The sequence below is a fragment of the Lytechinus variegatus genome, chromosome 4 (assembly GCF_018143015.1).
Source record: "Lytechinus variegatus isolate NC3 chromosome 4, Lvar_3.0, whole genome shotgun sequence".
NCBI lineage: Eukaryota > Metazoa > Echinodermata > Echinoidea > Temnopleuroida > Toxopneustidae > Lytechinus > Lytechinus variegatus.
Genome location: NC_054743.1, coordinates 51,425,569 through 51,569,747, shown reverse-complemented (window position 1 = coordinate 51,569,747; position 144,179 = coordinate 51,425,569). Strand labels below are relative to the sequence as shown.

The window sequence follows — 144,179 nt, the reverse complement described above, 5'->3', positions numbered from 1 at the left end:
GGTATTTTTCACTAAGCTTACAAACGTTACACCTCCAACAGTCAAGTTTGAAGGGAGTATACTCACTTATAAAAATAATCACCGTTTCCTAGGAATGATATTTGATAGTAAATTGTCTTGGCTTCCCCATATAGAGAACGTAGTGTCAAGAAGTAAAAGGAAACTAAATATATTGCGAAGTTTAACAGGAACTAAATGGGGAAGTTCATCTAAGTCCTTACTCATGGTTTACAGGGCAATTATTAGATCAATTTTTGATTATGGTTGTCAAGCTTATGATAGTGCTCCAGTTACTACAAAAAAGTTGTTAGACTCGGTGCAATATCAAGCACTCAGAATATGTGCTGGCGGGCTGCCGTTGACATCGCTAGTTTCTCTGCAGGTGGAAATGGGAGAACCTCCTTTAGATTTAAGAAGGCAAATGTTATCAAGCAAGTACAGACAAAATATAGAAAGACATAGTAATCACCCATTAATAACACGTATCAAACCATGTTGGCAGTTCGATTATCTTAAAGGTAAGAACGTTAGTAAACCGTTTGGTTATAGGCTTCAATCCAAGATAGGAAAAGAAATTAGTATTGAAAATATTATTTCTCCAGCCTTTCCCCCTTGGTTATTTTGTCCACCAGTTATATCTACTGAATTAAGTTCACAAATTAAGAAATCGGACCATCCAATACAATTGCAACAACTGAGTTTGGAAATGATACATACAAAATGGTCACACCAACTCCATATATACACTGATGGATCCAAAGCTCCTGAAAAGGGAATTAGTTCAGCCGCTTTCTACGTACCTTATTTTTCTTTTTACCAAGGCAAAAGGTTATCTAATTTCACCTCCTCCTACAGGGCGGAATTGATTGCGATTATTCTTGCACTGGAATGGATAGAACATTTAGATATATATACAGGTGTTGTTATTTTCAGTGATTCATTAAGTGCACTTTTATCTTTACAGAATCGGAAAGACGATCCTATTATCACAGAAATTCTGACTATTACTACAAGACTCAAATATAAAGGTTTAGATATATACCTAGAGTGGATCCCTGGTCACTGTGGAATAAAAGGAAATGAAATAGCAGACTCCTGCGCAAAAAAAGCTTTATCAAACAAAATAGAAATTCATAATCAAATAACATTATCAGAGATTATGCAACTTATTTCAAAAAGTTGTAAGATAGTTTGGCAAGAAAGATGGAATAAAACTAACTCAGCACTGAAAGAGTTGCAACCATCAGTGTTACCCTCATATAAATGCAATCTAGGGAGACAGGAAACTGTACTCCATCGTCTCCGTTTTGGAGTCGCTGGTCTTAACCAAGATCTACATAGATTAGGGATCCATCAAACAGGGTTTTGTGATACATGTCGTGAGGTAGAAACTGTCAGACATTATCTTTTACATTGTCCAAAATATATAATTGAAAGATCAATGCTCCTTGTAGATTTGAATGAATCACAGCCTGGACAAATAATGGAGTATTTAAAAAAAGATGATCCAGGGATACAGAAAGCACTTTTACGTTTCGTTTCAAGAACGAAACGTTTTAGTAAGGAGTGATGTACTATTTTTTATATTGTATTGTTTATTAAGAAATATGAAAGGATATGATTGTACAAGTCTAATGTGAAAAGAAAAAAAAATATATATATATATATAATAATGTATGATATAATATATACAATATGTTCTGCACATATAACTAACAAAGCCCACAAGTGTTTTCGCCTTGTTGTTGTTGTTTAAAAAAGAAGAAATAAATTATTTTAATGTTTAACCCATCTGTAAGCACAGGTACACTAGCGCCCCCTCGTCTATGCATGGGTGACCTAGGCATTTACGTCCGAAAAATCGGCACAATGTACCGTGCTGACCGGTATGATTGCATCTTGAAAGGACAGGGCAAGCGCAACTAGTTGGAACTGAGCTGAAGCTAGCGGTTTGTTTTTGGCGAAGATTTGTTTATATGCCATTTTGATTAGAGTTACGGCAAACTGTACCATAATCATCCCTTTTTCATATTAGAAGGATGCACATGAAAAATATTTCACATATGTATAAATTATTATTGGTAATAATTTTATTATGTGAGAAGTGAGATTTTTATTAATAGAGTAAATGGCGACAATAGTCAAATATGACTCTCTCTCTCTCTTAGGTGATCCCTCCACTGTTCTGGAGATTCTAAGATTCAAATAGAACAATTCCCAGTCAGGTAAATCACAGGTTCAGCAACAGGTTGGAACGGTAGCCATGCATTTTATGTAGAAAAAAGAGAGATTTAAGGAGCAGACAGTTATTGACTTCGGATGGGAGACCAGGTTGATGGGTTAATAAGGTAGCATAGGTGAATTGGTGTGGGTCATCAGCAGTATACACGTCTAGATAAAGTGGGAAGTCAGTGAGACACTCCTTTACTCTGAGTATGAAGTCTTGGCGGAGGTGGTCAAGAGCGGAGCAAGATCCAACAAAATGTTCAACTGTCTCATCATATGAGTCGCAAAGGGGGCAGGTACGAGTGGAGGACTTTCCCAATGTGTGGAGGCGACAGTGAGTGAGATATGTGGATGAGAGTAGCTGGGCTCTCACAATGAGTGCGAAACGGATTACAGGAGAATGTGAGGACTTCGGATAAAGGAGATTAACTGAGGGTGGTATGTGATCAATCCAGAACTTGAGAGTTGACTTCACACGGATGCCCCGGGCAACGAGATCATTGACGGCAGTGTAGATCTTGTACTTAATCAATTTCTTAAAGGTGGAGTAAGGAAGTGGTTTCAAGATAGTACTGTGAAGATCAGGGAGGTCATACTTTCTCAACGTATCCTGGATGACTTGGATAGTTGGAGTCCATGCTCCGAGAGCTGCCAGAAATGTCCGGTATTCAAAGCGGTTGTGGTCCAGATTGGAGAGTTGGCCGAAAAGGAGCAATCTATCGAGATCTATCTGGATGGAGAGAGGCAAGAGGTTGGTGAGAAGATATACAATCTCGTCCGCCGCTGTTATTGGGACTCCAAGAACCCTCTTAAATAGATGCAATTGGGCTTTGTCGAGTTTCTGTAGCATGGATTTAGTGAGTTTAATAATAGGAGCGCCATGCAACATCCTAGGAATGCAGAAAGTTCGCCAAAGGTGTGCAATCAGCAAGGGGGAGAGACCGCCAGTATATGCACCAGAGCCAGACAGGGAATAGAATGCACGAAGGCCAGTTCCGATGATGCCGTCAGTAGGATCAGACCGAGAACCGGATTTTGGAATTCCAAGGTGAGGATGACTGGTTTTTGCATCAACAGTACTTCCGTTGACTGTCCAGGAAGATTTTGTGGGATGCTTAGCATTGTTGAAGACAATCACTGCACTTTTGGAAGGATTGATTTTGTAATGCCAGAACTCCGCATAGCTGAATGTGGCATCAAGCATCAGCTGAAGCTCATCTGGGGAGTTGGCTATCAGTGCGACGTCATCAGCAAGAACAACAACGCCAGAGAACCGGCCATCTATTGAGCTGCCGAGGTTCTTGTCTCGCAGCTCCTTGATCAGTCCATCAACAAACGCTGTGTAGAGTAGGGGAGACAGAACCCCCCCTTGACGTACGCCTTGGGTGATGGGGATTGGGTTACTGGCTGCACCCTTCCAGAAGACCTTGCTTTCAATCCCATGGTACATAGATTCCAACATGTCCTGAATACTGGTGTCTAGATGAGAGGACTTTAGCTTCTCAAAGAGCCCCCTATGCCACACGGTATCGAAGGCCTTCTCAGCATCTAAGAGAGCAAGATATGTTGGGAGTTTTTGCACAGTGTTTAGTTCGATGATCAACTCAAGTGACATACATGTGAGAGCACATGAAAATCCCTTTCTGAAGCCAAACTGGAGTTCATCGGGGGTGTCACTGATGTAGAGCTGACGGATCATGTGTGGTTTAAGGCAGTGTTCTAGAAGTTTGCAAAGGACGGATGTGAGAGTAATGCCTCTGTAATTCCTTGGGTCATGTGGATCCTTCCCTTTGCCCTTGTGAAGAGGGAGAATAAGGCCTTGCTTAAAGATTTTTGGGCAGTAGGCCTGATGTAGGAAGGTGTTGAACAGGGCAAGAAGAAGACGGCGAGCTGTGTCACCCAGATGTTTCAGATGTTCAGGGGAGACATTGTCCTCCCCAGCAGCCTTGCCCAACTTCAGGTGCTTGATAGCCTCATCCAGGTCTTGTGATGTGAGTTGAATGCTATGCCCTATCTCAGGAGCAGAGGAGTCATCTTGGGGTAAGGAGACTACCGGCGAATGATCTTGAGCGGAGCTTATGTGGGAGGCATTCGAACCACCAGAGGAAAGGGCAGTGAAATAATGTTGCCAACCGAGAAGCATTTCATCACCCTTGTAAACGTGGTCACCATAGGAGAGATGGTCAACTTCACAGTGCAAAGAGTCCGAACTCCGGTTCATTTTGACAAGGCGATAAAATAGCTTGTTGTTTGACGCAGAGGCAGATTCAATTTCAGAGAGAAGCTTGTTCCTCAACTGCGCCCTGGATTGTCTAAGACGCTTTCTGAAGGACTTCTTTGCATTGATGTGGTCAACATTGGCTTGAACCTTGTTGGTGGTTTCAGTCAAAAGCCAGGTCTTCCGGGACTCCTTAGCCAGCTTATAGGCCTGGCTAACCTCAGCATTCCATTCTGCCTTCCCTTTCTTCTTCCCATTTGGGAAAGTGTGTGGTAGATTCGCAGAGTACGAGACCATGAAACCAGAAAGTGAAGACAGTAGATTCTCAGCCTCTGAGAGAGGGATATGATCTATGTTACTAATACTGCAGAAGAGATTCGAAGATATCTTCTCCAATGGGGTTGTGTACAGTTCTTGGATAGTAGCCTGGTCCACGTCCTGCCATTTAACTTTAAGACGTTGGATCGAAGAGGGAGTATAGGAGTGTGAAGTGCAACCATCAGAGTGGCTGACTCCATACGAGCGGAATGCAGTGATCAGAAGATGGTCAGAGGTATTGGTTGGATCATCTTTCACGGTTGAGACGTTGCTAAAAAGATGTTTATCTCTGGAAGGGGCAAGGATAGTATCAATGCACGACTTGTGTCTCCCATCGTCGGATTGAAAAGTGTAGGTGTCTTGACTAAAATGACTAGAGGTGAGACAACAGAGGTTCTCTCGAGACAGGAATTCCTGGAGGATAGTCAGCGTCTTCTTGGTGTTAGGGTGAATTACATCCACGTTGATGTCTCCCACAATGATGACTGAAGTGTTCTTAGTACTCTCAAGAAGGTATGAGAGGTGAGAGAGGCAGGAGTGGTATTCATTTTGGTCTGCGTTGGACACTCCACATGGTAAGTAGCAACTCACAATGGTGAAGGTTTCTGCGGATTCCTTAACCTTGAGGTGAGCAGCAAGTAATCTAGGCGACGGGCACTTGATTTCCCAGCAGTCCATGACCAGAGATTTCCTGATAAAAATGGCTAGACCACCTTTCCCACGTTGGGTGCGGAGATCAAGTGGACCATTGATTCTCTCAGCAGGCTTTTGCAAAACAAGATGCTCATTAGATACACTGTTCAACTTAGCGCAGTTTTGGTCGAGGAGCCAATGTTCTTGGATGGCCAGGATATCAAGGTGGAGAAGTTGTTTTTTGACGAACACAACGATGGTGTTAAACCCCCTTACGTTCATTGTACCGAGGGAGAGAGTTCTGCTGCTGTTTGTTCTCTTTAAATGGGAGTACAGGTTTAAAAGACTGGGAGGAGTGCAATCATTTCTGGTGTGAAAGGTGGGCCCCTGGTCCAGTCTGTTTGAAGGGGCTGTGTGATTTAGTTGCAGTGAACTTGAGTGTGGCACAGTAATTTCATGCTTGTCTGAGTGCACTCTATCACTTGCTCGTGGAGACTCTTGATTTCTCCTGCGATCACTGGATCCTGTCTTGCTCTCGGGAAGGCCCTTAGATGTAAGGCTGTTTTTGTTGCTGTGTACCCCCCTTGAGTTGAAAGTCCCTATTCTGAGGGTTGCGAGACTGGAGTTGCGTTGGCAAGGAGCTTGAGGCTGGATTGGGTGCAACTGATGGCTTGTTGATGGAAGGTGAGGAGGGCCTGGGAGACTGATTGTTCTTGAAGTGCATTTGGGATAGCAAGAAAGTGGAGAGCTGTGCCTAGAGAGTAGTAAGCCGCTTCTAGAAGGGTTCTGTGCATTAGGGCTGAGGCTCTGCCCGGCCGAAAAACTGGAGCTGGCTGCTGAGAGTGCGCCTTCCCAGGTACACCTGAGAGGGTAGGGTCAGAACAGCCCGTAGACATCGAAGGTTGGTAATGACGTTGAACTCTTGGAGGAGAGCTGATTGACTGGTGATAGCCTGGATTAGTCATACTATGGTGGCTAGATATTCTGGGGGTACCAGATGTTGGGTCATCAGTAGGGCGAGAGTAAAGGAAGCTATTTCTCAACCTGGCAGGATTGGTTTCCCTCGGGTAACGCTTATCGAGGGGAGGTGGACCTGGGCTGTACATCTGAGATGTCGGGTTCTTTGCACTGTTCGGGGAGGAGATCAGCGATGCTGGGTCAGCTGAATATTGCTGCGGACCAGGCTGCTTAGAAGGGCGAGGGCGAGTATCACTAATCTTTTTTGGAGGGCTACTTTTGTCTCTTCTTGGATGAGGTTCCACAGAGTTTGTGGCATGGAAGCTATTATCCTTAGGCCTGGTAGATTGAGACTGGCTATCTCTGGAATTTGGGCTCTCTCTCTTTGATCTAGAGTTAGGTTTGTGAGTACTGGGGGTGCGTCTCTTGCCTTGATATGCCGAGTGCATGCGAGGGGAGGCTGCTAGGTCCTGGAGTACCTCAAATCGATTTGCCATCTGGGGGAGTTGGTAATTTCCCTTTTTTGGTTGGCCTTTATTTGCGTGAGAAGCATCTGCAGAGTAGGATTTTTCCGAGACTCTGCTGTTGTTGTTTTGGACTGGTGATGGGTGCGGATTATCTATGATTATCCCATTGTTCAGGCAGATAGCAATAAGGCGGTCGTTAGATGACAACAAGTTTGTAAGCTCTTGCTCTTTTAGGATGTCATCTGCCTTCATTTCTGCAATCTTCTTTTGTTTCTCATCTAGGGCCGATTTATCACTGCATCGTTGTGCTTCGAGTCTTGAGATATATCTTTGGGCATCTTGGAGTTTGCAGACAATTTTTTCATGTTCAGCAAGTGACACCTCACATGTCCTGGTTTTCAAATCTAGTTTTTCTTTCAGCGACTTTACCTGCTTTTCAAGTTTGGGGCACTTTGGGCAGGCTAGGGGCTGTGCAGATTTGGGAGGATCTTCATGAGGATGTGGGATGTTGGGTTGTCCGGATTGCTGTGTATGCTGGTCGTGGAGGTCTGAAGGGTGGTTTGTTACAGGTGGTTCCATGTCCATGTTCAGACCTGAGGAGGGTTCATTTCCAGTAGATGGAGTAGTCAGGTCAACGGCAGTATTGTGGGATGGCGAGGAATCACTCAGCCCTTTGTTCAATTCCTTGCAGGAAGGGCATTGTAGAGGAGCATTGCTTGATGCTAACAAGGAGCCAAGTGATGAAGGTAGACACTTTTCATGATACCACAGACCACATACCTGGCATTCCAGACTATCGGATAAGGCAGACGTAGCACAGACAGGGCAGATACAGATACAGGTACTATCATCAAGTGTGTTAGCCTCTTCTCTCTGGGATACAGGAATCGTACTGCTTTGTGTACAGGTGAGGAAGGAGGAATCATCGAGAGAAGGTGCATGAGGATTGTCGTCCTGGGAGAGAGTGCACTGATTACACAGAAATTGTTTATCATTATCTATATAACAATCAAGCTCCTGTTGGGAGATAGCAGTACACGCAAAGTGAATCCAGTTGTTGCATGAAGAGCATTGGATAGTGTCCATGCATGAGTGTTTGCTGCAAACTGGGCAGGTAGCAGACACGTCCTCTGGAGTACATAGGCATGATTCTCCAGATGATTTGGGGGCAGTTGTTGATCGTGTAGCAGAAATTCCGATTACTGCATCAAAGAGGTCGCTTAGCTCATTGGAAAGAAAGTAGTTGGGGTGTTCCTGTCTGAGCGTACAGTTGATGGCAGGTAGAATATTAGTAGCAAGGAGTGAGAGGTGTTTTCCAATGTAGTGAATTTCACCGGAAGAGCTGAACAGGTGGATTGCAAGGCGTTTCTGCTTACCTGCTTTCCCTGATTTCAGTTTATTAAAGAAGGTGACAACCAAGTGATCCCCCTTTACAGACCAAGTTGGAATGGTTTCTTTCAGTAGAAGAGAGCTACGAGATTTAATCAGGTCCATGGTAACATCTTTGAAGGAGTGGAAAATCCTTAGCGGTAAGCGGGATACTATTTGCTTTTCTCCATTCCCTAGTGTTATAATATCACTGACCTGAAAACTGCTTTTTACAGATGAGATCTTTTGAGCAGAGGATGGAGCATGTAGCTGTGCCATAATACAATGTACATACAGCGCGTTAGAATTTTGCTAATTAAATTTAATTTGAGCCCCACGATTGAAAGCTGGTTTGATGAGTAGTTTGCAGTACAGCAATTAAAGACAGATTACGGAGATACAAGGGTTGCACGCTTTAAAGTACAGATACTGTAGCATGCACAGTGTAGGATGAAGGAAGAAATAATATTCAAACAGTGCCACTGATTAAGCATGCATGGTACATGTAGGATGAATATAATACAAACATGCAGGGATCATGTAGGATGGAGGGAGATAAATCATACAGATGGAGGAGTAAATAAATACAAACAGTGTGGATGAACTAACTTACAAGAATGTAAGGTGAGGATGAGGGAGTACTCATATACAGGTATGTAGCAGGGGAAGGAGGGTGAGACATGCAAGGCAGGATGGAGAGCCTGGTATAGGCTCAGACAGAGATACAGAGACACTTTGCATGCAGTACGGCTTTACACTGTTAGTGTTACAGACACACATATGACAGGAGCAAGTACGTGTGAGTAGTAGTATGCTGTACACATAAAAAAAACTAGAAGGTATTACCCACGGCTTGGGTATTTGAGCTGTTACGTCGTAGTACTAAGCGAATGAAGATACCAGAGTGTAGATGAAAAGAATTGTGCAGGGCCCAACTGCTGACAAGTTATATGTGGCAGTCTACTTGGCTTTGGTTGAGACAGCAAAGAGCCGGTTCCCGTCAGATTTGAAGTTGAATAAGTTGAAGATGGAGCAAAGTAAGGATACAGATTTTGCTCTGATTTTTAGAGCGAAAAACAAGCAGCTATAATGTGCTGTATCAAGTGGCTCTAGTCTGAATTCACACAAGGTTACAGGTAGGGTTCAGCAACCGCACAGTAGAAATGCTGTCTAACTTAAAATAGGTACAATTTACAGAGTCAAAACATTGACACTGAGAGACAGACAGGTAGTACCAGTACAGAATACAAAATAGCTGACTCACTGACACATGCATGCACTGCGACAGGACTGATGTAACAAACACATTTATTACACAGAGTCTATATACAATACCATCAGTTCGGGATAGAGAGAAGGTCGCAGTAATAGTATACTGCCTCCTGCTGATTTTGCAAAAAGGCCCAGTGTATGTCGTGTCACTGCTGGTAGATGCTTAGCTAGCCTAGACCTAGGGCTAGTAATAGGAGGTGAGTAGAGCTGACATGGATATCCACAGGTGGGACAGTGTAGATGCTGACAGAGCTTCCCGCGTATTTTATGAATGAAAAATGATGATGTAAGTGTCCAACAAATTTCCAACAAAAAGAGTAAGATTGTGGATCCAAATGAAGGCAAATTAAAGGAGGTGGCAAATAAAATCATATAATTGCGAAAAGAGAACGAAAATATGAGAAAAAGTGAAGAAAACAGGGAGCTCTATTTGGATGGTACGTCCTACAGTAGCTGTCTTCTGGCCGCCAAGCATTCTTGTTTTTTTATTGACTAATCGCCACTCAAACCAATATAAGAAGAAGAAGAAGATGGAGGGAAATGTTTGAAATTCAAGCTCTTTTGGCATGCAAAATTGGCTACATTACATTATAACCAGAAATGCCTAAAGCAAAGTGAGTGATTAATCCTTTTTATGAATTTTAGATGATTAGAATGATTCATCGTTTATATGATCTTATATGTATTTTATTACCGAATTCGGGGAAACTTTGTTCGTAATTTTTCCATCAAGTCCCATATGTAGCATTTTGTGTTGGGTAGCCTAAATAAGTATGAAAAAGATCAACGTCAACGAGATTAGCCAGGCGGCTTCTTGAGAGTAAAAATCATTTACTAATGTATGCTTACTCTCAATGAAGCCAGGTCTTCTTTCTTATTGACCCACACGACGGAAGCCAAAACCTGAAACTTTCACCCCCGAGATTTCTACTTACAGTTGACTTAGGCCATTTTGTTAGGGCCTAGGCCCGAGTACTTTCCTTCTAAAAAAAGATCTAGGCCTATCCCTAAATCATGATCATGTAGATCTACATGAGATAAACTTCATTTCCGAAATTTCTGCGCTCTCGTTGTTATTTTTTGAACAAGAATTCATAAAAAAAATGAGAAAAATATTGTGAAAAGACGGAAGAGACTTGCCCGATGTTTACGCCGCCATTCTTGTTTTTTTATTGTTCTTCACCAACGTTACCCGACCAGAGCTACCAAGTCTCACGCATTATGCGTGAGACTCAAGCATTTTGGGCTCTTGTTCATCCCCCAAATCTTTGTCTCACGCAACTATCACAGCCTATCCCCAGAGACATTGTACACAATGTCTGTGATCATGGTGATCTCACTCAGATTCACAGAAAATCTCACGCATAGCTGGGCCTGGTCTTTGAACTTGGCATCTCTGCCCGACGCACGCGTCTGTAACGTTGACGAAGAACAATAGGAAACAAGATGGCGGTGTAAACATCGGGCAAGTCTCTTCCGTCTTTTCACAATATTTTTCTCATTTTTTTAATGAATTCTTGTTAAAAAAATAACGAGAGCATAGAAATGTCCACCCATGGTTTCAAATCATCTCTTGTTTGAAGGATTCATATGCACCTGCTACACGCGAATCTTTCGCACCCTTTTTGCTCAAATAACTATGACTTTACATCATAGCTAAGAATTCTAATTGTGCTATGACACTTACCGAACCATATGGATCGTTTGTTGACTTCTCTTTGCTGTTTTTTTTAAATAAAATAAAAACATTTTTTCGTGATCTTCACGTAGATGCCTCTTGATCAGCGTGGATGTCAATTTTTGCCTAAAGAGGGCGCGCGATACTATTCACAAGCCGGTTTGTTTAAGGTTCTGCAGCTTGTATTGCTAGTTGCATTCTAGGCGATCAGCATTATTTTCTTGCTCGTTCAATCCACTTTCATCATCATCTTGTCAAAAGATGGTGCACTTTACCTATAAGTATATACATGAGATGCAACCCGTCGATTTTTGGTACAATTTCCTATTCTTCGCCGACGACTTGAATCGAGAATGTTCGATAGGCAAAATTGAATTCCGATTGTTGTTTGCGTAATTTCCACCGCAGTATTAAGGATAACTGAGGACGGATTGAACGGTTGATATTTGGAGGTAAGCGATAAAAACACTTTTATAAATAATTCCTTTTTAAAATGAACTTAAAATACGAATGTACAATTACAAGATTAACATAGTGGAGAAATATTGAAAGGTTTGGCGTGTTTTATTCCCTCACATTCGTGTGATGAATGAAAACGTCAAAGTCCACTATGAAATCACATGCGTTGTGCGAGGTTAGTATTACTAACCTCGCATGTTGTGTGAGTGAGAAATGTCGGAAATGAAGTTTTATGTCATGTACATGATTTAGGGCTAGATCTTTTAGAAGGAAAGTAGAAATCTCAGGGGTGAAAGTTTCAGGTTTTGGCTTCCGTCGTGTGGGTCAATGAAAAAGAAGACCTGGCTTCATTGAGAGTAAGCATACATGATTTTTACTCTCTAGAAACCTCGCTAGTCAAGTTATCATATTTTTTTGTCAAGAAGACTCAACTTATAACTTTTTAATAAAGTTCAACTTCAAGTGACTTTTCTGGATCTGGATTAGACAGCTGGCACAAGACGGTAGTGGCAGCCATCTGTTTCGAGGATTTTTCAACATTTATTTTAGTTTTGTCTCCTTGTACACAGACGGCTCGCTATTGTGCAGCCACCGTAAGGGGGTTAATAATGCAAAATCCCCCGTTGGGGCTCATTGATTTTTGTCTTTATTTCATAAAAATATAAAAAGAACTGGACCAAAATAATGCCTTAGACTTAAGATCATTTTTCTGTTTTGGCCTGAAATGCACCAAACCATCTGCAAGAATCTTCAACCCTGAAGGAAACAGATGTAACCTGAAGAAGAAGAAAGCAGGAACAAATAAACTTAAAAGGTGAAAAAACAATGACTTACTTCGGACGTTGCACAACTCCCACTTACCTGGTTTACTAACTTCATACGACCTTTGAGTCCCTGTAGTACAGTTTGAGTTCGAACTTTGGTCTCTGTATTTGATGAGTGCATGGAGCCAACGGAGTTCAGCGGAACAACCAACATAACCGAAGACCGAAGCTTTTGGTCTAGATCTGGATATGTATAATGCAGGGCCCTCCTGGGCATAAACGCTTTGGATGAGAGAGGGCGCAGTGAAGATTAAAAGGTTCTGTTGATGTAGTCTTGAGGACTCCATGATGATGTCTTTTTAAAATCCTGTGTCAGCTTCTTCATCATTGGAGTCTTGAATCCCCTCCCATGTATGTTATTTATCTCTGAACCTTCAGGCGCCTAATGGGTATAAAGGGATAAAAATTATTTCACTATAAATGTTAAAAAATGAGATGTTTCTTACCAGACCCGATCTCCCGTAGATCCCTCGATCCGTTTGTCAACAAAGCAAAGACAATAGACCTGACTCTTGAACTGCTTCGTGATTATGTACTTCTGACTAGCGATGCCGTTTTGAAGAATTTATAGATAAAAATTATTTCATGAATACTAAAATTTGATTCGTGATAATAAATAGTTAGTAGGCCTGTATACTACTTATTATATATATATTTATAATTGTTAAACCTTTATATATTTGTTATTTACCTTCATCCAACAGATCAAAGAAGAGCAAGACCAAGCGTCGCCATGAAAGCAGTAGCAGCAGCAGCTATGATGATTCTAGTGAATCTTACTCCAGCTCAGCCACTGATTCAGGTAATTGAGGAATTTTTTAGCATTTTGTATTTTTTGTTAATTTATTTCAGCCCTAAAAAGCCTCTTTTTAAAATTGGTTAGATATATTGATTCTAGAGTCCCTCATACATGGTATGATTGTACAATTAATTGATAATTGTATTGTACATATGATATACCAGATAAACAAGTTGAAAAAAAATTATGTTATTACATATTTATATAAAATGCATAAAGAGCAGTTAGAAATTGAACTGTTGATAATAATAATATTAAAAATTTGTACAAGATATCTCAGTTAAAGAACAAAATTGATCTGGGCCCCAGAATCGAAATTTTTCTTCAAATTTTGTGATTATCTGCAAAATTGTCTTTTTTAAAGAGTATGTTCTAATTTTGTTCATTGGTCTATTTCGCTGTTATTTTGGATTCAATTTAGAACCACCAAAATGTCAAAAGTTGCATCTACTACTATGTCAAATTTCAGCATCCTGATGTCCTATTGGGATGTGTATGTAGAGATATTAAAGGAAGGAAAATATTCTTGCAAGATTTCCCACTTTATGACTAAGCATGTGACTTAGGTTTATTTTGAATGACTTCATTGTTTTCTGTAATTAATTGACATTTATTCATTTTATTCATTCTTCTACAGAGGATGATTACAGAGTAAGAAAGAAACAGAAATCTGACAACTCTTCTAAAAAGCAACAGAAGAAGGATAAGAAGAAAGCAGAGAAGGAAAAGAAGAAGAAAACTAAAAGTAAGTACTGGTCCCTGTGTAATGACGATTTCCCTTATTAATATGACCATTCTTGTGCAAGGTTCTCTGTTTCTTTAGCTTATTATTTACAATAGGACAAGTCCACCCCAACAAAAAGTTGGTTCGAATAAAAAGAGAAAAATCCAACTAGCAAAACACTGAAAATTTCATCAAAATCGGATGTAAAATTAGAAAGTTACAACATTTTAAAGTTTCGCTTAATTTCACAAAAAAGTTATATCCATATCCTTGTCGGTATGCAAATGAGGAGACTGATGACATAACTCACTCACTATTTCTTCTGTATTTTATTATGTGAAATATGAAGTATTCCAATTTTCTCCCTGTTGTGTGAAACAATGATTGATTTCTCCCTGAACATGTGCAAATTAGCAATGTTTAATGCTATATGGTTCAATCAAGTTGGTCCTTATTGTCAAATCTGTAAAAAATGAAATATTGTATAATTCAAACAATACAAAAGAAATAGTGAGTGAGGGACATCTTTGACTGTCTCATTTGCATGTCACTGAGTTGTGCATATCACTATTTCGTGAAAAAATAAGCTAAACTTTAAAATGTCATAACTTTCTTGTTTTACATCTGATTTTGATGAAATATTCAGCATAATGCTAGTTTGATTTTTCTCTCTTTATTCCAATCAACATTTTTCTGGGGTGGACTTGACCTTTGATCAAAATTTGAGTGCTACATGTATTTGACCCAAAAATCTCTGGTATTTTCCCCACTCATAAATTCTAACAGTTTTTCTCCGTTTCTATTATTTATTACTTCTTTCTTCCAGTGACTTTGCTTTGGAATAGTTGTAGACATTTCTAATTGTCTTAAAACAATATCTATTCCCCCTTTTTTTGAGGGGGGGGGGAATGTTTCTACTAAAATCTTTTTTGATGATTTCAAATCTCTAGGGAAATGTACTGATACTTTGTTTATAAATACAGAATATCATTAAACAAAAAATATGTGAAGATGTCATTTTGCTCAGATGAGAAACTTGTCTGCATGGTCATTACAAGGAACTTGCTACCAATTGTATTTTATATACAAACCACATAACTGATATGTCAAGTTTTGGACACTGTTCTCATTACACTTTCTAAAACTAGTTTACTGGAAAACGGTTCAGGAAACCTGTTTGGAAGATCGCTTTGTTAGCGTTCCTATTTGATCACCTGAAAGTGGTTTTCAAAACCACTTCATGTGAGGCGATCTTGTTACTATGTGAACACTCTCAGCGTGGTGATATGTTTAGCGCGAAATTTGAAACTGCAGCGTAGGCATATCACATACAGTATGTGGAGTAGCACGCTCGAAATGTGCAAAGATCACTTCACAGACAGTAGTTGTGTACTCACTTATGCTAAAACCAGTTTAAGGAAACAAAGCGATCTTCAAACTGCATCGCGAGGTGGTTTTCTTAAACCAGTTTGGAAGATCACTTCTAAGTCTGCTTTGACGATTCTCATTCCACGTTAAATTAGTTTAGTTTCCAGTAAACTAGTTTTAGGACAGTAGTGAGAACGGTGTCTTCGTGATGTCATTCCTGCTGAAATTTAGGTTAGGTGTTGGGCTAGCAGAGCTGTAAACCATTTGAGATTATATGCCAATCACACTAGAATAAAACAGTAATGTTATCCATTATTGCTACTTATAGTCAACCTGAACCTGGAATAATCTTATTTTGATATGGACAGTGATTTTCCATTAAACATAAAATCCAAGTTTGTTCTTTACAGTTCCCTTTACATAGTGGAATCATGTTTTTACTGTGTACATTTTATCAGACAAAGGATTTTCCATCTTAAATAGCCTATAGTTTGAAACAGAAAAGACCAATTTTAAACAGAAAGCCACTGTCCCTACCTATCTCTTTGTCTCTTTTATTCCTGCCTCTCTGATCTCTTTTTTATGTTAGATAAAATAAGCAAAGAAGATTACTACAGCAAGAGTAAAGAATTCAGAGTTTGGCTCATGGAAGAGGTATGTATGTTGGCAAGTGTAGGCATCTACCCTGAAGAATGATAAAAGAATTCTTTGACATTGTCTTTTGTAGTATATGAATGGGCCTTCTTATACAGAGGTTTGTACTCAACAAATAAAGAATCATTTTGATTAGCCATTGTCAAGAAGCATACCTTTATGATATGGAGCCCAGGGTCCCATAACACAAAGGTTAGTGATTGATCGTACACTTGATTTTCTCAATTGATTGTACATCGTAGTCAATTTTAGAAAAATGTTCTATGATCATTGCTAAGTTTTATGTTATGGGTCCCAGGGCAGGTTCAGTTATTAAGATTATAAAGTTAATTTCTAGGTCAAAAGTTGATTTTACTATGTTCAAATATAGATTTTTATACTCTAAATAATGATAATAGTAGTCATAATTTAGCAACAGTAATTATGATGATAATAATAATAATAATAATGAAAATAAGGATAATGATAAAAATTTAAAATATAATGAATAATAATAATAATAAGGATAACAACAACAAATCCACCAGTAAAAACAGTTATTGGGGAATAGGAAGGTATAGAAGTATGAAATATTTACATTTTGTTTGACACCAGGCTTGACATCTTTTATACATGTGCAGTATGTTTCACAATAAATGTATACAATCTATTGAAGAAGGGTTAAATTGAAAGAGTAATGAATCTCCTAATACTTCAAGGCAACATAACATGTAGAAGATAAGAAAATTTGTATAATGAGATAATTATTCATTATTTGGTAGAATATTGGAATGTGAGCAAAAATAACCTTGTCCCCTTCAGATCAAGAGTTAATAACATCTTTTATCTTTTTGAACTACAGAAGAACAAACCGCTAGATGAACTTTCCTCTAAGAAATCAAAGGCATATTTCAAAAAGTTTGTCAAAAAATGGAACTCTGGCAAATTACTGAAGGTAAGAGAAACTCTCTGCATATATATAAATGTACTCTCTCTCTCTCTCTCTATATATATATATACATGTACTCTATATTTTTCATATAAACATAGACTAATTTTTCCTTAAAAGTCTCTGTCTCGCCTCTTTGACCCAGTAAGGTTCATGTTGTAGAGTGTATCCTGTAGAAGATGCAAACTCAATTTCCGCAGTACTTTGCTGCTTCTTTTTTATCCTTCCACGTAGAGTAAGATTCGAGAGAGAAAAATACATTGATAAAAAGCGATGCCATTTCCATTGTAATTGTCGACACTGACAAGTTATCCTATAGTTATCAATCAGACATTTATGCTTCTGAGCCAACCAAAGTATAGTAAGAGAGTGTTGGCAGATCTGTTAGATAAAAATTTTGATTGTATTCTCAGACGGATATCTGACTGTATCAACCTATAAGTCTAATGTTTACAGCAGGTCAAAGCAGTTTTGCCAACGAGATAACGCCAATTGCAAAAGCAGCAAAACATTTCCCCCTTGAATATTAGAAAAAAAAGTTATACCATCCCAAGTAATCAGAGTTTTGGGGCAAAGTTGACGTGATCATCATTTGTCTTCTCTTGTATTTATCTCATATGTGTCATTCTTTATTAAACAGAAATATTACAAAGGGATTGACTTTGCCGATGAGAAAGCTTCATTAACAAAATACAAATGGAAGGTAAGAATTGACTTTAGCTGCTGAATGAATCATTACAATTTTTTCTGGAATTTAAAATTGATTCTCACTATTTAAAAAAAAAAATAGGGAAAATATTGTTTGAAGGTGGATCAATAGGTAAGAGATTGCTTGATCAGTGGAGGGACATCAGACTTGCACACAGTTTGTTGTAGCCAAGTATGCTGATATGCTGACACAAATCCCCCCCCCCCCCTGACTAGGTTCATGCTGTTCATCATATAGCTATACTGCTCTGCATATCACCTGGGGGTTTGAAACATTAAAACACTTTAAATGCTGTAACATTTCTTCTTTGAAATCCGGTTTCTATTTAATTGTGGGTTCGAATCCCAGCCATGGCAGAATTTCCTTCGGCAAGAAATTTATCCACATTGTGCTGTGCTCAACCAAGTTGAGGTACATATAGGGTACCCGGTAGAAATTAATTCCTTGAAATGCCACTGCACTGTGAAAGGCTGCGGGGCTATAGCCAGGGTAATAATATCCAATTGAGCACATTGGGATGCATTTGGCAGTGATATTCACTATATTTATATAGCTTATAAGCATGTTTTTGTTATTATTATTATCATTAATGATTTCAAGTGTTATGCTTTTTTTATTTTCTCTCAAATGAACTTGTTGTAGTGGTTGAGTTACTAGTAAATGAACTTGTTATGGTTTAGTCTGCCTTTAAAACCAGGTAGTTGTTGCCATTTTTCAATCAGTTTTCAGGTGTTGGTCACCAACCACTATCACGTGACTTGGATGGTAGTATCAGTATGTCACCCTTCAAGACTCCACAGCCGACCAGATTCTCTACATTTGGGAAGAGCGCCCTCAATGATGCTGCTGGCAGCAAGAGTGTGCCACCCGATGCAAAGTTCATTGGCCCTAGTCGACCTGTAAGAAATGTCTTCTTTCTTCCTTTTTTTTAAGTTTTGAATGTTGAAAGTTATATTCCTGCAAGATATCGCCGGTGTCATTATCATGTTTTCCAGGTCATGTGTCTGTCTCAATATCACTGAAGAACTGTTGTACAGATCAACTTTAGATTTCTGTCATGTATGGAAATACATGTCACAGTCATCTGCTTGGATTTTGGAATCATGATTTCAATGTTCAAAGGATGACCTATTCAATATAGGGGTTTTTTTCTCCAGCATTTTTATTTTTTTTGCTCATGATTTACCAAACATTTTGTTCCTTGCCAAACATTTTATTGACCTGAATTGACTTTATAGATCTTCATTTTTTTTATAATGGTCTTTACTGATACATTAAACATTTTTCTTTGTAAACTGAGGATGAATTAAGAATGATTGCCCAAGGTAAATGATACACATAGAAAACTGATAAAACTGTAATCTTCATATTAAAATATGAACTAACAAGAATTAGATTAATAATCAAATCAATATAAAATAAAGGATGAACTCCATTTGACCTTGCATAGTTATCAAGAAGAACAAAGGTTTGAAATGCCAGTGTGCAATGGAAATGGCATTTGATTGATCTGGAGATCATTTGGAGAAAAAAATTGTGTTTTATTTAAAAGAATTTTTGTTTAGATTTGTATGAATCCATGTAAAAGATTAGTTGAGCTTTTAGAGATGAATAATTTTACTTTGTGAATTTTTCTTTCGATAATATTTTACATCAGCCACCAATATCGCAAGTTGAGAGGGAAAACAACCAAGAAGCAGAACGAAAGCGGTTGCAGAAAGAGAGGAAAGATTTCAAGAGCTACAATAAAATGGTATGTCAACTTCCCTTCAGTCAGGCCCATGTCTTACAATGAGATACTATTGATCTAATCATTCACAACTATCAAAATTTCATTGCATCAACTTGAAATCAATCTTAAATCAATATTATTTCTATTTGGAATATGTATCTGAGTTAGTCCACTCATCATTAGTAAGGCACTATGATAAAAAAATAGTTACACTTTTTCCAAATTAATGCTTCAAAACTATTTTTCGAAAAGACTGTAATTTTCAGAAGGGGGAGTTACATGTACTTATGAATTTGAATGAAAATATCTGATTGTATGTTTACAGGTAATGGACGAATTGGCGCCCAAGGCTACCGGTCACGAGGCCAAGATGGAGAGGAAATACATCCGAGCTCATGAGAGGAGAGAGAGGGAATCTAGTCCAGGACTAGGCGTGGAGAACAAGTCTATTATGGGTGGACCGTAAGTCAATCTAATCAAATTTCTAGAGTGAGAAACTATTCCGTATCATCAATGGATATTATCAATGGACTAATTATATGTATATGTTATATATATATATATGTACATGATATTGTGAATAAATACCTCGATTAAGAGGATAAAAGAAAAAAAAATCATCAATGGACTATTAAAACCTTTTAAACCAATTTACCTTTCTTGATGACAGCTAGAAAATATTAGCTGAGATGGGAAGCTCATATTATCTCAGAACTGTCCCCTAATTCACGTAGAGAGCCCTTACTAGTCAAAAGAAGCTTGCCCCTTCTATAATAACTCTGAAATTAAGCTTAGTCTAAGCTGCCCTAAGTATGTACATTTTGAAATACAACGTTTTAACAACATAATGACAATATTTTTGTGACCAGTCAAATGATATAGATATAATGATTTAGATATAAATATGTTGTTATTCTTTTACATATGTATATATCTGTAGGAAATTAAGTTTAAGTAATTCCATACGAAAACACTGATTTTATTGATTTTGGTATTACAACGGAAAGGGACTTTGAATGATTATACATAAGATTTATATAGTGCATTTGATGCACAAGGTGCATCAGAGCATATATTAACAACAACAAAAAATAAAAGTATAGTGGTTTCACGGTGACACAACACTTGCTGCTGCGACAATTGCTCGTGGATTTTTTTCTTCTAAGATATAGGGTTGCAATATTGTTTTATATCAGGTTTAGGGTATGGTTTAGTATAGGGTATAGCGTTAAATCCAGGGTTGCAGTTCGTCATTCCATTAACGTGTGGCATTTGCAGCGGGGCAATTGTCGCCTGAGCAAATTCCAAGAAACCGGTTTCACGATACACCTTGTATTATTTTGTGGGCATACATGTATTTTAACAAAAAATAAGTGACAGATAATTAATTTCAACAATGAATGAACAAATGGATATCTGTCAAAAAGAAGTCCTTTTCAGGTAGATCTTCAGGGAACCATATTTCAAAATATACGGGTTTCCTTGGTTTAATGGATCAGTACATATACATTGTAGCTCAGGTGTCAATAATTTAACTGTCATATCGTGTGTGGGCTGAACAAAACCTTGTATCTCAAAATTTAAAAAAAAATTAGGGCATCTGAGAAAAGGCTGTATTTTAATGATACCTGTGAAGAACTCTTTCGGGCAAAAGAAGGTTGATAAACATGTAATAACTCTAAAATCTAGCTTATTCTGAGCTGTCATCAAGATATTTATATTTTGAGATACAAGGTTTTATAAGGCCAGCCACAATATGAAAGGTTCCTTGCCAAGGTTCCTTATATATTCTGTTTCAAAGAAATGAATGTTATTATTTTATTATTATGGTCTTCTTTTGTTAGGAGCTATGATGATGTGATGGAGAGGAGGAGGAGAAAGGCAGAGGATAAGAAGGATAACATGATGCATAAGGCAAACATGAAATTAACAGAATATCAGTTGAAAGAACAAGCTAAGATGAAGGCTCTCTTCGACATGGCCAAGGCTAACAAGAATGAGAACTCCCTTTGGAAATGAAGAGACCGGAACAAACTAGGTGGGTGTTTCATAAAGCTGTTCGTAAGTTAAGAGCGACTTTAAGAACGACTGGTGAACCTTTCTTACAAGCTAAATAATCACCATTGAGCATTTAATGGTGAATATCATTTACCACAAGAAAGGTTCACCAGTCGTTCTTAAAGTCACTCTCAACTTACGAACAGCTGTATGAAATGCCCCCCAGGAGGGTAAGTCACCACTTGATCCAGTACTTCCCATTTCATGTCATCCCATATCTAAGACCTAACCCCATTATACCAGTGCAATATGCACCTATGTACTGTGTACGCATGTATCCCATCACTAAAACTGTATCTAGTACAGGGGAAAAAATACATGGGAGTGTTGAGCGATTTCGCTCATGACGGCTTTGAGGTCACGCACATGCACTAGAAACAAAATTAATAAAATTGCAGCTAATGAACCAGTCCATACATGTACCTGTATACAAACCACATATCCGTTACTGTATTGATTTTTGCTCCCTTTGAATTTAAGTCACGCTTGTACATCCAATAGAGAGAGCAATAAAAAAGAGTAAATTTACATCGAATCAACCAGTCCATGATTGTATCACAATGCAGTACATGCTCCACACAAACTGCGTAACTGTCACTGTATTGATGGTGTGTAAGATCCATGCAAAGCAAAGCAATTTGAACCTGAAAATGATTCTTGAAAACATTTTACCAGTTGTGGAGCATAGAATCATGTTGAACTTATGAACAGCTTTATAAAATACCACCCTGTGTACTAGTCCTTGTAGAAATGTGTCATCCTTTCAACAATGATCATGACTTAGGTACTTCACAAAGGAGAGTAAGACAATGGATGTTCACAAAGGTTGATTACTTTACAGAATCGCCATCTGTAAGATGTTTGTATACTACATGTATTTTTATATTATGCTGCATTATTTACCTTTTTCTAAGTTTATCTGAAGCTAGCTGACTGACAAAGGAAATTTTCCACATAGTTGTGATCAGTTTAAATGTATTAGGAATAAAAATATTTTAGAATTTCTATGAAATATATTCTTCAAGGTTTCAACAGAATGCACCAAATTTTCATTTAGCGATAGAATGAGAATGCAGAGTTTTATAGATGTCTATGAGGCTTGTTGATGGAAGATTTTGTGGTTGTCACATGATCTCCTTACATAAGGTACTCTTGATATGATCGTCTTCAAACCTGATTCAGAGAATTGCTTAAAGTGTGAGAAAGGTTAATAACGGGCGTCTGAGATGTCTGCAATTTGTGCACAGTGGCATTTTCCTGTCTGATTATATTTCATGCATGCTGTCAAAATGATGGGAGTAGGATTTTATGGTGAGTTAGGATATTTAATTCTTTGTCAAGACAATTTTGGGACAAGGTTTTTTTTGTGATTTTTGGGAGTGGTGTGATTTTGAAATTAATCAACTATCAAGGCCCTGTTACAAAGAACTTATATCATTGAACCTCTATTACTTGATGACACCATGGTAATTGTGCTCAACGGCCAATGGAAATCAAGGATTTCATGGAGGTTACCACTAAGTTTTTTGCGACAAGGTCCAGGGGTGCATTTCATGAAACAAACGGTGTTAAAAGCTACTGAAATCCCTGCATCTGATAGGCTCAGAGCAAATTTGTGAGTGAAAATCAATGACTATTTTTTTCATGAAACACATCCCAGGGCTCCGTCTTACAAAGACTTACGATTGAACCAATCAATCTCAAGTATATGGAAATCCATCAATGTCATTTTTTCTCCAGGAAATATGCACAATCACCTTAGTAAACAAAGAGAATCACACTGAATCTTCAAGAGAATGATGAATGTATGAATATACATCATATTATCTAGAAAATATTTTAAACAAATATATTCATTTTAGATGTCGGTGTTGCTGGCTTTCCACAGTTGTGATTGATTGGATCAATCGCTACTCTTTGTAAGACAGAGCCCAGATTAACATATTTTGGTATAGAGGGCTTTTTGACATAGACAGCCATGCTGGGCATGTGCTTTTTATATTTTATTGAAAGTAAATTTGATACAAATAGAGTATATTATGTCAATTTTATGTTTATCAGTTGTGAATATATATGTTTTCAGCCATGCAGCATATAATGTATATTATGTTATTATGTAGAGCAGTAAATCAACAGCATTTGTAATGGTTTTTAATATTTACTTTTTTGTATGTAATGTGAGAATAATTTACATATACAGTGCGTCCAACAGAAAAGGAATCCCATTTTCAGAGATTGATTTCAAAATTAATGAACATGTTTTTACTATGAATTTGATAATTATGATACGAGTGGAATCTCATCCTAATTTGAGACCAACAGCTTAACATGGCAGATTGCTAACAATAAATATTTAGGCTTATCAAAAACCATTTGCGCAGAAACTTGTGTTAATCTGAATCCATTTTCATTTCAGGGATCAGTGAGAGAAGCTTAAAGAATACAAAAGAAATGCTAACGAGCCAATCATCAAATAAGCATGAACCAATCTTGTTCAATTTTTCTGCGCAATCTGATCTTTACATTAAAATTTCAAACTCTTCTAGCTCATTAATGTGTGAAGTGTTCACGACATATTTGGTATCAAAATGTAGAGGAATAATTGAATGGTATGATGATGTAAACGAAATATATTTAATTTGACTTCGAAGAAAAATGATGTGGGAATCCTGGTTTCCTTTTTTCTGGGACGCACTGTATAACAAACATGTATTTCATTCAGTCATTTCATAATCATCTGCTGTGCAAGATTACACTAAATATCAAACAATGCTTGCTTTTCAAGCAAATTTACTTCTTAAAATAATAAAGTAACTTCAATCAAATAAAGTGCAGCAAATTTATAGTTCTTCAAAGTTCATATGATTTCAGGGCAACGTATCTTAAAGCTTCACAATTGATTGTACAATAAACGTTTACAATTCATTGTATTGATTATATTGTCAATAAATTGTTAAAGTCGATTGTATAACCAATTGCTATAATTCCACAAATTTTGTGGAACAGAAATGAGCTTCCCTTTATATGTTTATGTTTTTCATTTGATATTGCTATTGTTTTATGCTAGAATTAGAATCATTCACGATTTCTACATCTTTTGTGTCTACTACTATTAATAACGGCATACATTTACCCAAGGTAGCCACTTAAGTTCCCAAAACTGTTCTATCAGCAGGCCATGCTGTTATTATTACCCTGGCTTTAGCTAGGCTGCCTATCTAGGCACTCAAGCATTCAAGGAATTTCTTCCTGCCAATACCCATTTACCTCACCTGGGTTGAGTGCAGCACAATGTCAGTAAATTTCTTGCCGAAGAAAAACACGTTATGGCTTGGAATCGAGCCGACATCCCTTAGATTGAAAGACTAGAGTCGTTTAACCACTAGACCACGACACCCCCACATACAGTGGTGCTCAAAAATTAGTAAACCCCACCAGAAAATCAACATTTTTAAAGTGTTCAAGTTCTGCCATGTTTTAGATATACATTTGGGAATTCGGGTGATAGAATATTACATTCAGTGAAGTTTGTTTCTCTTGGCTATTTTTTTTAATTACATTAAATACTCGGCATGAAGGATTGCATTTTGTGGTGGGGTTCACTACCTTTTGGTCACAACTGTATTCCTGATGAAAGAGTTGTTGATATCCATTCATGGCAGTATCATGAGATTTTTGGTACCTCTAGGAAGGGGGACAGACAAAATACTCTTTCTCAGAGTCAGAGGCTACAGTACAAATTAAATTAAAAATTCAAGGAGAGGGGGAGGATAGCTCCCTGGTTCACTCCCCATGGTGATATGTGATTATCATATATCTTCCCTGGCTGATAAACTCAGATTAAACATATTAAGGGCAGCTTAGAAAAAGCTTTATTTTAGAAATATAGCAATGGCTGCAGTCTCGTATAGTCTGAGAACAGTCTCTTACAGTACCTTCCAAGAACTTGGGCTTACACTGAGCTGTCATCAAAATAATTCAAATTTGAAATACAAAGTTTTAACAGCCCTTTAACAATATCTTGGTCACATTACCAATGGGAAGACCTCCATAGCATATAAGCATTCTCAGCTTTTAAATGGTCAGGTATCTATTTTTACACACTTTCATTGAACCTTCTGATGTTACTTCAGTGATCCTATTTTTTCGTTTTCCCACAACTATATTAGTTTGAAAGGTTTCATCTTCTATTTGCAAGAAGTAGACAGTTTCTCATGATCTTTGTTCGATAGACTATATCATCAAATTGATGTATATACATAACTTTTGTGACATTTTTAGCAATATGTGAAGATTCTTATTTTTGTACATTGTATGTGTGGTGTAATGTTTGTAGATGTCACCGATTTAAAGTAATGTATATACATGAGATATAAATATGGAAAATTTGTGTTATTGTATATATGGCAGTCAGGATAAAACGTTTCATTTTTTCTCATTTGAATGAGTTATTTTTCTCTGTTTGATTGATTACTGTACTTGATAGTTTATGACTTTTCGTAGGGCCATTAACATTTATGAGCAGTGATGTTTGAAAGCAGTGGTGATGGTTGTATATGATGGTGAAATGATGGGGATGATGATGATGGTGATGATGATGATGGTGGTGATGGTAATGATGGTGGTGATGGTAATGATTGTGATGATGATGGTGGTGATAATCATGATGGTGATGATGATGATGATTGTGGTGGTGGTAGTGATGATGATGATGATGGTGATGATGATGATTGTGATGATGATTATGATGGTGATGGAGATCCCTGCTTGTCATCTGAAGTCCACAATAGCTTACTCCTAATATCCCTCTTTCCTTCACAAAATCCATACGTCCCGTTCTAAGTCTCTTGAAATTTCCTAATATCGGATCTATGATTACATACATTTACATTCCATCTGGAACTCAGGAATCTCCAAAGAAGTGGAGGGATCAGTTAAGAGAGAGAGATGATGATGATTATGATGGTGATGGTGATGATGATGATGATGATGATGATGGTGATGGTGATGATGATGATGATGATGATGGTAGTGGTGGTGATGGAGATGGAAATGGTGATGATGATTATGATGATGATGGTGATGATGATGATGATGATGATGGTAGTGGTGGTATATGGAGATGATGATTATGATGATGATGGTGATGATGATGATGATGGTGATGACGATGATGATGATGATGGTAGTGGTGGTGATGGAGATGGTGATGATGATTATGATGATGATGATGATGGTGATGGAGATGGTGATGATGATGGTGATGGTGGTGATGGTGATGGAGATGGTGATGATGATTATGATGATGATGATGATGATGGTGATGGAGATGGTGATGATGATGATGGTGATGGTGATGATGGTATTGATGATGATGATGGTAGTGGTGGTGATGGAGATGGAGATGGTGATGATGATTATGATGATGATGATGATGGTGATGGAGATGGAGATGGTGATGATGATTATGATGGAGATGGTGATGATGGTGGTGATGGTAGTGGTGGTGATGATGATGATTATGATTAAGATGGTAATGATGATTATGATGATGGTGATCCCCCCCCCCCTCTTTTTTTCCAAAACCGTGTACAAAAACGTAAAAATGACTATATGATTGTGATTTTTGCATGGCCACCCCCCCCCCCACTTTGAAAACCGTTCCGCAGCCCCTGACTATAATGAGGCTGCGATGAATGCAAGGAATGCTCCCCAGGGAGTGGCAAATGTGCACTTTTCGTTCGGGATTGAACTTAATCCAATGACCGGGATAATAATGACTGCAAAGAGCTTTGAGCCGTTATGGGAAAAGAGCTATATGAAAACTAGCTATTATCATTATTATTATTAGTTTTATTATTATTATTATTACTGTAACTATTTCTTATTTTTTCTATCTTAAAATAATGTGATAGATTTTATATACTTGTTGTTATTCTTGTTACCATTGTTTATTTGTTTCATACAGATCAAGTGGACGCTTATTTTTATTCTAGAATGTACCCTTTTTGTGAATAATATATATATGACCCAAAATTATAATATTTCAGCTATTTAGTAAACCCTTAAATTACAAGTGAATACATAATTTCTTATTAATTTAAACAGTCATAGCGAATTCATACCTAGATTGTTCCCAATCTTAAACATGGCGAGCAGTGTAAATCACATATGACTCAAATTGAAATTAATAGTTCAACAATATACGAGCCTTAAATTACAGATTAATACTTAATATTTTTACAATTCTAGTGGATTTGTATAAAGGTAGATTGTGCACATTACCCTTAAAAATAATGAGCAGTACAGCATATTACTAAATTTCATATTAATAATTCAGCTATTACTGCACCCGCACATTACAGATGAATTCTAGACTTGTTTCTTCCCTGATACGACTCTGACTCCTCTTTATTTAATTCCACCATTTCTCACCCATAGCTGAGCTTTGGACTTGCCATTTCCCTACCCTCTTTATTACGTCAATAATTGGAGTGTGAATTGTGGTTTTATAAAACACTTAACAATTTTGTTATACGGAGTTGATAGTTAATCATTAAAACGAAAGGCGCATGTTTGTTTACCTACTACATTCATTTAATCATCACCCATTTAGTTATGTAATGTCGAATGATCAGAGAATTTAAAGGGATGGTCCGGGCTGAAATCATTCATAGTTAAATACATAGAGTAGAATTCACTTAGAAAAATGCCGAAGATTTCATCAAAATCGGATTTCAAATAACAAGGTTATTGAATTTTAAAGTTTAGCAATATTTTGTAAAAACAGTCGTCACGAATATTCATTAGGTGGGCTGATGATGTCACATCTCCACTTGCTCTTTTGTATTTTATTATATGAAAATAGGTTTCTTCAAATTTTTTTCCTCCAAGAACTAGAAAAATTGGGTTGACATCTGATTTAGTGTACTATTCCATGATGGCAATTGTCTATGCTTTATAGTAGCAACTGGTGAGAAGTCATGCTTTCTCTCCGATTAACGTATTTTACTCTACTTTCATATTCCGTTTGACTCTTTACAAAGAATGTATGAAATATTACCATTCTTACAAAACATAAACTATACCATGGTGGTATTTTCTTTGCTCTGTCATGACTCTTTGCCAATTAATATGAATCCCAACTTCACATACCTATGGTTCATAATAAGTGCTTTTTGCGTTATTTTTAATACCAGTACTGCATTTGGTGCTCTTGGAATGCCCTTTGTCATCAATCTAAGTCTCTCATCCGAGCTTATCAAGTGATAATTTTCGAACATTTGGCCTATATTTTGATGAGTCTTTTCATATCATAGGATATTATGTAAACTAAATATCTGAACACAGAAGATGTATACTGTCCTATGGCATAACTTATTGATTAAACCAAAATATTTGAACCATGGTATGCATGATAGTGTGGTTGTTACAAACCTCAAGCTATTAGAATTGCATTTATTCGTTGGATTCTTGATCTGCCACATATATGGGGTTGTCAAAGGTGATGACTTTCTAATTGCAGGAGTTGAGTCAGTCTTTCCCAATGAATACACCTTTGTTTTATTTTTCAATAACCCTATGTATAATAACTTTAACAGAGTAAAACCATGAACCTATATAGTGAGAAAACTATTCCTGCATACCCTTTAAATAAGCAAAGATATAAATCAAAGTAAGTGAAACAAGCTCAAAGTTGACATACTTTGTATTTCTATATGTAGTCATTTTAAAATATATATTAATATACCTTAGACTCAGACACCCCCCCCCCCCCTGCCAGCAGTGGCCAGGTCTATTTTGGATGTTGACACTAACTTATGATGATCACTCGTGTATCTTGTAAGTTTTGATACAACATTTTGCTTGGTAAATCTACATCCGTTACACAATAGACCTTGCTGTTGATTTTTTAAAAAGTTATTATACACATCACTATTGACTCACACTGACGTTAGTTGTAAATAGTATTTGTTTTCATTTGAACATGGTAGGTCCACGCTTTCAGGCATGTGTATCAAATTGAGATTCTTTTATTTAAAAGCTAAGCCATATCTCATTGGCTTTGCTTATTAGACTATCATAATTATTCAACATTCTATGAGTCTTGCTTTTAACCAACCTATTTTATACACATGAATGAAAACCCAATTTCTTTCATTTACTTCACTTCAGTAGGTGTACCTTTTAGCAAGTGCCTAAAAATTTGATCCCAATATTGAATCTTTTTATTTTTTGCTATGTTACTGACGTTGGCGTTCGAATATTCCTTGCATTGAACATGTTGAACACTTGACCTCATGCAATTTATTAACAACATAATTTCTATAGTCTGTTGCTATAGTAGGTGCATTCTTGTAATTCATGATATCAATACCAGTCATGCTGTCAGTTGCCTACTTGTAATTTTGAATTGAAGTATTTTCAATCTAACCTTCATTCAGTTAGGTCCGATAATGCACAGTATATATATATATATATATGAATACAAAAGATCAGTAACAGAGAGCGTGGGCCCTGCCCTATAATTATGATACTTTTATCATATGCATGATGTAGGCTTTGATTCCAGATGGTGAGATATTGTATCTACAATGTGTGCCCTGTCTTAGAGATGTAAAAAAAAAAAAATTGTTACACCACTTTGAATGAAAATGTTTACATTTTTATACCAAAAGCCTAGCATTCCCATTTTCAAGTTTTTATTGGGCATGCACATCCCATATCATGGATTTTGGGTTCTTTCAATTTCTTTTTTTCTTAATACATATCAGTCCTTTTTAATAATAATATTCAATCGACTGTATCATACACGTATTCCCATGTATTCTTAGATCATTGTTTTTTTCAGCCATAATTGTTTTTCAGGCCTAATGAGTTTTTGAAATATGTTTTTTTTTTTTTACAATTAAGGCTTATGTTAACACACCTGACTAAAAGTAGTTTGATGATTTTTTTTTCTTCTCTGCTCAGATGTGCAACTTTGAGCTATAAACATATTAGAATAAAAAATAAAATAAAATAAAATAAAATGAAACAAGAATATGCTGAAGGATTATTTTACTGTTTGATGAAGTTTCTTTATCACAATTTTTCGAGAAAATGTAGTATTTATGTCTATATTGCAACGTTGCACTTTCAAAATTTTTGGCAATTCACATGGTTACAGAATAGGATGCACATATCAGTTTTGTAAAAAGATTATGCAAAGATAACTGCAGGTATTTGCGTTTTATAATTGGCTCATTGTCTTTATAAAAAAAAGTCATCAAACTGTGGTGTATGCAGGTGGTCTCACCTTTTTTATTTAATATTTTTTTTTATATCAATAGTTTTGATTGTCTGAAGTTTATCTTGTCCAACTATTCTTAATTTCTCAAGAAGAACTCAGTCTTTATTTATGACAAGACTATGGATAATGTATTTTTTTTTTAATCTGATTTATGGTATTAATTTTTATTCACCAAATGTGTATAAAGAAAAGAGATATGATAGCATTTAAAGCAATTTATTTTGAATAATATTATGTATTGATGCAGACGCATCCACTTAATTATTATTTGTCTTAAAATTGGCTCCTTATAGTGGATATATGATGGATTTTTATATCGGTTTTATACCCATGATGTTTATAATTTTGTACAAAATTAGCTTAATTACAAGGGCAATTTCTTCTTCACATTTTTCCTTTTCTGCCAACTTTATTTTCTTTCTCCAACTTTTTTGTGGGCTTGACTCTACCGTGTATACCAAACGACATGTAATTGACGTTCAGTATGTATTCATTTTGTTTGTACTTATTCAATTTGCAACAACAATTTGCACAGGTTTTGTTATCTTTCCCATAGCCAAAACTACAATACACATAACATGTAACCTATTATACTTTAATGACATTTGTCAAATTAGGTATCAGTCTGGATTGAAATTCCTACATGATAAAGCGACGAATTTTTACTTTGATGACGAGTGAACCTATACAAGAATTTAGTGACCTACTACATAATCGAATATATTGTTACATGTGTAAGCAAATGTGTCGGAACCATGACTGGAACGAATATTTTTCTTGTTGTAAACACTGTCTTGAACACTTATTTCCTTTCAACCAGTTGAATGATAACGAGCTCGATGATGTAATATCGGCTGATGAACCCTTAGAAGACAATTTTGATAGAATTTCTCATTTACATTTTGATCCTTTTTTAGCACATGAAAGCATTGTCCCAAATGACGATGTTGACCCAGACTTCCAGTTCTATACTGAGAGTTCAAATGACTCTCGGTACTATTGTTATGAAGAATTTAATACAAACTTTGAAAATATTGGTGTCCCGAGCGGCGGTAAATTTTCAAGCATTCACTTTAATGCAAGAAGTCTTTTGAATTCTTTTGATGACATTTCAAGCTGTCTTAACTCTTTGAAATTTACATTTGATATTATTGCCATATCCGAAACCTGGCTAAGATTCGAAAGTCCTCTTGTTTATATGCCTAACTACTCGTTCGTTTGCAATAATAGGAAATATTCCAGAGGTGGTGGAGTTGGAATGTATATCCATGATTCTTTTAATTTCTTAGTACGCACTGACCTTAATTTAAGCGAAGCAACATGCGATTCTTTATTCATCGAACTGGAACAGTGCTCAGGGAAAAATATAATTGTAGGAACCTTGTATAGAGCCCCATCGTTGGACGTTAATTCATTTATTGAGGAGTTTGATAGCCTTTTGATCCGTCTTTCCAGGGAAAATAAAAGGGTGTTTTTGACGGGTGACTTAAACATAGATATTTTAAAACACAACTCTAATTCTCAATCCAAGAACTTTGTGAACTGTCTTTTCAGCAATTTTTTTCTTCCTATAATTCACAGGCCCACAAGAATTACTAAGACAAGTGCCACCCTTTTAGATAATTTTCTGACAAATCAATTTGACTTAGATACTAAAGGTGGAGTGATATACTCTGACGTGTCAGATCACTTGCCAATATTTCATGTAACTTACATGAATGTTAATAAAACTAAATCGGCAAATAATAACGTACTCCGTAGATCTTTTACAACACAAAATATTACGAAATTTAAAAATCAAATCGAAAATTCAAATTGGGAAGAAATCTTTAATATGCAGGATGCTAATCAATCATACGACATATTCATAACTAAATTTACTACATTGTATAATAACAATTTTCCATTAAAAAAAACACCCAGTAAGAAAATTAAACTGAAATGCTGGATGACCGATGGTTTGCTTCAATCTATTCGACATAAAAACAATCTATATAAAAAATATATCCATAAACCAACAGTTAGAAATGAAATTCTATACAAAGATTCTCTTAAAGAAGTGAACTATTTGAAACGGCAGGCTAAAAAACATTATTATAAATCCAAATTTGAAGAATATAAAAATAATATAAACCGTACATGGCAAATGATCAAATCAGTATTAAATAAAAGAAGAAAATCAACCTCCAACACCATAGTTTGTGATGAAGGTCGGTCGACAGACCCGTTCCAAATAGCAAATACTTTTAATAACTTTTTCGTTGAAATAGGTCCAAAGTTAGCTAATATCACTCCTCAAAATGATACAGATTTCAGAACTTATCTATCTGAACCAAATTCAAAATCTTTGTTTTTAAATCCGGTAAGCCAACGTGAAATTTGTAACATTGTCATGCGTTTCGATAACAATAAAGCCCCAGGTCTTGATGAATGCTCACCCAAGATTGTTAAACTTGTAATCGAATTGATAAGCGAACCTTTATGTCATATATTCAATTTATCGTTAACCTCTGGGGTATTTCCTGACAAAATGAAAATTGCGCGAGTTTCTCCAATTTTTAAAACTGGTGACAAAGAGCAAGTTGGTAATTATAGGCCGATATCAGTGCTTTCTGTTTTTTCTAAAATATTGGAAAAGATCATTTATAAAAGGGCTTATAGTTTTCTTGAAAATAACAAGTGTCTTTTTGAATCTCAATATGGATTTCGTAGTGACCACTCAACAGAACTAGCTCTTCTTGAATTAACAAATACCGTAATTGACTCCTTTGAGCACGACTCATTTGCAATAGGGATATTTATTGACTTGTCAAAAGCGTTTGACACTATTAATCATAATATACTTTTATCAAAACTAAATAACTATGGTATTCGTGGAACTGCCCTTGGCCTTTTTTCTAGTTACCTCTCAAATCGTAAACAATGCACCATATATAACTCCGTTCAGTCTGAACTTAGGACAATTGAATGTGGAGTACCACAAGGGTCATTACTTGGTCCACTTTTATTTATTTTATTTATTAATGACATTTATCGTTCGTCAAATCTCCTTTCCTTTATTATGTATGCCGACGATACCAATATTGTTTATTCTGATAAAAATCTTTATCACTTATGTGAAACTGTAAATACTGAACTAACAAATGTTTGTAAATGGTTTTGTGCGAACAAGCTTACCATTAACTATAAGAAATGCAATTATATTATATTCCGTAACTCCACAAGGCGTATTGATCTTAATCATGTAGTGGTGAAGCTTAACAACCAAATTATTCCCAGAGTTGAAAATACTAGGTTTCTTGGCGTTATCATTGATAGTAATTTAACATGGATACATCACATAAATGAAATTGAGAACAAAGTTGCAAAAAATATTGGAATAATATATCGCCTAAGTTTTTACTTGCCTAAAACTGTATTGCGTACATTGTATTGCTCTTTAATCCTGCCATATTTTTATTACTGCAATTTAGTCTGGGCTAACACATATCAAACCCATCTTAAAAAATTATGTTCCCTTCAAAATAAAATTGTACGTATAATTTCTCCAGACGACAATATACCACTAGCAAATACCACGAATTTGTTTCATTCCCTAAAATTGTTGAAATTAGAAGACATCAACAAACTTCAACAATGTCATTTTCTCTACAGGTGTTTAAATTCTCAAATTCCACAAAAATTTCGTGATTCATTTACACATGTTTCCAACATACATCATTTTGATACCCGCTCAAATAATCAAATATTCATTCCCAAACACAGAAAAATAATCTTCCAACACAATATTCGTTATACTGGCCCCAAAATATGGAACGAAATTCCGGATTACATAAAAAAATCTTTGTCGACAACCAGCTTTAAGTATAAAATGAAAAAAATTGCTTCTGTCGTTTTATAAATAAATATTTCCCGTCTTATGTCTCCTTTTGACTTTAAACATGAAAACATGAACCATGACAAATTGTTGTTGCGGCATTTATGTTTGCCCCCACTGATATTTTGTTGAGCATTCTATTTTATTTAGTAATTCATGCCCGCCTCCCCGCTCACGTCTCCCTCTCTTGTTCCCTTTCCTTTTCTTTTCTCTGCCCTTTTTTCCTTTGTATTGTTTATTGTATTGTATTGTATTTATGTCTACAGGCGTATCCCGCCACAAGCCTCAGCTTTTAGGGTATACGCCTTCTTCCTTAAACCCAATATGTACATATTTATATTTTTTATAACAAATTGATTTATGTATGAATTTATGTTTACGAAAAATGTAATGACATGGAAGAAAATAAATGTTTTTTTTTTTTTATTTGAATTATATATTTATTGCTGCAATTGATTTCATTATAAGGGAGACATGATATTATTCACACAAGTATGAAATAATGAAAAAAATAATTTTATGTAATAACATAAGAAAACGGAAAGTGGAGATGTGACATCATCAGCCCACCTAATGAATATTCATGACGACTGTTTTCAAAAGATATTGCTAAACTTTAAACTTCAATAACTTTAATATTTGTTATCCGATTTTGATGAAATTTTCGGTATTTTGCTCAGTGAATTCTACTCCCTATATTAAAATATAAATATTTTCAGCCCGGACCATCCCTTTAAAGGGAAATGCATCGATCGGGCGACATTGGGGAGACAATGTTAATAACAATTGAGAAAAGCATTTAAGTTTCACAATAATCATACCAAATACACATTTTCGACTTTTTACATTTCTGACGTCACCTTTTTGCCATCATACTGCGTGTTTTCTCATTTGAATACTTTGGGTTTTATAGTCAAGCAACCCATGTATCTCTTTTTAATACCTTTTCATGACTTGAGAATTTATAGGGGCGGCCGACCACCATATGTAACGCGCTGCCCCTGTTATCTTCCGTGAATGTCCACTTCGTACGTAACGTCATGAAAATAAGAAGGCTTTCTCATCCCAATTCTTTGTTTTATTTACTTTATCAGGAATTTTTCCCAAAATCCCTTCCACTCTATTTAATTGAAATAAGCATTCACTTTCTTCCATTTCACAAATTTCCACATTTTTCGTAAACATGAATTCATATAAAAATCAGTTTGGTTTGAAATATTTACATGTTGGGTTTATTAGAAGAAGACGTATGCCCTAAAAATATGCCAAGTGTCTTTTTATTTGTTCACAATTTCCATATCAACAAAGTAATGATACAAGTGGCATTTGTTCAATACTGCAAAGCATGTCCAAATATCTCAACCACGGTAATTATCTCTGCCGTGAATGTCAAATTTAGGGGTGTAAATTTATTTGGTTAATTTGCGTATAGGGGCTGGGAAACGATCATTATTTTACATTACAAATTCATATGACGGGGGAAAAAGTCCCACCCATCGAATTCGTTACAAAAACTGCAAAAAAATTGAAGCAAATACTGAAAAATATTTGCAGGAGAATTCAAAAGAGGCCTTAAAGAGGACATAATACATTTTTTACCCAATTTCAGATAGATCGGTGGGTGAGTCTATACATTACACATCATCTGTATACAATTAATTTTCATCTCTTTTCGCGGTCGCCAGTCAAATTTTCAATGAAGGTGATTCTCAGAGGGGAAGAAAGCACACCTCAAAACATTTCTGTTCAATTCTTTTCTGTTCAAATTCTTTTATAATTTCCTAAAAAAGCCTTTAGCACTCTACAGAGTGGATTGGGCGCGATATAAGTATCATTATCATAATTATTTTCCCTCACTCGATCAATGATTATATTCTAAAATCATTCTAAAACTAAACAGAAAGAAATATTGGGTTGAGAGTGTGTGGGAGAGAGAGAGAGGGGGGAAGCATATATATATCATCTTATGCGTAAAATAAGCAATATCTAAACGAATGAATCTTTAAATATAACATTAAATCATAGAATGTATGTAGCTATAGGCCTATTGCATGATTATTGAAATGGGGAACAGATGACATTTTAAATGTATTTAGTAACTTAATTTTGGTAGGTGCGCCTAGATAATATGCGCAGATGATATGGTTATCGAAACTTGATTTGTATGTTTGTTAACGATACAAGCAAGGATATGTACTAAAGAATACGGAAATCGCACAATAAGGAGGAAAACAGTATTCACGACACTTTATTTACCAAATTTAATGTCTGCAACCTCATCGATGACGCATTGTTCTAAAGTTTACTACATCCGCGACTCCATTGCATTGAGTTAGTTAATTTGGTTATTTTCTAAGTTAATAATTATCCCCAAAAGGTTACGTCAATACACATAGCAAGCAAATCGAGGAATCCTGTTATACATCACTGAGACCTACCCCAAATCTTAAGTATCCGCTTAGGGCAAACATCTTAATTCTTAGCTCCGAGTCGAACCGTCTACACATTTAATCGTCTCCAATATTGGACTGATATTATAAGGAAAATTAGGATTTTCTATATTGGAAGGTGAAGTGAACCCTTATTTTTCCATCCCGGCTCTACACTTTAACAAGGTGAGTATATATATAGTCGTGTATTAAAATCAAACGGTTTTTATTTACTTTCACGTGGGATGTTGTAAATTTTGTCTGTTGTAACTTTGATGCATTTATATTTCATGCTTTAACGTGTCTAATTAAAATGCTATCATAAAATTTCTCCTTTAAAACAAGACTTCCTGCAGCTGAGTCTGGGATACACCTGTTATGTTACTGCACTGTGCATCAATGTGAAAACGTACAGAAAATTGGTGTTTGGTATATAAAATCTTGTATCTCCTGTAACAAAAATCCCCCTATTTAAAAAAAATAAACCCGTTCTGATAAATTACGGAAATTTCATGTTAAAAACAAAGTACAGAATGATTCGAATATTTCTCTGTACAATCTGGGTTTTTTTCTGACTGTGCATCCAGTCAAGTATAATTTATGAATATAAGAACCACCCATCATGCTCCAGTTCATCTCTAGGACATGGTGGGTTTAAAGTGGAATATTGTTACCTACATATGCGCCCATCATCTTGTCTATCTCGTGTGTAATTTATATCTCAGAAATACAGCCAAAAGTGCACAAAATGAATTTTTAAAAATGACTTAAATCATCATTACGTACAAGAAAATCGTTATATTTTTTGATTTACTCGAAAGGAACTTCTATAGACTTGGACTGTTTGTACATTCATAAGATTCAAAATTACCAAATTGAACGGTTTTTCAACAACTTATTCCAATGAAAGGGCACTTTTTAAAAAAGAAGCCTTGTCACCGAGCAAGGTCTTTTTATATTTCATACAACATAGTCTCAAAAAGTAATTGCTGTTAAGGGTAAGCTGTATGTGATGGAGAGCAGCGACCGAGCGAGAAACATTTTTTTTTCAACGAGAATTAGCCGATCTGGGTTTTTGTGCCCCTAATTACGCCTGTTGTTATGAACAAAGATAATGTGATTTGTATTGAAATAAAATGAGGAACTTTTGTATTGCTATTTAGATAATTTAAAACCCCTCAATGTTTGTCGTGGCCAAAGTACGTCATAATACAATACTACAGTACATCATCCTCGGATATAAGTCAATATTACGTAACACTTCACAAAGACGTTTGATATGCCGTAGATATTATACACTCTGAATTGAAGCTATATCATATCCATTTAATCATGTGTGTGTGTATACAATCCCCTTTGAATTTTTATAGTTTATGCATGTCATTGCGCTGGCGTATACAGATGCACGGGAAGGATTTTCACGACCAAGAAAGAAAAGAACGAAAAGTTAAAGAAAAGGATGGAATAATTATATATCAGCCTAGTACAAAGTGGATTTTTATGAAGGTCATTTTTTTTTCAGCTCGTTCGCCATGTTCGCGCGCAGCGTTTTGGAAATTCTGCCCCATTTGCCATGTCGGGGCCCTCATTCTTGGTTTTGGCGTATGGTGTATCCCATATTTTATAATGATAATGTCCATTTATATAGCGCAGTTATACTAAATTGCTCTCTGATACTTGATATCATATTACCCAGGCTGTAGTTGAACCGCCATAGGCGCTAAAGCGTTCAAGGAATAAATCCTACCGGGTACCCTTTCATCTCACCTGGGTCGAGTGCAGCACAATGTGGATAAATTTCTTGCTGAAGGAATTTACGCCATGGCTGGAATTCAATAGTAATTTCGGTTGATTTTTTCTCATCATTATAACGAAAAAAAAATCTCCAAGTAAAATGTAATTGACTTATCTTCATGATCTTGAGACAAAACATCATCGGAGCAATTTGCAATTTTAAATGTTCGAATTTCAAAACAACATTCTAATCTTTAGGCTAATGGTTGTGTACAGAGTGGAACATTCCTGCACGTGACTTTTTATTATTTAGACAACAAGAAAAATATTGAATATTGTGAATTTCCACGGAGTCGTCACAGTATATTCATTTTTTTTTATTATAAAAATATTATTCGGATGGGGGGGGGGGGGGTAAGACCTTTTATTATGACTTTGTTTTTTCTTCTATTGAAAAGGGGACTTGCCTGTCTTTTTGTAATCTTTTATTCATTTCTTTTCCTTCCTCTTTTGCCCTCCTTTCAAGCAGTAAAAAGCTCACAGTGGATGACGTTATAAAAGGTCCAATTATAGGATGTTTATACAAAATAAAAATATTATTTGACCCTCTGTCCACCCAATTACTTCCTCTCTATTCTTGACTCTACAGACAATGTCAAACTCGACCTACCCGATAGATCCCGTCCTGAGTACCACGGTGGAACATGTCAACGCCCAGGAGAACCGTTCCAGAAACAACAAGATCAAAATATTACAGAGTATGGCAGGAATTCAGATTGTAACGGGAATCATCTGCAGCGCCATGGGCGGGACTGCGATGGTGCTGGAGTGTTATTTGTCCCGGATAGGTGATCCCATCTGGAGCGGTTTGCTGGTAAAGTCGAACCCCGCATTAAAATTAAATCAATTTCTATTGGATGTAGATAGGGATACCATTCTGACGGAAAATGAGCGAAGTAATCGATATGGAAGTAAGATTTTCATAAAGAATAGTTTTGTCAAAGTCACGTTTGATCTGTAAAGACACCGAATGGCAAATGTGTTTTGTATTACTTTATGACTACTTCCAAGGTGTAATAAAAGGAAATTCGTTGAACTCAGTATGCTTAAAGTTGACAAATAAATAATTGTTATTTAGTCCCAATTAGTGTAGTTCGCTCGTCCAATTTATGATAATTTCCAAATATTATTTTGATTGGATTTATCGATTGAAAATAATAGTTGAGATATAGGTTTAAGGTGGTTATAATAGCCATTTCCGCCTAAATTCGAATGAGTCTTTCAACATTAATTAAATTGAATTAACAATGTAATATGAAATATTACTAATCAATAGATATTTAACAAATCAATACAAAAAATGTAATAGAATAGATGAATGAACTTGTGGTGCAAGATCACAACACCCCACCCCCAGGCCTGCCCCCCCCCTTCGACAGTCCTAACATGAAACTATCAATAAATATCCCAGGTTAATTTCAAAACTTCTTTTTTTATAAGTAGAAAAAAAGTCAAGTTTTGTAATGTATAGAGTGCCTTTAGTGATGATATATTTCTCACTCCAGATGTAATGATCTAAATTTTATTCAGGTGATGCAATTCATACACAATGCAATCATGACCATGCATGTTTAGATATCTTCAAAAAGTTCTTTAATTTCTTTTCTCCCAGTTTTTCCTAGTCGCAGGTATAGCTGGGTCAGCAGGAACGGCTACTGGGAAGCAATGTGGAGTAAGTTATCACGTGGAGAATTCTTAAATAGTATTATATTAACAGCTTTCAAAAGAATATTTTTTTATGTTATTCCATCATTATCACCATTATAATGCTGTTATGTTTACTCTTACTGCTTCATTTCAAAAGCAAGCTTTCCCTCATGCAAAGAAACACTAAAAAACGAAGAGCTAATTTAGCTCTTATAAAGAGCCTGTATAGTGACTGCACTTCGGAGTGCTGATTTGGCTAGTTTAAATTTGAACGAGAAAAATCAGGAGTCACTGTATACACGGTCTTTAAGAGCTAAATTAGATCTTCGTTTTTAGAGTGAACAATAGATTTCTTTCTCCTAGCACACCCCACACTCTAAAAAAAAGTTTAACCAATATTGGGTTAAAAAGTAAATTTTATGCAATGTTGCGTGACCTCAAAACATACATTTTGCCAAATATGGGGGGGATGCCCAACCCCAAACAAGCTTGCTCCCTTCTAATATTGGGTAAATTTTTACTCAGTGTTTTTAGAGTTCAAAGAAGATCATGAATATGGTTTATTGTACCATTATGGTAACGAATGGGGCTGAGCAGACAATAAACAATCAAGGTTTGTTGTAACGTTTCATTTTTAATAGGAAGTTCTTGATGAAGACTCATCCCTGACTGTTTTGTCTCATCACGTATATCCAGGATAATTATTTTTTTTCAAATCATGGCAACAACTTTTTTTTGTTCGCGATAGAATGCAAGGTGAACCAGATTCTACACTGTAAAAATGAAGTGCTAATTTGGCACTTCCAGTGCTTGTTTAGTGACTGCAATACGAGTGCGGATTTTTTAGTTCAAATTTAAACTAGAAAATCTGCACTCGTAGTGCAGTCAGTATATCTCAAGACAATCATTAATAATATTCAAACGACTTCTGAATTCTTTTAAATATTCCCACACCATTTGTATCTTAAATATACCTTATTTGTAAAATTTGTTTTCGCTTATGTCAATATGTAATCATAATGTTAAATTAATTATTATATGTTACAAGTAAGTAACGAGTCTGCAGAATGTGATGGGGCGTGTGTGTGGGTGTGTGAGGGTGGGTGGGTGCTTCTGTGTGTTTTTCTGATGAATCTTATGACGATACAGAGGGTTGGGATTTTTAAAGATTTATTTCTTGTATATTGTGCATATTATTATAAACTTTATAATTTGTATGTATTTGATTAACAGGGCCCGATTGTAAACCAGCTTTTTATCTTTGTTAATGTTTTTATCTTGTATAGCTGAATTGGTTACCCTGTATAAAGATGTTAAATAAATAAATAAACAAGCACTCTAAGTGCTAAAATAGCACTTTTTTTAATGTGTGTACAAGCTAATTTTCTTTTTAGGGGCCCCTCACTTCCTTACATATTGATATTTTGTTGCGATTTTATAAATGTTGGTATGGTTTATTATAACCTATTATGTTTTTTAATTACATACATCATATATCTATTTGATGTTTATTTTTAATTTGTTTATCTTATTGATTACATAATCAGTACCATTCGTAGTTCACATGACATGAACCTTTATCAAACAATATAAAAAGAAATATATTTGTTTGTATTAACATGCGTATATGGTAATTAATATGGAAAGTAAATTAAGAATTATAGTACAAAAACCAAGGTGAAGTTTCGGAAATGAAACAAGGAAACTGGAAGGCTTTTGAGTCTGCAGGTCTCTGAAAATAAGAATTCCGATATGTGAATATAATAAATGTATTAAATATCGAATTTTGAATCTTAACCTACACTTTAATGATTTTTTTTTAAATTTATGTAGATAACATTCTATGCAGTATGGTCATCACTGTCAGCGGCCTGTGCAGCTCAGCTATTTGGTCTCTCTGTCTACGCTGCTTCTCAAGAATTGGAATTTCTTTGTTATCCAGGCATTGATTACTATAAAGTCTGCACCTATATAATTGTAAGTTTTTTTCTTATTTATACAAAAAATATGATTCCTTAAATGAAATATATAGCTAAGATTCCCTAAAAAGAATCGTCTTTTTTTTGCACTGGTGACCACAGATACATACATTGACAGATTTGTGTGATCCACTCCGATCACCGTGGAAGGTCGATCGCTATAGCTGGACACGTTATCAAACTCAATAAACATCTGTATCAGATATTTTGAGAACAAATGGAATTGATTTGGAATTTATTCATGACATTGTTTTACTTCATTTTCGTTAAGATTCGTCCAATGTATGGATGTGTTGATCACAATAATTGTACGTTCAAACCAAGCTTTGTTATGTTCAATTTGGTTTGATGAGAGAAGAGAATAAAAGATTATTTAAAAAATAGTAAAAAATTGAAAGGCCCCATTCCACAAGCCCCCTGCGCCAATAAAGGGCCCCATAACCCAAATTTCTGCGAATGACTGTAGTGCTACTAGTAATTAATTATTGATCATTGCGTACGAACAACTTACACACAAGTACGATTAATCCCTCGAATTAATTATGTTTATGTGTGTATTTGAGTAGTACAGACTCTACGCAGGATTTTTGAAAAGGGGGGGGGGGTTTCGAGCTGATTTTTTTTTTAAATCTCCCGCCCATTCTCTAAAAAGTGATAAGCGGGGGGGTGATGATTTTTTTTCAGCGCTGCAAATAAGACAATAACATTTAAGTGGGGATGGGTATGTAACAGTCATGACCCGCGAGCGAGCAGAAATGTTCTCGTTTTTGCGTTGAAAACATAACCTTTTTGTCAACACTTACAGAGCGCGCTCCTTAGGGAGTGGGTGCAGGGAGGGGTAGTTTCCCCCTCCCGCGCGAAGCGCGAAGCTTTTAGTGTTTCATAAATTAAAATGAAAAGGAGCCGTTTCTCTTGTCTCTAGTACCTCCAATTCGGTTGACTATATTGCGATTTTGAACCTTGTTTTCAAAAGTGATTGTAAACGCACAAAAGAGGTATACAATGGAGGAAATTAAAATGATAATAACTCCGCGCGAAGCGCGGAAGCTAAAGTGATTTATCAATTTTTCTTGCCATAAAAAGGTCCCGAGAAAAGGGTATTCTCAAAGATATATTGAAACTTTCTTTGGAAAGATCAGATTTGATTACAAACAATTTAGCATCAGTGCATATTTTTAACTCGCAAAACAGAGGAGAAGATTGGTAGAGGAAGATATTCCTCCCCGCGATGAGCAATGAAACTCTGAAATTTCAAAGGGCGGACGTTTCATCAAATGTAGATATCTCTAATACCCAATCGTCTCTAATTCAATTGATTTTCTAAGATTATTGAACTTCATTACAAGGAAAATAGTGCGCATAAAGTTGAAACTTCTGTGATTTATTGAAATTATCTATCTATATAATAAAGGATGATTAATTTTTTTGACTTATCCTGAAGCGCTTCATTTTGAATATAAAGAAACTTAAGTGTCATTCAAAATTTCAAACTGAGGGCGCAAAACAGGACAGGAGATGAATGTATACAGGGAAATGACATGAAGTTTAATACAATTTGATAAAAAAATATTGTACTTTTTTATTTAATACGACACGAATTCCATACCTTCCTCTTTTTAAATTAGGAACCTGTTTGCCCCCAAATTATGGTTGTTTATAGTAATGAGCTGAAAAGCGGGAGAAGCTGACTTTATGGAGGTGACGGCAGAAACTGATATAAAGATTTTACCCGCTCGGAGCCGACCAGACCAGAAGTTGCGCGATCAATTGAAAAAAAAGATAACTTCATACATTTACTTCGGCCTAACCTTACTCAAATTCATGCCCTAATGTATACAATTTTAACTTTAACTGGCAAGAAGCACATAGCTGAGGTGGAAAAACAGGGTTAGAGAAAAGGTGGGGGAACAATGGAGAACTTCAATATTGTCATTTAACCGCGCGCAGCGCGGAAGCAAAATTCATATATGAATTTAAAGCAAGAAGAGTGAAGGAGTTTCTCTTTTGAGAAAAAAATAAAGAATAAATAGAAAAAACACAAAGCTACCTTTCTTCCCTTTCCTTCCTTCCCTTTTCCTTTTCTCCTCTCCTTTTTTCCCTTCTTTTTTTTTCTTTTTGGGGACGTTTTTTTTTGGGGGGCGGTCGCCCCCCCCTTGCTACGCGCCTGGATATGGCCTTGATCAGAACACTAGAAACTTGAGAATGTCATGAATAATTACGAGCGAGCGGAGCAAGCGAGCCGAAATGTTTGCGTTTTTCCGTCAAAACATACAATTCTTCTCAATAGCTTGTTGGTAATGATAACATATTAGTTGATGATACATGTCCTTCTGCTCGTAAGTCTCATGATATGGCCTTGATCAAGAGACTAGAAACTTAGTAAATTTCATAAATGATTACGAGCGAGCGGAGTGAGCGAGCCGAAATTTTCGCGTTTTCCCGTCAAAACATACATTTCTTGTCAATAGTTTGTTAGTAAATCAAGTATTAGTCGATGCTGCATGTCCTGCTATTCGTAACACTCATAATACGGCCTTGAACAGGAGACTAGATACTTATGGAATTTCATAAATTATTACGAGCGAGCGGAGCGAGCTAACCGACATTTTAGCGTTTTCCGTCATTTTGGTTTTCATATTGGTAAAACATATTTTGTAAGAAAACGTATGTCTTTGTCTTGGTTCACTTGTATTCATAAGTATACATCATGATAATCATGTATGGCCTTGTTAATGGCGATACCGTGATCATGTCGGCGACATGCGGAAATAAAAGATATAATAAAATGGAGCGAGCGAAGCGAGCGGAAATTTTTTCTGTGTTTTTCGTCGGAACATGATATTCTGTTCATTATTGCTGTCATATACATTATTGGGTAGGGGAACTGTCCGTAACCAGACCAAGGAGTTATCAGGCTCTTGCCCGATAACTCCTTGACCAGACCGACCTCTGGGGAGACAAGCAAAAAAAAAAAAAAAAAAAAGGAAAAGGGGGGGGGGGGTTTGAACCCCCGAACCCCCCCCCCCTTGCGTACGCGCCTGGTACAGACATTATGTTAGAGGGAACTTGTAGCGTCACCATCGTGATACAAATATATGTAACAAGTGCTCTAACCTCGAACTACTGCATCAGGAGCGCGCCATAACGTTCAGTACAACGGTGTTTGAATGGTTTTGTCGTTGATTTTTACAACAAAGAGTGCTTGGTTTCATACGTATTATGTGCTGCTAGGCCGGGCAAATATGAATTACCCCGCATAGCACAAAACTGAAGAAACATGTTAAGGCAACTCCTAATCAGACAATTGATCTGATACCCTTTTCAGGAGTTGCAATCAAACACAAATAAAAAATTCAATCTTAAATCCATTGTTTACACACCTAATGCCACTGTTGTCATGTGCGTTGGGTTTGAAGCCAGTTCCGACTCCGGCTTTTAATAAGCTGCCTTCACGCTTGCAATTTGAGGCCGCCTTTGACGCCAGCCTCTGTCTTTTAAATGAAGGGGGGGGGGGTGTTACACATAAGTCAATTTGCTTCCGACGCCAGCCTCTGTCATGCTAAGAAACCTCTCAACATTTTCTTTCTCTTTTCGAAACATGTAATACGCCACCCATGCAGGAAGCACGTGTAGGAATCAATGTATGTATATCAATCATCAGTTTCATTGCTCTTATCGCCTGTCTTACTGCATCGTGTATGAGCTGTGCCCTGCCAGCACCTCAGACGGTAAGTCTATCTTCTTCATAATAAAAACGATGTAATTAAATAACAACATTGATATTTTCAAAAATAAATAAGTTTTAATCCTATTGCTGATAATAAAGCTGGTGGTGATGATGATGATAATGATGATGTTGATAATAATAATAATAATAGTGATAATAATGATGTTCATTGTAATAATAACAATAATGATAATGATGATGATTATGATAATAATGATGATAACAAATATATAATGATTATTATAACAGTGATGAAAATTGTATCGAAATGGTGTTCTTGAAATAAGTCATAAATTATAAATTAAAAATTTCAAACCTTAGCAGTACTCCGTATATGGGGCTGCGGGGAACGGTTGGTAAGGAGGGGGTCCTCCAAAGAATCTTGTTTACGGTTTGACCATGTTTATTGATCATAAAGCGATGAGGGGTGACTGAAGACCCCAAACCCTTCCCCCAGTTTCGTCACGGTCGTCCATGCCGCATTCCTATACATGAATCCTATTTTATTATAATTTCCACAAGTTTGTTTGCGTAAAAAGCCAACTCATATCTCATGCTCATTCATAGCTGTAGCTCTTCAGAGAGTAAACGGTAACAAACTCCAACAAAAAGTTGATTTGAATACAAAAGAAAAAATCCAACAAGCATAATACTGAAAAATTTCATCAAAATCGGATTTAAGTTTTTGAGAAAGTTATGACGTTCTTGACAAGTTACACGCACATCCTGGTCGGTATGGATATGAGGGGACTGATGACATCACCCACTCACTATTTCTATTGTAATTTATTACGTGAAGTAGTCTAATATTCTCCTCATCTTGTTAAAACAAAGTTTTATTCCTCTTGAAGATGATTGTGGACTTACATTTATTTATGGTTTACTCAAGTTGGTCCTTATTGTCGAATCTGCAGAAATTTAAACACTGCATAATTTAAACAATAAAAAAGAAAACAAATAGTGAGTGATGGACATTATCGAATCTGTCATTTCCAGGTCAATGATTTGTGCATAACTGTTGTGTGGAAAAATAAGCGAAACTTTAAAATGTCATAACTTTCTTATTTTACATTCGAGCTTGATAAAAAATAATGTTCAGCGTTTTGCTAATGTGATTTTTCTCTGATTTAAATGATTTAAATATTTTTCTGGGGTAGATTTGACCTTTTATTGCAGGGGTTTCTGCATTTATTGTAAAGTCAAAATAAATTAACAATACATAAACATAATCGTAGCATGACATTAAAGTACATTGTAATGTGACAAATGTATAACAGTGTAATAACAACATTTAGACATGAATACAATTTAAAGATAAGACAAAGTAGTGAAAAACAAATTCAGTGGCAGATCATTAACGCAAAATAAGTTGAGTAATAGCAGCCAAAACGTGAGTTTTATTTAAGAAAACCTTTTTTTTGTCATCCACTCGGTATAGACAAGAATCATCGTACAGGCGACTCCAGTCACAGCACCAACAATGGAGAGTGGACCTACTTCATACCCAAATCCTAATGCACAATACGTCACAATGGGTTAGTATTCCATCTCTATTCTTTTTCTATTACTCCCTCTTTCTCTGTTGCTATCTTTCTATCGCTCTTTTTAGAAGTTCTCTCATCTATCTATCTATCTATCTTTCTTTCTTTCTATCTATCTATCTATCTATCCATCTCTATCTATCTATCTCTATCTATCTTTCAATCTATCTATCTATCTATCTCTATCTATCTTTCAATCTATCTATCTATCTCTATCTATCTATCTATCTCTATCTATCTATCTATCTGTCTGTCTTTCTTTCTTTCTTTCTATCGATCTATCTATCTATCTATCTATCTATCTATCTCTATCTATCTATCTATCTATCTGTCTGTCTTTCTTTCTATCTATCTATATATCTATCTATCTATCTATCTATCTCTATCTATCTATCTATCTATCTGTCTGTCTTTCTTTCTTTCTATCTATCTATCTATCTATTTGTCTGTCTGTCTGTCACTGTGTGTGGATATAGTTATAATATTGATAGTTATGTCTATAATTATCTAATTAATATACCATACCTTTTTATTGTGATCCCAATTGAATCGTGACTGACATGATCTCATAATTGTAATTCATCAAAACCTGCATGTCTTCAAGTAATAAACAATAATCTATATTCAATCTTTTTATCAATATTCGACTTTTAATACACCAATAACATCTACAAATCAACAAAAACAAGCATAGATTAAACAATGACAACAAACAACATTATTGCCGTGTGTTTCAGTAGCCACTGACGACTTTTTTTGGTCTCATTCTGTCCCACCACTCGCCCCCTCAAATATCTAGATTCTTCAAAACCATACGGAACAGTGGAACCTCCTCCATACTCGGCAAATTAGATTGAACCTAGTTTCCATGGTTACTGTTGCTGTAAAGAAGACTTTGAACGTCTGCATCCCTCAATTCAGTGATAATTACGATCTTATTGTGACCGACGTATCAAAACAAGATGAAGAGCCTGTCCACTAACACAGATGACACTCGCCGAGTAACATCCGAAAAAAAGTTTCCGTGAATAAAAGTTCTTCCAATTTTTTTAAAAATATTTTCGCAAATTTGCCTGACTTATGTCTTCAAAAATTCGCAGGTCCACCCAGTGAGGCCTGGTGCCCGACCCCTCCTCCGCTCACTGATCATTTGAATATGACTAACCAAGCCAGCAAGTGATCAGAAGCCACAAGAGCATATAGTAAGACAAATAAATTCTTTTAAAGGGCACACGAACCAGCAACATTATAAGGGCCCCATCTCAAGACTTCAATTATTCATATCTGGCCAGGCTCATTACCCATAATACAACATACTGATCGGTGTAGTTTTGTATTACAGACCCGCTTGAATGATAACAGACTAATTCACCACTCATTAGTAAAACAGGTATATTTCCTTTAAAAACAAGTTGACAAATCGGGGAAATGAGGAAAGTAAGAAGGACCGAAAATTTCTGATCAAATTCGTGACCAGAAACAGTCTTGCTTTTATAGGTATGACCTTTTGAAATTTGATATTCAATATGTAAATGACTTAATGCATAATGAAGAATGAAACATGTTTTCTATTATGATGAAGTCGAGAATTTGTATCTTAGCCTAATTTCAGCAAAAGGAAAGCCGTCATTTACCAGTCTTTACACTTTCCATGTGCCTAAAAAAGTAGGTGATATTCGCTTCACAATCAAGAACGTTGTTATTGTACAGTTAAAGGAGAGTGAGCTTTCATCACACTTTGCACATTCAACATGACTTCAACTCGTAACGAAATTTAAAGTTCTTATTATAGAAGAGTTTTGGGTTTTATTGGTAAACAAATGGAATTCACTTTAACTGTGGATTTGTGGAAAGTCCCTAAATAAGGGAATATTTAAGTGTAACAGAATATAAAGTTGATAACAATATCAAGGGGCTTGCCGGGGGTGCACCCTCTAGCTGAGGCCGAGAAGTTCCGACACTGGCAAGTAAAACAAAATTTGTACCCCTTCTTCTGCTTTCAAGAGCTGATTTTCCAAACTTTAATTCCACCTTCCCAAGATGTGCACCCCCATGCTCAAACCAGTCTACGCCCTTGAATATACTTGGTAAAAATTGACACCAAAAGTAAATAGCTTTGATTCGAATTTTAGAACATGTTTGACAAATAACGCATTCCAACATAGACGTCAAGAATGATTTTATTTTTAAGAAATATAATTTTTGTCTTCAAAGTGGATATATATATATATATATATCAAATCTTCAACGAAACATTTTTAGTTTACATTGTATTTGATGCTTTTTTCGGTAAGATGATTGTTTGGAAGATTAAATTTCGCACTTTGGTCTGAAAAATATTCATTAAAACATATAAATCATAATTGTTTTTTAAAAAGGGAATTCAAATTTAAGAAAATATTTTCTAACCCCTTCGACAACTTTTTTTATATAGAATTCCTCTTGAATTCGAATATCATCTAAGTCTTCGTCAACAATGATCAATATTTTTATTGTAAATATATTACTTTGTTTATATTTTACTGTGTTGTTTTGATTACATGGTTTATGTCTGAAAGTAGTTCGAGAAGTAATAAATTCTTTTTATAGACAAATTGTGTTTTCTTTCTGGCGCCATATATGTTGAGCTATTAATAATCACATACGATAACGGAGAAAATGTCAACATCTATGATTTAGTTTTTTCTTATTATGTATGGTTGTTGAACAGAATTGAAAAATGTAGCCGCTCATTTTTAATTGTAAATGTATATAATCGAGTAATCATTACTGTAATTTATATCTTTATTTTGTTCAATATATAGAAGTAAATGAATGAACAATTAGTGATTATCATGGGTTTTTTGTTGTTTCATATCCTGTGTTCTTTAAACATTTCAAATACCGACAATTAACTTTTTAAATTATTCTTTTACTATATATGTATGAATCCATTGAGATGAATTGGGGTGTCCATGATTATTTTTATTTAACGAATCTTAATATGCTTAAAGTAATAAAAATAACTCAAAGAGAGAACCTATCTCATTGTTATCGGAAAGAGTAAAATGAGAGGAACAATTTAAAACAGGTTTCATCGAAATTGGTTATTAAAATAGTAGAGCTATGAAAGTTTGAAAATTCTTTCTGTACAATATTATGGGATCTTCTATTTGGAAAATATGCTAAAAAAGAGCTGATTTGGTAATGACATGCAGCGCATGATGTTTGTATTTAGTGCTACATAAATGTTGCACATTCTTCTGTTTCTTATTTTCTTCTTCTTCTTCTTCTTCCTCTTCTTCTTGTTATTATTTTTATGTGGATAACTCTCCATTTGTTTAGAGAAGGATGTTCATAAAAAGGAAAAGGGGGAAAGAACGAAAAAAGGTAAAAGAGAAAAATGAAGAGTAAAATAAAAGAGTATAAGGTGCCGAGTGAATAAAATAAGATGCATCTCTTAACCTGATTGAAATAAAAAAAATAAAATAAAAGGGAGTGAACTTGTCAGCATTGTGTGTGGTCTCTAATTTACCTTGTGTCATACATAACCTATCATATGAATTATATATTTTAGAGAACTAGCAATAATACAGAGAATGGATTAGTCTATACACTCTAAAAAAAAGTTTTAAGATATTTTGCTAATTTGACGCAATGTTGCGTTGAAATTTTCCATCAAACATTCATTTTGCCCAATATTGGGGAAAAATTACCCAGCAAACATGCATGTTCCCTTTTTACCCTGTTTTTAGAGTAATGTTATTTATAGAAATTTAAATGTTCTGACAGGGATCTTAAATACTGATTTTGTTACTATTTTGTTGAATATTATAAATATGTTGTGTAGTGAATCAATATCATTCATGCGGTCCTATATCACATAGTAAAAATGAATAAGCACAGTGCTTGTATAGTGACCGCACTACGATTGCTGATTTTCTAGTTCACATTTAAACTAGAAAATCAGCACTCGTAGTGCAGTCACTATACAGCACTGTATCTTCATTTTTTTACAGTGACGCTGCTCAGATGTTGCATTATGGGTTAGAAACCTGGTCAGATTTGAGTATTTAAGATCTTGAAGTGTTGATGTTTAGCCTACTGGTTCACCTCTGCTTTAAAGCTTTGTTCTTTGAATGCTTTGTATTTTTGTAGGGCTTGCAATCACCATCTCCAAGTAGGGCGTCACTATTATCAAAGAAATGTAATTGAAATTTGCATAGGGCTTCTAATAGTTAATCTAAAAAATATAAAGAAATCAAAACAATAACAAATAAAACGAGACAAACACTCGTAAGCGGTTTTTGTTGTATATTTGACGAACAGAACTTTGAATCATAAACGTACGAGTACAAGGATGATTTTCATGCGTAATTAAAATACTGTCACAAATGGATTGTCTTTTAGATACCCGTTTTTTTTACAGAGATCATTTCTCATATATTTTGCATCGATTATAGTACATCATAATATATACATATCGTTGAACTGTTGTGTATTCAAGGAACACGTTAATGTATAAAGAAAAATGAAATGAAATTCTTGATCTCTTTGGAAAATAGAATCAAGAGCAATAATTCCATTTTCTATAAAGATTAAGAGCTACTCAACAGTTCATTGAGGTATTACATACATTCAGTTTACAAAATATTGTACAAAATGATGATCTGTGGTATGAAACTTGTACTACTATTATTCAATATGTAGGCCTAAGATAGATTTTGTTTATGTTTTGGGTCCTTATAAACCGTCCTCAAGATAGTACAAGAATGTGTGCGTCTTATAAAGACTTTTGCCACAATGTAACAGCAAAGACGTTTGGTCCTCTTTTCCTCATGAAAAGAAGAAAAACCGTCGATGTGAAACTGATTTTTGAACGGTCCAGTTTCCGCAATCGCGACGGGGACAGATTTACAACACAGAACATCTATTGTCAAAAATCACTTCATAACAAAGCAACCTTTGTCAAAAATCAAAAATCGGTGAAACAAAATAGCAGTTTCGTTCACGACTTTGGACAAACCACATCTTTGCAAGTTTATCGTCATCTCGGAATCTTACGACGATCAGCTGCCCCGGTAAACAATTTTCGACAAAGACCTCTCAATTGTTAATTGTGATTTGACGAACATTTTCAATAGATTTTCTGTGTTGTAGAATCGTCCCCGTCGTGACTGCGAAAACTCCCTATTACAGCGAAACCAAGTGCATCTATGGGACAATATTATTCATCCAATAAATATATATGTGTTGAGCGTTCTTGAATCTAAAGCTCCTCAATGATTCTTAGATTTAGAAGCTTTTGATTAAATATATAATAGCATATGTATAAATAGATGTTGGGTTCGAACACTGTGTAATGAAACCTTTATAGTATTCGTGGATCAGAACCACAATACAGTCTTTCATTTAACAATCACTGCAGACCAGGCAGATCTTTGCGCTCATCCACCTCTGGCTTACTCGTCATTCCAAAAGTTTCAAAAACTTGGGGAAATGATCATTTGCTTTTGCATGCCCCACTTTATGGAATAGACTTCCTGAAGACATAAATATGTACCTCTGTCGAAACTTTCAAAAATCTTCTAAAAACTTTGCTATTTAACTTTTAGCTCTTTATGCGGCTTGAGCACTCTACAGATTGGATATGGCGCTTTACAAGTCTCATCATTATTATTTATCAACTATCTTCCTCGAATGAATGATTTTGAAGTTGTGGATTTTATATTTGGGTTACACCCTATTAGGGAGTTTTCGCTCAACGACGTAAACAGGATTCAAGAAAAGGGGAAATATTGTCAAATACCCGTCATGACAATGAACATTGAAGAGGTCTTTGTCGAAAAACTGCTGAATCAAAACACGGTTTGGTTCTTGATTCTGCATGGACGAACGACATCATTTTCGTCAGCTCTGAAACTTAGGACGAAAATACTGTTCCAGTTCTCCAGTTTTCGACAAAGACATAATAGCTTTTCTTGGTCATTTGACGGGCATTTCAATGCATTTTCTATGTACATCGCTGCCTGAAAACTCCCTAATAATAGAAAAGATATATTCTTAAATTACATATAACCGACAAAACCCTTGATATTTGGCAGTTCTCGCTGTCTAAGCCGAATGTTCCTTGGCTTACCGTTCACCACTGTGGCAGGAGGGTCCTGCCACGCCACTGCCTTAGCGGGTGCACCTGACCCTCTTTCCCCTGATGACGCGCTCCCTTGAGAAGGAGTAGGGAAGGGAAGGGGAGAATGTGATCGGTTGTTGACTAGGGGTGCGGTCAGGGACCGTTGGTGATGCGGACGAGACCGACGTAGCGCCGACTGTCGGTTGACGTGGTAGTGGAGATGTTGGGTGTGGTGATAAGGAGGAGGATGCGTTGCTGATGCGACAACGGATGCTGATAGGCTAGAAGGCATATAGCGGGATGGATGACGGTGTGCTTGCGGTGGGCGGGTGAAGCCGTTTCCAAGGCGGTGGACAGGAAAGGCATCTAAAAAAAAGGAATAATACGAATACTGTTATTGCTATTTCTAACTTCTGCAGTTTAGATACTTTTTTTAAATAGTAACTGTACGTCTTTTTTGTTCTACTTAAGTGTGTCTAAATCAACGTATGCTGGAGGCCTGCATAAAGAAAGTATGCATCCTTGGGTGTAAAGCTACAACCTTGCAGGTATAAGTAACATTAACACAAACCAACCTCGGAAGTGCATTTTAAAGGAGGGGTGGAAGAAGAGCTGTTGATGCCTGTTTGGGAAACAGTTCTAAAACAAAAAAGGGTATCCTACATTACGCCTTATATTTGAAGATACATTCTGAGATGTCACCCATCCACCCTAATTCTATCTAACTGAAAATTGTGATGGATCTTTGTTTCTGAAAGATGAGTATTTTTTTCGTGGAAAATGTTTCTATACTTATCAAACAAAAACAACAAATCGATTTGATTATCAAACATGTACTTACTATGAGCCTGGTAAGGTGCGTTAAATTGACTAAAGTTGGTGTCCATGCTACATTCTTTATCCGGAGCACTTGAGGAGGACAGGTCTTCTGTGCCATTCTTTGTTTCTGATCTTTCAATGTTTACAGCCGGGACAGTCTTGGCGCGTTCCAAGCTCCTTGTGGTATAAACTATTTTCTCACCTCCATGTAACGAATGTCTTTTCCCTGTCAAATGAGCCGCATTTCTCCCCGCAGAGCGCCCTCTCATTTGATCCGGTGCCGTGATCTTCCCGTTGACAATAAACATACAGGTGTTGTTTTCTAAAGGTGATACGAAGTTTGGCCTGGGCGCCGTTATCGGTTTGGAGGGAAGCGAGTTGTGCGGTCGTCGAGAAATTTGATGAGAGGTAGCTTGGTTGTCTGACGCTCTGCGAATGTGCTTCGTTCTACTTTTGGGTTCTTCGCCGGTGTCCATTTTACTTTCAATTACATTCATGTCGCTTTTCTCAACATTTGTGCTTTTATTAACAATGTCAGTTTTATCATGATCATTTGAGCTCTCCTCGTTTTTGTTTGGTTTTGTTTGTAACTTACTCCACGCTTTTCGCATGTCATCCTGAATTTCTCTTTTCGTTGGAGAAATATGGTTCTTCTGGGTCTTCTCTATCGCAGAGTTTATGCTCTCTATTTTCAATCGCTCGCTCTTGAGTTTGTTTTCCAGTTCTTTGTTCTGTTCCTTTGCCGCCATGCTTCTTGTTCCGCGGCCGCTGATTGGACGACGAAGCGCAACAACTTGAGACGGCTTTTCGTCAGACTCCGCCTCCATTGCATCGTCCACGCCCACCCCAGTCAGCACGCTCACCATCTCACTCCGGTCGCTTTCGAGGGCACTCGTGTTGCCATTACTACTCTCCGGATAGCCCCACCCCATCGCGATCCGCTTAGCCAATAGGCAGTAAGCAGCGTTCTCGGGGGTGGGTCGATTCTCGCGGACACATTCTGTAAGGATATCCTCATGATGACCGCATTGGACAAGCGCTTTGATGATACGTTGATCTACCTCAGGCTTGGGGGTGGAATCTTCGAAGCGGGAAGGGTAGAGACGCCGTGAGTATCCCCTATTCATCCATGGATGACGCATAATATCCGGGAGTTTGATGCGATCCAGTTCCTTAGGTTCTAGAAGTCTCTGTAGGAGATATCTGCAATCTGGAAAGGGTAAACAGAATAGAAAATTGTTTAAAAAATATTTCTCTTGGCGTCCGATGGTCCGTGTCATTGTGGCAGCATTGAGTTTTTGCAATCACTGCGCAAACGCTTTTTATAACGCAAGGAATCTTTGATCAAAATCCCTTCAATAACAAAACAGCCTTTGTCGAAAATCGATGATGCGAAACATCAGTGGCGTCCTGGACAAACGACACGTTTGAAATACTTTTGACCGGTCCGAAACTTTGAATGATCTGCTCTCCCGGTCCATCAACTTTCGACAAAAACCTGTCCAGTGTGATTTGAGTGACTTGCATATTCAAGGGAATCGGTTCGAGGTAGAAAGTATCTGCGTAGTATTTGCAAAAAAGTGTGCTATTTCCTACAAAGTGTCACAAATTGTTTATAATATAAAGAGAGTTTTCAGCCATAGCGCAACGCACCAGCTGATATTCAGAACGGTTTTCACGGGATTGGTCTCCGTGTGCTTTGATTTTGATCATGGTTATTCAGACTAGTCTTAATGTGATGGCTCTTACAATAATTAATAAACTTTCGGCTTCACGTCATAGATCTCATGATAAACATGGTCATTTGGAGCGGGGTTGTGTGTGTGTGGGGGGGGTGAACACCCCCTGAAATTGGGTTTGTATGCTTTAATGTAGTGATTTCCCAAGTCTCCTTCATTTGGGAGAAAAAACTTTTTTCTTTTGCATGACTTTGTTTTGTTATCAAAATCAGCTTTTGTTTGGAGAGAAAACTTTTTTTTTATATAGTTTGTAGGCCTATTGTTTTTTTTATTTGGGTTTGCTCGTTAACAAACCAGCACCCCTTTATACAAATGAGCGATGGGTTATGGCGATGATTTACACTGAAGAAAAATGATTTTTCTTCAGGCAATTTTCGTTTTCTAAAGGAGAGTGGCCGATATATTTCCATGATATATACCTTTTGTGAGCGTGTCTGGTATGGTGGCGCCCTGCATGATCCGTGAATGTAGTTTGGTCATGTTGTTGGGTGGGTCTACCACGAAAGGTAACTCCCCTGTTAACATGGCATACATGTTCACCCCTCTGAAAAGAAACCAATAAATGATATAAATCAAATAAAGTAAAAAACATCGATGTGTATAACTGGTCAATTTCTTAGAGGGCAATATATTTCAGGACCGATACCCCTTGTCCAAATTACGGCAGATGTTTTTTTAGCTACTTAACATGGATGTTCGGCACAAGATATATTTTTTTAAAGTACAGTCTAACATTTTACTAAGGGTACAAAATAATTATTGTGCTTAAAAAGACATGAAGGCCGAGGGAAATACATAAAACTTCTCGAGTCTGATGCAGGGTAAGACTGAAGCAAGGCTCTCGCTATGCGATTCGTAGCGATCCGAAGTTAAAAAAAAAATTGATATTGACATTCCAACAAATACAATCTTACGGATCAGAGTTCAGAATAGTCTAAGCACTACTGAAATCGAAATTCAGTTCAGCTCGAGCCTCCCTGAGTGAATGAAAACCAATTCAAATCCAAATCGTAATGACGTCATCATCGCGGCTGCGACTTGAAGCCTATTTGGACTTTACTCCGACCACATGGCTTGCCCGGACCTTGCCGCAAAGAAAAATATGATTTTAGTATTCTTAACATTTACAAAACTTTGAATAGAATAATTTCACTTCTTGGAACTTTCATAATTGATGCAAAATGCGATTTCTTGAAAAATCGCGTCGCAATGAATCGCACAGTGTGAGCCGCGAGCTTGAGGCAAAGAGTCCAAGACGAAGCATTTCAGACCTCCGACACAAAGACCATGGATGAAAGCAAAAGCAAGACCACACAATTTTCCTTGCTTAGGCCAAGACCAGACTCGGCGATCGCAATGATTTTGCATTATAATTAGTTACATCTATTTGGTTATGATCGTAATCGTATTTCCGGAATATTTCCCGACCTTGTCCCGTCCTCAGACCTACCCCGAGGACAACGCACGACAAGGAATAAACGTCAGAAGCGAAAGACAAGCATATAACTAAGGACAAAAACTGTATGGCTTATCGATAACGAGAAAGTATTGTAAAATCCAGCAATCGTATTTTATTCCTTAAAAGGTTGGAAAACTTGAGAATTAGCGCTGTCAAGTGTTTATTGAACAGGGAATCTCATGATAAAAAACACTGAGAAAAAAATTCCCAGAATTCAACATGTTTTTTTTTAAACGAACAATTACCACTAAATCTCGAAACCATGACCTACGGTACTGAGAATTTTCAACCTGTATCAACAGAAAGGTTGTGCATTGCAAATTTTAACTTGTCGGCATCTATCTTAAAATGCTCGTGTCCCGATAAAATTAAAAGTATATGATCACTACTCACATGCTCCAGATGTCGACAGCTGGACCATAACTTGAGTTGCAGAAGATCTCCGGGGCGGCATAGGCAGGGGAACCGCACTGCGTCCGCAGAAGTCCATCGTATCCAAGAATATTACTGAGGCCAAAATCTGGAAAGGACAAAAGCAATGTAATTGAAGTTTAATAATAATAATAATGATAATATAGGATATTTATATTGCGCACATATCCACCTTGTTAGGTGCTCAAGGCGCTCCTATATTACCCGGCTAAGCTAGGCGTTCATAGCGCACACAGCTTCTTAAGGAATCACTTCCTATCGGTACCCATTTACCATTCAAATTCGCAAAATAAAAAAAATAATATTTCCCAATGTCCTCTCTTGTCGACTGTCGTTATCATTTTTGGACGAAAAATAACTTAAAGGGTTGTGTTCGTTCATTGATGTTGAAAATGCTTTTGTGAACATGCGAGGATACAAACGACAAAGGCTGTCAATTGAGTTCCCAAGAACATTGCTTTCGGTTAACATGGTAAGTAACTTTACCCAATGTCGCCACTTCATCTATTACCTGGTTTTCAGGCGGACATAGGTTAGTGTACCCTCCGTACACTAACGAGGTGGTCTCAAAGTGACGTCATTTTCATCTGAATGATAGTGGTGTTTAACGACCCCCCAAAATATCGCGTTTTCCTCCTCCTTACTTTCTACCTCTCTTGGTTTTGGCTTCTCTTTTCCCTACTTAAAAAATCATAAGGGACGGCAAATGCACTGTAAAAAAAATATTGGGTTTAAAGCTGTTGTCTGAATAATAACTTAAAATTGTCCTACGTTTTACGTTAAGATAAAATTCCTGGCCCCTCCCCCTCCCCCCAAAAAAAAACGATATCACTAAACTTACCTATAACCTTCAGATTCTGGTCGTTATCCAGAAGAAAATTCTCAATCTTAATGTCCCTAAAATTGGAGGTAATGGAAAAAATAACATTTTTAAAAATATATCATTATGATGAAACAAATACGATTTGAAATATCCACACTGCATCACCTATGACCAAGGCCTAGACTTTGCATAGCAATTTCTTGGTCACTTGCTCAATTCTATTGAAAAAAAAAGAGAAATAGAGAATTACATGTTGTTCAGCGCCATGTCTTCCAAATGACCCAAACTTTGAAAAAAAAGGACGGAAATGTCAAAATACGGCATTTCGGCAAGGTCTAACATTCGTCTAAGTGCGCAAAACGTGCGTATACATTAACGCTCGCAAGCTTTGCCAATTGTTCGTGGGGGTCGCTTGGTGTTGTTATTCGTTTGTAAATAATTGTATAAAAAAAGTTCGCAAGTCCCGAGTAAACGACGCCTCACCGATGCGTTCGGTGACGTCTTTGAATACTTTACGAACCTGTGGATGACGTCGAGATGGTGCATGTGATCGACGGCGGTGACGAGTTGTCTGATGTATTTTCTCGTCTCCCTCTCACTTAACTTCCTTCTCTTGCAAAGGAACGTCATGAAAGTCCCACCTTCAGCTAGCTCCATTACAAGGTAGTAATTACTGGCCGTTTCAAGAACCTGGGTGAAGAAGCATTAGGCGTTAGTTTTTATCCAAGCCGAGAACGAGATGTCTTGGTTAGAGATGCCGATCAAAGTGTTTTATATGATTCATCAACCCAAAGTTCGTCGAAAATTAAAAACGAATTCATTGGTGACTGACGATAACTTATGGTTTGTGGTATTGTAGAGAATAAAATCAGCATGGTTCGTGACATCAACAGTTTGTTTGTTGAAAATCAAAGTGCATATCTTATCAATGAAACTTTTCTTGTGATTTTTTACAACAAAGAATTTCGTCACACCAAATACAATAAAAGATAATCTGTTACAAACAAACTGGCGATGAATTTGGGTGACGAAATCTGAAAGCCACAATGTCCACAACAAATTGGTTGACGAAATAGAGTGTCGAAAATCAAAGTGTATATCTTATCAGTGAATGTTTTTTGTGATTTTTTTTACAACATAGCATATCGTCACACCAAATACAATAAGAGATAATCTGTTACAAACAAAATGGGGTTTGTTTGGGTGACGAAATTTGAAAGCCACAATGTCCAGAACAAATTGGTTGACGAAATTGAGTGTCGAAATGCAAAGTGCCTATTTTATCAATGAAAGCATTTTTGGGATTTCTTTTACAACAAAGCATTTTGTCACACCTAATACAATAATAGACAATCTGTTACAAACAAACTGGCGATAAATTTTGGTGACGAAATTTGAAAGCTACAATGACCAGAACAAATTGGTTGACGAAATTGAATGTCGAGATGCAAAGTACATATCTTATCAATGAATTCAAAATTTGTTTGTGTTTTTTTTTACAACAAAGCGCTATTTTAAAAAGCACTATTGGCATGACGGTAAAACTTCTGAATTGTAAAATTATGCAAAATTCGAGGATATTTTTTTTATTCAAAGCGTTTCGTCACACCAAATACTATATTCGATAATCTGGTACAAACAAACTGGCGATAAATTTGGGTGACGGAATTTGAAAGCCACATTGTTTAGAAAAAAATGGCTGACGAAAAGTATAATATATTTTTCATAATCTGTCGCACCACATTTTATGGCAATGATGCACTTGGTGACGACGTTTGGGTGATGGAGTATAAAATTAGTTTTTTTTTATTAAGCTTTAATGAAGCTATTCATGATTTTTCGACATCATTTTATATCTTGACCGTCTTTTGGCTTGAATAGATTATTTCCACTTTCGAAGAAATTAACACAAATTTAATATGTGACAAACGGTATAGTAAGTTTGAATATTTGAACAATATGAACGAAATATCACAGGTAAAGAAAGAGAACTTAAGCATCAGTCACATCCGTGAAACCGACTCCAGACCAATAACCAAAGCTATCATGTTATTTCCATTGACACAACATCGATTGGTTTGGAGTCGGTTTCATTGGTGTAATTGTAACCTAAAGTAAGATTGTCTCTTAGGTGGTGTTGGAAGAAAATATTTGCAATCAATCGCAAATATTCTGTTGCAATTTTACAGTTGATTGATCACTTTAAACTTTAGCAAATCAGATTACACTCCTTGTGTCATGGAGCAGATTAGCAATCAATCGCAAATTCGCAATTAATTGCACGGCATATACTAGATTTTAGGAACAAAAATAGAGCTGCAATTGATCGCAAATCTCTTGAAACGCCCCAATAGTCTCCTAACCTCGTATAACCGGGTGATATTATTATGACGCATTTTTTGAAGAACGGTGGCCTCTCTGCGTAGATTCTTACGAACATACTCTCGGTTGGCGATCAACTTCTTGTCAATAACCTTAACAGCAACCTGAAAGAGAGAAGGAGAGGGAGAGAAACAAAGAGATCAATATGGATAGAGCGATTTACACTTTATGATTAGCGCCGCGTTTTACCAACATCTGTCATCTGATAAGCTGTCAGATCTCATAACTTTCCTTAATTTTTATTGGCTTAGAAGAAAATGCGTCTGATCGTTACTTTGGTAAACGTACCCCTGGGAAGCACCCAGGTGAACCTACTCAATCTGATTGTTAACACGTACTATTGCTACTGGTTCATCTACTGACCAGCTCTAATTAAAGACCTGCACATGGCCTTGGTAAGCGGGGTGCTGCCACGACATACTATTTTCAATAGGCAGCACTCCCTGGAAATCTGGTAGATATGATAGATGACAAAAATGTAACCAAAATCAACGACATTTTGTAGAAAACCCTTTTTATGCTTGTCAAATTTCTCATGACAGACCACCTTAATTTTGTAGTGAAGCCTTTTTTGCTTGTCAAATTTACTTCAGCACTCTTAGTAAAAAAATCGTTCCCAGGGTCCATGACCTATACACTTCACGATCAGCTACAATCCGATTTCCAAGGATAGTGTAATAACATTTGATATGAACATACAAAATAATCTATAAGACCTTCACGATCAAGATTTCGAATAGATGAAGTACTGAAATTGCAGTCAATTTCGAAAAATAAATGCAATTCTAAATCGTAATGGCATATCATCATCGGCTGCGACTTTAAGCCGATTTTTACTTCACTCCAACTACAAGGCTTGCAGCAGAGCAGAATTCTGATGTAGTTGTTTTTCTTTTTATTCCAAGCATTATGCCGAATATATACAGTATATATATATATATATATATATATACACTCTAATAAAAAATAGTAAAATAGTAAAATAGTTATAATAGGGTCAGCTGGGTGCAACTGTTATTCTAGTCATATTTGACTATTTGCTATAGTCATATTTTACTATTTTATAGTCATATTTTACTAGAACAGAGTTATTTCTGACTAGAATATATGTCAGAAATGTGACTATCAGTGATTGCCATATCAGTTGCTCCCAGCTGACTACTGGCCTAGTCAATTTGACTGATTTCTTTTAAGAGTATATATATATATATATGTAATGAAACATTCGATTTCTTTTTTTAAAAAACGTCGTAGTCATTCCCTGTGCGGTGGGTTTAAGAGTAGAAAAAAAATACACCAACTGAATCATTGGCATCCGTCAATAATCATCGTATGTTTGTTTACCTTGATTAGGTGTGAATTTATGACCAAAATTGAAGGATTTCTTTGGAAGAGATATACCACCTTAACCCCCACATTCTTTCTCGATCCCATTGCACAGCCTCAGATGTGCGGTTTTTGTTCGTTTCAGCAGATGACGAAAATCAACCGATCGAGATTAAGCTGGATATCGATTATATCGATTGCATTGAGCGAACACTTTCTTGTAAATCTGTCATCCACTATAATGTACAAGTCTTGTTAATATTTAAACAGTGCGTTAAAAAAAACAAGAGTGTTCTAGTGTAATTCATGCACTTCTAACTTGAACACTCAATGAGAAATCGGTTGGTTCATCTCAGCATTTTTTTTTTGGGGGGGGAGGCAAATGTTCTGCTTTTTATTTTGCGAATTCATAACTGATCTGAGCTCTTTTTGTTTCAAGTCAAATATTCATAATGTAATATAATGCTATATATTTGAGGACACTATTCTATATTCCTAAATTCTTAATTTTCATAATTGAATATAAAAAATGTTCAAGATTAAAACGAAGAAGATAATGTTTCAAAGCCCCCAAAAATAAAGAAAAAAAAAACATTTTCATGCCATCGATGTCTCGTATTGTTTGTTACCATCATGTGTTAAACAGAACGAGATGTGGGGTACCTCAATTCAAATCAGTCACATCATGATTTTCCAAACAGTTTCGATAATTATATATATCCTCGTGGTTTCCACCATCCGAGTGATCGAGCCCTCCTCCAAAAAAAAAATCACCAGAGTAATAAATGAATAAATAAACAATTAATTAAACAAACAAATGTAGGAATAGACAACAAACATCAAATGAATGAATAAATGCATAAATAAATACAAACAACAGAATAAAAAGGATAAACAAAATGATTATAAGAAATCCTGAAGGAGAATGTGTTAAGAATGAGTTTATCATTATAGCCATGATCAACATTTATTTTGTGTGTAGGGGCAGCACCAGTTTATTCTGATGGATGACCCATAGTAGACATAGTCTTTCCTCTTAGGGGTAAAATTAATGTTTCATGACCCAGACAAAATGTCGTACTTTGCTTTCTTCCCTCACTTCTTTCCCCTTTACTCCTTATTTCTTTGTTCAACTGCTCGGAAAATCATTTGGCGTCATCCCTGTCCAGTCCTTTTTAGCGTTGCACCTGCATATTTTTCAAGATTTTTTTACATAATATTCAGAAAATAATATTCAGAAAATCTCTCTATTTCTCTCTTTCAATTTCTTTCCTTTTAATGACTTTTCTTTTCTTGGTCGTGATTTTTTTTTTTTGGGGGGGGGCAGCCCCCTCCCCATTCTTACGTCAGAGCGATTAAGAGACCACCCCATCCCTTCTCCATTACCACTACCATCGAAGGCACCCTGTCATTATTTGTGGATTCATGTTTTGATCTTATTCATTCATTCTCACCTGTTCTTGAGTTAAGATATGGGTACCAAGACGAACTTTAGCAAATGACCCTTCACCGATGACATCACCCAAGATGTAACCTCCGACTTTCTTCTTAACCACCGTCCCATCCGACCTCGATTTCCTTCTCCTTCTCTCAGGCTGACCACTATCTCGACCACCACCACCACCTCTCTCCTCCCTCTCCCCGTCATCACCACCGATTGCAATCTCACAATCGACATCACCTTTCGGAGGCGGTGCAGTCTCCTCCTGCCGGATTGGATTGATGGGTGCAGGCGACATTGTCGGGTCAAGATGGTGGCTTGCCAGCGCTACAACTGCGCTAGCCATTTTCCATGCTTATAATACGACTTAAAAATTAGTCCAAAGGCTGCAAACACATTTTTAAATATTTTCCTTTGCTTGGCGTCAAAGGCGACGTATCATATTCCTGCACGAAGTGTAAAAAGGATCCATTGCATTTGAATGCCAAATATTAAGATCGTTTATAGGCCTACTTTTCTTTCCCTCTTCTCTCTCGTTATGGCGTTTTCCATCACATCCTCTTCAATCTAATTTGGTGACTTTATCCCTCAAGATCATCGCTATTTTTAATTCCCAAATGGTACACTCGACAATTTTAAGAGCTTAGATGTTACTTTTCGAGCAATGAAAAAGAAAAATACTCCGAGCCACCAACTTTCACTTTTTCTCGCCAGGCCGGTGGCACGCCCTTAGTATATTGAGATTGTTCCTAAGGAAAGGGCATAGAACACATCAGCCCCTTCACGACCACAAAACCGCTATAAAAAGGGCTCTAACCCACCTCCATTATAAACCCGCAATGAGAAGTTATGCGCCGATCGATACCTCGCCCCAAAATGGCGATCGATATCTCACTGAATGACCCATTCAGTCTTTTAGCCAAGGGTACAAAATCTGACAAAAAGGGTAGAACAAAACTCTTTTATACCTGGGCCTGTTCAATACTAATCATGCTTGTTTTATTCCTTCAATACCCCCTTCTTCAGAACTTATGTATGCGTTATATATTGATAGTAAGGCGAAAATACAGGCCGTACTCAGTATCTGTTATTGTTCAATCTATATTAATCCACTTCTTTGTGAGTGTGTATATAATAAGGTTGTAGGTGTAATTATTGAGTGTCGAATCCGAGGGAGGTTAAAGAATTGCCCTCAAGGCGTAAGAAGGATCCACAAAAAACGCTTCTGTTTAAAGTTAAGCGTCACTATCGTAGCAACCATCAGTACCACTTAATATGTTTCTTTCAGGACATGGAGGAGTGTTATTATTGGAAACAGCCCCCCCACCCGAAAAAAGTAATACTACTTCTAATGATGATAATAAGAAAAATGAGGCGAACAGCATGTGTGACAAAATTTCTTTTAAAGTCCAGAGCGAGCAAGCAAGCTAGCGAAAATTTTTACCTTTTCAAAATAAAAATCAAATATTGTACATATTCAGAAAATAACATATATCATTTCCTTTCCGTTTAAGTCGTGTTCTGTTTTTTTTTTTTTGGGGGGGGGATGCATGGCCTCAAGCTCCTCATCTATAGGCAAGTGATTGGATACAAGTTTGGTGACACGACATTTCCTCCTGCGACAATTGCTCCGGTCTTAATATCTCGGAAGGCATAAAATTAGAGTTAGGATTGTAATCGAGTTTTTGGTTCAGAATAATGTAAAGATGAGAATTATTTAGTTTTAGAGGTTTGGTTTTATGTTTGGCTTAATGTACAGATTTTCAATCGGAGCAATTGTCGCCGGAGAAAATGTCATGGAACCACAAGTTTTGGGTGTCGGGGGGGGGGGGGGGGGGGGGACTGATGCCTGAAGTGTACTGAAATCACCCTCTTTATTTTTTTAATTACAATTTCTCTCCTACTCTCCCTCCTCCTTTTTCGATACTCTTTCCTCTCTTCTTGTTCTTTCACATTCATTCTTCTTCTGTCCCTTTTTCTTGCTCATATTGCTCCTCATCATCCTCCTCACCTTCAAGGCGAAGCACGACATCGCACCTGCTTATCTCACTTCACTGATCACACCCAAGTCGAATTCTGATCCCCGTACACTTCGTTCATCAGCACATGGACACCTAGACCTCGCACTTGCACCCGCATCTGCATGAAATACTATGATCGCGCATTCGCCTCAATCGCTCCCACTCTCTGGAATAGACTTCCTACCCAAATTCGCGATGTTCCATTCCGCTGAGGCCTTCAAAAATGGCAGACTAAAGAGATTTCCAGTTTCTTTTTAGTTCTATTCATATTATATAGTAAATGTCAATATATATAGTTCCCCTAGACTTTTTATGATTATATTTCAAAGTATTTTATATATTGTATGTAATGTAAAGCACATTGAAATATCAGTGGAATGTGCTATATAAATGTAACCTGTATTTTATTGTATCATTTTACTTCTCCTTCATGTTCCTCATCAACATCCTCCTCCTGTTCTTGCAATCCTTTCTTTTCCTTCTCGTGCTCCTCTTTCCCCTATTCTTACATTCTCATCATCTGTCTCCACTACTTTATAAACCAAGATAAGATCATCTGAAAACAGAATACAATTTAATCATTTAATGTTTCATTCAATTTCTACACAAGATTCATGATGTCATAACAAACATCCCATGTCGTAGAACATTAAACTGTTCCACATTCACAGACACTCATTTCTAACGATGTACCCAAACTACATGGGGGAGAAAATAACTGAAAAACTGATTATCAACATTATCTGGAAAAGATAACCAAACTTCATTTAGTATTTTTTCAATTGTTAAGATAAATAACTTCATGCTCAATTAAGGGAAAATAGAAGAAAATAAGAAATATTTGTCAAAGATACAATGAAAAAAAAAGGAAAAGAGAACTGAATAGCATTTTATCAATAGTTATGACATTCCTCTTTTATACCATACTATATACACCAATCAGAATGCCAGTCACTGGGTCTGAAAAGAAGACTGATCCTGAATGGGCTGCACAATGTAAAGCCTAACATGGAAGTTGTCAGGGAATGAAACGAGGCAAAAGCCGGACGAGTCAATGCTCTGAACAATGTCAATAAATGTTTTACATATATCAATGTATTATTCTGTTTACTAGATTCGGGCTTACACATTCCCTACTCCCTAGGGAGGATTTCAGGAAGGACAATGTATATGCACACAATGCTGAACAAACAACTTCAATTTTTTCTCCAAAATTCTCCCTTCCTCCAAATTGATATTATCACAATTTTGAGTAATAATATAATATTCACTTCCACAGGTGTTGGATGTTTTACCCTGGATTAAGCCAAACAGTCTTTTAAAGTGTGCAAGCATTTCAAGGATAAATTCCTGCTAGGTAACAATTTACCTCATCTGGGTTGACTGCAGCATATTGTGGCTTAACATCTTACTGAAGGAAACTATGCCATGGCTGGGATTTGAACCCATGATCCCTTTTCAGTCAGGAGACCGACCAACTGGGCCACAACACTCCACGCAAATTAGTTTTTTTACAGAAAAGGCATTTTCCAAAACTGTGCCATTGTTTCAGAATTTTTGAAATATTTTTTCTTTAGCAACTGATAGAAAAGTCATAGGCTATATGTACATTCTTTGTCTAATAAAGAAAGACAAAATGAAAATTGGAATCAGATATGTTTGAGGATATAAGTAAATTAATTTAATATACACATGCTTCCATATCTTGCATGTTGCTATTCGGGGATATATTCTGTCCTGAAGCAACTGCAGTTTATGTAAGATTCTTAGAAAACTATTTTGGACTATTCTTTTTTGACATAATGGGCTGGAAATTGGTCAGAACACCTGCATACCAACCACACCCCTTTGTATTCTACATTTAACCCTAAAAGGCCCATTGGGGATAGCCCCCCCCCCCCCCCGTGAGATGGGTCTAAATAACACAGCCCTATTAGGGATTAAGTATTAAAAATTATTGTCAGAACATTTGTAAACATATGTTTACTCATACAATAATAATAACAAGGATGTTCCAGAATTATGTATCACATCTACAAAATAATTAGATTCATAGAATCAGGTACATACTATACACTCACTATTCTTCACTATTTTTCTTCTTTGTATTGTGTTATTACCAAACTGAAATATTTCATGCTGTTCAGTCATTTGGAATGGTGCGCAAGCAACGACTTTATTTTGTTCATGTGCTTTCACTGAACTGAAGTATTTTATGCTGTCCAGTTATTTGGAATGGTGGTAGAGGACTATTTTGATGTGCAATAGACAAAGGAGAGTACCACGATCTTTGATTTCATTTCAATAATAGCACAGTCATGCCAACTTAACCCGAATCCAAGTACACCAATGTTACAATATGTCATGAAAACACAAAAACTGTGATCACTTCGGGGTTTTATCATCACTGTTACTGTTACATGCTAACATTCTATAAACAATATTCTACTGATACAAAGATATACTTTGATACAGAAAGGTCTATTATTGATTGCCAAGAAGACTTTGAATTAACAGATCATTCATAATATCAACTCCACAGAATAATTTACCTTGTTGCACGTCCAACCCCCATTTTTACTTCATTTCATGAATTGCTCACGCCGAGATGGGTTGAGAACATTACAACATTTCATACCAACTATTGGTAATTAGTTATGACCTAAAGCTTCCGGACCAACAAATTTTATGGAATTGCCCGGTAAAGGCTTGTCAACAATAAGAATAAATATTTGTACCTATATGAAATCATTCATAAAGGTACATTATGTTGAAAGTTTCTTTGGTTCGGGGAGGGGAGTTGTTACACAGTAAACACTGATTAAAACACAAACTGATATCTCATCTCATCAGTACTGTAAGGACAGTAAGAAACAGATATGCTGGGAACAAGATAGCAATTTAACTGCCTCAAGACATGTGTGTGTTCACACATGTTTTTCATAGCAAGTATTCATTAAAGCCGACAATGGAAAGCCCTAGTCAATCTTAGTCCAGGGTTTAGAGCTCTGATATAGATGGCATAAAGCGTCACAAATCCTCAATATCAACAGATACTAGAATTCAATGACAAGATCCTGCCGCCATCCAGATAGAGTTTCAGAATGTTGTATCTTGCCAATGATAACAACTTTTGTGAAACAGGGTCTAGTGACAATGATAAGCACAGCTCCTCCACAAATGATATCACAATCACATGGACAGGTGCCGATGAAGAATTGTCATTAAGTGGAAGGTTTCCATGGTGATGTGTGTTTCCTACTGATGTTGACCTAGGTCAACCTCTATGAGTCAAAGGTCGTAGGTTTGATGGTGACACCCCTCCTGATCTGTCCCCATCCGATCAACCTGGAAATTGAAAGAAGAGTAAGAACATTCAATCACTTTACTAACAATTTGAATGCAGGGAATAATTTTCAGTTTAGGCAATTATGATCTTTAAAGAAAAATTAACATGTACGATTCTATAAAAAAAAATCTTCCTTTGTTCTTTGGCAAGGCGTTTATCTACATTTGCCACCCTCCATCCAGGTGTAGTAATTGGGTACCCCATATGAAAGAATTCCTTGAATGCTCGAGCTAAAGCCAGGGTAATAGTATGCACTGATTAAAAACACTTGTATTAAGTGCTACATAAATGTTGCATATTATATGAACACATAAATTTGTCAACAAATATATTTCCCCCTCTTACCTACAGCATAGTTCAAAGATGATTTAACCCTAAATCTCCCGGGGTATTTTGATTCTTGTCATTCCCGGGGGGGGGGGGGGCCATTAAAGCCCCCCCTTAACCCTATCTAGGCCGGGGGGGGGGCCTCGGAGGCCCCCCCCCTCAACAAATCGCGTGATATTTTCGCCGTGCGAAATTTTTTGACCGCGCCGCTCGCTGACTTTTTACTTTCAAGTCTTGCGCAACTTTTGAGACCAATTTTGCGTCACCCGGGTACGTGGTTCCGAAATTACGTAACATTGAGTAAGTGCATGTCAGACCGAAAATGGCTCAAAAACGTGATTTCGTGTACAAAGTCAATGCAAATTGTGTTTTCAACCAAAATTCATAAATGTATGATTATTTTTAGTTTTGCTAGTCTAAATGTATTCATTTTATGCTTTTTATGATCACAGAAGAGTCCCCAACAAATTTCATTGAAAAAACAATGAAAAACGAAAGGTAAAAAAAACAAAGAAATACATAAGAAATTGCAAAAAACAATATAATACATAAGAAAATGATTTGATATCACATTTTTTTCATGTACACTTGCTAAGGACACCACAAAGAGTTTCTATACCAAAAATAAGTACATTTGGAGCTTTATTTAGGGAGTTAGAGGAAAAAGTATGATTTCGCATACTAATTACGCATTGTAGGATCTTATTCAAAATTAGATAACCCTTTTGTTAAAGTCCATGTTTTGTTAAACTCCATGTACAGATGTGGACTGCATACCTTAGTAACTAAACTGTAGGCATGATAGGTTGTCTGGTATTTTAACAGGCTGGGTTGTCATAATAAGTAGACTATAGTTTAACAGGTGTATAGGATTACAGACTCTTTGTGTTTCATATTTCTGTTTGGTGTGCTGGCAAGAAAAGCCAAGCCAGCTCACTCTCACTTTTGATTTCGGAGAAGAAGGTCCAATTTGGGGTGTTTCCTAACCAAGGAAAAGGGCGTGTGCCACCCTACCCAGTGCGGGGAGGTTCCTTTCTACTCGATGCCGAATTGTAAGTAATGTTTTGTTCATACGTTTTAATATTAATACAATTCTTATGCTTAATATGGCATGTCTGTTTTCAGAAAGAAAGACAGATTTACATATATATATATATTCTGCTCATTTTGTCACCAAATGACATCTTACTCCAGTCTTCAATGTGAATATAATTATCCTTACTAAAATGAACAAAGTTGTATTTTTCAAGTCTGTTAAAGTCAATTATATAATTGATCTACGATTCAGAGAGAGAAATAATTATATTAGATTTCTCAACTGTTATGTATTTTCTTGACTATCAGAAAGCTTATGCTAATAGAAGCTTGTTATTCATTTACTTTGATAATAAATATGAAAGCTAATTTTGATAAGCTGATATCTTTGTGAATAGAATATTGTTAGGGCCTTTGCTGTTAAGTATTTGGTCTATTCCTATTTTAGACGGCTGTCAACCTAGGGTCAGCCCAGAGTCAATGTGGAGTCAATGTAGGTCAGGGTAGCACCTACCCTCTATGTCCAGGTCATGAGTCAAAATGTCATTCGAGGGGAATGACTCACTTCAGTCAGCCGAAGCTATTGTTCGTCGGACTCGACCGTAATTCTTCCAAGTTAGAGCTTCAACTTAACTCTTGTTCTTCGTTCTTCAAGGACACGTGTCTTCGCTGATGACGTCAGTCGTGTTCTTCGTCGTCGTCGTCGTCGATCATCGGCATACTTGTTCCTCGTCATAATCGTCCAATCTTCGTAGTCGTCGTGGTTTGTCGATCTCTTCTGTTTTCGAACTCCGCATTTACCCGATTGAAGGTTTGATCAAGCAATCGATAAACTTTCCAAGATTTTCGGTAACATAATTTAAAGGCCTATTTCCAGATCAATCTCTTCCCATAAACTTGGGACAGTCAATGATGATTATACTCCTTCTCTATATGAAATGATTTATTGAATATTTGTTTGCAATTATACTTATGTTCTCAACGATTCAATGTAAATGACTTATTATATTTTGTGACATTAAATTGATCACTTCATTTATATCTTGAATATCCTTTGTTCTTTTATTCAGGGTGGTTAAGTAGCCTGTAGATTAATAAGTTAATTAGAGCAGTTTCGCTCATGACACGCATAAATTAGCATAATCACTTAATAGCGATTCGCATGAAATAAATTACTATACAATCTTGTAGATTATGTCCCAGGCAACCCGCGTGCCAATTTTCGGCGCGATCGCGCGGTCGACGGCCGAGATCTTAGGGGGGGCCTGGGAGGCCCCCCCCCCGGCCATATGAACTCCCAAAATACCCCGGCCTAGATAGGGTTAAGATCTCGGCCGCCGATCGCGCGAGCGACGCAAAAATTTGCACGCTGGTAGTGTGCGATGTAATCTACAAGGCTGTATGGTAAAATTTTCCAAAATAATGAGATTTTATTTTATATGAATTAATTATGCTAATTTATGCATAAATCATACTTTTTGCTCTAATTCACTAAATAAAGCTCCTAGAATGCTAATTTTTGGTAAAAATTTTCTTTGTAGCATTCTTAACAATCGTAATTCAAAAAAACTTTGGTTTGGAAATAAATTTCTTATGTATTTTATTGTTTTATGAATTTCTTATGTATTTCTTTGTTTTTTTACTTTTTGTTTTTTATTTTTTTTCAATGGAAATTGTTCCAGACATAATTCTGATCATAAACAAGGCAAAATTAATTAAATTTAATCAGTAAAAGTAGAAATAATGATACATTTATGAATTTTGGCTAAATACGCAATTTGCATTGGATTTGTACATGAAATCACGTATATGAGCAATTTTGGGTCTGACACGCACTTGCATAATGTTGCGTAATGTCGTAACCGCGTACCCGGGCGTCACAACTTTGGTCTCAAAATTTGCGCGAGACTTGAATGTAAAAAGTCAGTGAGCTGTGAGGTGAAAAAATTTCGCGCAGCAGATATATCACGAAAATTGTTGAGGGGGGGGGGGCCATTATGGCCCCCCCCCCCGGGAGAATTAGGGTTAAAGATGATTAAGACACAAGTCAAAATCGATGTCAATGTAATTGCAACATTGCTTTGAAAAATTACAGTGATTTCAGAGTTTCCATTGCACTGCCAATTTAAAAAGTGTAACTTACATCTAAAGATGAATTGTTATCATTCAACGACTACATTACCAACGAGATGGTTTTTCAAATTTCAATAACAATATTTCTATCTAGATATAACCTACTGCGATGCACACTATCGTTATAACCCAAGCTTTAGCTCAAGCCGCCTTCAAGCGGCTCAGTGCATTCAAGGACATAATTTTGCCGGGTGTACATTCACCTCACCTGGATTGAGTGCGCCGCAATGTAAGTTAATTTCTTGCTGAAGGAAAACATGTAATGGCTGGAATTTGAACCGGTGTCCCTCCGATCGAAAGATTCAGAATCACTAGACCAAAACACATCCAGTTTTTCGCTTTGTAAATCATATTCCACATGTGATGGCTAGTGTTTGGCTATGGAGACCCTGCAAAAATGTCTCCAGTAGCAAACACCCCCTTTTGTCTTGAGTTTGTCGTATTTTCAGCAGGGAATATGATACGTACCTCCAATGTTTCTCAACTCTCCTACTGAGGGCAATCTTCTCTCCAATAGCTGTGCAGACAGGAATGGTCAAAACAACCTTAGCCAAATCAGCCTTGACGGCTTGGACGCGTCCTCCCGTCGACAAGGACCCAATGTTGACCATGAGTACTTCCCCCTTGGTCAGCTTTTGAACCTGAAGGGACAGAATGAAATGGTTGAATAGTGGATTATGTATCTCATCAAAGGAGACGTCACCATGAAGGCACAAATGAGTCTAGGGGCCCATATCGCAGAGCTCAACAATCCTTCTGGAACATCTTTTTTTACAACTGATTTGACTAAAATGTACAATCAATCGTGAAAACAAGCGTACAATCAAACGCTAAGTTTTGTGATACGGGACCTAGGAGACGTCTCAGTGAGAGGTAAATTGCCAATTGCCAATTCGTCTACCAACTTGTCCACTCACCACATGGTCTACATTCATTTGGTCTAATGCCACTTCGTCCATCAACATTTCATCTAACAACCATTTGGTCCAATCATGACTCTGACTCATCACCATTCCGTCTATGATCATTTTGTCTCATAACCAGTTGGTCTAATACCCATTCAAATTTCATTCATCTTCCAAAATAAACACTTAGTACAATTAGACCAAATAGTATATGGACTTAACCCTATCTAGGCCGGGGTATTTTGGGAGTTCATATGGCCGGGGGGGGGGGGGGGGGGGCCTCCCAGGCCCCCCTAAGATCTCGGCCGTCGACCGTGCGATCGCGCCGAAAATTGGCACGCGGGTTGCTTGGGACATAATCTACAAGATTGTATAGTAATTTATTTCATGTGAATTGCTATTAAGTGATTATGCTAATTTATGCGTAATTAGTATGAGAAATCATACTTTTTTCTCTAACTCCCTAAATAAAGCTCCAAATGTACTAATTTTTGGTATAGAAACTCTTTGTGGTGTTCTTAGCAAGTGTTTATGAAAAAAACTGCGATATCAAATCATTTTCTTATGTATTTTATTGTTTTTTGCAATTTCTTATGTATTTCCTCGTTTTTTGACCTTTTGTTTTTCATTGTTTTTTCAATGAAATTTGTTGGGGACTCTTCTGTGATCATAAAAAGCATAAAATAAATACATTTAGACCAGCAAAACTTAAAATAATCATACATTTATGAATAAACCAGTGAGTTCTATTCAATGGTGAGTGCATGAGTTGGCAATTGGACAAATTGGGAATAAACCCTGTGAGAGACTATGGTTTACACTCTCACCAAGCTACAACTTCCAAGAGGTTAATCAGAGAATGTCTACAAGCTGCAGCCTGGGTCTTGAATGAAGCTTTTGGCAATGTTATGCACGATGCAGCGCACAGCTGTAACACATTCTCAGGTGCTACATTAGCAGCATAAGGATATATCATGTATCACAAGAAAGGGTCGCCAGTTGTCAGCTTGAGAGTCGCAGGCCGATTGGAGACAAATCGCAGAAAAGGATTTTACATTTCGAATAAGGTACTTCAAGTAAGGTATTGTGGCTGGACTTCAACACCATGCTAGACATCACCAAATTATGACATGGATGGATTTCCATAGATAAGATTCATTGATTGACTGACCTTAGCTCCTTTCTTATCCCCTTCTGTCCTGACACCGAGCAGCCTCCTGAGAAGGAAGTAGGAGATCTCAAGTTCAGTGTAGATATCAGGAAGAGCCCCTACTGCACCAAGCACCTGACCCACTAGACGATCGGCTCGACATAGCGTGGGATCGATCTTTGTACCAACACCTAGAATAGAGAAAAAAACAATACATAGTTACCATCAACAAACAACACATTTTTTTAAACACATTGCATTATTTTTGGTGATGATTTTGGTTACCTGATTGCTAAGAAAGCATCAATGCATGTTAGCAAGCAACCAGAGGACCAACGGCTTAAGATCCTCTCTGAGGGACCTCATTGCTAAGAAAGCATCAATGCGTGTTAGCAAGCAACCAGAGGACCGACGCTTAAGGTCCTATCCGCGGGACCTGGTAATGAGGATTTAAATGCCTTATCAAACGGTACTAGCGCACCAATTGGGAATGGAACCCTGGTCACCTGAATATACGAAACCCTCGCTCTACTGACTGAGCTATCATTAGGGACAGTGATTTTCCGCGATCGCGGAAAACGGACGGAATTCATGGAAAAGGCCTTTTGAAACGGAAAGTGGCATTTCAAACGGAAAATCACGGAAAACGTATTTTCCATAAAAATACACTGAATAGCAACAGAAATTACTCCAAAATAACAACAACAAAATGAGAATATTAAATGGCCACAAAACCCCAGAAAACACGATCTCACTTCGCTATAATCATGACAATTCACACATCGTGACTGCTCTCGACACCAGCAGACTCGATAGTACCCCGCGCCCGTACGTACCCGGCCGGCCGGGTTGAGCTTCACATCGCTTCATATCGCTCAACTGCACGGTCGTGTGTTGCTGCCCTCTACGTTTTAAGATGTAACAGCACGATATCGTGGTCTTAAAATCCAAGATGGCAGATTGGCGAAAGTCGTTGCCTGATGATAACGATGTCCAAAAACCCCCAAAATTATCGATGAAATTTTATTTCACCGTAAAATAATGCTAATAATGTGAAAGGTGAGGATGTATGCATGCTAAATTTGTTTGAAAAATTATTAAATGCACCCGCATAGATCCGATTAGAACGGATTCTATTGTGTTGTTGGTACAGTAGCAGATACAAATTTTGGCCAGTGCGAGTGTACGCGCTGTGATTTTGCTATTCAATGTGTAAACGGAATTGTCACTTTTCCGTATGTACAAAGTCTATGGGGAAACGGAATTTCCGTTTTCTGACATGCTGAAACGGAATTTGACATTTTCTGAAACGGAAAAGGTCATTTTTTGAAACGGAAAATCACTGTCCCTATATCACACTTCCTCTTATGCATTGAATATTAAAGTTTCAAGAGGTAAAATTATTTCATTTGAAGTCTGGCATAATGCTATGGAAATTACATTCAGACTTTAAATCTGCTTTGCTCTAAAGCCTTTTGTTTCTTGAAGTAAAGTCCAAATCGGATTATATTGGCGGCACTGACGATGACATCATTACGATTAGGAATTGATTATGTCTTTAATCCTATAGCAGGGATCAAGATAGAGTGGAGTTTTGATTTCAGTATGCATACCACTACTTTTAACTTTATTAGATGCTTCTATGGTTAGAATTCTTACCAATGAGCCCTCCGGGAACTGCAAACTGGAGATCATTCTTCTCAGCAAAAAGAGAGACAATCTTGGAGAAGATAGGTCTGCATTGAAGCTTGCCTTCACTATCTTTGGAGACAATACCAGGTCTAACCTCTATCTCTTGCCCAATCTGGAACATAATAATAATAATATAATAATAACAATAATAATAATGATGATAATAATAATAATAATAATAATAATAATAGTAATAATAATAATAATAAGACTTATATCGCACCAAATGAACTCTGTAGAGAGCTCAAGGCACTTTTTAGGAAATTATAAAGGAGCATAAAAAGTAATTGATGTTAATAAGGAGGAGGAGGGGGAAAAGCACAACAACAAAAACAAGAACATTCATAATAATAGTGAATTCTTGCTTTTAAATAGCACTTACATCGGAACATCTCTAAGCGCTTTATAGATTTATTTTTACCCCAGTAACTGAATCCTGGCATGCCCACACACAATTTATATACTTTCTCCACTCCCTGGGAAGCATTCAAAAAAGAGTTCCAAGACTAAACTTCTAGGCATAATACATAGGTATTCACAGCCTATCTCGGTGGAAAGTGTGGACTGACACCATGCCAAAGGATGTTAGAGTGTTCCCAGAAGCAGACATGTTGGAGGACTAACAATAAAAATCTGTTTTTCATACCTTGATTAACCATTGTTATTATAGTCTAATGCACAGGTTTCCCACTGTTATAGCCACTGGTGTGACAACATCCGAGTACACTACAAATATTGTTTACAATATAAGCACAATAAAAAAAATTTATGTCTTTGACAAAGCCCTTATGGATTGTCATTAAATCTCACCCCTCTTAGATCCTTCACCTCACAGGCCTAGGCTGCTATTGATTTTCAATTAATTTCAACTCTAATACACCTCTGAGGATACTACCTCCTTCCACGCCCCCTTTTAGATTCTTAATCTCAAAACCTAAGCTGTTATGGATTGTCAATTAATCTCACCCTTAATACACCTCTGAGGATACTACTTTCTGCCAAGCCCCCTTTTAGATTCTTAATCTCAAAGCCTAAGCTGTTATGGATTGTCAATTACCAGTAATCTCACACTCAATACACCTCTGAGGTACTACCTCCTTCCCCGCCCCTTTTAGATTCTTAATCTCAAAGCCTAAGCTGTTATGGATTGTCAATTAATCTCACCCTTAATACACCTCTGAGGATACTACTTTCTGCCAAGCCCCCTTTTAGATTCTTAATCTCAAAGCCTAAGCTGTTATGGATTGTCAATTACCAGTAATCTCACACTCAATACACCTCTGAGGTACTACCTCCTTCCCCGCCCCCTTTTAGATTCTTAATCTCAAAACCTAAGCTGTTATGGATTGTCAATTAATCTCACCCTTAATACACCTCTGAGGATACTACTTTCTGCCAAGCCCCTTTTAGATTCTTAATCTCAAAGCCTAAGCTGTTATGGATTGTCAATTACCAGTAATCTCACACTCAATACACCTCTGAGGTACTACCTCCTTCCACGCCCCCTTTTAGATTCTTAATCTCAAAACCTAAGCTGTTATGGATTGTCAATTAATCTCACCCTTAATACACCTCTGAGGATACTACTTTCTGCCAAGCCCCTTTTAGATTCTTAATCTCAAAGCCTAAGCTGTTATGGATTGTCAATTACCGGTAATCTCACACTCAATACACCTCTGAGGATACTACCTCCTTCCACGCCCCCTTTTAGATTCTTAATCTCAAAGCCTGAGCTGTTATGGATTGTCAATTAATCTCACCCTTAATACACCTCTGAGGATACTACTTTCTGCCAAGCCCCCTTTTAGATTCTTAATCTCAAAGCCTAAGCTGTTATGGATTGTCAATTACCGGTAATCTCACACTCAATACACCTCTGAGGTACTACCTCATTCCACGCCCCCTATTAGTGTCTTAATCTCAAAGCCTAAGCTGTTATGGATTGTCAATTAATTTCACCTCCAATACACTTCTGAGGTACTACCTACTTCCCCGCCCCTTTTAGATTATTAATCTCAAAGCCTAAGCTGTTATGGATTGTCAATTAATCTCACCCTTAATACACCTCTTGAGGATATTCCCTCCTTCCACGCCCCCTTTTAGATTCTTAATCTCAAAACCTAAGCTGTTATGGATTGTCAATTAATCTCACCCTTAATACACCTCTTGAGGATATTCCCTACTTCCACGCCCCCTTATAGATTCTTAATCTCAAAGCCTAAGCTGTTATGGATTGTCAATTAATCTCACCCTTAATACTCCTCTGAGGATACTACCTCCTGCTACACCCCCTTTCAGATCCTTCACCTCACATCCGGGCTTGTTCACATCAAATGATCGGATCACTGCAAAGAAGATGTCAACAACAATGTTAACTGATATTCTTTCTTTTTTATCCCTTATAGTCCTGGGATATTTGGACTCATCTCACAGCCCATGGTATTTGGGATAAAAGGGTGGAACAAACAGACTAATACTGTGTGTGATCTTTTTAGACTGTGTTACAAATAGCTAGTTTTAAAATTACCCTTTTCAAAAAAAATATTCTATTGGTCGAAATAGACATCTGAAATGAAATACTCTGAAAATTTGTTTTGCCCAATTGATCGTGGGCCCGGCAGCTGCGGTGCAGCCCCAGATCGACGAGGCTCTATCCCTTTAATCGTTGAATGCCAAACAGGGTAGCAGCAACTCCCATCGTTTAAGGTCTTTTGGTCTGACACGACCGTGGTTTGCACCCCCGACCCCTAGGTTGTAAGACGGACGCATTACCAACTGAGCCAACACACCATGTTTTTTTTTAGATATCTATTAAAAATAGAAACATAAAATTTATCTGTATAAAAATCTTCATGTTTTTTAGAGTAAAGTACTTGTTTCACTATTTGGCAGCAATCAATCCCCACCCCTAAACATTTTCCTTGACAGTTTGGCTGTGCAAATTTTGTTTTAATACTGCGTCACTCATTAAATTTTTTACTTTCAAGTCTCGTGTACGTTTTGAAACCAGATTAACAAATGTCACCCCCAAAAGCCTGGTCTGGTTCTGCTTAAATTGTGTAATAAAGATTTCACAGATGTCTGTAATATTTTGTGGGAGAAGCTTACCAATTAGTCTAGGTTCTGAAGTAAAGTCTCTCACTGGGATAGGTATTTTCTTGGTGATATATTCACAGATGACTTCTATATTATGCTTCAGCTGTGCAGAGATAGGAATGACTGGAGCTCCTTCAGCTACCGTCCCTGAAAACAAATAGAAATTTGATTTCGCCTGAATTAATTCTGAAGCAATAAGAATAGCTATTGTTCCACCATTTTATCTATGAACTAGGTTACTAGTACTTCTTTCAAGTAGAGCAAGAGTCAGTTAGACAAGATGAATAGTGGAGCAAAAGGATTTGGCCAAGATTAACGTAGCTCATGAGAGTCTATTACTAGCAACACAACGCATAGCGACCGATCATACCACTGATTTTTATAACTGATTGTACATTATGATCAATGATTAAGATCAGCTGTGTAATCAATCACAGTTCTGTATCATAGGGCTCAACCTGTGGTTTTTAGACCAAACCTGCATCAACCCTTTCAAATATTCTTCAGGATCTATTCATCAAAGTTCCCAGCTTTTCAAGAAAAAAAAATTCACTGATAATTATTTAAACCCATTCCCAGTTTCACATATTTTCTAAGTTGTTGCAGTGAATTCCATGTATAAAAACAATTATGTTAAACTTATGAGTACCACCATAACCAATCATTCAATAGACATTGTTTTGATATGCAACAAAATATAGCAGAGTCTGATTACCATGCTTTTGACTTTGGGCTGATCAAAATTCCCTGATTTATCCCTCATTTGAGGCATTTTCCCTGATTTCAGGTGTTTTTTAAAATCAAATTCCCTGTCTGGAAAAAAGTAAAATGAAATTTCCCCGATTCAGATTGCTCCCTCGCTTGACTCTCTTTGACCAGGGCCAAGCTTAAGGTTTTAGACCAAACCTTCATCGACCCTTTCAACTAACCTTGAACAAACTTTAGGATCTGTTCGTATTGCTCCCTCGCTTGACTCTCTTTGACCAGGTCAATCTTATTCTGAAGGATCAGGATGTGTTTGAGCTTCATGATCTCAATGGCTGCAAGATGTTCCGACGTCTGGGGCTGAGGGCAGGATTCGTTGCCGGCTAAATGAATATTTCAAATTTTTTATAAATCTGCATTACTTATATCATTTAGTGGGTTAGGTTTAATGTAGTTTTTAGTTCCATGATGTATTGTATGCTAATGATAATGTATTGTAATAAGAACTGAGCACAAATTATACTACAATTACCCTAAGGGCTCAAGTATTCAACCCGTTTGGAGAGTTTCCTCAAATATATAGAAATATGGAATTCACCTTAATTTCACACCTGTCTTATTTCAAAGAGCAAATGCTTATTATTCTTTTTGCATTATTTTTCTTCAACCCGTCAACTGAGCGCGCAGGCGATCAAATTGTACGACGATGGTTTTTGGCCCTAGTATTCAACCCATCGGCACTAGTATTCAACCTAGCGATGAAAGATGGCCCTGTCTCTCAATCTGCCCTTGTCACATCCAAATATGGACTAGACCATTTGGGATGACACCAAACAGGGAATTAATCAAAGCCAGAAACTTACATAGATCTAGATCTAATTTAGCAATCTAAACCCTTTTGAGATTTGCTATCTATCCTCACTAGGTTGAATACTACTGCCATTCAGTGCAAAAGGCCATCGCCGCATTATTTGACCCTCCGTGCATACATGTACAGTCGACAGATTGATAAAGAAAATACTGACAACAGATTACCCTGTAAATAGCAAAGGTATGAAATTAAGATTAATTCCTTATTTCTAAATATAACAAGTGGAATGCCTCTGGCCGTCTCACCTGCATCATGCGGTTCAATATAGCAGCAGTGCTGACTTTGAATACTACTCTAACTCACACAAGATGTTCAGTGATACATGGTTACTCTTATGTCCACTTTTTATGAACTAGACCAATAAACTTACAGAGATATGATGGTTATTCAACAAAAAACCCCAACATGGCCAAAGTTCATTGACCTTACATGACCTTCGACCTTGATCATGTGACCTGAAACTCGAACAGGATATTCAGTGATACTTGATTACTCTTATGTACAAGTTTCATGAATCAGATCCATAAACTTTCAAAGTTATGATGGTAATTCAACAGATACACCCAATTCGGCCAAAGTTCATTGACCTTTGACCTTGGTCATGTGACCTGAAACACGCACAGGATGTTCAGTGATACTTGATTACTCTAATGTCCAAGTTTAATGAACTAGACCAATAAACTTTCAAAGTTATGATGGTAATTCAACAGATACCCCCGATTCGGCAAAAGTTCATTGACCCTAAATGACCTTTGACCTTAATCATGAGACCTGAAACTTGCACAAAATTTTCAGTGATGCTTGATTACTATTGTGTCCAAGTTTCATGAATCAGATCCATAAACTTTCAAAGTTATGATGGGAATTCAACAGATATCCCCAATTCGGCCAAAGTTCATTGACCCTAAATGACCTTTGACCTTGGTCATGTGACATGAAACTCTAATAGGATGTTCAGTAATACTTGATTAACCTTATGGCCAAGTTTTATTAACTAGGTCCATATACTTTCTAAGTTATGACGTCATTTCAAAAACTTAACCTCAGGTTAAGATTTGATGTTGACGCCGCCGCCGCCGTCGGAAAAGCGGCGCCTATAGTCTCACTTTGCTTCGCAGGTGAGACAAAAATGGGGGAATTTGTCCAAATTTTTTAATTACACTGTATGCCGGGCTGAATACTAGTGCCAATACAGTACATAAACATTTCAGAATCAAAGTTGTAGAAAGTTTTCAAGTTATTACTCAATTTATTATCGAAGCATAATCATAGTAAAAGTTTCCATTACAAAGGAAAGCACTTCAGACACACACACCATTTCTCATTCAAAGTGTGACCGCAAAACACTTGGGCGTTTGAGCTGCACGATTTTTGTGAGGTCCCATACATGCATTTCTGTGTGAAGAACAATTAACTCACTGCAATATAGATTTATGTTTCTAACCATTTTGGCGACTTTAAGAACCTTATATCCCAAGTAATTAACATCCAAAATATATTTGCTAGTGCCTTCTGCGATTTGTTGTCATGTTACCTACTGAATACTTGCATTTTCATAGGCTTGTATGGGAACAACCTGGTTCCAGTATGCAATGACATAATTCATCATTTTTTTGCTTACCTATTAACAGCAGTGCTGCATCCATAACAGCTGCTCCGTTCAACATAGTTGCCATAAGAATGTCGTGACCAGGGCAATCTACAAATGATACATGTCTAGAAAAGAAATGTAAATAAAATTCATCAATCCTTTAAACCTATTTTGGCATTCTCCTTTTCTCTTTTCACCAACCCCCTGCCCCCCCATCCGTTGTATGAAAAACAAACGATAAATCTGCAATACAAAAAAAAATATCTATTCAATTTAATGAATTATTTTCCCCTTTCCATCTCTTTCTCATATTTTCAACGATAGTTAAATTTAAACAGCATTGAAATCAATTTGTACAACATAATCACAGCATGAAATTGAAAAGGAAGGAGACCGACTAAAAAGCAGAGATTGTAGGGTAAAGGCCCCCTTTTCTTAGAGTATACACCGCGTCCCAAAAAAAACTATACACTTTTGAAATGGCCGCCAAATAAAAAATCTAGCACTTTGGGGAAAAAGACTCTCATATATGGAAAGCCAATGAAGTCAACTTTCAAATGACACCAAAAAGTTGGAAAAATATTAATGCTTGAGCGAGCACTGCCCACTGACACAAAGGGTATGAAAATTAGGGTGGGCTGGAATTAGCCTTCCAATTTATTTCAGTTGTTGAGAGGCAAACCATTTCGAACTTGCAAAGTTAAGGGCGTTGTGATGAATTAATGATCAACCTTGATCAGTTTTGATAGCCTAAGAAAATTTGTTAAGTTATTAAATTGAACTTTTATTCATGAGTGAACACAAATTACACTTTTGGAGCAGCATTTCAGCTTTATCATTTGGATCTCTTTTGGGGCAGCATTTCAACTTTATCATGGCGATCTCAGCAATGTGTTCATGGGAGTCGGCCAGTCGGGAGAATAGGGGGTGAGATAGGGCTTAAGTGGGAGAAGTAGGTTGATGGAATAAGGGTCAACAGAACATTCAGCCCCGCCCCCTCCCTCTTTCCCACCCTCCCCTCCTGTTGAGAGACTGATGGCTATTCTTATGTATGCGTGAAGTCCAGAGCAGAATGTTGGTTTAATGATTAATTCTGAATTAGGGCATCAACTTTTTCCTATCAATCATTCCATCAACAATTTATCAGTAAATTAACTCATTCAATGTGCAATGTGATCAATAAAACATTCATTTTTTCCAATAAATTATTTCATTAATCATCATAATCATTAAATTTTTTTGGTAATCATTCAAACTGACCATCAGCCACCGGTCACTTGGCAGTTAAGTTTTGAAAAGGCTACAATCCAGGAGATGAGACAGAGAGAGAGAGAGAGGGGGGGGGCTGGAAAATGGAGGTGAAGAGGGGAGGGTACCTATGACTTTTAATTTGTAAAAGGACAAAAAGAAGAGGAATGCCCTTTTAACCAAGTCTTAGCATACCTCGCCCTCTTGCTTGTAACAGGTACATGTACCATCACATTACTCTGACTCTCATGAACACACTTCTGATGTCCACAAGATGAATATGCTACACTAAAATTGCAATTCCTGTTCACTCATGCAGTACATTTCAATTGAGTAATTCATGAAATTTGCCTATTAAAACCAAAACTTATCTCACTCATGAATAGCAGAACACCCTTAGCTTTGTAAGTTCCAAAGGACTAACCTCTCAAAAAACTGTATGGCTAATTCCTGCCCAGCCTAGCCAAGCTTAGTCTTTCAGGAGGAGAGAAGTGGGGGAGGGGGTAGAGATGGAGGGAGGGGTTGCTAAATGTTCTGTTGACCTTAAGCCCATCAACTTACTTCACCTACCTAAGTCATATTACCCCCTCTTCTCCTGATTGTCATGAACACATTGTTAAGATCCACATGATAAAGCTGCACTAAAAATTGCAATTCATGATCACTCATGCATTAAATTTCAATTTAATAACGTATGAAATTTTCACAAACAACAAACTGATAACATCTGATCTTTAACTCACCAAATAACCTTCAACTTTGCAAGTACCAAACAAAAATCTGAAAGAAATTGGAAGGCTAATTCCAGCCCACCCTAATTTGCATACCCTCTGTTTCAGTGGGTAGTGCTCGCTCAAGCATGAATAATTTTCCAACTTTTTGGTGTCATTTGAAAGTTGACTTTATTGGTTTTCCATATCTATAAGTCTTTTTCCCCAAAGTGCTAGATTTTTTATTTGGCAGCCATTTCAAAAGTGTATAGTTTTTTTTGGGACGCACTGTAGAAGGAAATAGTTTTATCTGAATCATGATTCCATTTTAAATGCTATAGTATCCATTACCATGCCAATGCAGTTTCCAAGACATGGAAAAAAATAAGTCTTGCACGTTACTACCACAAGACCATTGTGTGAGCCATATTTCATGAGCTCTGGTTTAAAACTGATGGGAGTAGCTTGACCTGCAAGATTTTTACCTAGTTTTCACGGTGACATGACTTTTGATCGTGCGACGATTGCTCCGATCTTAATATCTCAAGAAGCCATAGGGTTAAAGTTAGGATTGCAATAGAGGTTTTGGTTTAGAGTAATCAGAGATCAGGTTTCAGAGTAAACATAATGTTTAGGGTTCATTTAGTTTTGGAGGTTAGATTTTATGTTTTATTCATCATTTCCTTCGGCAAGATATTTATCCACATTGTACAACCAAGGGTTGAAGTTGGTCATTCGATTAGTGTGTGGAATTTAGGGCGAAGCAATTGTCGCCGGAGCAAATGTCATGGAACCCTTTTGTGCAACCAACCCCAAAACATAGTGTTGCATACTTACCTGTGTAATCTAAACCTGCCTGAGCAGCCTTGTCTATCACAGGCAAAAGAGTCATCTTTATTACTACCAGCTGACCTGTAGCACCCAGGCCTTGGGCAAGCAGGACTATCACACTTATACACCTTAAAAAAAAAACAATCAAACCCAACAGACCAATCAATTAATAATAATAATAAATATGATCATTGTGGCTCAGTCTTCTGATTTTGAAACAGAGGGTCACTGGTTCCATTTAATATTTAATATTTTTCCACTTTGTGCTGCACTCAACCCAGGTAAGATAAATGGGAAAAAAATGTCCAACCTTTAACCAACCCTGGGCAACATACTGTCCACACAACTATTGGTCAAAATCTGCCCTTATTGGGTAATAAAAACTAATCATTGGGTAATAAATTTGTTCAATTGGGCAATAATTGCCCAGAATATTACTAACATACATTACCCACCACAGTGGACAGTATGTTGCCCATGGATCATTTTAAGTGTTCCTCACAGGAGATGGCTCTTAACCGCTATTTCTATCCTTCAAATCACAACTTGCCATTTCAAATAAAATAGATCTCATGTGAAGATGAAAATCGCTTTTTTTTTGGCCTCACATATTCCTCATAAAAATTGCATTGATGAAGATAGCAATACATGTAGTTCTTAAAAGAATTTGGAGGTCAGGATCCGACACCCCTTTGAGCCAACAAATCTGAGTCGGGAGACGGTGACTAGCGTTGAATTTATTTCTTTATTCGTAAACAGATCTCATACAGTATCTAAGCCGTCTAACACATGGCTATGCCAACACGTACAGTGCCCACTTTGATACAAAAGTGGGTCTCAACACAAGGCTAGCATGAAAACAACTTTCGAGGGACCTTCTCTACACAAGTAACTAGCAGGGATTTTAGGCTGCATTTAATCAGACCCACTTTCCTCAAGTGAAGAGTTTGCACAGGATTTAATAGACTAATGAGATATCAAAGCATAACTGTTTTGAATAGAACCTCTTCAATGCGGGCAGTATGCCAGATCTTACCTTTGCATTTGCATAGCCGAGCTTAATGGTAATATTTCTTTCCAATTCGTTCTTGAACCTGACAGTCTGAACACCTGAGATGGCCTTCACGACCGTGGATTTACCATGGGCTACATGACCAATTGTACCTGTGGTAGGTAAGAAACATAGCATGACTTCATTGCATTAAAATGTCACGTTGATGGTACAGATGTTTATTACACAAAATACTCAAAAGATACTCATAAGATTTTAATATTACACAACGCCTTTCCTCTGTGAATCTATATCTCACACACGGTGCAATTACTAGCAAAATCAAATAACTAGAGCTGTACAGGGGAGGGTGGAATCCCTCTCGCTTTAGCCTGGCGGAAATCATCGGATAACGATGGATAGCGCCACCTCCACACTAAACTCAACCAACCAACATGTGTAAATGGTGCTTATAAATGTTCTATGGTCGCACACACTGGCTCCCGACCACTTCCATCATCAATGATTGTAACCCATTGTAAAGTGCATCTGATCGGGAAATGCAATCAAATCCAACATCCAACATCTCTACTCGCCGACTCAAGCCAGCACCTCCTCATCGGCTCTACTACTCAAGCTGTTCTCACTCAACATTCCTTCTGGTTTACAGTCCTTTTCAGGACTATTTTCAAGAAAGAATACTCTACTCTCAAATCTCCACTTTCTCGCCTATCCACTTCCTCTCTTCTTCTATCCACTGTTTCTATAACACTCCACATGGTGTACCGTAAACCACATCAGCAAATCCAACATGTTTTATTAAACTTTATTTGTCAATGCAAGAAACTAGAAAGGAATTGAAAGCTATGAATACAAATCTGTAAAACTGTGAAACCATCAAGCATGTACATGCAAAATTAATTTTTCAATACTGTAGGGGAAGTCTTTTAAAACAAGTGGAGCGCCTCTCACCTGCATTACACGATTAAATATAGCAGCAGTGCTGACTTTGAAAAATACTATAAAATAATTACATGTATTCACAAAAAACACCATTGATATAATGATACAATACTATGTTCAATGACTGTAAATGGTATGACGTTGATCATGAGACATTGTTAGTGATACTTAATTACCCCTATGTCTACAATTCATAAACTACATGTGTATCCATAATCTTTTAACATTATGACAGCAATTTAATAATTACCTCCAACATGAGAAGTTCATTGACCTTTGACCTTAGTCATGTGACCTGAAACTCGCACAGGATATTAAGTGATACTTGATTACTCTTATGTCCAGGTTTTATGAACTAGACCTATACAATTTCAGAGTTATAATGGTAATGCAACAAATACCCCTAAAATGGCCAAAGTTCATTGACCCTAAATGACCTTTGACCTTGATCATGAGACTTTAAACTCAGGCAGGATATTCAGAAATATTTGATTACCCTCATGACCAAGTTTCATGAACCAGGTCCATATACATTCTAAGTTATGCTGTCATTTCAAAAACTTAACCTTCGGTTAAGATTTGATGTTGACGTCGCCGTCAGAAAAGCGGCGCCTATAGTCTCACTCTGCTATGCAGGTGAGACAAAAAGGAGAAACTTACCAATATTAATAGTTGCTTGTCTGCTTATAACTTCAGGGGAGAGAGGATTCAACTTGGAAATATCCTGCAGAAAGAAAAAGAATAGATTATATTGCTATTTTTATGACAGTACATATACATGTACAGCAAGTCTTAGGTACCCTCCACTAATATATTGAGAAGGAAAAGTATGAGTTTAAGGTTCAGAACTACATGTATACAGGGTGTTTCTAAAGTAGAAAAAAGGTTACCTAAAGTTCAAAGGTCAGCATATATATCTTTTTCACATATTAAACTGAGTAACTCATCAACGTATGGCTCGGTCCACTATACTTGATCATTACCACTTTTTATATACTTTAATGTAGATTTATTTGTATGCGTTCACATTACTTACTGATTTACCAATTTATTATTTATTACAAAGTATAGGAAGTTACAGTGTCTATCATAAATACCCTCTCTCTCTCACTTCCTTGCTCTCCTACCTCAGCCGCGCAGCCTTGAAATTTTTACTATTACATAGGTGTTTTTATTGCTATACAATGAATGATTTATTGTCTCAATGTCTCCATCTAAAGCATCCTCACACGGTGCCCTTCATATTGACTTATGTTTGAGTGGATGTACGGTGTGGGCCTGTGTCTGAGCGTATGATTGACATATTTGTAGAGGAGTGTACATGGGGGGGGAGGGAGTTTGTGTGTAGAATGTGAGGAAATGTGCATGGTTCTTTTGAACACTGGGTAGTTGTTGCATGGTGATTGCAGTCACAACAGAAGGGTACTCTGGTGTGGGGGTTGCGGGGTGGAGGTACAGTGCCAGTTGTACGTCCTTGACACCTGCTTGCCTGTTTCGGTCAGAGAGCATTAGATAATCGTTCTCTGGTAGGACGGGTAAACGGGTGTTGAGATGTGTGACTGGTACTGTGTAAGTAGGTTGCACAATTGCATTGTCCTATTTCTCTCCGACTTCTCTTCTTTTCTTATCTTCTATTTTTCTCATCTATCCTCTATGATCTCATTCTCCCCCTTACCTTCTCTCTCTTTTCTTGTACAGTTGTGCAATACATATTTTAACAGTTATGATTGTTTGTTAAATGTATTATTTATGCCATTGTTTATTGTATTCATGTTTGTAACGTTATGCCCGAAAGCGAATTTTGTGTATTCTTAATGCATGACAATAAATTATCTTGAATCTTGACTTTAATTTGACACCTTGCTTGCATCACAATTGTCACTGATCACAGAGTAATGGTCCTTCGAAGGTGAAGGGTACCAAACCTACATAGGTGCTTTATCCAAGTTTTGGGGCTTTAATGTACACGTACAAGCACCAAACCATTGTTGTTCTCTGGTTTCATCAGTTTTTCCCTGCAAATCTAAGTGAAATGTTATCAACTCTCTGTGAACTTTTTTTTGCAAGTGAATGTTACAAAACTGGTATCTAGCTGCAATTTTGGTTGAGCATGTTTCGCACGAGATAAATGTTCTTCGTTAATACATTCCCGCAATGGTTAGAAGAGCAACGCAAGACATGCAGCGTTGACAAGGGAGGTACATGTACTGTGAAAATGTTGAAGGTGTTGGGGCTAAGGGTAGGGATGAATGAAGTGTGCCACAGAGATTGAAGCTAAGCAGTTGATAAAATGCCACAGTGATCATTGGGCTTTAATATGATCACTTTGAAACCTCTTCCTTCACTTCCTTATGAATATTGCTACATGAAGTTCAATTGTATACATGTATGATGTACACTTCATTATATATCATATATATTCTTTTTAGTAAAGTGTTTACTTTTATCATCAAATTGTTGATTATATGCCTATTTAAGGCTCCCATAATATATATGATGTATATTGCTGAACATCAAAATGCCTAAACAGATACCTATTCACGAGCATAAATGTTTAAAGTTTCATTTGTGAACTGCCGAGCTTAATTTCTTTTCATGTGTTTGCATACTGTGACTTAAGATTGCAAGAAATCATGTAACTGGTGAACACTTTACTAACATGAATATCAGTATGTGGGACTAGAGTGAAATTTCATGGTATCTTTGGAAGAGTTTTAAAAGGTGAAGAAATAAAATATCATCATTGGTTACATTTTTTCAATATCATACAAATAATTTACATGAAAATCAAGTAAAAAATTATTTGTCCGGGGGTCAAACATGATGCATGTTTTGGATTCCTCTCTGAATTTCCTTTTGATTGGTACCAGTTTCGTGAAAATTGGTCAACACGTTACGACGCAATGGCCATTGAAAGTTGAGGGTCACGCCCATTTTTGTCAAAACAAGGAGAAAAGGGCGGGACGTAGCGCGAGAACCCAGGGACCGATTTGACTAATTTTTGTTGTTATGTGCGTGGGCCATGGTGAATTTTATGTGTGGGTCATTCCATCTGGATTCACCCAGTGGTTGCACCCGACCAACTCAGAATTTGTTGTAAATTGGTACAAAATTCTACATGGCCCAAGCACAAAACAAAAAAACTATTCAAATCGGTCCGTCGGTTCTCGCGCTTTTTAATAAAGAACAGTTTTAGAGTGTTAGAGCGCGATTTATACCTACAACCGCTAAATCCTGTCACTGTCGGTATAAATGAAGCAGTTGGAACTTTCTGATTTCATCAGGCGCCAGTCCAACAAACACAGACAGACATTTGCCCAAACGGACAACATCTCTAGCTCTGCTCATTTCTTTTTCAGTTTTTGCACGGACACATAAAATCTCGACCTACCCATCACTTTTCTCACTATTTTCCAAAAATAGTAGAGGGACATTTCATAATGTGCCCCCCTACTAGTTTGGGTGAGGGGGACATGTCCCCCTGGCATTTGTGCCCATGTGGGTGGGGGGTGTTCATGCCATTGTGCCTCCCTTTCGGAATCCTTATTGAAGAGCGTAAGTACTCGCTGTGATTTCGATCTCATACATGTACCTATAAAAAAATGGAACAGCTACGCTTAAGTACATAAACATATGGCCATTGAGTCCCTGTACAGATCGCGCTAGAACTTCGGTCTCTGTACTTGGTGAGTGAAGCCGGAGTTCAGCTGAACAACCAACATAACAGAGACCGAAGCTTTTGGTCTAACTTAGCCTTAGGCTTAGGCAGGGGCCGGCTGAGGGGCATCGACGGAAAACACGCTGCTAACGAGTCTGAAATGTGACTAATTTCAATTTTCGCGACAAAACATTTCTTCGACAGGACCTAAAATTTCAGGTGTACCAGTCTAAGTTTGATCTAGACAATAATACATACCAAATTGTCCAAATCTTGTACTGCCAGATTGTCCACTGCCGGTGTCTCCATCGCCATTTTTTCACATGTGATTGACCTGTGATATGAAATGACCCGGAAGTAGTTTTCTTGGAATTGGATGATGAAATCAGCTTGCTGATAGCGGGGACGTGATGAGAAGAGTGGAGATAGCAGCTAGCTAGCTGCTATAGTGCAGTGATAGCGCAATGTATGCGATGATCCATAGGCTAGCATATAGGCGGATCCAGGGGGGGGAGGGGGTCGAGGGGCCCGGCCCCCTATAGGCAGTGCAAAAAAAGAGAAAGAAAAAAAAGAGAGGAGAAGAAAGAAGAGGAGGAAGACGAGTGAATAAAAAAGTATTAAAATGAGGGGAACTAATTGGAAAATAATGACTTGTCATATGTCACCATATAAAATTTTCGCTCGCGCTTCGCGCTCGCACTGTTAGGTGATTTACATAACTTGTACAATATCGAGCTTAAAATCAAGTTTGGAAGTCAATATACAAAGCATATTTCCCCTCGGAAATCGAACTTTGTGATTTACAATTTGATTTTTATAAAGTGCTCTGTAGAAATGTCAGTTTTTACGGCCTGATTAACATTTTCAGTACTCGCGCTGCGCGCTCGCAAATTTTGATATCAGGTACTTATTAGGTTCGTCAGTTTTCAAAATATCCCTTTTCAGGTGTGATTGTCAAAACGTATCAGCAAGCGTTGCACGCTCGCATTCTGATTGGCCGCGAGTTAATTGTCGATATTGATTACATAAACTACTTAAAATCACTTTTTTCATAGCAGTTTATCAACAATTTCTGCTCGCGATTTGCATTCGCATTAATTATTATGCATCAATGAATAAGATATAAATTTAATAATTAAATTTTCCCTTTTGTTTCATCTCACACTTAACAATTAGAGGGATAGAAAGATAGTCATCATTTTCATATGATGGCATATGTCCCAAGGATGTCCCGGTCTTATGTCAAAGCTCAAAGTATATAATGAAAAATGTCAGCTCTTTATTAAATGCGATCCCTATCCACCTAACAATTTCCCTACAAAGTGCTTGAAATATAGTGCTGAAATTAACCCTTTTTTAAATCGGAATATCAAATATTTTATGCTCGCGCTTCGCGTTCGCTTTGATTTTCATGATAAAAGATGTATTTAGAATGCCTAGATTCTAGGATTAAATCTGAAACATGCACATGCATCTGCTCGCGCTTTGTGCTCGCATTGTTAAAGTAGGAAGATCCTTTTCATGATTTACAATACATGAATAGTGTGTCCCGTTTCTCTAAATCTCGAATATTTCCTTTCGCGCTTCGCGCTCTCAATTGTTTGCCTGTTCACGATTACAAATATTGATTGAAATTTTCCATTCTTTATATACTAGCTTCGCGCTCGCATTATTTGATTGTTGAAATATTGTCTTCATGACTATTGTATATATATATATATAAGTGCAAGATCCACCTTAACATGTAGGGCCTACCGATCAGTTCAAAACGTATAACAAAAATTCTGCTCGCGCTTTACGCTCGCATTATTCATGTAAGGAAGATCCCCAATTACTCATCCTTTTCATTATTTACAAAACATGAATATAGTGTCTCGTTTTTAGGTCTAAATCTCGAAATTTTCGGCTCTGTTCGATCTACTTTCTTATTAGATGGTCAGGTATGCAATTACACCTTTTGTGCCAAGGTTCAAGCAACTTGTTGCTGACAGACAGTGTCACTTTCCCCATATTGAAAGTGACTAGGAGACTGACACCTTATTAGAGTTCATAACGAACATGCTATATTATTAAATCTACTTTGACTACAAAAATACCAGGTATGTATGGTACGATCTAGATTCCTTTTAACAAATTACTACAATTTCGTTATCATTAATATCGTCTCGCGCTGTATTTTGAAATCTTTTCTTATTTTGTGTGCGTTCCATATGAAACTGTTATAAATTTGTTGGATTAAATGCTCCCAAAATAAAGGAAAGACAATGGAGCATCTAGGATCCTAACCGCACGGGTCTTTGCGCTTCGCGGACATTTTTTCCCCTAAGTATCCAATTCACCCTGGCCCTTTCAGGTTTACTTGGAGTCTCATCTGGCCCTTCAAAGAAAAGGTTTGAGAACCTCTGCCCTATAGCCTATAGACAACGCACAGGTGCACTGTACATAGCCTTCGGCATAATGCTTGTCGGCCTGTGGTGCCACCAGTTTAATGGGGAAACTGGAAAGTGATGAGTATTGAAAATAAATGGGGATTTCCAATTTTATTTGATCACAAATTGTGGATATTAAACACAAGACGAATGATATCTCAACGGTCTCGGTATGTCCTGAGATTATGTAAATTAGAATGAAATCAGTTTCTAAATGTGAAAACCCCTCGGAATTTGACAATTTTCAAACAATAAAATTCCACACACATTGTAAAAAAAAACAATAAGAGTAGTTTGAGGTAATATATCTATTTTTTAAATGTTATGTACGTGTTGTGGCCACACACGGCCAGTAACTTTAAATCATGTTTTAATAATAGTCAGGTCCAGATTTTAAAAAATGTGCTCAGAAAAAGTGCTTTACGCATTTTGTGTTAATGCTGATTTATCAATTGTTTTAAGGTAATTCAGGGGTGCTGAACCCAAAAATGCTGTTTGCCAAACTTGATTCCGACGTTTTCATCCTCAAATCGGCAAAAACAAAATGGCGGCATTTTTAATGCAGTTTCCCATATTAACATATTTTTATGGGTGATTATATTAAAAACAACATGGGATCTATGCGTTATTTTTGTTTATACCCAGGGTTGCAAACATAGTGTCTCTGATCAATTCGTCAGCCATCTTTAATTCCAAGATGGCTGCCATGATTCACAGCTGCTGATTTGATAAATAATATGGCACAATGTTTGATAATTTGGGGGAGATGCTGGCATATTGGATATCTTTGACGTGCCCGCCATTTTTTCATCGCCTGCATAGCAGATGCAAGACATGGACGTCGCTTTTTAGACGGCGGCGGCGAAGTCAACATCAAATCTTACCCGAGGTTAAGATTTTGGATTTTCATAACTTTTAGGGTTTAGATGTCTATTTCATGAAACTTAGGCATGTTAGGATTATACAAAGTCTATTGACACAGGTTATAGTTACAAAACGTTGTCAAGGTTACCTGGAAATCCAACATAGCGTCCATAGCGGCAGTCGTTGTACCATCAACTCCAAAAATAAAGTAAATCCTCAAAATCAAAATCATCAAAAAGCTTTTAAGGCAAATAATGAATCAGGACATGTTTACAAGAGAGTCAGTGAGTGTGTCACAGAATCCAAGATTACCTTCCAAAATGGCATCTATAATGGACGTTGTAACTTTGAAATGCTCTAAATTCATATAATATCCACCTGGTAGAAATAACTTTGGGGTCACCGAGAATAAAATAAAACATAAAAAATCATGATTCCAAAGGAAAAAAATTACATTAGAAAAATTTTCAAGGTTTATCAGTGGTGCAGTTTTGCCCCCCCCCCCCAAAAAAAAAAAATAATGATGGCTGAAAAAAATAGTTGCTATTTCTTAAAAATCTAGCTGCAAAGTTCATATACTATCTACCTACAATGTAAGAACATTTTTGTGCCTTTCTGATGATTTCAAGGGTCATATGATATAGGTGAAGGCAGATTACAGGGAACCGCTGTTGTCCATTTTGTCAAAAAATTGAAGATCGCTCCAAAAAGTACATTCAAATTGGCCACCATTGTTACAAAAATGACAATACTTCATATCCCATCTAGTGCCACTAATTTGGTGTCTCCGTTTCTAAGACTCATGAAAATATGTTTTACAAGAATTAGTGACATAATTAGGTGGTGGTGCAACAATAAGTAAACATCCAAAAACAAACTTTAAAAAATAAGGTAAACTTTCACCTAAAAATTTCCATAATTCACTATTAAGTATTTCAAGACACGTCATTTTTCTGCTCAGGACTATCCTATGGTTTCATGATTAGGGGACAGCAGTCATTTTCACGCAATTTTAGGAGTCGCTTTGGACTTTTTACGACGAAAAGGAAACTGACCATCTTTTTTATTGTTCCGATTTATTATTTCAGCCTTCAAACCACAATACATGTAGTGTAGATTTTGTTCACCTAATTATGACTATATTTAGCTGATGGAAGTCTTTTAAGACTCACTTTAAAAGCCAACCTTAAATGATAGGTAAAATGGACCGCTTCATACCATTGTTAGAAATCCAAAAGTATTATTCAACCCTTGAAACCATAGTGTAGACATCAACATCATATTTCCCAAATGGATTTTAAATAGATTATGTCAATTTTTTAGTATCAGCAGCCATTTTAGACTCCTTAATTGGAAGCCATCTTGGATTTTTAGACATATAGGACCATTGATTGCCCTTGTAACTTATCCTTATGTATTACTTGACCATTTAAACATTAAGGGTTAGACAACATAATCAGATAATCATATACTCCAGGCGGATATTAAACGAACTATGACAGTAAAGGTAACAATAGCAATTTTAGACTCAAATTCTGGAAGCCTTTTTGGATTCTTGGACATGCTGGACCTCTGACTGTCCTTGTAGCTAGTCCTTATTTATTACTTGACCCTTTAAACCATGGGTTAAACACCAAAATCATATACCCCGGGCTGATACTAAACAAACTATGTCAGTTTTTCGATGAGAACGTCCTATATAGACTCCATTTTTGGAAGCAATTGGATTTTTGGACATAATGGAACCACTAACTGTTCTTGTAACTTGTCCCAATCTAATACTTGACCCTTTAAACCGCGCGTTATATTAAAAAAAAATCATATTCTCCAGGCGGTTATTAAACAAACTGTGTCGGTTTGTAATTAACGACAGACATTTTATACTCCATTTTTGCAAACCATCCTGGATTTTTGGACATGGAGGACCATAGACTGTCTTTTTTACTTGTCCCAACGTATTTCTTGACCCATTAAACCATGGGTTAGACACCAACATCATATGCCCAAGGCAGGTATTAACCAAACTATGTTAGGTTTGAAGGGGGTGTTAGATAACAACAGCTATTTTAGACTCCAATTTTGAAAGCCATCTTGGATTTTTGGACATAGTGGAATGTTGACTGTCCTTGTAACTTGTCCCGGTTTACTTCTTGACCCTTGAAATCACCAATGAATACAACCCAAATAAAAGACACTAAAATACGTAAAAGATGAATTATGAATTTTTAGGCCATGGCAGCCATTTTACGCAATCTTGGATTTTCAGGTACCCTGGAGTGCTTATGTTCACTCTCTTTTTTCGCCCCCCCCCCATTAAATACATGTATGCACCGAAAAAGGTGTCTAGGGTAGATAAAGTGCCGGTTATTTTAATTTTCAGTAAATGGCGGCCATCTTAGACGCCATCTTGAAAATAACCACTTTCCCGGATACGGATTTTGGTGGATTTTCAGCATGTTATTTTTGAGATCAAAATAGTACCAATAGCCGTTGACAAACATTTTTGTTACAAGTTTTGGGGGTCAGAATAGAGTAAAAATGGGTGTAGAATGGCGGCCATTTTGTTTTTGCCAATTTGAGGATTTTAACATCGAAATCAAGGTGGCAAACAGCAAATTTGGACTCAGCGCCCTCAAATTATGTTAAAGCACTTCTCAATTCAGCATTAACACGATTTTTCTCAAATCTGGACCTGACTACCCCTACACTGTTAAAAAACACTGTTTAAGATTTTAAGCACATCAATTGTTTAAGCCTTTCGCTCTAACAACTATTGTTTAAACTTTTTAAATACTCGTTTAAACATTTTAAACAACAATTTAGACTTAATTTTTAAAAACATACTGTTTAAACTTTTTTTAAACAACTGTTAAATCTTTTCAACTAGTTGTTTAAAAGTTTAAACAACTTGTTGCTAGAATGACAGGCTTAAACAACGTGCTATTTTTTCACTGTGTAGGCCTAATTGCTGCAATATTTATTTATGCTTTTTTGGCCGTGTGAGAATTAGTAATGTATATGATCTGCTCATCCGACTAGAGGTAGCGAAATGTGATTATTATCAATACAAAAGCAAGTTACTGGCCAGTAAAAGTATGTATAGGTAGAAATCTTTTGTCTATAGAATATGGTCCTTTTTAGTAAAAACGAAAACTCAGATTCTTTTCTTTTCTTTCTTTTCTCTCGTGGGGCGGGGATCAAGAGGGGGAAGACCTTTCCTTTTATACCCTCTCTTATTCTGAAATAAGTGAAAAGAGCATGAAGAGAGGCTATATTAAAATCCCTCACGGCAAACAGCCCCACATTAAACATGTAAAACATCAAATTTTGATGTAATATATATATTTTTAATGTAGGTGTAAATTTGAGTTTTGTCAGACGTGTATCAATCACAATAGGCGTACAGAATTTAGCTTTATTGGGCCTACTCTTTTTTTATATAAAAATGCAATGACTTAGATGTATTTAGAATGAGTGATAGAACAATTGACCAGAAGGCAGCTCGAGCTAAAGCTGCATGGGGGAAATAAGCCTCGGAATAGATTTTTTCTAGATAGAAGACGCTATAAATGCCTATTAATATTACTATTATTGTTATCATTATTGTTATTATTGTTATAGTATTATTATTATTATCGTTATTATTATTATTGTTGTTGTTATTATCATTAACATTATAGTTATTATTAGCATCATTATTATCGTTATCATAATCATTGTTGTTGTTTTTGCGCTTGTTTCCCTTCTCCCCATTCCATTTTTATTCCCCCTTTCCCTCCACTGGTTTCGCAACCCTTGTATTTGTTTTTAAAAAGGAGGTATATATATATGTATTCGATCATTTCAAGTCCACTCGTGTTTGTTGCATTTCAATTAATGGGATGGGGATTTAAATATTGCACGGCTAATCGGCTATACTGTTTACGTCAGACTTTCTCGAGATGGGAATTCGTAGGTTCAATGGTTTCATGCAAACAAATCTCCTATGGCTTCATTAAAAAGGAAAGAAATGTCAAATAACGAAGATACAACATTTCTTGTCCTGCCTGAAAAGCTGGCAAGAGCGCTCGCGATATCACTTGCAAAGTTAGTTTGGAGAACAGCAAGATGATATATTAGAACATCCATCGAATGCAAAAAAAAGAGAAGCTTAGACCATAACTAAAATTTCAATTTCCTTTCATCTTCTTGATCAGACCGTGAGAGTTTTTAGGTGTGCCTCACAAGCCTTTATTTTCTGAACACGTCCTTATATTTTAATAATTAGTCAACATGTATTGTATTTTACCACAATGCCTTACGGAACATTTATATATCCTGCGATGAGCTACTTTTCATTGTTATATTTTTATCTTTGAACTGTTTATACTGTATGTATGTTGTTTTTAAAAAAGAGCCTTTTTAATTGGCTTGTGAAATAAAGATGAATTGAATTGAATTGAGAGTTTAAAGGGATGTGACAAGGAAGCGTTTGTTTTTAACCTTCTAAATACTGTTCAAAGGGAGTAAGAGAACTTTATTTTCTGAGTTTCTCTGAAGATCATTCCCAGTTTGGCAGAATGATCTTAATATTGGATGTGCAAGAGTGATAGATAAAGAAATAGAGAGATTTCAAGTTTTTACATTATTTTTTTCAGAAGAGAGAAAAAAATTGACTCGTTAGATATCATGGCTGCTATTGTTTCAAGCAGTTACCTGCTTTTTAGCTGGCCCCTGCATATTTAACCCACTTTAGAATTTTACATGCTTCATTTATCTAGTTTTCAGTTTTATACATTATTTATATTTTCGATTGCCACACAAAAATGTTCTCATTTATGCCATTGTTATTGTATCAATTTTTTCATTTGTTATTGATTTATGAATAAAATGCAGAAACTCCTGCAATAAAAATATCTATTCATGATTACAATACAGTGCCTATCAAAAAAAGTTTACACTTAGAACAAATCCTATAAAATTATACATTGGTAATATCCTGGTGATTTTTCCACATTTTAACATAAGTACAGATCTATTTAAGCAAAGGACGATATAACTGTCGAAAAATATTTCCGCTTGAGTGAGCACCACGTACTTTTTAAAAAATAGTGAAAAATTATTTGCGCCGAACTTTGAAATAGTTATGCGAATAAAAGTAGACCTTAATCGTGAAGAACACGTGTAATTTAGCTAGTAAAATTGATTTGAAGATATCTTTTACCTTTTTAAACTTGTTTCCTTGCTCAAAACACTTCGGAGAGTGCGTTACGACCCACCCCACTCCTCCACACATCGAGGCCATCGTGACGATCTATGCTTTACACTGAGCTGTGATTTACATGAAATGGCTTAGGCTTGATTTTCATTTTGTTAATCATTGTCAAGCTTGGGAAAAGTGTGGAGAAACAAGTATTAAATAAAAAATGAAATGTAAACCCACTTTAAAATGCTGGAGATGTCTGATATAAACATTTGTTCAGATTCAGTTATGTCCTCAGATTCAGCTGGAACAAAATGGTAAAGGTTGCGCTTACTAAGTGTTGAAATTTTAGTTTGGGTGGCAAAATTGTTACAAAATGCTTGAATGTATTCGTTTTATTTCAATTGACTAAAATTGCAAGGGAAATTTACGAGAAATGTTTCACAGTGTAAGTTTGATTTTGCCCTTTCCCCTTGACACAGCGTGAAAACGAGCATTTCTGCGCAAACAGATTTCTGCGAGCTTGACAACAATGGACAATGCTCACTCAAGTGTAACATTCTGTCAAAAATTTTACTTCCTTTGGATAGATGAGACCCAAACCCAAGAATAGGTGTGAAACAATTACCCACATGTTGTATATTTTTTAATTCCAATGACTTTTTCTATGTGTAAACTCTTTTTTTATACGCACTGTATAGATTATAGAATATCCAGTTTTCGGGTCGTAAAAAAGAAATCAGCTCGCTTAATAATGCGAGAGATATGCATCCATTTCAGGAATCACTACAACTTACTTTCATAAACCATTAACATGGGCAGATAAAAATATTTTTCCGCCCGCCTTTTGGCGAAATCTGGCCGGGATCTGCCCCCCTTTTTTTTAATATACCCCTAAGCTATTCCCCTTATAAGATCTTGGGCACGATTTATATGGAAAATTCTGTTGAAGTATTATATCATGGAACAATTTCGCTATAATTTAAGAAATCGGGGCAAACATTAAACCTCTTTAATACTATTTTGTTTGATTCAGCTTATATATTTTACTGTTTTTGATGCTGAATTTATATTGGGAAAGTGGAGGATGTCAACCCTGCCGACGACACAATACCTTCTAAAGCCTGCCTCCGACCCTTCCCCGCCCCCATCCTCACTAAATTAACTTGTACCCCCTCCCCCGGTCTTACAATTGACGCCCATCATCATCATCATCATAATCACTTAGCACCTGCCTTTCTGTTTCACTCTTTTTACTCATTTCAGCACTGCATTCATCACTAGCTCATTATCCCTGCCTTTTATTCAAAATACTACATTCAAGATCGTGTATAGATTATATGCTAACTCGTCAGAAAAAAAGTAACTTGTTTGATGTACGAGTGGTCGACTTTACCATGACAACACTATTCTGAATAGCATAGCTCGGAAGCTAATCAATTCAAGATAAAATCATAATGCTTTATGAAAGCGGGGAACGTATATTCTCAGGAGAGTATGATGACTGATGAGATAGTGATTCCAATAAAAGAAACTCATGCTACTGTAAACGTGCAAGATCTATCTCCTCTAAGTTTTCTCTCCATCTACGCGTTTACTCTCCAAGAAAAAAAAAACTGCGCTTCCTCGAGAAAGCTCTCTTCATCCACACTGGCCCATCTCCGACAATATTCGTTCGAACCATTCTCGGAGGCCTGTAATTCTCCAGGGGGAGCTGCCTCTCTACATTATAGCCTGCCTGTATATTCCCCAGGCGGAGCTGCGTCTCCTAGATTTTGAAGGATACCGTTTCAAAAGCAAGTATATTTCTTATCATTCCCTTCCCTCGTTTTCCTGCATGTAACAGTCTTTTATTTTTCTTTACAAAATGCCCTTATAGTGTTACATAAATCTTAAGACTCTTTCTCTTCAGAGTTTGCCGAATACATACAATGGAGCTAGAAAAGATGCTGGGTACAAGTTCTTGTGGACTTACAATGGAAAAATATATGTCAGGAAGGACGAGAGATCAGCTCCTGTCATCATACTCTCGAAAGAAGATATTTCGAAGTTGAAATAACTGTAAATAAGTTGTATGTCTTTATTTTATCTTTTACGTAATACTTATGAACGTAATGGATACTACAATTATCAACAGAATTTCGCTTAATGATAACGAAGAACTTGATCCATTTCAAATAACAACAGCATCACTTTCTCCTGAAAATCTTTCCTCGAAAAAAGCTCTTTCTCAGTCATTCTCCATTTCGCACGTGAATGTGAGATCTTTGAATCGCAATTTTGAAATGTTGAAAGAAGTATATATGAAGATGAATTTAAATCATTTTTTGATATAGTCGCATTATCAGAAGTTTGGAATGTTAAAGACATAAATCAGTTTTCAATGCCAGGGTATAATCTTGAATTACAATGTAGAAATATTACAAGAGGAGGAGGAGTTGGTGCCTATATTAATTCAGGACTTAATTACAAACGAATGCCTAATTTGTCCTTGCACAATGCTGAATCATTATGGCTGAAAATTCTCATTCAGGATGTGAGTATCATATTTGGGGTATTTTATAGAAAACCAGACAGTAACTTTGAAGAATTTAGTCTTGATCTCAACGAGCAATTGCACAACTTGAATCTAGACAGAAACCATTGCAATATTGTAGGAGATTTCAATATAAATCTTTTATCTCCAACTGAAAGTTGTCGTGATTTCATTCACATGACAGAATGTTATAGATTACGTCAGTTGATAACAAGTCCAACAAGAATAACAAGTTCTAGCATATCTCTCATTGACCATTTTTATACTAATATATATGCCTTCATTGACCATTTTTATACTAATATATATGCCTATCATATTCAAGCAGGGTGTATTGACGTAGATATTTCTGACCATCTGCCAGTTTACTCCATTTTTAAGAACTTCAAGTGTGTTAAACAAAGAAAAAATAGTGTAACACGGAGAAACTTTCATAATTTTTCAATAGATTCATTTTGTAATGATCTTTATGTCACTACTGATTTTTGGAAAAGCGTTTTAGAATGTATGGATCCTAATGAAGCTTATAATATTTTCCAAAGACAGTTCTTATTTGTTTGTAATAAACATGCTCCTATTGAGACAAAATGTGTTAAACAGAAAAAGAAAAATAAACCCTGGATAACACAATGTATTAAGCGTTCAATATCGACAAAGCACAAACTTTTTTTCTAAAGTTATAAAATCAAATTATAATAAAGATTGTTTAAATAAATATAAAAAATATAGAAATCAGTTAACAACCGTCTTAAGGAAAGCAAAGCAAATGCATTATGAACATAAGTTTGAAGCAGACAAAAAAAAGATTCAAAGAAAACTTGGAGTCATATCAATGAACTTTTGAATAAAAATAGTGGTTCGAATCTGAATTCAAAAATTAACAAATTAGTTGTTAACCAAGAAAATGAACCTTCCGAAATTACTTCATCTGTTGATATAGCAAATTCACTCAACAATTATTTCTCTACTATTGGGAAAAATCTAGCTGAAAAATTGAGGAGCCAAATGTTAATTACCGAGAGTTCATGGGTCCATACATTAGTCAAACATTTTTCTTCCTACCAATAACAAGTTCAGAAGTTAAAGAAATGTTATATACTCTTGATCAATCTAAAGCAAGTGACTATGATGATATATCAGTTCGACTGTTGATATACGCTATGAATTGTATTTCAAACCTCTTTCGCATATATTCAATCTATCATTTACCACAGGCATTTTTCCAGATAAATTAAAAGTTGCAAGAGTTATACCAGTTTTCAAAAAGGGAGATAAAGATTTACCTGGAAATTATAGACCAATATCAATTTTAGCCGCGATTAACAAAATATTTGAAAAACTAGTGAATGTACGATTGATGAAATTCATAGAAAATAATGAAATATTGTATAAACACCAATATGGTTTTAGAAATGGATACAGTACGAAACTTTCACTGATAAATCTTATTAATCAAATTACAAGATATACTGATGAAGGAAAGGTGACAGTAGGAATATTCATCGATTTTGCTAAAGCTTTTGATACGATTAATCATTCTATTCTCATTAAGAAACTAGAACACTATGGCATTCGTGGTAAGGCAGTAGAATGGTTTAATGATTATTTACGAAACAGAAAGCAATTTGTTAATTATGATGGTGTAAATTCCGAATACAGGTCGATTTCATGCGGTATTCCACAAGGATCAGTTTTGGGTCCAACTTTGTTCTTGTTGCATATAAACGATTTGGCAAACTCATCAAATTATTTCAATTTCCTACTTTTTGTGGATGACTCAAATTTATTTCACACTTTCAATTGTGATGAACAACACAATGATTTATCAGAAATTAGTCTCAATTTAAACAAATTGACAATCAATGTTACGAAAACTAAATATATGTTGTTTAAAAAGTAGACGAAAAAATATTTTGATATCAGGACAATTGTCACTGAAAGGAACTTTATTAGAGTGTGTTGAATCAACATTATTTCTTGGTATATGTATCGACAAAAACCTTACATGGAAGAAACAGGTTGACATTGTCTGCAATGTGCTAAGCAAAAAAATTGGAATACTTTATAGATTGAGGAATTATGTAACAAAGAGAATCTTAGTTATGTTATACAACTCATTTATTTTACCACATAAAACGTATGGTCTGGAAGTATGGGGTGGGACGTGCAAAACAACCCTGAACCCTATATTATTACTACAAAAACGAATAGCTAGAATAATGACGTTCAACCATCATACTTACCACTCTGCTCCTTTATTTTATGATCTAAATATTCTCGATATTTTCAAACACTACCAATATTTTGATAGGAGTATTTATGCACGATTTAATTAATAATCGGTTGCCACATAGTTTTATTGATTATTTTTCATTTATAGATCATCCTTACAATACAAGAAATAGAGAAAAGCGGAATGTTAATCTTGAGAAAAATAATACAAATTTGGGAAAACAATCAATTTCATTTTCTGGTCCTACTTTATGGAATCTCCTGCCAAGTAATATTAGAAACACCCCCAGTCGTAAGACATTTAGCAAATCGTTAAAATTAATGCTGCTGGAAGATTATAATTAATTTGATATGGTAAAATACTGCCTGAAAACAAATAATTCTATCATGTCTATGTAAAGATTTTGTGAATAATTAAGATTTTTTTCTTGTAAATAGTGTAAATATGTTCACTGAAAATGATCGAAACTTTCTGCAACAGTAATAAGTAGAATAAGTATTGAATTTGTTGTACAATATTGAGATATAGTTAAATTTATTGTTTAAACTATGATAATTACATTATTTGGGGCTAACCTCGATTAGCATCTTGCTATTATGTTAGCTCCAACTAAATGTTTTGTTTATGTGTGATGTACTATTCCTTGTAATTGTACCTGACAGTAATATTTGGTAATAAATTCAATTCAATTCAATCTTGTGAGCAGTGGAGGTGAAAGAAATGTATTGAGCTGATACCCCCTCCCCCAAAAAAAATCATTTAATTCACATCGACACTTTGTATGAAGTTTTATCCATTTGATATTGTGTTAAAATTAATTACCGCAGGCCTAATGTCATGATGTTGTCAAATGAGAAATGTCAAACAAGCATACGTCTAACGCTGAAAATTTCATCAAAATGAGATGTAAAATCAGAATGTTCTAAATAACATGGTAAATTTTTGCTTTGATGTATAATCAAGCGCGCCCTTGCCCCCATATTTTCGGTTGCCCTCCATCCCAACCTCTTTAAACCCCTGGTACCGCAACTGCCCCCCCCCCCCAAGAAAAAAAAATGTGACAAACTCACAAGCATGATTTAAGGCGACCAGACACCTTAAGTTTGGTCTGCGACTCAATTTTCGGAATAAAACGTAACATGATTTTATGCAAATATTGAGACTTGGAATATCTGACTGTGTAATGTTCCAAATCATTGTGCGAATACCTATTTTCAAATAATTATGTGACTATGCTATCATCCTTCGTAGAATAAAAGCAAATTTAATATCTAGTCGTAATGACGCCAAAGTAGTCGTACGATTGGCTACGATTTGAAACTAATTTGGCCTTTACTCCAAAATAAAGGCTTGCAATCTTTCAAAATGGTTATATTAGAATTCTTTCAATTAATTTCAACCTAAAATAAAACGACATGTTCCTTTACATTTTCAGAAAATTAGAAAAATGCGATTTTTCCAAAAATCAGATAGTGAACAATCGTAAGGTGTGCGTGGCCTTTAGACTTATATGAACAATTATGCAAACCGTTTCCATTAAAAAAAATCAGCATTATTAAAGCTTATTGTATATCAGTAGTTTTTTCTATAATAGGTTCGATGGATCCAGCATTTGCCAGGGGGGGGATCATTCACCTCGAACGGCCGCTCGAATAACTAAAATCTGATTTAAATTGCTGAGGGGGTGGGTAAGTAAGTACATGTAAGCTCTAAGGAACATTCTAATCATCTGCAACAAAATTAAGATAATATTTTCAAGAGTTCTGGATGTCATTTATATCATACTAAAAATATAAGTGGGCCCAGTAGGCTGCTTTAGAAGCGTATACCCCAATTAACAAAGAAGATTTTTTTTTTCATTTGTGGTTACGAGTTGCATACAATTTGTAAGGTATTTTCTTATCCAGTCCAAGACCATTCCGCAAACTCCGTAATTTTCAAGTTTGTAAGTATTTTATTAGTTATGGTGTCAAAGACCTTGGAGAAGTTAAAAAACAACTTTTTTTTCTTCAAAGCTGTCAATAGCCATGATAGCTTTTGTGATTCTTTTTCAACAAATGGGAGTGTAACATGAGATTTATTATTTTGGGCGAAATCCAAAATTGAAGGTCGGAAGTCATGTTTATTAAATGTTGTAAAAATTGTAAAAATCTTGCATAAATCACCGGTTCTCTTTAACTTAAGATAGAGTAGGCAATAAAGATATCGATCTATCATTTTACATACATTATTTTTTCTCCTTTTTGTGATCTATTGTTGTCAGGTAAGACGTCAGTGTATTCTGTTTTATTATTTATTAAAATATTATAAATACCACCGTGCTACACCTATATCTATTTTAGTGTAAGTTATTCACTGTGTCTAGTTTTCATTCCTACGAACTGCTTCTAGTAATATAGGATTTTGGTTCGGTTGGTGATAGGATGAAGTCAGTTATTTTGTGTGTGTGTTGACGGTTGTCTAGTTGACGGCATATTGTCAGCAAGATTGTTTCCAATCTGTGAAAAGTATTGATTAAATGTAACAGCTATCCGGAAAGAATCATGAATTTCGACATCTTCATGTTTTATTTCTTTCATGTGTGATTTTCGCTACTATTTTCATTTACGGCACTGTTTATTGTATTATCGATATCGTGCTTTAAACGATTTATTTACTATAATGGTAGGCCCTGAGATCGGGCATGTTGTATTGCACTCTTAAAGAACAGAGTAAAAATTTACCCAATATTAGGTAGAAAGGGAAAATGCATGTTTGTTAGGTAATTGTTTCCCTCAATATTGGGCAAAATGCTTGAAGGGTAAATTTCAACGCAACATTGCGTAAAATTTTACCCAACAAACATGCGTGTTCCCATTTTACCCAATATTGGGTAAAACATTTTTTAGAATGTAATGCGAATGAGTGAACTAATCTTATTTAGATCAATTTTCATGAAAAAATGGGTTTATTGTATAAATATTTACATAAACGTCTGAATAATAAAAATGTAATGATATATTGCAAATGTAATGTGAAGAAGAAATAATTTGCATTTGCGCCGTAGACTGAAATTTAAGAAAAAAAACTGACAATACATTTTCCAGTGTAGCAGTATTGCTCACAGCCTTATCACATGCTAATATTTTTTAAATGGACAATGGAATTCAAGTCACATTTAAGATTATTTCTGGGATTGGTTGGTTAAAGAGACTAAGATGATACATGTACCTCACAAACACAAAATAGAATATAAGTATTTGTTTATTGTTAATAAATGGAAATTCATCTTGTTTACATGCTATGCAAAAACAACAAAAATTGTATAACTGTGTACACACGCAACATGAACAAGTTACAATGCAATATAAATTTATATCATATTGATAAAAAAAAAGAGAGCAAGAATATATCAAAAGGGTGAAGGTTTAAGTCTTAGTGGTCATGTGGCAGTTTAGGGGCCATGTCCTCCAAGTTTCAAGACCTAATTATCCCCCCCCCCCCGAAAGAGAGAGAGAGAAGGAAAGAAATATGTGAAATGTTTCTTTACTAGTATTTTATGCACAAATTATACATAAATAAAATTATACTCAAAATAATATTTCGGTATTAAAGGGGTCAGAATGTTTTGTTTTTAGGCCTTCGATGGCTTTTCATGTATAAATTCGATTGAAAATATAAATAAGTGAAAATTACTACACAGTCAATAAATGAACTCAAACAATAACAATACTAGCGTTATCGTCCCAAAGCCTCATTTTCTTGGATTGCACCAAGTTTAACTTCAATCGAGTCAATATAATTTTTTTTTTCATTTGTGCGTTAGGATTATTGTTGGGAAGACAAGATCATGACGGCTATATCTACATACACTTCATCGATGCTACCGACATGGACGAGTGATATTGTACTAACGACATCCTACGACGAAAGGCCATCCGACAGCGACGACTTCCTAGGAGATTCCACCATGATACCGACAATCAACGCAACGACGACCCAGAGTCCACCTCTTTTAATAAAGGACAATGCGGGTAAAATCCAGACGTATACCATCGTCGCCCTCGGGATCCTACTCAACTTCATCACCCTAGTCATGTACACAAAGACCGGTTGCAGCCGACGTCGACGAACCACGCCTATCATGTTGATCACCGCACTCGCCTGGATCGACTCGCTCGCTATCCTGTCGTACCTCGGTCGTACCGGTCTCAAACCGGTCCTTCACCGAGACAAACCGCGGATCTACTGCAACATATTCGGTTTCATCACGAACTTCTACCCGTTTGCTTCGGGTTTCGTGGTGACGCTCATGTCGGTGGAACGATACACGGCTCTGGTCACGCCTTACAGGTATCACAAGATATTTACGCACTGCCGTACCGGTGGCGCCGTGGTGTTCTTGATGCTTGCCGCAGCTTTCATCGGAGCTCTCCCGCTTTTCGGCATTGGATCATATGAAAGGGTAAAAGTACTTTTCTTATCGTTGTGATGGGGATCAGTAGAATAAATTGAAGTGAAGATAAATAATTATGATTCTGATTATTCGGAATGTCGGCTTTTGACTCACAAATGACGACGATGATGATGACAATATTGAAGGCATGAATTAATAATGACGACCATGATGATGATATCGATGATGATCTTGGTGACGATGATCACGATGGGGATCAAGATGATGGTGATGAAAGTAATTATAATAGTTCATAATGATGATGATAATAGGATAGCGATGATGATGATGATGACGACAAAGAATTTGATGACGATGAAGGTGATGATAATGACGATGATGACAGTGGACAATGATGACAATGATGATTATAGGAGGATTATGATAATGCTGCTGCTGCTGATAAAAGCGATGATGATGATGGTGATGTTGATGTTGATGATGATTGATGGCGATGATGATAAAGGGATGAAGAAATTGATGACGATGTTGATACTGCTGCTGCTGATGATGATTATGACAATGGTGATGACGCCGCTCATGATGAAAGTGATGATGATGGTGATGAGGTACTAATGACTGTAACTTAGAAAGTACATGGAACCAGTTCATGGAACTTAACTGGACAGTGTAATCATTATGGTGGCTCTGACGGGACCTCGAAAATAGACCAAATCACGAATATTGACGACGAAGCTCACGACGTCTCCAATACCGCCGTGAATTTCGTCGCGAATTTCACGAAGTAATGACATGTGACCTAATGACCTCATGTTGAAGCAGACATTTGAAGTCTCACGCTTTAGGCGTAAGACTGCACCAATGGGACTCTTATCCAAAATTTTCTAATCACGCCTGTATCACAGTCTATCCCCATATAAATCATACGCCGATTCATGCGAAATCTCTGATGCAGAGGGAAAAATCATTTTAAAAAAGAGAAAAAAATTGCGAGCGAGCAAGAAAGAAAAACTTTTGACTTTTTAAATACAATATTTTGTGATAGATTTAGACATGACACTTTAAAAATATATCATATTTTACATATTTGCTTTTCCCGTAATTTTCTCCTCCTTTCTTCATGTTCTTGTTTGTGATATTTTTGCGGGGTTATGACCCCAGCGCCACTGTTATGCGAGCCTGAGGGAAGGGGGGGGGGGGTGAGTAGCCCTTAAGACTGGCGATTGAAGTAAAAGTCAGCTTCATTTTACAAGACGAGGCACTAAGTAAGGACTAAATCAATAATGCGAGCGCGAAGCGTAGGCTGAAATTTTTGATAGGTAACTAGGTCATCTTGGGGCACTCTCTTTGGTTTTTATTGTTATTTCCCTTTCACCTATTTTCCATCATAAATCTGCCTAAAAATACAAAAAAATCTAAACGATGGTAAAATAAACGGGGCACAGCACCGATTGCTTGCTTGCAAAATCCAAATTCAACCTCACAATCTATTGATAATTGTACTTCAAGGTTTCCTTTGGATTATTACTGTGCCCCTCATCATGAATTAAGAGAATGCTGAATTATCTTCTTATTGACAAAATGAGAAAAGAAAAATGACCCGACGTGATTCGAACACACAACCTTCTGATCTGGAGTCAGACGCGCTACCATTGCGCCACGGAGTCACATACATTGTAGTATTGCAACGTTATTCAGTTTAATTTTTTTAATCGTTAAAGAGATGATGCAATATTTCTGTCGAGATTAGAATAATATATTCCTACGTCTATCTTCAATCGTGCACAACAGTGTGATGTGTTTATAATTGGAACGAATTATCGACTGAGAATTTCACCAAAATGAAATTCGAATGCTCGAGGCTTAAATTTATTACAAAAGTAGTCCAATGGTTTTAAACGACAAAAGTGGGGACAGACAGAATGACCCCAACGTGATTCTAACACGCAACCTTCTGATCAGGGCCCTGTTGTACAAAGAGTTACGATTGATCCGATAAATCGCAACTATGGACGGCCAGCAACGTCAACATGTATTATTCATGTTTGTTAAAAATATTTCCTAGCTGTGATGTATGTTCATGCATTCATTGTTTTCTATAAATTTACTGCGCTTCTCTTTGCATAAAAAGGACATTGTGCAAATTTTTCGTAGAAAAAATTATGACACTGATGGATTTCCATAGAGTTACGATTGATCGGATCAATCGTAACTCTTTGTATAACAGGGCACTGGAGTCAGACGCGTTACCATTGCGCCAAGGAGTCCTGCACATTTCTCATGATGGTTTAATTATATATACTTCAGCGTTAAAAAGATGATTATATATTTCTGTAATATATTTCTGTGGAGATTAGAATAAAATATTTGTCTTCAATCGTTCACAAAACAGTCTGAAATATTTATTGTAACGAATAAGGATTTGCACCAAAATGGAATTTGAATGCCAGTAAAAGCTTGATTTTATTATAAAATTTATAAAATGGTTTTAGATGACAAAAATATAGGCAGATAGACTAGCTCGACGCGATTCGAACACGGAACCTTCTTATCTGGAGTTGGACGGGCTACCATTGCGCCACGGACTCGGAGTCCTACTTGCTTATAATGATAATGGGATTTTCATGTTATAAATTTGTTTTTATTATTTCTTAGAATAAAACATGATTCAATGTATTTCTGTAGAGATTAGAAGGAAACATGTATCTTCAATCGTGCACAATAGTCCGAGATATTTATTGTAACGAAATGTCGAAAATTCGGTAAAATGGGAGAAAAATTGACATAATCGGGATTAAACCACACAACCAGTAGCGCACGCGTCGAGGGGTGGGGGGATTACAGGGGTTCACACCACTAACTTTTTAAAACCCTCTTTGTACGCAGGGAAATGTAAAGTTTCTCGAATTTTTTTTTGTCAATAAATCAATCAATCAATCAATCAATCAATCAATCTATCAAACAATCAATCAATAAATCAATCAATCAATCTATCAAACAATCAATCAATAAATCAATCAATCAATCAAACGATCAATCTATCAAACAATCAATCAATCAATCGATCAAACGATCAATCCATCGATCAATCAATCAATCAATCAATTAATTAATCAATCAATCAATAGCAATTTCAGTAAAAAATCATACCCTATCTGATATTTTGCAATTTTCCAAGACGTTCCAACAATATTTTTATAAGAAATTAAATTCTCATATTTTACAACAAAACAATACTGTAATAACACTAATTAGTTTTGACAAAACATCTTGAATGTAACACTGGTGACAAGTGATTGGGCATATGGTCTTCTTCAACAACCGATGCTATGATTTAACACATTGTTGATAAAGCAGGGGCGGCGATCCGGGGCAGAGGGCATAGTACCTACACTTCTTGAATCACTAAAAAACGTCGGGACGACACTGCTGTTTTGTAACACCGATTTTCGACAAAGGCTGCTTTGTTATAAAGGGCCTTTGACCAAAGGTTGTTACGCGAAGTGATTGTCAAATGGCCTAATTATGCAATCAATGTCAATTTAATGCCTATATGCATTTGACCTCTCACTTTACAGTGTCCTCGGAGAGGCAAAAAAAATGCCCTCTTCATCTTTTCCCGTGATAGCATGGCGCTATGTTTATGTTCTCTTCAAGCGATAAACTGCCTTTCGTGAGGGAGTTTTCCGACTATCGCTTTCAATTGAATTGAATTTAATTGAATTATTATAAATATATATATAATCATTTAAAGGGGGCAACTTTTTACACCACAAAAAACATCAGAGTTGTAATTATCACCAGAATATACCACAAAGCAAGCAGTTATTAAAAAAGTCCCCCAAACCGCTTGCTCGCTCGCTACTCTCTCTCTTATGAAATTAGGATTTGTCATACCTGATTATTGTACACACCAAGGAAAGGGGTTCTTTAAGGGGTGTATAACTTCAATGTATGTCTGGTATATGACACCTTAAACGGTTCATTGAAAAGTTTAAATTACCTCAAACCGTCACTTTGGACCTTCTTTTCTCTCTCTCTCTTTTACCATGTTTATCCTTTATGGTTCTTGAGCACGTAACGAACCTTTTTAGAAAGCAAAAAATCCCCTTTTTCTCGAGGGTTCCAATTACAAGATATTCTAATTCGCCCTTTTCCGGTAGTTCGTGTCATATTATCGAATCTCCTTTCTTTCTCAAGGGTTCTAATAAAAAAATTACAAGACAGAAGGATTCAAATTCGCACTTTTTTCTGTGGTTCCCGTCATTTTCTCCATTCTAATAATCAAATGAATTATTGAATGCAAAGGTTTTTGCTAAAAGGTTCATGTGATTGATATACTAATTTTCTTCTAAATCTGCTCATCGGATATTCCAATGTTCGCCTTTGCTCGTGGTCTTTTATGAACACATTTTTTTGTTAGCAGTCTTACTTGTTTATTTCTAATCTAGACGTAAGTTACAGTCTTCATTATCTTTGTGCACGAGAGAGGATATTCCACAGATCTAAAGCTCATCAACAATTCTTTTCTTTTTTTCACGTCAGTGTTTCTTTCCAGTAAAAATAATTTATTTTTAACACACCTATTCATCACAGAGGCTTTAAAACTTGGACTTTTATTGCGACATTAAATGAAAGAGGAAAAGAAATTGAACAAGAAAAATGGAATTATCAACGTAATTTGCAGCAAGATAGATGGAAATGATTAGGGAAGTAATTACTCAGAGAGAGAGAGCTAGAGGAAGATAGAGAGAGAGAGAGGGAGAGGAATAGAATAGAAAAGAAGAGGAAAATGTGAGAGGGAGACAGGGCCCGTATTCCATAAACGAGATAAGCATGCTTAAGTCAAAAAATCTAAGCATTTTGTCTTATTTTCTGTCTAAGATAAAATTCTTAGCCAAAACGCGTATTCCATAAAGAATTGGCTAAGAATTTTGTCTTAGAATTTGGCTAAGAGTTTTTGCTCGACTAAGACAGATATAGGATGAATGGCTAAGTAACTTTTCTTAAAAATGCAGATTCTGTATTCCATAAATACAACATGGCTAAGAATTTAGCCCTAACTTTAAGACAGCTGTGAGTTGTCTTAATTGTATTAGTTTCAAGGTAATTCAGCCAACAAAATTTTAGAATTTATACCTATATTGCATTTCGAGCTCCTGCCTCATTTTTAAAACCGATTTTCATGAAATTTTGAACACACATCGGTCTTAAGGTAAGGAGGTGGAAGATGTTTTTCTTTTTCAGAAATTATGTTGCCATGGTAACAGTATATTATGGCCAAAATTTTGCCGTTTAAAATACTTCATTAATTTTCTACCAATACTCATGAAAGTTGGCTCACACATTGGATTTGAGGAAAAGATGGCTGTGAAGTATGCAAGACACATTTATGCAAGTGTCGGAAATTGTGTTTCCATGGTAACGGTATATATTGGCAAAAATTATGTATAAATCTTGCTGTTCTAACTACTTCCTCAGTTTTTAACCAATTTTCATTAAATGTGGCACAAACATTAGTCTTGATGTGAAGATGTGCAAAACATATTTTATGCCTACATAAAAAATTGTGTTGCCATGGTAACAAAAAAGTACCAAAAATAAATGAAAATCTTATGATTGAAATACTTTATCAGTTTTCAACTGGTCTATTCTCCTAAAAACTTGGCATACACATTAGTCTTGAGTTGCAGCTGTCTAAGACATATTTTTGCCTGTATCAAAAATCATGTTGCCATGGTAACGAAATATTATATAACGAAAATCTTGTAGTTCAAACTCTTTCATCTTTTTCAACCAATGCTCATGAAATTTGGCACACACATCAGCCTTGAGTTGAAAATGTGCAAGAATATTTTTTGTCTGTATCAGAAATCGTGTTGCCAAGGTAACAACATATTATATAATGAAATTAGGTGAAAATCTTGTGGTCTGAAACCCTTTTAGTTTTCAACCAATTCTTATAAAAGTTGGCTCACACATTGATTTAGGCCTAACTCTAAGTCAGATCTATTCTAGTCCTACATGTAAATCTATCCCTGTCCTAAGGCTAAGTAAGGCTAAGCCAGGCTAAGTCCTGAATGTTGTTCTCGGCCTAGACCAATACTAATATAGGTCTAGGCCTATATGATGTATTATATAGATTCAGTCTCGGTTGCTCGATCCACTATGCCATGCCACTACTAGACTAACAAAGGTCAAAGTTACATTTTGCAGCCTTCATGAAACTAGTAAAAAAAAGTAAAAAACAATGACAATGTTTAATACTCCTGCAAACAGACGAATATTATAGATCTAATTGGGCCTAGGCTAGATCTAGGCCTGATGTTGGACCCAAGACTAGTCTCAAAAGTTACAAAAGCTTTCCCTTAGGGGGGCCTAGGTCTACTTAAACTGAAGATAGAGTAAAGATGTCGAGAGGAATATATTCAATTTATATTTTGACAAACAATACATGAAAAGTAATATATGGGACTGATACACAAAAAACTGTGCAAGTCACTCGGTTTGGGATTGAAATGTTTTGGTAATTAACAAAAATATAGATAAGTTGAATTAAAAATGCTTACCTTATATGTGTGATGAATGCTCTTCTCTTACTATAATAGTTGTAATTAGTTTCAATAAAATCCAAATTTTTAAGAAAAAACAACTTTAGTCACATTTTTGCAAGTTTGTTGCAGTGACCTCTGCAGCAATTTATCATTAAGAAGGTCACTGAAGGTCATAGAATTTGAGACTTTGGCTTAGCCATATCGCCTAACTTGAGACAAATGTCTTAAGTTTATGGAATATCGCTAGGGAAGATTTCTTAGACAAGCAAAATGCTAAGACAAATTGCTAAGACTTAAGCAAAAATCTTATCTCGTTTATGGAAGACGGGCCCAGGGCCGTAGCTACACAGCAAAAACTGTGGTGTTAACCGGTGTACATAGATGACCATACCAGTTATTTTACACCGGTGTTAAATTGGTGGTGTTAGTTTTACACCTCTAGGTGTTATTACAACACCTTTTGTTGTTACATTTACACTCTTTGGTGTTATGTTAGCTAGGGTGTAATTTTAGCACCTCAGGGTGTGGTCCTCTATTAATACCAATTGGTGTCAGTTTTAACACCGCAGTTTTTACAGTGTAGAGGGGGAGGCGGGTATAAGATAGAAAGTAAGCCAAAAAACTCATGCGTTTGCAAATTATACCATTATTGTTGATAATTGGACCTTTACACTAATTTTGCAAAATGAAGTTAAATAATCAAAGCCATAGTATAGTTGGCAAATTATGGAGTGGGCCTATGTGCTATACAATTCAGATCTGAATAGAACAGAACACAAATGTACAGGCATGTAATCTGCAGTAAGTTGACAAATTCAAGATGACAAGCCTGCAAGTTTGCAGTTGTTAAAAGACGCAAAAATATCCTAAGTTAATTGTAGGCCGACAATTTTCTAATCTAAATTTAGCCGTAGAATTTTCTTTTTAATTTATTGGGTCAGAATGTGCTTGGGATGGGGATGAGTAGGAGTGGGGGTAGGTTGTGTTTGCAGTCAATCAAGTCATTTCCATTAGCATAATTGGTGCGATCAATTCCAGGCTTCCTGACATGCAATCTGAAAGAATTCTAATCTCTTTTATTCCAGAACTGTCATCAAAATAAATCCACTTTATAAAATCAATTTAAGTATGTTAAAGTCACGTTTGAACATACTTAAAATAATGTTTGCCCATAATCTTTATAAAATGATACCATGCTTTCCCAAAAGCATGGTACTACATTTAGTACGACTACTCTCAGATGTCAGTACATGTAAGTGATTATACATGCTACTTCATCTGCCCCGATTCATGTTAATAGTTACTATTAATAGTTACTATTAATATCAAAACACATCAAAGGTTGCATGCATAATCATCAGGGAACCGACTAAACCATGACGTCATCCACTAACTGTGAAATTATTCTAATCCTTTTTTAAAAGTAATCTGTTTAAATTATACACTGCAAAATCTCCGGTGTTGATTTAACACCACCCCGGAATCTATATCTGTCCACACCAGAGAAGTGTTGAACAACACCAGTTTGGTTTTGGTCTAACACCTTAAACACCAATTAGTATTAAAACAGCATCGGTTTGATTCCAAACTAGTGTTATTACAATACTTCACTGGTGTGGACAGATATAGATTCCGGGCTGGTGTTAAATCGACACCGGAGTTTTTGCAGTGCACGAGTGTAGTAGGGAAAGCAGGACTAGTCCGCCCTAGGGGCGAGTCCGACCATCACGTGATTTTTTTCCATTCGCTGTGATTGGATATAAGTTTTGTCGATGATGTAATGACAACCAACCCGAAGGTAGTAACATACCCTGACGAGGGGTCATGTACTTCAAAATTCCAGATAATTACGGTGACTTATCCATTTCAAGGCCATTTTGTATAAAAAATTCAAACTTCAGAATTTTTCTATAGACTCTGTCTCATGAATGCAGTTAAGTTTTGTTCTTATAAAGGTGTAATATAATTATTATTTACTTATTGAAATATGCCGTTGAAGCTTTAACATAGGTTGTACATTTTGTGTAGAATAAGAGAAAGGACATTTTTTGCCCGTGAGGCAAGTTCGCTCCTTTTGCGACGGGGCAGCCGGTCCGCCCTAATTGTATATACATATAGGCCTATATAGGTCTACAAAAATATCCTTATAAACATTTTTTTCGTATTTCTATGTTTTATTGGGTCAATACTAGACCAAGTATAAAAAAAAGATAACACATCAAACATAATTACAATACTTACAAGTAATAGTAATAAGAAGAAGAACAATATGCAACATTTATATAGCGCTTAATACAAATGTTTCTAAGCGCTGCATACTATTATCCCGGCTTCAGCATGGCTGCCCTGATCGGGCGCATCGAGCATTCAAAATATTCCTTCCTACCGGGTACCCATTACTACACCTGGGTGGAGAGTGGCAAATGCTAATAAACGCCTTGCCAAAGGACGTTAGTGCTGGGGTGGGATTTGAACCTCGGATCTTGTGGTTCAAAATCCGAAGACTTATCCAATGAGCCACAACACCTCTACATAACATCATTAGAAAAAAAAGAGAAGAAAAAAAGAAAATGGGAATAATAAAATACACAAAAAAACTGGAAAGTTTTATGCAATGACACAGGCATGATGTTTTTACACAGCAACCTTGATGGCAAGAATTATTATGCTCATACACAGTCAACAAGATAACATAATAATACACTTTAGACAAGAAGATGACAATTTTTTTTTGGCCAAACAATATTCAATTTATTTATGCTTTTTAGCAGAGGATCTAACACTCCAAACAACTTTGCTAAATTTACAAATAAAGATGAAGTAATACTAAATAGGTTCATTATTGCGGATTGAAATAATCGCTAGAGGGTATTCATTTGTCTCGCACTCTACTATGGTCAACAAGGAAATTCGTGATCACTCTCGCAAAAAGTGTTCACTGGCTTTCTAGGAAATTCGTGATCACTCTCGCAAAAAGTGTTCACTAGCTTACAAGTTCACGAGCTTTCGAGTGCCGCTGTAACTCTTTATCAAGTGACACGGATTGTCCGATATCGTACTCTATTTATACTAACCTCCAAGACCGTACACACAAACGCGAGAACAATAGGTGGGCACTGATCCGTTGTGTGATTGGTCAGGAGTTATGCAAATAAGCCGGGGGTATATGCAAAATACGCCGTGGGTCAGCAATATGCAAATGAGACCAAAATTGGCGGGCCAATGAACACTTTTTGCGAGAGTGATCACGAATTTCCTTGTTGACCATAGTAGATTGCGAGACAAATGAATACCGTCTAGCGATTAAAGATGAAGTACTTCAATAATAAAAATAAGTAGGATTATGAACATAACCGGATCACCAAACAAATTTCCGAAATTAACCTTGTAAACATGACATGACATGCTGAGTATGTCAGTATATTTGTGCTAAACCACATGACTTTTCATAAATTATGGAACTAGTAGAAGTTGTTTTTCAACAGAAAAAATGTTTGATACCTTTTAACACATCATTTTGTTTCATATATCACTGTTTCCCCCTATGGGCTAACTCGCCCCGTCTAACGGGCAATCTTTTTCTTTTTGGCCGGTTTTTGTCAAAACCGTGCACTTGTCCTTGGCGATAATCAGGTATTAGGAAGATATTAGCTGGGTCTTTGTACATGCTAAAAACAAGACCTTCCTGGTAAAGAAATGACGGTTCTCGAAGAGGGTGAAAAAACAAATTGGGCGCAAAGTCGCCCCTCTCTCCCCTAACTGTTTTTTTTGTCTCACCTGCATAGCAGAGTGAGACTATATAGGCGCCGATTTTCCGACGGCGGCGGCTGGGGCGTCAACATCAAATCTTAACCCAAGGTTAAGTTTTTGAAAGGAAATCATAACTTAGAAAGTATATTAAACTAGTTCATGAAACTTGGCCATAAGGTTAACCAAGTATTTAATACTGAACATCCTATAAGAGTTTCATGTCACATGACCAAGGTCAAAGGTCATTTAGGGTCAATGAACTTAGACCATGTTGGAGGAATCAACATCAAAATCTTAACCTGAGGTTAAGTTTTTGAAATGTCATCATAACTTAGAAAATATATGGACCTAGTTCACGAAACTTGAACATAAGGTTAATCAATTATCACTGAACATCCTGCATGAGTTTTATGTCACGTGACCAAGGTCAAAGGTCATTTAGGGTCAATGAACTTTGGCCGAATTGGGGGTATCTGTTGAATTACCATCATAACTTTGAAAGTTTATTGGTCTAGTTCGTTTAAACTTGGACATAATAATAATCAAGTATCACTGAACATCCTGTGCGCATTTCAGGTCACATGACCAAGGTCAAAGGTCAATGAACTTTGGCCGAATTGGGTGTATCTGTTGAATTACCATCATAACTTTGGAAGTTTATGGATCTGATTCATGAAACTTGGACATAAGACTAGTCAAGTATCATTGAACATCCTGTGCGAGTTTCAGGTCACATGATCAATGTCAAAGGTCATGTAAGGTCAATGAACTTTGGCCATGTTGGGCTTTTTTGTTGAATAACCATCATATCTCTGTAAGTTTATTGGTCTAGTTCATAAAAAGTGGACATAAGAGTAATCATGTATCACTGAACATCTTGTGCGAGTTAGAGTAGTTTTCAAAGTCAGCACTGCTGCAGTATATTGAACCGCGTGATGCAGGTGAGACGGCCAGAAGTATTCCACTTGTTTCATTAATGGAGTCACTTATACAGCCCGTGCACTTTGGAATATCCGTTTACTTAGTTTCATTTTTAGTATTATTATTATCATTATTATTATTGTCATTATTAGTATCATTATCATCATTATCAAAATTATCATTATTACTATGATTATTATTATCATTATTATTATATTATTATACACACACACTCTCAAACGTTTTGTCCCCTATTTTTTTTCCTTTGAATTATTCCTTAGTTTTTGTTTTCGTTGTTTTTTCTTTTGTTTCTGTCGCGGTTTCTTTTTATTGATCATTGCTCTGTCCCATTACCTTTCTGGATCACTTTCAATTCGCTTTTTATTATCATTTTTAATGAAAATCACAAGCATATTATAATCTCTAAGAATGTATTCAATTTTCGATAATTTCTTAATAACTCTGTTATCATATTGGTACACACTAAAAACGATTGGGTAAAATACTCCATGAGGGTAATCATGTATCCAACCAACATTTCTTTCGGGCACTTTTATTTATCTAGTTTGATGAAAATTTTACCCATTCTAAAGTAATTACTGCTTATTTTTTAACCTTACTGGACAATATGCTTCCCGCATTGGGTAAAATACTGCCCCAAATTAGTTGGACACATAATTACCCTCGTGCTGGTTAAAACTTTACCCAATATCTTTTACAGTGTACAATTTTTTTTGTATTCCTCTTTCTCTCTCTCTCTCTGCCAATAGGTACCCTTCCATGGCCTTCTCATGTGCAAGTTATTTTGGAAGCCTGGAGATTCGTTGCTGAGCAACGTACAATTTGCTATCTACATCACGAGTGGGTGGGGCTTGTTGCTAACGGTGATTGCTTGCAACGGGAGTGTCATTGCAGAACTTGTCAAAATGCGTCGAAAGGTATAATAGCATGGCCATGGCAAGCGAAGTTGCTGGGGGTGCGCTGCAAAAACACCGGTGTTAATTTAACACGTTCCAGCCTGGTATCTATATCGGTCTACACCAGAGTGTTGTGTTGAAACAGCACCAGTTAAGAATCAAACCGACCGGGTTAACACTAATTGGTGTTGATTAATTGCCCAACCGGTGTTAGTCTAACGCCAAACCGGTGTTGTTTCTACACCTCTCATGTGTGGACCGATATAGATATCAGCTGTATTAAATTTACATCGACGTTTTTGCGGTGTGCTGAAGCACCACCAACAGGGGCGGATCCAGCTTTCGCGAATAGGGGGGGGGGGGGCCGAAAATATTTTCATCAATTTTTTTCGATTAGCCGCTATAATCTGATTTTTTTTTCAGGGGGTAGTCCTAACTAAAGACTGAAGTTTTAAATATATGTTAGTTTTTCTTGTTATAAACAAGATAAGGTATCTCATGTGGTCTTAATATATAATGCGAGCGCGAAGCGCGAGCTAAAATTCTTTGATATTTTATGTCCTTAGAACTGAAGATTCTGAGCAGTTCTTATAATCATGAAAAACAGATAAGTATCCAACTAAACAATGCGAGCGCGAACGTGAAAAGGGACTCAATTAGGAATGTTTTTAGTGATTAATGAAGAGGATATCAGCAATAAATAATGAGAGTGCGAAGCTCGAGCTCAAAATTTTTGATATTCCGACCTAAAAAATGGACTGTCTAAGCGCGTTTTTATTTAAATAAAGAACAAGCTGTGTGTCTCAAGCAATTAAATGCGAGTGCGAAGCATCTGAGCTTAATTCTTTGATATACTGACAGGATAAAAGAGCATTTTGACAAATTTTGGAAAGAATTTCCAAAGAAGATAGGTATCTCACAAATCAAACAATGCGAGCGCGCAGCACGAGCTGAGAATTTTGATATAACAATTTGTGTAAATCAAACAAAATAATGAAAGCTTGATGTGCGAATATTGTGTGCAAATTGATTTCAGAAGTGGATATAATAGGAAGTGTAATTTAATCCTCTTGAATGGGATTCATTACACAGGCAATGCGAGCGCGAAGCGCGAACGAAATTTTTCATATAAAGTCTATTTTGCAATTGTTTCCCTAACTTTTTCTTGTTTCCTTTCGGGGTCGGGCCGGCCGTTACGAGACTGTTAGTTACACATCATGGGTATAATACCTCTTTCTTACTTTTCTTTCTCTTTTTCGTAGTTTCTATCAAGATAAAGAGTACACTTTATCTGCAGGTTGTCAAAAAATAGGGGGGCCGGGGCCGGCTCGGCCCCCTCCTGGATCCGCGCCTGACCAAGATTTTCCTGGGGGTGCTGCGTGCATTGTTTGCAGCACCTCCAGGAATTCTGGAAGGTGTGACAAAATAGAGAAATGAATAAAAAAAAACAACTACATTTTGAAAAAGATTCCTTGGGACCAAAATGACCTTCATTTTGTTGTGATTTATTTTCTTTTCTTGCCATTGATATTTCTCGGGTCGAAAAGTATCTTCACTTTTGACTGAAACCTTTTTTTTTTACTACGTTTACGTCTGCACCCCCAGTCAAAAAGTCTTTACCAGTGCTCTGTTAGAAAGATTCTACAATCGGGACGCGGCCGCTCTAAACAACCCATCGATTCTAATTTGTTTACAAATTTTCGGAATTACTCCTATTTGTTTAAGATCGGTATGCTCGATCTGTAATGAAAATCATTTAAGTCAGAAAAAATTGTTACCAGTGGGATTCGAACCTGCCATCTACTGCTTTCCGGGCAGCGACTTAATCACCAGGCTATTCTGGTCCACGGCTAGGCCACGATGAACTGGAATTCAAATACCCTTGATCCTCTTCTTTCGAACTCATTAGTGTCCGAATGCCGTCTGCCGTGGACAATAGATAGTAAATGAAGAGGCTTTAATAGGAGGAAATTATAGTTTGTTTACAAATTTTCGGCATTACTCCTATTTGTTTAAGATCGGTATGCTCGATAATGGCTCTGTAATGAAAATCATAAGTCAGAAAATTTAGAACCAGTGGTATTCGAACCTGCCATCTACTGCTTTCCGGGCAGCGACTTAATCACCACAGGGGCTGCGGAAGCGGGGGGGGGGGGCTTCAGCCCCCATGATTTTCCAAAACCGTATACAAAAATGTAAAAATGACCATTTGATTGTGATTTTTGCATGGTCAGCCCCTCCCCCCCAATTTGAAAACCGTTCCGCGGCCCTTGCACCAGGCTATTCTGTTTCACGGCTAAGCCACGATGAACTGGAATTTAAATTCCCTCGATCCTCTTCTTTCTAAGTCATTAGTATCCGAACATGCCGAATGCAGTCTGCCGTGGACAATACGTAGAAAATGAAGAGGCCTTAATAGGAGGAAATTATAATTTGTTTACAAATTTTCGGCATTGCTCGATTTGTAATGAAAATCATAAGTCAGAAAAAATTAGAACTAGTGGTATTCGAACCTGCCATCTACTGCTTTCCGGGCAGCGACTTAATCACCAGGCTATTCTGTTTCACGGCTAAATCACGATGAACTGGAATTCAAATACCCTTGATCCTCTTCTTTCTAACTCATTAGTATCCGAACATGCCGAATGCCGTCTGCCGTGGACAATACGTAGTAAATGAAGAGGCTTTAATAGGAAATTATAATTTGTTTACAAATTTTTGGCATTACTCCTAGTTGTTTAAGATCGGTATAATAGTTCCATTTTTTCCTGACTTATGATTTTCATTACAAATCGAGTATACCGATATATCATGGAGCGTTGTGGCCCTGTGGATTAGTCTCCGGACTTTGAAACAGAAGGTCGTGGGTTCGAATCCCAACCATGGCGTAATTTCCTTCAGCAAGAAATTGATCCACAATGTGCTGCACTCAACCCAGCTGAGGTAAATGGGTACCTGGCAGAAATTTATTCCTTGAAACGCAGCGCGCGTAACAGCTGCACTGCTATAAAGCCAGGGTAATTATGCTGCATATACTGTAGAGCGCTTAGAGACTTCTGACAAAGTAAGTATTAAGCGCTATATAAGCAAGTATAATTATTATTATTACCGATCTTAAGCAAATAGGAATAATGCCGAAAATTTGTAAACAAATTTTAATTTCCTCCTATCAAATCCTCTTCATTTACATCGATTCCTTTGAAATTTAGTCCAATCACAAAGGAGAGCTGAGAGCCTGCTGAGAGGTTTTTGTCGAAAGTTGGTGGACTCGGACCGCAGATCATCCGAGGATTTGCACCGGACGAACAATTGCACAACATGTTGTTGTCCAGAGTCAAGAGATTCCGATGCTGTCCCCGCCAGTCCACAAACTTTCGACAAAAGCCTCTCAGCTCTCCATTGTGACATGGATGGCCCTGGGAAGTGCTGGTGCTGGAGGTGCTACGTTCCGTAGGCAGCATCCCCTTGAATTCTGGTATGTGTTCCAAAAAATGGAGAATGTAAAGCCCCCATATTCCGAATCAAGCAGAATTGGCCGGAATGAAAGAACTATTGTTCGATCACCAGTTTGTTATTTGAATCTATTTCGGACACCGTTCGAAAATACCCCTCGAATGCTTTGAACATGACCAAAACCTTCGGGACGGCCAAAAAAGATGACAAAAATATTTCGAATGCACTCAGAATATTTCGAATGCGCCTAGAATGTCCAAGAATGCAGAACGAATTATCAATCTGACTCCATTGCCGTAGTACATTTTGACAAGTGTATGATGATTCACCTGGTCCATTTACCGAATTTCAACTCCAGTTTGGTGAATTTATAAGTTCCTGCCAAAAGTGTCTAGATTTTTTTATTTTTTTTCGTTCCAGCTTCTGCTTGATTCCTGCTGATTCCGCATAAGTGTAATGGGGGCTTTAGCAAAATGACCTACATTAATATGCAGTTAATGTTATGTTTGTTTGCTGTTTCATTTTGTTTGTCAAATTTATCTGGACAGAAATGAGCTTTATTTTGGAGTGAAAACTTTTATTTCTATTTATTTCATTTGTTTGTCAAATTTTCATCAGCACCCTCAATTGAAAAATCGTTCCCAGGGCCATGATTAGAAGACTGTTGACGATCTTCAAAAGAACAGCCCCTTAATTATGGCTTAAGCAATCGGAAGTTCCATCCTGCTTGGTTTGGATCTTACAAACTATTGCTAAGTTTTACGTTGTCACATGGTCATTTTCACCGATTGTCTGATCAATGTGGGGAAGGAAGATGTAGTCCTCAGTATTGAAGTTTAGTTCATGTTAGCTTTATTTTACAGCAGTACTAGGTCTTTCTTCAGAACTATATAAAGATAGAAAGATAAAGCGTGAGCTGAAATTTTGGGGCTATTCATGTTTCATCAACTATTTAGACCTGAGAATTAAACTTTTGGAAGACAATTATGAATAGGATGTTTATCTCATCAAAAATATAAGTACGCGGCGCGAAGCGCGCTCTGATTTGTGTTGAATATAGATTTCTATAAAGGGGTCTAGGGTACGCGTCGTATTTCTCTCATCAAATAACATTTTTGTGCTCGAAATTCTGTTAAGGACGTTCCACAGTTAACATGAAATCCAAGTGATTTTCAACAAATTTTGCAAACTGTTACTTAATTCACCTGAATACAGGGGCGGCGGAGCGAAGTTGAAAGGGGGCACAGGGAAAAAAGAGCACCTTTTCTTTCGAAAAAGGCATGGTGCAATGGAGAATTTTTTCGTTGGGGGGCAGTACGCGTACACGTTTTGGTGAAGATTTGAAAGCGAAGGAGCGAAGCGACCGAGCTTACCATTGAGGCGTTTTTGCATTTTGTTGAGTAAAATTGTTGGTTTTGAGCATATTTTTCGTGAAGTTTGTGAAAATCTGCAGTAAAAAAAACGTGAGTTTTCAAAATTTCGGGGGGGGGGCAACTGCCCCCGCTGCGTACGGCCATAATCTTAAAACAAAGGAAAAATGCCTTCTCTACCCCACTCACATGACTCATGAAACCTAAGGCACGTAGAATTATTTTTACAAGCTTTTAAATTCATTATACACTTGCAGAAGGAAGCAGAACGGTGCTAAATAAAGAAACCGGTTGCTCATCGGGCACAAAACGAGTGTGTGTTTTTAGGACAACTTAATTGATTATGAAGAACAGGCACCTATATAAGAAGGCAAATTTGTCACATAAAACAGGACGCCCTTCTCTGGTGCAATTGGCATAGGACAAGTTCGTGAGGGCACTTTTCTTAGGTCAAAAGGGGCAACGATTCGAGAAAGGGCACCTAGAAGAAAGAAAAGTGTCAGTTGCTAATGGCACAAAACGGATCCTTCTCACCTGACAGGTGAAAGGGGCACAGGACATGTTGAGGGGCACCTTTCTTTGGTAAAAAGGGGCACCGATTCGAGAAAAGGCACTTACAAGAAGGCAAGGGAGTACTTGCTCAGACATAAAACGGGTCCTACTCAGGTGAAAGGGGCACAGGACATGTTGAATTTGTGAGGCACTCTTTTTTTTGCCAGTGGGTAAAAAGGGGCACTGATACGAGAAAGGACACCCACAAGATGGCAAAAGGGCACTTGTTCAGACGTAAAACGGGTCCTTCTCAGATGAAAGAGGCACAGAACACGTCCATATGGGGGCATTTTTGGAGAACAAAATTGGCACTTACACGAGAAAGGGCACTTGGAAATATCCGAAAACGGGTTCTCTTCCAGTGAAAGTGGCACAGTACACGTTCGTAAGCGGGCATTTTTCTGCGTAAAGATGGCACCTTTTCAGTGCTTCAAGAAGTGTGTGTGTGGGGGGGGGGCGGGGGACTGTGCCCCCCCCCCCCGATCGCCGCTACTGCCTGAATATTGTACATATGATAAAATTAACATGGGTTCGTGTGCTTGATCTTTGTTTTTGCTATTGAGCTTTAAAGTTCACGCAATAATTGCGCACTCAACACAATTTGCCATTTTTTAACCCCACGAAATCACTACATTGAGGTTAAACCTCTATTAATAATTCAAAATCCATCTAAATTTCATCAAATTTTAGAGTATAGTTCAGGAATGTAAGATAGAGGATTCATTGAAATTGCTATTCGTTTTGCCCTTTTAATGTTATGGCTCGACGACATGATGAGTAGACGATCTGATATTGCGGGTCACGTATACCTACCAATATCCGATAAAAAAACGAGAAGCATATGGGGATTGGTGTTACTGTACCGGCTCCGACCAAAAGCATGACAATTTTGTGCGATCAATATTCCCCCCCCCCCAGAAAAAAAAATCACTTTTCATACGTTAGATAGGCCTATCCATTTTACTGTAATTTCATCCATTTAAAATATAATTTGTCGTTAGGTTGGTGTCATACTCGTAATTTATGACAACCCCCCCAAAAAAAAAAATAATAATGCACGTGGGTCTTAAAGGTCAAGTGCATTCCATGAAAATGCTGACTTGAATAAATAGAGAAAATTCAAACTAGCATATGGCTGAAAATTTCATCAAAATCGGATGTAAAATAAGAAAGGTATGACATTTTAGGTTTCGCTTATTTTTCACAAAACAGTGATATGCACAACTAGGTGAGTCAGTCGATGATGTCCATCACTCACTATTTCTTTTGTTTTTTATTGCTTGAATTATACAATATTTCATTTTTTATAGTTTTGACAATAAGGACCAACTTGCCTGAACCATATACAATGCTAATTCCACATGTTCAGGAAGGAATAATCGTTGTATCACTTGACAATGAAGATAAAATTAGAATATTTCATATTTCATATAATAAAATACAAAAGAAATAGTGAGCGGATGACGTCATAGTCTCCTCATTTGCATACCAGCCAGGATGTGCATATAACTGTTTTGTGAAATGATTAAGCGAACCTTTAAAATGTCATAACTTTCTTATTTTACATCCGATTTTGATGAAATGTTCAGTGTTATGCTTGTTGGATTTTTGTCTTTTTATTCAAATCAACTGTTTGTTGGGATGGACTTGTCCTTTAAATGGATACTACTCTCGGTGAATGGGTAATGCAAGAGGCGAAGGGTCGGCTGATTCGGCCCCTTGAATCCGCTATGGGTGTTAATTTTCATTTCACTTTTTTTTGGGGGGGTCATGAATTATGAGTATTGACACCATCTCTAACGGCAATTATATTTTCAATGCAGTAAGCACGGTCGCAATAAGGCATCCATGTCCCCAGTTGTATCTATAGTAAGATAACAATTAAAAGAATGTGGAGGACGTTTCCCGATATTATTTCTCGGAAGAACGTCCTTAATTATGGCTTTCTTGGTTTTGAGTTTATAAATTTACATGTCCCCAGCTGTATACGTAGAAAGAAAACAATTAGAAGACTGTGAACAACATGCTCCTCTACTATTACTAGAAAGAACGGCCCTTAATCATAGGCAGCGGGGGGACGGGGGGACGTGTCCCCCCCTAAATTTGAGGAGGGGGGGGGGACGGTCCCCCCTAAATTTGTAGTTGATGACCTTTTTTTTTTGCTTGTCAATTTTTTTTCTGGGTTGTCCCTTCCTTAAATTTTTGAGTTCCGCCGCCAATGCCCTTAATTATGGCTTAAACAATAGTTTCATTCTTACTGAGCTGTACGTTGTCATCATCATTTTCCCCCGATCGTCTGGTATCGAAGACGAAGAGCTAAATAAGGGGTTGGGGGGGGATAGTCCTCAAAATATTGAAGTTGAAGTTCGAGTTAGCTTCATTTTACACCAGAACTAGGTCTTTATAAACAATGCGAAGTCGGAGCGCGAACAGAAATTTTGGGGCTATTTCATGTTTCATTAACTTTTTAGACCTAAAAACTAAACATTTTAAGGATTTTTTTTATATGAATAGGATCTTTACAATTATATCCCTTTCATAAACCCAAATATGCGGCTAATAGCAGCATAATTTGGTCGTAAAATCGGAGGACCAGAGTTATCCACATTATTTTGATGCTGCAATTATCCGCATAATAGCAGCATCGGGACCAGATTTTCACTTCATGAACACATTTCGAAAGTAATGCGGATAATTGCCATGGAGCGGTCACAAGATCACCCTTTTCCACCGCAACCGCATCGGAGGGTGTGTGTGTGTGTGTGTGTGCGGTGCCATGAAGATTATCCTCCTTTTTCAGGACGGGCGCTCGTAAAAATAGTGCGGATTATTTTCGGAGTTTATGAACACAATTTTTATTGAATTATCCGCATTACTCTTAGGCGGCTAATTGGAGGAGAGATACAAGAACTCAACTATCCCTCATGTCACAGCATTACTGAATGCTGCTCTGTGATATGTGCCTCTTTTATATGCCATTGAACTCAATGTCTATATGTAATTTGTGTGTAAAAGTATGACATTGTCTTCTTCCCTTCACCTCCTTTTTCATAATTGACAAGTCCCCCCCCCTCAGTTTACATTGAAATCGATCAACATAATACATATCCCAATATTTTTGTGTGTTTTTACCGATTATTCTATTTTCTCCTTACATAGCATTATCCCCTTAATTATATTTCTGAACCTCGAGTGCAATATTTAATCTTACTATTACGTTCTTATTATATTTTGTTAATTCGTAGGTATATAATTCAATGTATTTTTCCTTTTTTCTGTTAACTTTGTATGTGTCAGTCTTCGGACTGTTTTACAATGTCTTTCATAATAAACCGAATTGAATTGAATTGAATTGATAGGTTTATGAAAGGGGTATAAGTGAAAGTGCGAAGCGCGACAAATTATATTTCCAATGCCGTATGTCCCAAGCTGTATAAGTAGTAAGAAAATAATTAGAAGGATGGTCCTGGGAAGCGCGGGTACTGTATCCTGATCACGGTTGTAAACTGCGCACGAGCAGAAAAAGGTCATTTGAGATAAACCATGAAGGTGGCTTTCAAATTCACTGACATAGGCATTTGCGATTTGATGATTATTCATGTACATGTATTCCTTTCAAAATATTCATTTTATCACATCCAAGCTGAAGAGTAATAAATAGAGCCTTCATAATCACTTGTGTTTGACAGTAGCCTAAACAATATTCAAATGTGCCAAAGGCACTGCAGACAATAAAACAGATTTCCAAACTATACAATGCCTTTTGTTCTTAGAATTTGAATACTCTTACCGGTAAAGCTTACGCAACATCTACATCCCGGGGGCATCCCGTGGGAGGGGGGGGGGGACTTCCATTGACGAGTGGATACCATGCGCGACCATGGGGTCTCGAAAAGCGCACTAAACACGTATTTTCCATATTCTGAAAGTGCACCCCTTAGTCATGTTAGTATTGGCGTGTGAAACCCTACCCTTAACAAGTATTGGCAAGTATTCCCTGAAATGAACCCCTAACAAGTACAGCGATATTTTAATTGTTATGTCATGGGTCCGTTGGTCGTCGGTTTTACCTTTACACATCATTTTGGTTAAGTATACGGCCCCACCTTCCACAGCTCGTGCAAATCGGACTGTAAACACGTAGTGTTGGGGCCAAAAGGACATCCTTTGTAAAACATCTTAATTTTGGTTTATCATCCCCGCAAATTTGACCCTAAACACGTAGCTTTCCTAGCAAAATAGATACCCCTTTTTCATTATTTTTGTGTTTTGACACCCTTATCACGTTACGTACGTAACGTGCCCTATCTTGATAAAGACATCCTTTTTACGTGTTTTTTTTTTTGGTCGCGCATGGTATCCACTCGTCAATGTAAGTGCCCCCCCCCATCTACATTTGAAAATGATGGTGCTTATCCTAATGAAAAATAACAAAGGTCATTTGAGAAAAGTTGAGCATGAGCTAACCGTGAACTGGCTTATAGTTTAGATCTAAGTTACTTATTATAGCTACCTATCTTGACCACTGCTCCGAGCGTTCATTTACATTATGTATTGAAAAGTGAGCTTGTCCTTGCATTATTTATTTAAGCAGCCGATCGGGGGAAAATGTAGATGATTTTTTTTCCACCCCCCCCCCCCATGTTTGCGAAAGCTGGATTCGTCCCAGGGAGAAACAAAACAGCTCATCAAATTTAAAGGTTTCCTTTTTATAATTCGGAAACCCCTCATAAAATATCCTGGCTACGGACCTGCGTATATGAATACTTGTAAACTAAAACATTGCTAAATTAACCTTTTAATACGTAAACAAAATTGTTTAAGAGATTTCTTTTTCATGATATCGATTTCAAATCCAGCATTATTTCATTTATTTATTCATTCATGTTTCTTTTATATTTCATTTTACTTTGTTTTTATTTTTTTATATTTATTTATTATTATTATTTTTTTCGGGGGGGGGGGGTCAATAGCAATATAATAGATAAAGGGCTGTGCAGAACTAGTATCAACCAAAATGACAAAACATGTTTGAAAGATCCGAATAAGACCAGAAAAGGGATTGAGATAACTTTTAAAACCCTGCACGTTATCGTGAAAACAAATTTAATGAATGATAATAATGGCTTATTCGTCATTTCATGTTTTGCTGAAGGGATTTTAACTATATATATACGTATGGCAATGATGAATAATACGTATGGCAATGATGAATAATTTATCATGATGAATGATTTACCCAAATCCTCTTATACAGTGCGTAACGGAAAAAAAAGAAAAGCGGGAATTATAATATTCCATTTGCATAATCATATAATTCCATTATTCTTCTTCAATTTGATTCGTAATATGAGACGAACACTTAACCCGTTAATGAGAAAGACGAATTTGAAATTCTTATGTCAAAATGGGATTGCGCAGAAAAATTTGGCAAAATTGGTTCGTGATACGACGACCGTGCTTCCTCGACGATTGACTCATTATTTCTTTTGCATTCTATGTTAAAAGGATGGTCCGGGCTGAAAATATATCTAAATACAGCTCATGAAATTCACAGAGCAAAATGCTGAAAATTTCATCAAAATCGGATAACAATTAACGAAGTGATTGAATATTAAAGTCTATCAATATTTTGTGAAAAGAGTTATATGCACATCGTCATAAATATTCATTAGGTGGGCTGATGATATCACATTCCCAATTTCCCTTTCCCTGGGTTCGAATCCCAGCCATGGCGTAATTTCCTTCAGCAAGAAACTGATCCACAGTGTGCTGCACTCAACCCAGGTGAGGTAAATGGGTACCGGTAGGAAGTAATTCCTCAAAAAGCTGTGTGCGCTATAGCTTAGCCGGGTAATATAAGAGCGCCTTGAGCACCTAACAAGGTGGATATGTGCGCAATATAAATACCCTATATTATTATTATTATGCCAGCAACTGCGTTATAATATCTTGAGGTAAAAAATAGGGCAAATCTTATTTTCTATAAAAACATTGAAATGGATTTTATTTTATCTTCAGTACACCAACAGACAAATCATTCACATCCGCTCCTGAAAGAGAAAAAAATTCATCTTCCCGAAATTAAAATATTTGTTTTATGTGGGGCAGCTGCTCGTATATGATTCCACGAATAAAAAAATCTAATAACTTTCTTAATCTTTGATGGATTTTCCTCAAATCTTCATAAATATTTTACATTATTTTTTTTCCAAAAAAGTTTTCGCAAGAGTGAACTTCTCCTTTAAGGCCTGAAAACGGGATATTTAAAGCGTTTTGTTACAATCATGATTAAACTTAATAAAAGCTTGAAGTGCAATCAGAAATTTTTGCAGTAATATTGACTTGAAAAAGTATAGTTTTAATAAATTTATCTTGATGATAATATCGGTAAATATGGCAATGCGAGAGCAAAGCGCGACCGGATTGTTATTTTATCAATATTCTCCAATCCTCATCCTTTTATATATCCCGTTCACTTTTATCATCCTCTTATCTTCTTTTCTTCCTCCTTTTTTCTTCACGTTATTTTTTGTTTTGCCGCGGGGGGGGTGCTCCCTAGATCCGCCTATGTAGATGCTTTTCATTGAGTTGCATAATAAACGTAAGTATTTACCAAATAGGGCATCACAAAGACATAAATTGAAAATTGAAATTATTGAAATACTAGTTCATAAAGCTTATGCTCCCGAGCCATAAATTCCAGAAGGTGCATACTTTTTTTTATATCATAGTATAGATTATTTATATTGCGCACATATCCACCTTGTTAGGTGCTCAAGGCGCTCCTATATTACCCGGTTAAGCTAGGCGTTCAGAGCGCACACAGCTTCTTAAGGAATTACTTCCTACCGGTACGGTACCCATTTACCTCACCTGGGTTGAGTGCAACACATTGTGGATCAGTTTCTTGCTGAAGGAAATTTCGCCATGGCTGGGATTTGAACCCACGACCCTCTGTTTCAAAGTCCGGAGACTAATCCACTGGGCCGGATAAAAGAACATTGTAGATTAAATCCCTTGCTTACGGGCATAGGTGCCGCGGCCGTGGATCGAACCCCCGGAATTTCCATGTACAGCCAGGCGCCTTGACCACTCGGCCACAGCTACTACATGTACACACAACGTATCAAACCAGCGCCATCATCATTTTTTTGTCAACATATTAAAATATTCGGAGTCAGGATTTGATGTTTTATATGTGTCAGAGAAATTGCATGTGTCGCGGGGGCGTTATGAACCCCCATTCTCAGCTGTTCTACTTTAGGAACGTCTTATTCATCAGCACACATTTCTTTTCCCCCTCACAGATCACTGCCATGTACCCAGGTCTTAAGGGATATACAGGGGTTGAGGTTAGGTTTGTGAAAACCACCCTCCTCGTCACCATAGTGTTCATAGCGTGCTGGCTTCCTTGGATGGTGAGATAATACGGCCTATTTATGTTTTTAAATATATATTCTTTTATTAATCCTTCCGTGTCATCAAGACTTACAAATATACTTAGCATTCAAATCATAAATTGCCAAATAATATGCAAGGAATAGAGATAAGACTCTTGATAGCCGATCATTTTCACAGAGAGAAATAATTAGAAATTATGATAAAGGCACAAAAATAAGAAAGCTCCAGCCCGGCCCCCCGCCCCTTCTGTACAATTTGTTTAATTTGGGAACACCGGCCCACTTCGCCCATGCAGGGGACGGGTATGGGTAGTGGTGTACTAAAAGTTACTGGCCGGTAAAAAAAAACAGGAAAGCTAAAAGGTGACCAAAATATAAGAGAAGGGCCCTTTACACCCCCCCCCCATCCGCCCATGGCCACATCGTAAACCTATTACATTTCAAACGATTTCAAAATAAATTGGGCAGAATATGATATAATATAATATGATATAATAGAATATAATAAAATACATGAGACAAAGGATTCTGGACAATTGTGGAATTTCACTGGCAGATAAGCCTATATTCGTTTATCGTCTATCACCTCGGGTCATAGGGCAATTGTACGACCAAACATGAATCTTTTTTAAACAGTTTTATTTGATTTGAGAGTTTCATTTTATCCTATTTTCTTTATATTTTTTCAGGATATTATTCACCCAGTTTTAAATTCTTTGAATGTTGTTTATTCTGTAACTTTTGGTATACAGTTGCTCAATTGCAATTGATATGTTTTTTATCACATTATGAATTATGTTATATATATCAGATTATGTATATACTTTTGAACTGAATGATCAATAAAGAATATTTTAAAAATCACGTAGCCCGACCATTCGAGAAAAGGCACCCCTAAAATTCAGAAAGGTCGGATCCAGTTTATCTGCCCTTTGTATATTTGGCTTAAATTTTCACAGAACATTCAAATGATTTGACTGATATTTTCACAAAGCGTCGGGTAAAATGTACCCTTGGTTTCGAGAATTTAGGGGCACCTTTTCTCAAATGTTCGTGTTGGGAGTTTGCCCTAGCACAAGCTCTGACCGGTGTATTCTGATCTACAAACAGTTAACCGGGGGTCTTAACGTGGCCGTACACAGATTATTTGTTATGGTTTTTTCTTCGGAGGGGGGGGCGCATATCACAAGACGCATACAATGGGCCTATTATTATTCTTGGGGGGAAAACGAAAGCGAGGCGAAGCGACAGAGCTTGTCATGGTGGCGATTTTACATTTTTTTAATTGCAGAACTTCGTGCATACCTGTGAAAATTTGCAGTAAAAAACAGACTTTCAAAACTTCTGCCCCCTCTGCGAACGATCATGATCAATAAAGCAAATTAAAAGTTTATAAATGGCGTAATGTAAGCTGTCGGGGGGGGGGGGGTGGGTGATTGGAGTTGCTGCTATACCCTGTTTTTCGTTTGAGGGATAGAGCAACGTCGATCTAGCGCTGCGGCTGTCGGGCCCAGGATCAATTGGGTAAAATGAATGTGGAATAGATCTATATTCAGATTCTATTTCGAACATAATATATATATATATATATATATATATATATATATATATATATATATATATATATATATAGATTTCAAAATATGGGTTTCATTTTTATGCGCGTTCGGCTCGCCCGGCTGGGACTTCAAGAAAAAAAAATCGTCCCATGTTAATTGTGCCTCTCATTGTTTTTGTTTGGCTCGTTATAAGATAGACATGATAGAAGGGAACAATTTTGACAGTACTCACTAGATAGACACACGGAAAGTTTATAGTCACATCATTATGAATAATGCTGGGAAGTCCAGTCACGTATCGAATGACATTTTGACTTGTCACGTTCAAAGTTGTAAACAGGATGTATATGGTGAAGAAAACCGGATCATTTTGACTATTAAAAGAGATTATGATTGTAGATCGGGAGACCTATATCCTGGTCAAGCTATTCGAGCTTGTCCTCAGTGAGTGCATAAATCCTGGTTTGTCTTATAACGTCAATATTTGTTTAGGACCTACCGACGTGTCCACTGTCATTCACCGACAAATATTTTTTTTTTTTGGGGGGGGGATGGAGGGTCTTATAAAGACCGAAAACTCGAAGGATTAGGCCTACCGTATGGTGAAATAAAACGTGAAGAAAAAAAGGTAATTGACTATCATTGTGGTATGAATCAGGGGCCGCGGAACGGTTTTCAAAGTGGGGGGGGGGGGGGCTGAAACCCCCAGCCCTCCCCCTCGCCTACCCCTCGCTTCTGCAGCCCCTGTAAATATATTTTTATTACGTCATATATTTATGGTATATTTATCTTTTTCTCTCTCTTATTCAGATTTATATCACATACACCCGAATCGGTCTAAGGGGGAAAATGTGGAGTGACCTAATCTCACATAGATTCCTATTGGCGAACCACACTCTAGACCCAGTAGTATTTTTGCTAACTCAAAAATCGACCCCGACTCGACTGCGGAGGATCTTTCGTTGCTTTCGACGCATGAGCGGCAAAATTGACCCGAAAAAATCGACAACATGTACGTCTATTTCAGAAAAAGTTTAAGGTACAAGCAATGGTATATTTGCTTATTTTTCTCAAAATAAGCTATCACCCACCCACCCCCCCCCAAAAAAAAAAAATATATCGGGGTGTACTATTTATAGTGGTGTTTCATTTCGTATTTTCGTTAAACAAGACAAAACAAACATTTATATGAATAAAAAAAGAACAATTCAACAAAATTACTGGAGTTCTTATCGAAATTGGATGTAGAGTAAAAAAGTTCCAACATCAATACACAGTCACATCCCACCAAACACACGTTTACAGAAAGTTTGCTGAATTCTTTTTCTTCTGTCCGTTTTCATGTATAGTAAACTGGACATTTTTTAAATCGTGCATTTAACGTCAGGGTTTGGATTTGGCATGTTTTTTACGCGAAGCACAGATGGAAATAACGTTTTTAAAACGTCAGTAAACGTTACAAAAATTAAATGTCTAGTTCAAAACGTTTGCAGAATGCTATGGACTTTTTCAATAGGAACTTTTTGCAGAACGTTTATTAAGCGTACTAAGAACATCCAATTTCAACAATGCAGTAAATAGAAAGATATACTTCTGACTTCAGCAAGATAAACTCTAATCCTTCTTGTAGCATGCTGTAGATCGTACGGTTTGAATGCTTAATACATTTCTGTCATGTCTGCGTCATCAGCATATATAGCCTTTCTTGAACCATGGAGCTATTAAAGGACTAATCCATCCAAACAAAAAACTTGATTTGAATATAAAGAGAAAAATTCAACAAGCAAAACACTGAAAATTTTTCTTCAAAATCGGATGTAAAATAAGAAAGTTATGGCATTTTCAATTTTCGCTTCATTTCACAAAACAGTTATATGCACATCCCGGTCGGTATGCAAATGATGAACTGATGACATCACTCACGCACTATTTCTTTTGTATTTTATTACATGAAATATGAAATATTTTTATTTTCTCGTCGTTGCCATGTGAAATGAAGTTTCATTCCTCCCTGAACACATGTAATTCCATTATTTCATTATTTTGTGCTTCAGGCAAGGAGGTCCTAATCGTCAAATTCGTAAAAATTGAAATATTGTATAATTCAAACAATAAAAAAACAAAAGAAATAGTGAGTGAGTGACATCATCGACTCTCATTTGGATGTAACTGGCTCGTTCATATAACTATTTTGTTAAAAATAAGCGAAACTTTGAAATGTCATAACTTTCTTATTTTACATCCGATTTTGATGAAATTTTCAGCATTGTGCTTGTCTGATTTTTCTCTATTGATTCAAATCAATATTTTTCTGAGGTGGACTTGACCTTTAAATAGCTCCTTGGACAGACCATAGGACTAGATGATCCGCCCTGATAAACAAGTATTTTACATATTCTGAAAACGCACCCCTTAACAAGTATTGGCGTGTGAAACCCTACCCTTAGCAAGTATTGGAAAAAAAAGATACCCTTGGCAAGTATTCCCTGAATTGAACCCCTAAACAAGTACAGGGATATGTTTCATTGTCATGTCACGGTCGTCGGTTTTTATCTTTACCTAGATCATTTTGGTTACTATAGTAACGGCCCCACCTAAACCTCGCGCAAATCGTACTCGACACGTAGTGTTGACTGTTGGGGCAAAAAGTACATCTTTTATAAAACATTTACACAATTTGAAAAAAAGGAAAAACGACTCTAGTGACTTTCAAAAATTGTCATTTAATTACTCATGTATGTCATGCATGAATCAATCGATCAATCTTATCTATTAAATAGGGATGTGTGGCTTTATTTGCATTCAGCGCCACTCTTTAATGTACTCTTGTCACCTGATATGGCTTGATAAGCACCTATTACTTTTTATGGTAATGGTAACGGATAAAAGAAATGCCAACTGGTAATTCAGAATAAACACACTACATAATTCCTTTTTCAAACTCGGTTTTGGAGTGGATATTGTCATGTAAATGAGTTTTAAAGTAATAAACTCCGATTTTCCCACCCGCAGAAGCTCTTACCATTTTTTGTAATCGTACTGCTCTTTATAGCTTCAAATAGTCTACTAGTATTTGAATAGAAACTTTTAAGCACCTGTTACTCGTGTATTTACCATTTTCAAACTCGTAATCTTGAATCCTTGTTTAATCTTTCATCTATGCATTATTATTAATACGTGTCGATAATGTTTAAAGGGGTCTTGTACAAATTTGTGAACTCCAGGAAAGGGGAATGAACTTGTTCAGACCCACAATCGAGCACTCTTATTTTACAACACTTATGAAAGTCCTCACTTACTTATATTGTTTATTTTCTTTAGAGACGCTCCTTTTCTTCTTGATCCCAAAATTGCCTGTCTTAGAATGTTAAAAAAATCTTCTTTAGTGGCATTGCTCTCCGTTTTTTACTCTCTTGGTTTTATTTTATTTTTTAGTTTACTCTTTTATTTTTCGCTGCAGGAGACGAACAGAGCATTTGGTACATGTACATCATTGTCATCTCTTTTGACGATCCTGATACCGATACCTTCGTCTCCTCTGCATCCACTTGACTGCACACACACACACGCACATGCACGCACCCCCAACTCACAGACATGATAGATTAACTCAACAATGACAGTAAATATTATACAGTGGCAGAATTTAATGATTCTTTTTCAAAATCAAACAGCTTTAGCCTTTTGCATATTAACTCTAGAAGCCTCAACAAAATTTTAGAAAACCTTGAACACCTCTTTTGTGCCCTCAATAAATTTCAATTTTCTGTTATTGGTGTTGACGGAACCTGGCTTTTATTCTCCTCCAGAGGGGGATGGTGTTGCTTTTTACGTTTCCGACAATTTAAAATTCCGAATTCGAAATGAAATTAGATTCGATCTAACTTAAACATTGTTTATTGAGATCGATATCCCAAAGAGTAATAACATCATCATTGGCCTTGTATACAAATCACCTAATGTTGAATTCGATGTATTTTGTCAAAATTTTGAGCAATGTATAGCTAAACTCTCTACGGAGAATAAACACATTTATTTCATGGGTGATTTCAATACTGATTTTTCTAAATTTAAATCATTCTAATACCGAAAAAATTCTTCACTTGATATATCATTATGCTGTCTATCCATATATAAACAAACCTACAAGAATCACTTCAGCCTCTGCGACTTTGATAGATAACATTTTTTCGCTCATTTTTTGCTGATGTTTACAGTGAAAATAACGTGCATATTGCTTATTAGAAATTTAACCTTAAATTGCAGCATTTTTACGATAAAAATTTCCCCCTTGTAAGAAAGCGCCAAAATCCAGAGAGGCTCAAAACCCGTGGATCTAGTCAAGGATAGGCCCCATAGAAAATTGACCAAACCTTGTTTGTTTATATATATACAATATTTTTTGATGGTTTCTTGTCAATTCGAGGGTGCTGATTACGAATCTGAATGATGCCACTCGTGTAACCTTGAGCATTTTCCGCAAATTGGCAAAATCCAATATGGCCGCCAAAATATGCAAATTACCCATGAAACTCATAAAATTGTCCGCACATTGGCTGTGAAATGCATGAAATTGTGCGGCAGGAGTGAAATACAATCTTAAAAAATAATTTTTGACAAAATATGTATATTCCTGATATTCAAAATGGCCGCCATAGGTCATTGTATACACTACCATGTACAATATGAATAGGGAAAACTAATTTTCACAAAAATTAGCACGAAAATGCAAAAATCGCGATGTATGAACGAAGTAATATATGCAAATCATTATTACTAATGAGATATGTTATTTATTATGTCAAATATGGGAACATTGTTGTCTTTCGATATCTAAAATAGCCGCCACTGGCCCAAAGAGTATTATGTACAATGGCAATTGCCGGGGCAAAAAAATGACAAGATTGAGCATTAAAGGCATATTATTAAGATAAACGAGTGGAATACTGAGTATAAAAGCAATTGTAAATATGCCATTTATGTGGTAAATGTTGTATTGTGAAATTCAAAACGACCGCCATGGCCCCTATATTCATCATGTACAATGCGAATAGAGAAACTAATTTTCACACGAGTAAGAAACATAAAATGCATGTAATTGTGATCTATGAGTAAAATATTGCCTGACAACATGTTTTATAGGAAGACATATCATCTGTTTTGTCATGCATTAGATAAATACTGTATCATGAAATTCAAAACGGCCCCTTATAGCCCCTAACAGTATTATCTACAATGTGAATTGGGACATATAATTTTGTAAGAATCTTGATTTGCTTGACTATGACATCCATATAATCCTGTTGTATGAGTAAAACGTTATTTGAAAACATTTTTTTTAATCATCGCATTTCTTCTTCCATATAGGTGATAAATTCTGTATTTTGACATTCAAAATAACCTCTAAAAGTCCTAACTAAATTATGTAACATGCGATCAGGAAAACTAATTTTCACAAGAGTGAGAATCATAAAATGCATATAACTGTGATGTACGGGTTAATATATTGCCTTAAACATTATTTCTAACTGAAATACAGTATTTAACACAAACTTGAAACCTGAATGATATATTTCGTTAGAAAATACGTTTTTAGACAGTATCCAATTAATTTATCATATATATATGCATTTTAGCGCTCACTCTTGTGATTTCTTTTCTTCCATTTCTCATTGTGTATAATACTTTTATGGCCTTTAGCAGCCATTTTGAATATCAGAATACAGCATTCACCACATATATGGCATATTAATAACATATTTCGTTAATAATTATGTTTATAGGCAGTATTCCAACTGTTTAATCTTCATAAATAAGCATGTTAGTGATCACTCTTGAGAATTTTTTTGGCCCCCATTGCCATTGTACACAATACTGTTTGGGCCAGTGGCGGCTATTTTAGATATCAAAATACTGCAATCTTCCCATATATGACATAACAAATGATATATCTCGTTAGTAATGGTGATTTGCATATATTACTTCGTTCATACATCGCGATTTTTTTGCAGTTTAGTGCTCATTTTTGTGAAAATTAGTTTTCCCTATTCATATTGTACATGATAGTGTATACAATGGCCTATGGCGGCCATTTTGAATATCAGGAAAATAAATATTTTATCAAAAATTATTTTTTAAGATTGTATTTCACTCCTGCCACACAATTTCATGCATTTCACAGCCAATGTGCGGACAATTTTATGATTTTCATGAGTAATTTGCATATTTGGCGGCCATATTGGATTTTGCCAATTTGCGGAAAATGCTCAAAGTTACACGAGTGGCATCATTCAGATTCGTAATCAGCACCCTCGAATTGACAAGAAACCATCAAAAAATATTGTATATATAAAAAAAAAAACAAGGTTATGCCTCTTCTATCCTGGACTAATCACTAAACATGCTTAACATGCTAAAGGGATTCTAAAATCAGTTCATACTAGAAACAGTCTTTACAAACTACATTTAAAGAAACCTACAACTACAAACACACAATAATATAAGAAATATCGTAACAAACTTAGACACCTAATACGAATATCTCGAAAGATGTATTATTCAGACAAATTTTCTAAAGTTAGTTCTAATTCCAAGGCCATGTGGGCGGGTTATAAATGTCATCGTTGGGGAAATATACTCCATTAATGACCTGAGGATAAACTAACTTTACACGGTACTTAAATCCCAGATCAATCCATTTATGCTTCATCCTCTAACTCTTTCTTTAGTAACATCGGCCCAAAAACCAGCAAATCAAATAGGTAATTGCAACAACGCCCATTTTACTGATTTCATTTCAATGCAATTCGAACATTCTCTTTTTCTCAATCCCACCAACCCTACTGAAATAATATCACGAAATCGTTGAACTCTATTAGGGCACAAGGACAAGTTCATCCTTGCTTAAAGAAATTATTCATGCTATTGTTGACCCAATAACTTATATTTTTAATCAATCTTTTTCTTCAGGTATTTGTCCGAATTTACTCAAAAATGCAAAAGTTACCCCAATCTACAAAAAGATGATCCTCATGAAATAAGTATAATTACCACCCAATATCTATTCTTTGTAGCATATAAAAAATCTTAGAAAAAAAATAATACACACAAGATTATATAATTTTTTAAACCTGCATAATTTATCAAATCCAAATCAATACGGTTTTAGAAAAAATCACTCGACAGACTAAGCACTAGTAAATATTTATGACAAAATTACAAAAGCGATTGCTAACAAAGAACATGTTATTGGAATATTTTTGTACTTAAGCAAAGTTTTCGATACATTTAATCACAAAATATTACTTCATAAACTTCATTCCTAATAATACGGGGCAACGCACATCGACGGATACACGATTATTTATCAAATAAACAACAATATGTTACATTTAATGGAATAGATTCAACCTTTAAAACTGTAGAATGTGGTGTGCTGCAGGGGTCAATTTTGGGACCGCTCCTTTTGCTACTATATGCCAATGATATATGGAAAACTTCCCCCTTATAATCTTTTATCCTATTTGCAGATTATACCAATATTTTTTATTCTCAACCAAAACTTGAAATTGTAGTATCTACTTTAAATGATGAATTATGTAAAGTGTCTAATTGGCTCAAATGCAACAAAATTGTCTCTATACGGAAATAACGATAAATAGTGACAGTGTAACCTTACATCAAAAACAATATTCAAAGTTTTTAGGAGTAACTATTGATTAAAGTTTATCTTGGAATAATCATTTACGCCAAATCATTACTTTCGTATCTAGAGGTGTTTGGATATATTTCCAAATCAAAATACTTATTAACCCCACCCCCCCCCCCAAAAAAAAAAATTAATTCGATTTTCTTGTTACCAAAAGAGCAGTTCGTATTTGTACAGGATCACAATTATCTTCCTAAATCCAGTCCTTTATTTTATTTTTAGTAAGAACATTAACAATTCCAGATATAGATACATTTCATATATACATACATTATAAATACAATCTGCCATCTTCATGTTCAAATACAAAAAGGGATGCTTCCTTCCTTTCAAAATATGTTTACAATCAACAACACCATCCACTCTTATCCCACACCAAACTCTGCAAAATTTGATTCGACAAATCCAAAACTAATAATAGCACACAAATCAATTAGACACATACGGTGCAGATTTATGGAATAATTTATCACCTGACATTAAGTTATGCTCTACACTTAAATCATTCGAGGTTGTTTTTAAGAGTAAATACCTAAAATCTAAAATCGATATTACAACCCCCCCCCCCCCAGTGGCGTACCTAAGATTTTCCAAGGGGGGGGGGGGCAAATTCCTCAGCCAAAGAATTTGACAAGCAGAAAAAAGGCCTTCAACCACAAATAAAGGATTTTGTACCAGAAAAAAATTGACAAGCAAAAAAAAAGGTCTTCACGTTCGAAGAAGCTGCGGGCCACTTGTGGCTCGTCAGGGATCAGTTGTGACTCGTCAGGGGGGGGGAGACTGCCCCCCCCCCTGTACCTGCACTCTCGCACACTTGCACTTTCACTTTTATCAACATGATTATAACTTTCTCGTTAGATTTTGTCTT

The 144,179-nt window shown here is 36.5% G+C and overlaps 5 protein-coding genes, 1 long non-coding RNA gene and 1 other non-coding gene across 8 annotated transcripts; 4 read left to right on the top strand and 3 right to left on the bottom strand.

The window, feature by feature from the left end:
- The first annotated feature begins 9,990 nt into the window (after positions 1 to 9,990).
- LOC121414277 (peptidyl-prolyl cis-trans isomerase G-like) lies at positions 9,991 to 22,875 on the top strand. The gene is made up of 10 exons (XM_041607395.1): positions 9,991 to 10,073; positions 13,125 to 13,222; positions 13,857 to 13,964; positions 15,901 to 15,965; positions 16,807 to 16,899; positions 17,534 to 17,596; positions 18,325 to 18,501; positions 19,260 to 19,355; positions 19,660 to 19,796; positions 21,179 to 22,875. Exons 1-10 carry the CDS (start codon positions 10,060 to 10,062, stop codon positions 21,351 to 21,353), a joined length of 1,026 nt encoding a protein of 341 aa, XP_041463329.1. The 5' UTR covers positions 9,991 to 10,059; the 3' UTR covers positions 21,354 to 22,875.
- A 14,091-nt stretch (positions 22,876 to 36,966) lies between these two features.
- On the top strand, positions 36,967 to 49,645 carry LOC121414275. 2 transcript variants are annotated; one of them, XM_041607393.1, is made up of 7 exons: positions 36,967 to 37,176; positions 39,374 to 39,598; positions 40,397 to 40,456; positions 42,265 to 42,408; positions 46,031 to 46,138; positions 47,576 to 47,672; positions 48,779 to 49,645. In XM_041607393.1, exons 2-7 carry the CDS (start codon positions 39,377 to 39,379, stop codon positions 48,856 to 48,858), a joined length of 711 nt encoding a protein of 236 aa, XP_041463327.1. In that variant the 5' UTR covers positions 36,967 to 37,176; positions 39,374 to 39,376; the 3' UTR covers positions 48,859 to 49,645. The 2 variants fall into 2 exon arrangements, with proteins under 2 accessions (XP_041463327.1, XP_041463328.1); XM_041607394.1 differs by having other exon boundaries at positions 36,976 to 37,176; positions 48,478 to 49,645.
- Positions 49,646 to 53,225: 3,580 nt separating this feature from the next.
- Positions 53,226 to 65,020, bottom strand: LOC121414274 (serine/threonine protein kinase OSK1-like). Its single transcript, XM_041607391.1, has 8 exons — positions 64,222 to 65,020; positions 61,423 to 61,545; positions 59,580 to 59,749; positions 59,078 to 59,133; positions 58,198 to 58,324; positions 56,765 to 56,889; positions 54,629 to 55,816; positions 53,226 to 54,153 (listed from the first exon to the last, which is right to left on the bottom strand). The coding sequence occupies exons 1-8, from the start codon at positions 64,552 to 64,554 to the stop codon at positions 53,726 to 53,728; spliced, it is 2,550 nt and encodes an 849-aa protein (XP_041463325.1). The 5' UTR covers positions 64,555 to 65,020; the 3' UTR covers positions 53,226 to 53,725.
- A 1,777-nt stretch (positions 65,021 to 66,797) lies between these two features.
- On the bottom strand, positions 66,798 to 91,880 carry LOC121414272 (eukaryotic translation initiation factor 2 subunit 3). The gene is made up of 12 exons (XM_041607390.1): positions 91,743 to 91,880; positions 88,487 to 88,550; positions 86,909 to 87,036; positions 85,879 to 86,000; positions 83,114 to 83,208; positions 80,846 to 81,004; positions 79,929 to 80,063; positions 79,071 to 79,165; positions 76,788 to 76,932; positions 75,150 to 75,319; positions 73,542 to 73,714; positions 66,798 to 69,577 (listed from the first exon to the last, which is right to left on the bottom strand). Exons 1-12 carry the CDS (start codon positions 91,797 to 91,799, stop codon positions 69,514 to 69,516), a joined length of 1,407 nt encoding a protein of 468 aa, XP_041463324.1. The 5' UTR covers positions 91,800 to 91,880; the 3' UTR covers positions 66,798 to 69,513.
- LOC121414273 lies at positions 70,616 to 71,766 on the top strand. The gene is made up of 2 exons (XR_005969833.1): positions 70,616 to 70,957; positions 71,389 to 71,766. It is a non-coding gene; the product is annotated as an uncharacterized LOC121414273 (long non-coding RNA).
- A 9,436-nt stretch (positions 91,881 to 101,316) lies between the features above and the next one.
- On the top strand, positions 101,317 to 136,998 carry LOC121414271 (prostaglandin E2 receptor EP2 subtype-like). Its single transcript, XM_041607389.1, has 5 exons — positions 101,317 to 101,755; positions 108,534 to 109,172; positions 121,120 to 121,287; positions 133,952 to 134,062; positions 136,414 to 136,998. Exons 2-5 carry the CDS (start codon positions 108,558 to 108,560, stop codon positions 136,639 to 136,641), a joined length of 1,122 nt encoding a protein of 373 aa, XP_041463323.1. The 5' UTR covers positions 101,317 to 101,755; positions 108,534 to 108,557; the 3' UTR covers positions 136,642 to 136,998.
- TRNAW-CCA lies at positions 110,720 to 110,792 on the bottom strand. The gene has a single exon. It is a non-coding gene; the product is annotated as a tRNA-Trp (tRNA).
- Positions 136,999 to 144,179: the final 7,181 nt, after the last annotated feature.

Coding starts and splice junctions, on each gene's coding strand:
- LOC121414277 (XM_041607395.1), top strand. Junction 13,965..15,900: donor AAAGAAGAAGAAAACTAAAA/GTAAGTACTGGT, acceptor TTTTTATGTTAG/ATAAAATAAGCAAAGAAGAT. Junction 16,900..17,533: donor ACTCTGGCAAATTACTGAAG/GTAAGAGAAACT, acceptor TTTATTAAACAG/AAATATTACAAAGGGATTGA.
- LOC121414275 (XM_041607393.1), top strand. CDS start 39,377: ATGTCAAACTCGACCTACCCGATAGATCCCGTCCTGAGTACCACGGTG. Junction 39,599..40,396: donor CCATCTGGAGCGGTTTGCTG/GTAAAGTCGAAC, acceptor CTTTTCTCCCAG/TTTTTCCTAGTCGCAGGTAT. Junction 47,673..48,778: donor TGCACAATACGTCACAATGG/GTTAGTATTCCA, acceptor AAAAATTCGCAG/GTCCACCCAGTGAGGCCTGG.
- LOC121414274 (XM_041607391.1), bottom strand. CDS start 64,554: ATGGCTAGCGCAGTTGTAGCGCTGGCAAGCCACCATCTTGACCCGACA. Junction 61,546..64,221: donor ATATCTTAACTCAAGAACAG/GTGAGAATGAAT, acceptor TCTCTCTTTCAG/GTTGCTGTTAAGGTTATTGA. Junction 55,817..56,764: donor ACCAGACACGCTCACAAAAG/GTATATATCATG, acceptor TACCCTTTCCAG/ATTGCAGATATCTCCTACAG.
- LOC121414272 (XM_041607390.1), bottom strand. CDS start 91,799: ATGGCGATGGAGACACCGGCAGTGGACAATCTGGCAGTACAAGATTTG. Junction 88,551..91,742: donor TACAAGATTTGGACAATTTG/GTATGTATTATT, acceptor TTCTTTCTGCAG/GATATTTCCAAGTTGAATCC. Junction 73,715..75,149: donor GGGATAAGAAAGGAGCTAAG/GTCAGTCAATCA, acceptor CTGTCCCTTCAG/GTTCAAAAGCTGACCAAGGG.
- LOC121414271 (XM_041607389.1), top strand. CDS start 108,558: ATGACGGCTATATCTACATACACTTCATCGATGCTACCGACATGGACG. Junction 109,173..121,119: donor GCATTGGATCATATGAAAGG/GTAAAAGTACTT, acceptor CTCTGCCAATAG/GTACCCTTCCATGGCCTTCT. Junction 121,288..133,951: donor TTGTCAAAATGCGTCGAAAG/GTATAATAGCAT, acceptor TCCCCCTCACAG/ATCACTGCCATGTACCCAGG.